This window comes from Arvicola amphibius, chromosome 2, assembly GCF_903992535.2.
Source record: "Arvicola amphibius chromosome 2, mArvAmp1.2, whole genome shotgun sequence".
NCBI lineage: Eukaryota > Metazoa > Chordata > Mammalia > Rodentia > Cricetidae > Arvicola > Arvicola amphibius.
Window position 1 is genome coordinate 165,903,702 of NC_052048.2, and position 144,179 is coordinate 166,047,880.

At 38.8% G+C, this 144,179-nt stretch overlaps 2 protein-coding genes across 2 annotated transcripts; both read right to left on the minus strand.

The window, feature by feature from the left end:
• Positions 1-1,189: 1,189 nt before the first annotated feature.
• Wnt2 (Wnt family member 2) lies at positions 1,190-41,807 on the minus strand. The gene is made up of 5 exons (XM_038319712.1): positions 41,615-41,807; positions 39,397-39,623; positions 34,183-34,460; positions 18,375-18,639; positions 1,190-2,005 (listed from the first exon to the last, which is right to left on the minus strand). The coding sequence occupies exons 1-5, from the start codon at positions 41,695-41,697 to the stop codon at positions 1,776-1,778; spliced, it is 1,083 nt and encodes a 360-aa protein (XP_038175640.1). The 5' UTR covers positions 41,698-41,807; the 3' UTR covers positions 1,190-1,775.
• A 19,003-nt stretch (positions 41,808-60,810) lies between these two features.
• On the minus strand, positions 60,811-108,737 carry Asz1 (ankyrin repeat, SAM and basic leucine zipper domain containing 1). The gene is made up of 13 exons (XM_038319431.1): positions 108,630-108,737; positions 108,124-108,223; positions 104,142-104,264; positions 102,372-102,483; positions 77,730-77,841; positions 77,035-77,169; positions 76,265-76,389; positions 75,372-75,447; positions 74,420-74,476; positions 73,269-73,378; positions 64,636-64,741; positions 63,622-63,735; positions 60,811-60,963 (listed from the first exon to the last, which is right to left on the minus strand). Exons 1-13 carry the CDS (start codon positions 108,735-108,737, stop codon positions 60,811-60,813), a joined length of 1,431 nt encoding a protein of 476 aa, XP_038175359.1.
• Positions 108,738-144,179: the final 35,442 nt, after the last annotated feature.

Genomic DNA, 144,179 nt, shown 5'->3' on the forward strand with positions numbered 1-144,179 from the left:
GTGTAAAATGAATAGAAAATTTAAAATAAAAATAGAGAAAAGCTGTAGATGTGGCTCGGGGGCACAGCACTTACCTGGCAATGACAAGGCCTGGTTTGACCCCAATCACAAGAATGGTTGTTGTGAACGGGAGCGGGGGAGTACATGAGTCAACTCATTTTTAAGAAGGCTAGGAGGCTAATACCAGCTCTGACAAAGAACACCTACAGTTCACTTCCCATAAGCCTCAGGCTGAATGACTTAGACAAGGACGGAAAGATGAAGCCCAAAGCATGAAACAATGAGCAAGCAGCAGTTTGATGCTGGGTGTACGACAGGAGACATCCTAGTTAGTGTAGCTCTAGGAGGAAACTATATGTAGAACAGGAACCAAACTGAACTGCATGCTGAGAAGCAGCCTTATCAAGTTCACTTTCTTTCATCTAGCATTTAAAAAAATGGATTAGGCAGCCTCTCCATTTTCTCTGAGTGTTATCTCCTGGCAGAAGTCAGTCACCATCTCCACATTGCTATTCCCATAACTACAGCTGGGTTAGTTAAACATAGTCTCCCAGATACAAACTGCTTGCAATGTAATATCGTAGTGTTGCCAGCTGAAAGGCCAGGCTGTGTGCTGTTTTCTCTAGACTGTACTATCACATCAGCTTGTAAACCTTAAACAAACATAACTGAAAGTGTCAGGGCTTAAGGTTGGTGGGTCCTAGCCAATGCTCCCCAATAGCTCTCCTGGGCGTCTGAGTATGGAGAGGGGGTCCTGGCTCTGCAGATCTCTCTGTCAGCATCACACTGGCCTCTCTTCTCAGTTTGCATCCACAAGGTAGTCTTAGCCAAGAACCCTGCTGGTATTGTGCACACGTTCACACTGGGACTCTCTTGCATTCTTTTTCTTTAGTCGTGCAAGCACATTTCTGATATTCCACTCACTACGTTATTATTATTATTTTACCATATTTACCTCATAGTTAAAGAACACTGCCAGATCATCCATCCCCCCTTCAGATTCTTTCCAGAGCATATTGAGAAGTCTCATCGATTAAGAGTCCTCAAATGGAGGGGACAGTGAGAAACAACAATCACTTTCTGATGTGTTGGCTGACAGGAAAGTTCAAGACGAACACTGGCTCGAAGGACAAGCATTCTTACCTTGTTATATCAGAGTTTAACACTGAAGAAATTCTTTGGAAACATATGTGTTTTAAGCCTGATGTTTATTGAAGGACATTCTTCTCCAGGCAATCCTCAAGGATGGTGGCAACAGTTATTACTTAGAAAAGCCCTTGCTTGGTCTTCTTAAAAAATACAAGTAAATTTGGTACAGTTGATTCTGTTTTCCATACCCGTCCCCAGCCCCAGAGGGAAGCGTGGACTTTCTTAACTATTATAATCTGTGGGAAGACACAGAGAAAGATCCTCTACTATGTGATGTTGTTTCTCCCCATGGCCAAAGAGGAAAGAGGAAATGTCTAGGTGACAGTGGTGGGGGCCCGTGACCCTCCTCCTAAAACAGCCTGTCATGCCATTTCCAAAAAGAAATCAGCAGGAAGAGAGGTGACCTCAGAATGCCCAAGATAGATACAATAGGGTGTACTTATATGCAGCATGTGGTCCCCAGTTCTGGGGCTCCCAGAGAGGGGAAAGGGGCTTCTGTGGAGATAAGATCATATGCCTTAAGAAACAGCCCCCCTCCCCCCGAAGACAACCCAGAAGTCCAGTGTCCTTGCAGGTGCAATTGGAGTCCTTGAGGGAAGGAAGGGTGACGATGACCTCTGCTGGGGTCATGTAGGGGTCGTCCAGTCGGCGCTCTTGGGGGCCTTGCACGTGTGCACATCCAGGGCCTCCAGGCAGTCCTGACAGCGCACAGCACAGCACCAGTGGAATTTACACTCACATTTGGTCATCCGGGTGACATGGGACGTGTCATAGCCTCTCCCACAACACATGACTTCACAGCTGTCCATGCCTCGGGAAGTCAAGTTGCACACGCGGCCTGCTGTACCCAGAGAGCCTGAAAGACAAGCCAGAGAGACACGGCTGACAATGTCTGAGAAGAATACAATAGTCTGGACAACAGAGTCACGAGGGCCCTCCTTAAGAGCAGAGCCTAGTCCAACTTCCTCATAGCTTGCTGAGCCTGTGTCCTATGGGGCCCTGTGTTTTCCCCCTATGCAACTGAGAGGTGTCCAGCAGGCAGAAGCTAGGAAGGGTGGGCCTTTGGATTTTCTCTTTTCTTTTGGCCACCCGAAGCTGGTGTTCCTCCTTTCCATTAGATTGACTTTCTATATTACCCTTACCCAGGCTTACAATGAAGGGCCACTGGGAGACAGGCTGAGAAAAGAAAGAAACATGGATTTATTTCAGTTCTTGCTCTTCTACAAATCACAGAAAGGAAGCTGTGGCCAAGGCCAGCTTTCTCCGAGTTAGGAGGTATTGAGCCTTGGAAAGGAGAGGAGTCAGTTTCCTGAGACTTGCTTACATGGGCTTCGTAGGCCTGAACTGTAGTTGGTTGGGAGAGGAGGGCTCATTTGTCTAAGACATCAAGGAGGAAGGGCACATCCTCTCTTCTTCCCTCGTATGGTTTAGCAGACCACAGGAGCTCCGTGAAGGACCTGTGTGAGGCCCAAGTCCCATCCTTCAAAGGAATGTGGGTGGCACTGGATTAATGCCATCGCAGTTAATCGTTGTCACATTCACTAAATGACAGTCTATATTTGTGTATGTTTCTTCACAAGGAATTTCAAAGACAGAGTTGGCTGTGGCATCTCACACCTGCTAGGCCAGCAGTCACTGCAAAGTTCATGGCTAACCTGGTTTATATACTAAGTTCCAGGGCAGACCAGGACATAGTAATACCCTATCTCAAACAATGAAATAAGAATTTCAGATATACAAAGCCTTTTAATTCACTCCATCTGGGGGAAAACAGACAAAAACTCTTTTGCAACTTTATCCTTCCTATCTTTTCTATACTCTTGGTTTATAATCAAGAGTAGTGGACAATTTTGGAGTTTTCTCAGCTTGCAATGACCCTTTCTGTATCAGTCTCTCCTACCAAGATGAGCCATTGGAAGCCATGTTGTATAACAGCACTATCCTCACTGGACCTCGGGTAGGCACCTGACTCATTCCGGGCCAATAAGGTGGAGTTCCCAGGAGATGGTTGCTATGCATAAACTCAGTGTCTCTGGCCCAGAGCCTCTGAAAGACACGGATAAACAAATGTACAGGACAGTGTACAGTCCAGGCCAGACCAGGAAGAGGAGTCCTGCTCAAACGGGACTATTGCTTCATCCTACTTCCATCTCTTCTGGGATCCTAGTGACACATCAACCTTGGAGGTCCTTGAGACACGGCGATTACTCTTATGATATGGTTTGAACACAGCATCTGACGTATCGGCAAGCACTCCTCCACCGAGCTACAGTTCCCGGCCTAGATCTCTTTGTCCTTCTCCCGATTCCTCTTTTAGCTTAACTGCTCCTGTTTCTATCACAATCAACAACGATAAATAACTGCCAAACCTACAGAAGAAAAGTAAGGGGAAAAAAGATAATGATTTAGCTATTTTTTTTTCACTCACACCTCATGACTCTGTTTATCACTCTCTGCTCCATATGACAATTATCTCCGAGAGTGTCATGCTGCCCTGCCTCTGCGGAATGACCAGGGAAACAGCAGGGTTCAAGCTGGGTGTGAGGTCAAGCAAAGGAGAGGGTGGACCAGACTTGCTGTGCAAGATCAGCTGCCCCGAGCAGGAAGACAGACAGAGGAGTTTGCTGAGGACAGGAAGGGCAGAGGGCCGGGCTGGGGTGGAGGGTGGGTCAGCCAGGGATGGCCCTGAGCCTACATCACGCTGAAGAAGCACGGGGATAGAAGAGGAAGCAGCTGGGCCTGGATTCAGGACGACCATCAGAAAAATCTCCTCAAAAATCACTGATTGTGCAAAAAGGCCTGACTGCCAAGAGCTGTCTTTGAACACGACACCCGTTGTTTCATCTGATAAACATTTAGTTGACATAAACATGTATAAGATGCTGTGTTGACTGCCTGGGGTTTGGAGGCAGGGAAGACCTAAAATAAATAGACCCGACTCCTGTTCCTACCACACTTGTAAGGTAGTGGAGAGAGAAACGTGTGGAGAGGTACTGCCCCAATCTCCGCATCATTACTTCATCTGCTAACGACCACTGGAAACCACAGTAGAAAGCCACACAGAGTATCATGGCAGACAAAGCTCAGACTGTAAAGCCAAGGTCATTAGGGTGTGGGCAATTAGGGGTTTGCTTGTAGTGTCGCCATGTGTCAACAGTACAGTTGTGGCAAGCTTCTTTTTCAAAACGCTCTTGTAAAGTTGGCACAAAGCCAGCCTCTTCTTCATAGGGCTTCAGAGAGGAGGAACTAAAATTATACACGAAAGTATCTGTCAGAATAAGTGCTCAACACATGCTAAACATCCTTTCATTTATCTAGCACGTGTTGACTGCGACCTATGACGTGGTGGCCGTTCTCAGTGAAGATGCTGTCCTGGAGCGCTGCTCTTATTGTCCTACTGAGATTTCTCAGTATGAGTATTCATAGTAGGAAACGGGACCAGGGAAAGAGTCCTCCACTACATGGTTTCACCAAGAAGGTGGCACTGGAGAGAGAATGTAAAAGGTGAGCTGATGTTTAGGGAAAGAATGCAGGAAAAGGCATTTCTAGCACAGAAGGTCCTCGTGAAAATGCTCCAGAGAGCTTCATGGGAGGGCAGATTCACCATGACTGAAGAACAGGGAATGTGTTCTGCAGAAAGCATAGAAAAGAAGACCACAGCAACAGGTGAAAGAGCCCCTTGCCTTGGTAGAGCTTTGATTTTATTCTATGGTGGGTATGAAATAGTGTAGATTTTAATTTAGGGCAAACATACTTAAGTCTGTTAGAATGACTTGGGGTAAGAAGGCCAAATGGGAGTCCTCAGAAGAGTCCAGACAAGAGGCCACGAGAGGAGACAACGGGACAAAGCACAAGGGGCCTCAGAGGGTGAGCCACTAGAATTTGGCAATCTCTTGAAGTCAGGGGGTTGGAGATGGAGGGGTCAAGTAGAAAAATGACCAAAACATGTTCATTTGGCTCCACAGTGAGGAGGGGAGCATTCAATTGGCTGATGCAATGGGCTGGGGTGTGAGTGAAAGACAATCCAAGTCCTCAAGGAGCGTGATGGTAAAGTTAACTTAAAAGACAGCTGCAAGGACGGAGATGGATGAAGCTAGAACCTCAAGGTCATCCCAGGCCATAAGTGTTTGCGTGAATCATCGCACATCAACAGAAAGCTGACCCAGGCTTTCACTTCGGGCTAGTTTTCATTTAGACAAAGTATAGAATCGGGATAAACTAGCCATGCATATCTGAAGTTGGGGTAATGGTTTTTCTCAGAGGTCGGGCCAAAGAGCATGAGGGAGCTTCCAGCATACCGGGCCTCTTTCAGCTCTTGATCTGGGCACAAAGTATGTGGATGTATTTTATTGAGAAAGCTCACTATGTTCTGGTTGTAGCGAATGCAGCTTGTGTTAACTAAACTTTTCCACAGGTGTCGTGTATCTTAGTAAGAAGAATATGGTGGAGGGAGAAACAGAGGAGGCTACATGGGCCAAGAGCTCTGCATACGGAGCAGAAAGGCATTCCACCTAGCTGGGATTCATATTCAAAGGGGAGAGCAAAAGAACCGAGGCTGACGATGTGAGTAGAAGCTGCACGGTCAATGGCTTAGATAACTGGGCAGGGGTTAACATGCTCGTGTGTGAGCAACTGATTTCTATCGAAGGTCTTCATGCAAAGAGCAACATGTATTTAATTTGCGTTTGAGGAGGCAAAGCAAAGTGCTGGGACTGGATAGATTGAAGCAAGCCAAAAGAAGGGCAAGAAGATAAGTTAGAGACCTATAAGGAACTATGACATCTTTTTCAAGAAGTAAGGACTGAGGCCACATGCCTGTGAGTGAGATCCTAGCACTCCAGTGTTTATTCAATTTGTATTATTTTGTGCTTTGTCAGAAGTCTTGTACACCAATAAGCATTCTCTCTCTCACCAGTCTGCCATATCAAACTATGACAATACCATGACACGTTTGAATTCTCTGTCCTTCCCTCAGGCTGTGGCTCTGAGAGGGTTAGTATGGCAGGGGTAACATGTCTTGTTCCCAGATTGGGCTACTGATTTCTAACTTGGTGGCCTTTCCCCAGTGACCTGAAGCCTAACGATGTCAGATTGTAGTTTCGCTTGGCCCCAGGGAAGTGTCATAGTAGAGTTTGTTTCTCAAATGCAGAAATTTGGACTGGGCTCCCTCTGAACCCAAGGATTATTTATCAACTTGAATTGATACTGTCTAAGTGAACACCATCTAAGTTCAGGGAGAAAAGGCAAGAGAAGATAATGGTCACTGGAGAAACTTTGTCTAAAAGCAGATTCAGAGTCAGGCATGATGGTCCTGGCCTATAATCCCAGCTACTTGGGAGACTGGACTAGAATGATAGTGAATTAGGCACATCCGAGCTACATAGTAGGCTCAAGGCCTGCCTGAGCAATCTAGTCAGCCTTGTCTCAAAGTAAATTGTGAAAAAAAAAAAGCCAGTCATGGATATGGCTCCCTGGTAGAGTGCTTTGGGCAAAACCATGACGTCAATCCCTAGTGCCAAAATAAGAGAGAAGGACAGAATGTGGCTTTGGTGTGTGAGACAAAACCAGGCCATGGAGTGTACTGTTCATCTAGCAAATGATCAAAGTCAAAAGTAATGGGAACATGCAACCTCTCTGCTTCCCAAATGGGGCTTGGTGAGGCCAAGAAGAAGAAAGATAAAGGAGAGGTTTTGAAGTCCGAGAGCCACTCATATGAAAACAGTGGTAGGGTCATAGCTAGAGCTGTCACTGAACCTCCTGAGGTACTGGGGTGCAAGGAATGGGCCAATGGGAAGGCACAGAGCAAGCTACAATAACTTGCTCAGGCTTATACAGCCAGCAAGTGGTGGGTACTGTCTGAACAGAGCATGAGCAATACTTCAGTGTCTTCCAAGCTCTGTCCTTAACTTTTTAAAAATCAAATGAACTTGGAAGATGTGTGTAGTTGAAAACATGTAAAATTTCAGCACTAGAGAGGCTGAAAGAGAACAATCACGAGGTCTAGGCCAGGCTGGACTACATAGTGAGACTATGTCCCTACGCGGGAATATAGCTCAGTGTTAGAGCTCTTGCCTAGCACAGGTGAGTCTGTAGGATCCATACTCAGTACTACACTCCCCATCCCTAGCCTCCTCCAAAGAACTCACAAAGGGCCTGATTTATAGCTTTTGTGGGGTTGGGAGGGAGGATCTTTTTCTGCAACTCATGACATGTTGTTGGCTGTTTAGTCACATAGGGTTTTGTGAGAAAATAAAAAGGGCTGGTTAGTATGGTGGTTTATGCTGCATTTCCCCTGGACTGGTATGCTCTCTTTTGTAAAAAATAAAAAAAGTACATGTTATGTGCATATGGTATCTGTGCATGCGTGTAAGAGTATAAGTACAGTATATGTAGAGGTCAGAGGATGACTGTTCTACCTTGTTTGAAACAGGGTCTCCTGTTGACTTCTTAACTACATCAGGCTAGCCCATGAGCTTCCAGGAGGATCACAGATACACCCACGATTATGTCTGGCTTTTATGTAGTTCCCAGCTCAGGTTGTCAGGCAGCATGGATGGTAGTTTCAAAATACCAATTAAGACATTTGAAAAATGGCTTGAGCTAATGGTCCTCTTGGTCAGACCTCTCAAATTGTCATCTTTTAGGGACGAGAATGTATTTGGGTGCTCTTATTTTGAATTAACACACTTATTGTGAAAAGTCATGCTGCTTTATAACATTCTCTTGTTATGCTTTGACTTATGTAGTTCACAGGTCGCTCTGCTTTGGTGGTGAAATCTACCCAGATGTGTTGCCAGCCTGGCAATAGAGCTCAGTTCCCTGACACAGAGAACTGTGGACTCAGACTCCCGCCTTCCTGTCATCTTTACCCCAAACAGTCGTTCAGATCGGCTGCCTAAACTCTGTGACCATCCATAAGCAGACAGTCATGACATAGGGAAGGCCTATGTCATGGGAAGGTGGAGGGTGCTTCTTCTGGCTAAATGTGCCTTTCTTCTCCCCCTGGGCTGTGTCCTCATTCCAACTCACAATAAGAGCTCACATGTGTTTGGGAAAAGAAGGGAAGTTTCTAAATCGCATGTTTTTTGGACCACATATCACATTTGGTGGGGCAATATCAAGGGAACTTACAGAATCAAGCATCCCATCCCCAGAGCCATAAAATTAATAATGGAGTCAGGGTTCCCAGTGTAAAAACATTTCTGTCTCCACCAACATGCATCTTCCTGACAGCAGAGGAGGGACGGGGGGCTTTGGCTAATAGTTCCCAGACCCATACCTCAGAAACCTGGAGGAAGGGCGCTCCTCTCTCTCTCTCTCTCTCTCTCTCTCTCTCTCTCTCTCTCTCTCTCTCTCTCTCTCTCTCTCTCTCTCTCCCTCCCTTTCTCCCTCTATCTCTTACTCCCTCTCTCCCTCCCCTCCCCCTCCCCATCACCCCTCCCTCTCTCTACCTCTATCTTCAGAAATTCCTGCCACTCAGTCCAACAGAGGCCCATATGTTGACCATTAGGGCCTACAGCAAGATTCACTTAAGCCTGTCATCCAATAGGCTGTTTCTCCTCTGCTTGACTTACACGTTGTCATTAATGACACAGATTTATTGAGGGAACAAAAGAATGTTGCAGAGCAAATGTTAGAGACCGCACATCCATCTGCTTGTGGGCCTTCCCCCTTCCTCACGAGAAGGATTGCAAAGCTAATGCTACTTAGGAAAGGCAATATCTGTACTTAGTTCAGATGATTTTACTCATTTTTATTCATCTTCCCAGCTTGGAAAAGTTCGACTGGCACAGGAAAGGCATGTCCTTTTAAGCTAGGAAATTCTACAATGGAATTATCATTGTTATGGCCAGACTCAGACTTGCAATACCTGGTCTATCTAGTCTTGTCCAAATCATTTCCTGTTCTCCCCCTCCAAACCCCGACACTCACCCTGCTGCATGTTCCTTGAACTCCCAGCCTGCATACTCTCCAAATAGGCTCTCTCCTCCCCAATGAACTAAGTGACTTTTTGGCATCACTTACAGCCCTTAGATTGTGCTCTTTGAGATTCGTGCCCTCTGTAAACTTTCCTCTCCCTCCATTCCATGGGAATTCTTTTCACCTTTTCAAGATTCAGGCCCGCATCAACATCTTCCATGGAGTATACTCTGTCTGGACAAGTTCCAAGGACCTACAACACACTTCCTAGTAGGCTTATAATACACTTCCTGCAGTTGGCTCCATGTACTATTTCATAATGTCTGAGCCCACCTTCCTCGGAATAAAAGATGGGCCCCATCCTTTTTTACACAGTGTATAGTACTCAGGTGCCAATGCACAATTGCTTGTTTTCTTAATACAATATTAAGAACAGTTTCTTAAACACTAAAAACAGTGGGCTGGAGAGATGTTTCAACTGTTAAAGACTAGGCTCACAACCAAAAAAATATAAGAACAGCTTTCCAATTGTCTGGAGAAGGCACACTTCTCAAAGAAGTGTTTGCCAGTTTGCAGGTACCCAGTGGGAGCCCAGCAGTTAAACCTATTCTTCTTTAAATGTCTCCACTTAGCATAGAGAGTGCATGCCAGAAATGTGGTATATTCTTATTTTTTAAATTGTATGCATTTAGTTAGGGTTATTATTAATTTTTTTATGGTATGGTCTGATGCGTAGCCCAGGCTGACTTTGAGATCTCTGAGAGTGGTGAGATTATATATGTGTGCTATCATATCAGAGCATGGCTCATATTGAAACAGTAGAAATTAATATTGATAACTTAAAGGAGTTGATGGCAGCAGGTTAGGGATCTGTACTACAACAGAGTAAAATAAACAATTTAATCCATTCTCAATCACAAGAACCATAGAAATGATTAGATGAAGCATATATTAAGAGAAACAGAGAAGTGAATTTCTCCAAAGCCTCCCAGTCAGCATAAATAGTAGTGGAGAACAACTTAGAGACTCTGGGGTGCCTATCCATAATACGGGTCTTGGTTGCACTCTAATAATGTGAAATTTACGTAAGTTGGAAGAAGAAATACCCCATTATAAAGTGAATTTCATTGGGAAAGCTAAAAAAATCAATTCAGCGGGCGGTAGTGGCACATGCCTTTAATCCCAGCACTCGGGAGGCAGAGGCAGGCGGATCTCTGAGTTCGAGGCCAGCCTGGTCTACAAGAGCTAGTTCCAGGACAGGCTCTAGAAACTACAGGGAAACCCTGTCTCGAAAAACCAAAAAAAAAAAAAAAATCAATTCATTATCTTATGTACTACAAGGACATGTGATCAACCATGTTCATAGCAGCATTGTTTGTCATAGCCAGAACCCAGAAACAACCTAAATGCCCCTTGACTGAAGAATAGATAAGGAAAATGTGGTACATTTACACAAGGGAGTACTACACAGCAGAAAAAAGGACATTTTGAATTTTGCAGGCAAATGGATGGAGCTAGAAAACATTATTTTGAGTGAGGTAACCCAGACACAGAAAGACAATTATCACATGTACTCACTCATAGGTGGTTTTAAAACATAAAGCAAAGAAAACCATCTTACAAACCACAATCCCGGAGAATCTAGACAACAACTAGGACACTAAGAGAGACATACATGGATCTAATCTAAATGGGAAGTAGAAAAAGACAAGATCTCCTGAGTAAATTGGGAGCATGGGGACCTTGGTGGGGGGGGGGGTAGAAGAGGGGAGGGGAGCGGTAGGGAGGGGAGCAGAGAAAATGTAGAGCTCAATAAAAATCAATAAATAAAGAAAAAATTCTCTTTGTCTGCAACCATTAATACATCAGTTAGCAATAAGCTTTGCTATTCATCACACACACACACACACCAAATACACTCACCTATGTGGTGATTAATTTCTTGTTAGTGGTTCAAATGATGTCAAAGAATTGAATATACAAAACAACTTATAAAATTTGTTTACCAAGTTTTACATTCATTCTGATGACCAGAGTCAGTTTAGCAGTTTTTATATCCTAAATTTGTATTTTGAAAGATAACATATGTATTTTTAGATTATATATATTTATATATGTTATATATACTTGTAGATATATGTATAAATATAAATACACAATGAATTGTATTGAATTAAAAAACACTTTGTTTTCATTAATAGTGAAATCAGATGGAGTGAGCAACAGTCACACGAACAGTAGTAAATGAGGAGTAAAATAATCGAGTATATGGGGCAGAGATGTAGTCTGTTACTCTGTTTATTTGACATCTTCTATCTCATCCAGGGTAAGAGATGACAAGCAGCATAACATAACCATGAATCTTTGGGAAATGCCTACTAAAGCAAAAGTCCTATTTAACACTCAGGCTTAAACTGGACATTTTACAGGTAGAGCACTTTAATCAGTGATAAAAGCAGAGAAACAAACAGGCTTTGTAATTCTCTGCAAGGAAACCAAGCTACCTTTAAGCTGTCGAGTACATAACTGAGCTAGTGAATGAACATTGATTCAGTCCATCACGTTCATATACTGAGTATTGGGCAACATGGGAGTCCCAGTTAGGCCGGCTGGGGCCGAGAGGTAACTAAGAATTAAACACTGGCCCTTTCTATAAATGCAGAAACTGAGCTGTGCTTGGGCCTCTGAGATGGTGATGAACATGGAGAAGCAGAAAGGTCCTGCATACATTTCAGAAGTTCTGATGTGGGCGATACAGGCAAAAGAGAAGGGAGGATTGCAATTGGCTTGCTTGTTGATGGCTTGGCCTCCATAGCAGAGGGTAGATCCATTGGAAAATAGGGGGAGACAAGTTTTGAGAGTGGGACAAATGAGCAGTTCAACTTGGAAGGAAGTCAAGCAAATAAGTTTATTAGGCAGAGAACTAAACGCAGGATAAAGCAAGAGAACAGAAGTATTGACAGAGATACTTAGAGCTGAAAGGATGGAAAAGATCAGACCATGAAGAAAGTATGGAAAGGAAAATGAGGATCCTGAGAAACTCTGAAAAAAAAATCCACAAAACTGCAAAGTAGAAGGGAATAAAGTAGCCACTGAGATGTAAGATGAGCTAATAGGACAGGACAGGTCGGGAGCATAAACAGCACACAAGTCAAGACAACTGAGTGTTTTGAGGTTCAAAGGTTACTATATGTATTATATATTACTTACAAACTTGAAACAATGGTTTACTGGATTATAATTACTAATTACTATTAATTGTGCAGCATTAATAATTTTCTGTGTAAATGATCATTTAGAAGTCCCACTAAAACATTCTCCATATAGTCCTGCTTTGACTCTCTTTGCACCCTCTAGATATTAATTCATTAACTTTTGTAAGTCTCAGAGCATAAATTGATGAGCGACTTCTTCATGTTGTCAAAGTAATGAACATCCAGGAAGCAAGGAGCAAAGCCTAAGACACGTGTCTCAGACTGAGGGCTCCCTGTCACAGTGTAATGTTGCCTGGCTGCTGCCTGGGTCACCTATAAAGACCACATGGGAGGTAAAGCCTTGATAGCAAGGACCAACCAACTCTGCCTTCCTGGCACTGCCAAGGGTTTGTGTGTCTAGCATATAGAACAATCTCCATATTTCTTCAGTAAAGAAATGAAGGACTTAAAATGTTCTGGTATTAGGTGCACATATTAATATTTAGGTAGACTTTACCCATTGGTTAAAATCTTATTCCCTTGTTTTTAATCGCATCCCAGGATATAGTCAATGTTCATGAGTGTCTGCAAGTCAGGCCACAACACAATACTTATCCAGAATACCAGTCTCTGTACATTTTGATTTTAGGAGCCGGGTTTACATGGACTTCAAGGGCTACTTTGCCAAATAGTTTGCATAGGAATGAACAAATAGCGACACCAGGAACAGCTGACGGTCTGGCTTTGGGTTTTCAGAGGGCAGCGTGTTACACGAGCGCTCCATTTGTTTTTGAACTTGACTGGAGTAGAGGTGGAGGCTCGCTTGTTTCCTCTGGTTGGAGAGTAGACCTCGGGATGACCTCTGGCCCGGGTGAGAGTTTTACATCATACCCAGTGAAAGTGGTCTGTGATTAGATGCAGACACCTCCTCTGCAGGGGAGGGCAGCATTCCTTCCTTACAGATGCACCTATCTCTAACTGAAGGGCTGCTTTGATTTACAGATGCCTGGGGACAATCACCAGACTAGATAACTCCAGAGCCACAGGAGCGCTCATCCCAGAAGTCCCTCTCTAAGACGCGGACTCCAATTTGGCCTGCAAAAGATCACATGCCCAGCCTCACAGTTCCTAACATTCTGTGAACCTGGCTGCACCTCAGGTATTTATAATTGATCAGCAGAAAACACTTGTCTTCTTCAGCTACAGAATAAGGGGTATGTTTGGTTATTGTTTCCACAATTTCTTCTTCAAAAGTTTTCTTCTTATTTATTAGGAAATAATTAAAGATATTCCCTTAAAAATTTGAAGTGGTAGGGTAGAGAGATGGCTCAATGCATGAGAAGCTGAATGCAAACCCCCAGCCTACAGATGAAAGCCAGGCACAGCTTGCACGAGCCTGTAACCCCAGTGGTGAGAGGCAGAGATGGGTGGGTCCTGGGAGCTTTCTGGCCAGCCAGTCTAGCCAAAATGGCAAGCATTAGGTTCAGTAAGAGAGCCCGCCTAGTGGGAATAAGGCAGAGAATGATAGAGGAAGACAATATCCTCTCTGGCCTCCACACGTGCACACACAGGAATGTACACATTCACACACGCACACTACGCAAGGGGGAAGGAAAGGAAAAAGTCGTGGAGAGCTTCTAACTGAGAAGGGCTTTGACATAATCCAAATGCGGCTCTTTAATTCTGATCAGTTTTGAGCCCCCAGTTTTGTGGGTACCCCCATTAAAGGTCCATGTCTTCATGCTGAATCTCTATTACAGAAGACCACCCTCCCCGATTTCCTAAGGATCCAAAGAGGGAAAGAGTATAGTAAGAAAAGTATGGATTTTTGTTCTGATTCTTATCTACTCCTTTTATACTGTTAACTAGTTCCAGCCCATGAAACCTTGGACAAATCACAAAACTTTGGTGTTCTGTTTTCTTGATCTGAAAGTGAGGGGACCACTGCCAAGAGTTAGGGTATATGCATGGGTGGGATGCAGAGCAGACTTGACCTGCCTGGAACTCAGCTGTGGTCTCAGCATCCTTCCTGGTGATGTGTTCTCACCAGAAACATTCAGGCCAGCCACTCTGTGAATCCTTGTATCAGTGTGTCAGGGTTTCCTTGGAGAAGTGACTTAATAACCAAGATGTCAAACTAATTCCAACAGAAGTCCTAATGGCTGGAATCATTTAAACAAGTTAGTTACTTGCTAGAGATGTTGGATCTACATGTAAAAAAAAAAAAAAGGCAGGATGCATTTTCAAAATAGACATGGCTGGCTCAAAGTGATATCTATTGAGAGCTCTAAAAAAAAAAAAAAAAAAAAAAACACACTTTTCACCCTGTCTAAGTATCAGAGATGCTAAGAACAAAGTGTCCTTGGATTTCCACTTCTCTGATAACAGGGCTAAACCAGGACTATGCACAACCAAATGATTGGTTTTTTTAAACTTTAATGAGAAGTTTGAAAAGTATGGGAATCCCCTGATTCTGGTCATATGAGTCTCTGAGGAGGGCCCCACTATGGAGAATAATGAAGTGGACCGGTAGATGTATCCACTACATAAACACATGTGGCAAATCACTCCAGCGCACTCCTTGGCACTGTTATTCTGAACAGAATGCAGTGGGGACAGGAAGACCATAGGCAATTAGTTCAAACACCACACTCGCCCATAACCACCTGAGAACCAGGCTTGATCTTCTAGTGCTCTCCAGGAGAAGGTGCCCAGTAAACTGAATATTAAGTGTTCATTATTTCAAACCAACCGTTACGGGTGAGAAGATGAAATATAGGGAGCACAGGTATAACTTTTAGTAGAGTAAACAAAACCATTAAGAAAGAAAAGCAGTGTGTGTGTATGTGTGGATTTAAACATTACTACAAAGTGTTGTTCTGTCATGGAGCTTGTCTAGCCCTAAAATAATCCGTTCTAATGATAGCTCATTTTAAAAACATGAGAGTTCTATTTACTGGAAAGCAGACCCTTCCTACGGTAGATTATTCTAGCACAGTGAGTGTTCATTCTGTTACAGACTCAGGCCGGCAGCTTCCCTCCTGTAGACTGAAAGTCCCTATGCCTTCCTTCCATTCACTGTGAATTAGATGCAGGAGGCCTCTATTCTCAGGGCTCTCAGAGCTATCTTTCACATCTCTTTCTCTCCAGAGAAACTAGGGGCTGCTCTGGGAAGATTGAACCCAGAATCTTCCAGTGTGGTGTGGAGCAGTTTAGTAGAGCACACACCACAGGGACTTATCTCAGTCAGGGAAGATCCTCCTTTGAAGACGGCCATGAGTCACAGGACAACAGGCAAGACCTCCCCCAGTGCATGACTGCAACAAAACTCTCTCCATCTCACCCCCGTGGCTATTTGCATAATACTCCAAGTATTTGTGATCAAAAATACTCTTTGAACAAAGTGGACTTTTGTCTAATGGGATATAAGACATTCTGAGCCACAGTTTACGAAAAGAATCACATGTAGTTACCAAAATTAAAAAAGAAACTTTTTGGGTCACATGGATGACTCTGGCATGTTCTTGGGCACAGTACAGAGGACATCATTTCTATATATTTCATACAATTACAAATAATCTGGTAAACATATTGGAAATGTGACCTATCATATTGGAACTGGATACCGAAAAAGACCAGGATGGCTCCTGTTTGATCAATAACACCCAAGAACCAAAATATTCACCTATTTTTCCATTGGATGGGCTAAAATATAGAAATAAAATATCAAATTATATAGCTTACGTTGGAAGCCGGTCCTCTAACTGTGTGCCCTGCTGACTAAAACAACTAGAGGCAGAGTAAAATGGCAGAAAGGACAGACAGAGAGTTCTGCAAGTTCCTACCCCATAGAGCTTCAGTTCCCACTCCTATAAAACAAGAGGCCAGGAATCGGTGAGAGCATACAGCCCCAGCCCTGGGATGCAGTGGGCACTGAACAGTGATGCCTATGGTTTTATGGTCAAAATGCAGACTGCCAAGATTCAGTAGTGCCTATTGCTCTGGCAGGAGATCCAACTTTAGACCCCTGGGATGCATGCAACCGCCTGTAACTCCAGCTCCAGGGGTTCTGACATTCCTGACCTCTGGCAGATACTTGTACTCACAAGCACCACACAACACACACACACACACACACACACACACACACACCCCACACACACACTTAAAAGCAGAATTCCATTCTAATACAAATGTGAAGAATGAAGTCTTCAAGAATAATTAATTCAATAGCTTAAAAGGGCATGAGAGTTACATTCAGAAACTCTTCTGTATGATGAGGAAGTATGTTTTTCAGTTCCCAGAATACCAATGAGGAAGAAAATACTCATTGGGCATTCCCATTTCCTTCATTATATAAACTGTTGCAACCCAAATAACCAGAAAAAAGTCTCTGGGCAGCAGGTTTTTTAAGATCTGATATGAAATTTTAATCTTTACGTCTTCTCACAGTCATGCTTAGGAAATAGGCAAAACAGATGTGTTAGGCTCAAGGCTCAGGCCAAGCAGGGAGCCAGACATGCATTCCCTTCCAGATATGGTGTGGGAATAGGGCGTTCAGTTTTCTTAACTGTCTAATGTGGACAGGGATGTTCAAGGCTGTTCATCTGACTCTATGAACTGGGATGAGAGTTTGGTTGGTGCTAACTGCTAAGGAACACCCATCATTTTGCTTCCATTTCTCTTGGGTAAAAATTTACAGTCTTGTTAATTTATAGCACTGAAGGCTTAGGACTGCTTCATAGATTCGACAAGACCAGGGAGGTGTGCAGTGATCTTAGGACAGTGCTCAGCACACAGGTGTCTATTCTTGGGACCTAAAATGATTAAGGGAACTCCATGTCCATGGCTTGTGTAGAGTTGAATAGTTAGCTAAGGGGAGAAGCAGAGTCCTGGGTTGACTTATGTCAAAGCAACAGTTTTCAGTGTGGTTCCATTTAGCTTGTTGTCTGGTAGGTAGGATAACTTGGTAGCAGTCCCAAAACATGACAGGAATGCAGCAGGGTACAGAATCAGGTCTTTATGCTCAGCAGTGGGCATTCATAGGCTACATGTACAAACATGCTAAAGGCTGCAGGCAGCTAACTCATCCAACTCCAAAGGAATTTAACAACTAAGGACAGAAAAAGGGCTCCAGGCTTCTTATGATGCTCCCTGGTAATCTTGCCTATCAGTTAATCTAGCCTTAGCAGCTGGCTGCATCTGCCTTGTCTCACTGACTCTTTTGCAATTATTTCCGAATGGAAAACAAACCCAGAATCTAAATTGAAGGCTATTTTTTTTTCTCTGATAGTAAATGCCATTGCTTCCCAGTAAGCAAATGTCTTGAGCCAAAGTGTGCTGTGGGTTCCCATCACCTCCTGTCAGCTGAGGCCTTTTCACTCATTCGTAATTTGCTCTAGAATCTTCGGAGTCATTGCAGCCTAATATTGACCTTGAGGGTGAGAGGTTGGGAGGATACGTCTATAAAAGCAGACCGGTAGGGAAATCTGCTGTGTCCAGGCTAGAAGAGTGACTCTTGGAGTTCAAGATAGAGAACGTGTTGTTTGCAAGGGAAGGACGTGGCTTGAATAATGAGGTGCCACTCATCACAACTCCCTATACCTATGGCCAAAAGAATGGGGGTTCATCCTTGCTCTTTAGTATCTAACAACTGTAATTACACTGCACAAAGCATGGGATCGTGACCCAGAGCAGGCTTCAGAAGAGGCTAAATTCCCAAGCCCTGGGGTCATCTCCGAGTCACAGTGGAGGGATGTGTCATGGGGGAAGATTATTACAAAACTGTCGCCTGCTCAGCTCAGGAAGGATGCTGGGCAACCACACATAACCTTTCTCTAGCCCCCTAGCTAGAATTATGTTGGCCTGCATGTTTGACTCTGCCACACACCTTCTTGTTCATTCGTTGTTTCTTCAGAACCTGCACAATTATCAACCTATTTCTCTAGACACTTGGGAGGATTTTCTGTGCAGTTTCAGTATGAATTAGAGAGAACATAAGCCTGGAGCCTGAAGGCGGGCATGTGCAATTATACAAATGGCCTTCTGAAAAGTATAGGTACCCAGTTAGATTGTAGAGCATTGCTCCCTGAAGGAATTCTCGGAACTTACCTGCCTCTCGGTCCCTGATACAGTAGTCTGGAGAATTCTCAAAATACACGAGGTCATTTTTCGTTGGCTTCTTAAATCTCTTATTGGCCACTGTGAAGCCAGTGCCATCCTGGTTCATGACGACCTGGATGGCCCCGTTGTACTTCCTCCAAAGATAGTCGCCTGTTTTCCTGAAGTCAGCCATGGCCAGCCAGCATGTTCTCAGAGTACACGAGCCACTCACGCCGTGACACTTGCATTCTTGCTTCAAGAACCGCTTAACAGCCTACAGGAAAAGACAGAGGGGAGTTCAGTGGGGTGGACCTAAGCACAAGACCGAGCTATGAGTTTTCTCTACCTCAGAGCCTGGGGCTCTGCGGCATCCTTTGTCACTTGCTGGTTGTTTTGGCTACACTGTGGAAACTGTAGCCTTAGGTAAAGAAAAGATGGGAGACTCCAATTGTGAACCCCATCTACAATCCACGTAACCAACGCTCACTGTTTCATAGGGTACATAGCCAGCTTAGTTATTTTTAATCTAAAGCATTTTTCATACAATATATTTTGATAATATTCTTTCCCCTCTCCCAGCTCCTCCCAGATACTGCCCCCTTCCTTCCTATGCAACTTCTTGATCCCCCCTGCTTCTTTCTCAAAAACAATTTAAAGACAGAGTAAATGAAATATTTTCTAATATATAATAACTTATTTATCTTAAAAATGAATACTATTACAATGTTGAGCATCCTCAATCAGAAACCTGAAGTATTTTGAAATGTGGGGATATTTGCACATATAATATGAGATGTCTCTGATATCGAATCCTAGTGTGAACTGGAAACTCATTTATGTATAATTTTTGGAAATGGAGCTGGAAGATAATTTTATACTGGAGTTTGGATTGCTTGTGTTTTGATCGCAACCTGTCTCATGTAGCCAGGTAGAGAATTTTCCATCCCACCATCATGCCATTATAGAAAAAATGTCAGATTTTGGAACAAATTTGATTTTAGATTTATTTTTTTACAGTGAGGGATGCACAACCTGTACCCAAACCTGACTGATAACACAATTGCTAAAACTCATCGTCCAATGACTCAGATATTGTGACTACATATGGACTGCTTGTTGTGTACATTCGGTCTCAATGCCCTTATACACTGCAACAGCCCCCTACTTCACTGCAACAGTCCCCTCCTGTGCTCAACAGCCCCCTCCTGCACCGCAACAGTCCCCTCCTGTGCTCAACAGCCCCCTCCTGTGCTCAACAGCCCCCTCCTGTGCTCAACAGTCCCCTCCTGCACCACAACAGTCCCCTCCTTCACCGCAACAGCCCCCCCACTTCACTGCAACCATTTCAACTTTAGGAGGAAGAAAATCAATCTTAGAGGCAGTAATGCTCTTGCCCAAAGGAACACAGCTATTGGGGGACAGGCCAAGCTGTGCAGAGACTTATCTCAGAGCTTATCCCACAGCTCTGGCCAAGTGGCTTAGATGGCCCAGCTGTGCCTCCTTTGCTCCTTGTGAGGAAGCAAGGGAAACTGGGACATGCTGGCTCTTGACAAGAAGGCTGCTCTTCTGTGGGGTGAATGTTGTGGACGAGGGAAGGCCAGGTACACCCCAGAACTATCCAAGGAAATTTCTGCTCTGGTGTTGGGACAAGTTCCCATGTGACACCATTTGCAGAGAGAGTTTCTCCTGCCTTGCCCCACTACCCCTCGACATACCCCTCGAAGTGAGGAGAATAAATCGTGTTCAAGGTCTGCAGAAAAACCTCAAGCTAACATCCTTCCCACTTTACAGAAGGGAAGTCAGGGTTCAAGGAACCACTGTGACTTGTCTGAGCTTCAGGGATGCATGCAGAATGGGTGGAAGAAACCCAGATGGGCAAGAGTACATGTTTACATGTCTGTACTCTTGCTCATCTGGTTTTCAAAATGTCACCTAACAGCAGGTGTCGGGTAAAATCCCTCCCCTTGTTCTCTGTTTCATGGGATTCCTATTCTAAGAACTGACACCAATTTGTTCATTGTTTTTCACCTTTTTTGTTGTTTTTGAAATAATATCCAAAGACCCCTTAATATGATACTGGTGCTAGTGGGTTGTGAGTATTGAAAACTCAAATCCAGAGACGCCAAGAAATGCCATTAAGGAGACCAGAAACCCTGGGGATCCACCAGTTTCTGTATTTGGTCCTCATTCAAAAACAGCACAGTGGAGCCTCTCTGTCAACCCATTTGAATCCCCAAATTAGAGGGATCTAAAGGGAGAGCAGAGGTAAATGGGGTAGTGGATCCCTTGATGATATTCTACAAAGTGCTATCTGAGCAAAACTTTCACGGTCTCTCTTCCTAAGAAACTGAAGGCAGGATTTTCAACCCTGTGTGCACTCTCTTTGAGATTCTGATGTATCAGCGGGGGATGAAGTATCGGGTCAGTTGACAGAAGGGTAGATGAACTATGCTGCTGGGAGCTCTGGTCTCAGCCAGCCTGCATTGCCCCTCACGTGTTCACGTTGTTTTCAGCTGCCTCTCCCTAGTGACCTCGCCATGGTTGTTTTGCCCTAGCGCTTGACCTGGCTTTGCCTCTTGCACAGACTTGCTGCCTGACCAAGATATGGTAGAGTCAGGTGTGCAGCGAGGATTCCCATTCCAGAAGTCAGTGTCTGTTTACTCACCAGCCTGGAAATAAGTCAAAAGCATTCAAGGGCAAAGAGAACCACAGTTACAGGCAAGGCGTCATAGCGGCCTCAGGTTGTTTGGTTATGGGGCTGGATTGCTGTTTTCCAACGTGGAGTATTGGCATCCACATAGTGTTTCCCACTTTGCCAGGCATAAACAAGACTGTGCCCCCATATACCTGGTCTACGTCCTTCTGATTGTGAACCAGCAATGCAAGGGCAAGACAAAGAACTGGATTCTCTACATTATGGGAACTTGGACATCTGTAAAGAGCATCTCAATGTAAGAATCATCCTCTTGCCAATGACCTTTACATTCCAGGTGCTGGGTATGAGCCTCACTGGACCATCCAGTGGTAGACAAACACAACCCAAGATCCTCCTAAGATCTGAGAGCATCCTATAGAACACACTCCATGCCAAGTACTGACTCCACCCTTTCTCTTACTCCCACATTCCTTTTGCAGCTAGGCTATTCATTTGTTAGTAACATTCCCAGGTCTAAAAATACCAGGAAACATCCTTGCCCTGCCTTTGTCATGCTAAGTTTCCAGGTGACAAACTGCAAAGCTGACATTCTCATATGGTTAGTGGGAAGATGTGCATACTAAGTTTAGATCTGCAAAACACACCTAAGTGATGCCTTGATGCCTACAGAGCCACGTGGCAGAGGCAGATGCTGCTGATCTGGGTAAACACATTTCCTCCCTTGCTGACTACTGGCTTTACTCAGGGGTTGTGAAGCTGCGTGCTCCAGGCCTGACCAAGGTCTCTCTGATCCCAGAGAGGCCTAAATCATGAATGTTCATTTCCCTGCTCACACACTGACTTCTCTTAGCGCATGGACCATGATGATCCAATTTGTATCAATGGGATTCCGGATAAATGGTGTCTGGCTTGGAAGGAAGTTTCCTTTACTTTTTAAAGGAGACATAAGGAGAAATGCTTTTTCTTTGTCTCCTGATGACTTTTTTTTTCGTACTGTACAACACAAAGGACACGAGATCAGCAACAGGATAATCAGGATAATGTATACAGCTGTATGCTTAGTCTTGAAAGATGTGAGGAGCTGGGTTCTGGAGAGAACTGGGTTGTGGACAGGCTCAATGAGCCCTACTAAGATTTGCCCAACATCCAGACCTCTTGTGATCCAAGACAGTAAGTTCTCCTCATTATTTAGTGCCCCTCCACCACCGAGGAGGGGCTGTTCCTGGCAGGTGAAAGTACCCAAGTCAACTCTTGGCTGTGGGTTAATGACAGACCGTAGCGGAGAGCTCACACTCCCTTACTGGCTTGTGCCACATCTCCACTTCAGTTAATACACTGCATGTCCAACACTTGCACCTGGGATCCACCAGTACCTTTTCTATTTGCAGAATTTAAAGCTTTTAAAATCCAACCCTTAACCCGGAAAACAGCAAAGCGCAAATCAAGCGGAGAAGTAGAGGGAGGACCATCTGTGCTCTGAGATTCTGTTCCAGACTACGTGAGGAGAGAGGAACTCATGGGGCCACACCATGAGGGTCTTGAATTCTAATAGCCCACTGTATGACCCCATTGCTTTTATTTCAGACAAGGTAGCATGTGACCCAGGCTGGCCTCTACTTCATTGTGTAGCAAAGAATAACCTTGACCTGTTTCCACAGGATTACAGGTATATGTCAGCACACCCAGTTTTTATGTGTTGCTGGCCGTTGGATTCTGTCCATGCCTTGTGCAAGCATCTAGCAAGTGCATCACGTCTCTAGTCCTACAATAGCATTTACTGATCACAGCAACCATTTATTGAGGTCTTAACCAGACTGAGTCCGGCTCTACACACAGTGATTTACATGCACTATCAGGTACGCAACACAATTAAGCGAAGAAAATTAGTTTTCCTATTCCAAAATCAAGGTCCAGTAAGGACAGTAAGATCTCTAGTCACTAGCTAGACAGAGAAAGAACTCTGTACTCCCTGACTGTAGTCTTCCTTAACAAACATACAAAATCCTCAGTCACATTGGGATCTTCCTGAAACTTTGAATTATCCATCTCATTTCCCTCCCTTCTTAGGAGAAATCAAAAATTCACTCTCTCGTATTTGCAATAGCAAACGATGAGACCGAGGATGGCATCGATGGAAAAATGGCTATGTAAATTCCGGTACCTGGTGAATGTCGGTATTTTGTGGCTCTTTAAATGATGGGCAGGTCAGTGTTTTATGCACGAAAGAAAGTCAAGTGAAGAAAAGAAAATGCAGAACAGTACATATGGTACGTCCCGCTTTGAAAAGCTCAGCATATGTGTCCACGCAGAGAAGGAAGGGAAAATGTTCTTTTACAACCTGGCTGTGGTCTGAGGAAATGCAGAGTCTGGCAAGAGAGGGGAAGACTCCAGCTACTCTGTGTAGTAAAATTTCGGGAATCCGAGGACTGTTCCCTGGCAACTGGAGAGAGCAGAGCCGTGGTTCTTGTTTCTGGCGGCGCGTTAAAATCACCTGGGGATCGTTTGCAGCTCCTTCCCAGGCCGAGTAAATCAGAACCTTGAGGGGGTGGGGCAGGCATGAAGCCCAGGCCCTGAGAGGGAGGACTTGGAGTTCTTCAGGTAATTCCTATACACAGCCTGGGCTGAGCGTCAGGTCCCCGGACTGCAGGAGAGAGGGTAAGGAGTTCGTGCTCCACTGCCCGAGACTGGGGGCCTCTGGAAGGCACAGCACAAGAGATGGCCTGTGGCAGGGGTGGGCGCTGCATGTTTATGGACCGGGAAACTAGTTATCTAATTACGGTTGTTTCCCACTCTGTGTTTCTAGGGTATCTGAATCAGCAGGAAAAAAATTTCCACAAGTAACAATCTCCCCTGTGGCTATTTTGGGGAGAATGAAAGAAGGTGCCCAAAGGTGTAAGACCTCCAATTCAATGGCTTTGCGTGTTGGTAGACCACACAGAAGAACTGAATGAGTGGTTGGACACCCCTGAGGTTTTCAGGCACACTGGATAAAGAGTTAGGGGTCTCCCTTTCACAGCTGCTGATGGAGGAACTGGTGACATTTTATTGGATGGCAGACCTGACTGAATAACCAAATCAGAGCACTACCGTATAGTTACAGTTAAGTCTTCCATGATATATCTAGACGCGTATTCGAAAATTTGAAAACAATGATACTTATTGGCTCTCTACATCTATGGCTTCAACAAAGTGTGGATTAAAAAAAAATAGGAGGAACTTCAGGAAATTCCCCCAAATTAAGACTTGAGTTTGTATATGTGAGCTCTGCGTTGAGTCCACCCCAATGAAGCACTGTGTAGACAGGCTTCTGCCAGCTCACATCTCCAGTCTCTACCACTCACCGTTTGAGCACTGTTCATGCACATCTTGTTCATGCATGTAATGTCAGATCTACGAAGCTGTGTCCTTACTGAACATGCTCAGACTTTCTCTGGTCGTTATTCCCTACTCAACATGCCATAACAGCTATGTATCATCTAAATTATCAAATGATGCTAGTTGAAAGAGATAAATATGTGTACATATACATACATACATACATACACACATATGTAATGTGCAAATAGTACACAATTTTATGTAAGGGATTTAAACATCTCAGATTTGGGATATCCACAGAAGATTCAGAAATCAATGGACCACAGAAGCTAAGGGATAATGATGTCACTAACTGCTGTTAGCTGTGAGGTCAAGTGCAGAGCTGTCGTGGGACTGAATTTTATCTGCTGTCCTACAGCACAGCCTCTCTGACATGAAGAATGCTCGTAGGACGAAGGACAAGCTTCAGAGCTGAGATTTAACATCATGTCCTCCTTCTCTGCACACACACCTCCCCGACGCCATGTTTTCCTTTTGTCTGACTGTTCTTTCTGCTTGTGGTACATTCTTAACTCCTTGAAAGAGCACAGAGGGTACATTTTCGGAATTCTTCAATGTCTAAGGTCTTACTTAGGCCTTCACATTTGATTAATAGCTTGGCTGGGTACAGAATTCTGGATTGGAAATGAATTTCTCTCAAGTTTGGAGGTGTAGCCTTCAGGTTCTTAGCCTCCAGTGTTGCAGGTGGGAAATAGGGTTTCTTATTGATCCTTTTAATATGGATTTGTTTTGGCTTTTGTTTCACTTTTTTTTCCTTGCACAAAAAATTCTAGAATATTTTCTGTGTTCTTGCAGTTCTGAAATAGCACACCTTAGGAATTTTTTCCCCATTTTCTCCATTTCCTGATAGTTATCAGAGTTTTTCAACTTAGACTGGTAGACTTCAATGCTGAAATACCCTCTTTAAATTTGCCTTTCTGCACTTTCCATAGTCTCTGTGGCATTCTATTTGGTTCATAGACCCTGCAAATACATTCTCTATGCCTTTTTAATTTTAATTTTTTTTGAAAACTTTTCTTCTTGGCTTCTTGAGGGGGAAAATGCACTAAAGTAACATTTCTAGTTTTTCCCATCCCTTGTTCTTTTCTCCCCAGAATGGGGAAATGGACTTGTCCAATTGGTGAGTTTGAAGGAAGGACTAAAGGCTTTTCCTCTCTTCTTCGGTGGCATCTGCTAGGCTATTAAGAGAATACACTATAGCCAAATCTCTCAAACCAGCCAGCGAACTCATGAATGGGATTCAATGCCTAGCCTTTGAAAGGGCTGGAGAGTCCACATTCTGTGTTCTGTTTGGAAGCACTGTGTGGCACGAGGCTCCATCCCTTGGTGTAGGACTTTCCAGACAGCACTGAAATGAACGTGATGCCCCATCTGTCTGCTCATTCGGTACCTGGTTTCCAACGCAAGTGAGAAGTGGGGGATTGTTTGTGGAGCTGCTTAAACTCCATTTATAATCCGGGGGCTTGGCTTTACTTTTGGGAGAGCTCTTAGGTTTCCTCATCCAATTCTTGTCCTCCTATCATCATTATATCAAGACTTCCACTTTTGCTTACAGACGTACTATTTTCTTGGATCTCGTGGAGAAGACTAATCAGGCTTTGTAAAATTTCTTCTCCCATCCGTAAATTACTGATTTTAATTTGGGAGTGATTTTCCATTTTATTGCACACACTTTTCCATTGCTCAGTTTATCAGTTTTATATCTATCTATAAATATTGTGTTTTCTTTTTGCTGCCCTCCTGTTAAAGAAGAATCAGTTGTAACTCGTTTCTTTCCAGTGTGAGACTGACAGCTTCATTCACAACCTCACACACACACACACACCGCCATGCAGTTAGATCTCCACTGCTCTGTTGTCTCCTGAAATCTCTCCTAAAAGCTCTCATGTTCTATTCCTGGTTTTGATTCTTACTGAAGGCCATTGGCCCAATCCTGTTAGGCATCCCTAGTCAATTCCACAGCTCTCACGGATCTTTATAGCATTAAACTGGCCAGAATGATCCTGGAGGACTTCACCACTGCGTACCAGAAAGTCAGCTGATTTTCACTCTGTGGTGTCCTGTTACCCTGTCACTGTAAGCTGGCTCGGGTGCTACAGCTAGTTTAAGAAAGACAGATAAGGTAAGACACTTCCAAGAACAGTAGCCCCCCTTATTTTGGTGTTTAGCACTAGAACAAAGAACATTTTTAGCTCAATATAAAACCCTTTTTTTCTAACATTCTCCAGTTGCAGTGTTAAAATCTTACTGATCATATTTTTTGAAACCCTTAAATGTTTGATTTTGAGCATTTTTAATTTTTTGACTTAGAGTTTATTTTCTACTTTTAGAATTTAACATTTTAAACTTCCAATTATAAAAAGGAATTCTAGATATGACCATTATATATCACAGAAACAAAATTCTGTATGTTAAAAGACAGAGAAAGTAGGCTGGGCAGTGGTGGCACACATCTTTGATTTCAGGATTTGGGAGGCAGCGACAAGTAAATCTCGGTGAGTTCAAGGCCTGCCTGATCTATAAAACAGGTTTCAGAAAAATCAGAGCTGTTAAACAGAGAAACTCTGTCTCAAAAAAACCAAAATCAAAAGCAAATGAGAGCGAGAGATAGAGAAACAGAGAGAGAGACTATAGAAGGATAAGCTATACATGAATTGTGTAGAAGATTCCATTTTATATTTCTTGCCCAGCCTGCTATCAGACTATGATAAAGAGGCATAATACTTGTTGAGTTCTTATTTTATGCCGGAGCATGTTATGCATCTAGAGTAACTATTTTATTCAATCAACACAAGCATGTAAGGTATATTACTATCCCCCTTTACAGGTGAGGATACTGAACCCTCAGAGGCAGAGACCCACAGGCTGTACTTGAGATATACAGGCAGACAGTACGGACACCTGCGGTTTCACAGTAACTCGCTTGATAGTTTTCTTATCCTGGATGTATGAAGCCCTGGGTACATGTTCTCCAGATTCAGTGAGTCCTACAGCTTCCTTCACACAATGTCTGCGTCTTTAATTAGGTTCAGAAAAGAATTATTTTGCCAATTGTAAGAATAAACTTCCATCAATGAGAAGGTTCCCTACATAAACTTTTATGAAAATCAAACAGAAGGAACTACTAAGGTGACCTCATCAGGTTTCCTTAAAGAACAGAAGAATTTTTTACATGCATATTGCCAAGCTTGCAAATTCTAACTTGAGTCATACTAATTTTCCAATCAGAGAAAAGACCATCTATTTTATATTACACAAAATCTTGCCAATAATCAATTGGCCTTGCCTTAAAATCAAATATATAATTTGTTTTAGGTCTCTATGTGGTGAGAACTTATAAACTAAGGCATTTGAAGAAGTGTCGCTGCTCCGGCTTTTAGTTACTTGTAGTTCACAAAGCAGCCAACATATTTCTGGTCCTATCGGTTTTCCTGAGGAAACACACATTAAAAACACATTATTTAATTTCCAGATTGGCTTAGAGCCAAGCGCATTTATTACCAATTAAATCCTTTGACAGGCCCACATCTCTAAGATAGGAGTTCCTGAACCCCGAAACAATTTATATCCTTCAACTGTACACGCACTGGAACCAGGGAAGCCAGGAATGCTTGTTAGAGAAAGTGCAATTGGTTGGCTTCTGCAAACATTTATTACATTCAGTAAGGTCCTGGGATTGCTTCAGTTCTGTCATCTATTAAAAACAGTGACTGTAGGTGGGCTTGCTTAGGTAGAAAATATAAGGAGTGGGATTTGTGTATGTGGGACTTAGCAGTTCCGTAGACCAACCTTCTCCACAATAACTCAGCTGTTATTCTCCAATAACAGAACCTTCATGGAACTGAACTGACTTTGTTAAGAGTTATCCTCTGTTTGAGAGCTTTAATTTTGGTTGGGTTTCGGTTCATATGACATAAGAAGACGTATAGTGTATCGAATACACACTAATTTGGGGTTTAATGAGACGGAGGCGGACGCTCACTCCGATGTCTCAAGATCGGAGTTTTGAGTACTATGGACTAAGGAGATCAGCTGGGAAACAGACTTGCGAGCTGAACTTTGTGTCCTGTAAAGATGTTGGAGGATGTTTATGGGAAGGGCAGGGTGAAAAGGAGGTAACACAGTTTGGCTCTGCGGTGCAGTTTGGTTTTACTCCCTTGTTCATTGATATTCCTTTCTTTTTAAGAGTAGGATTTCTTTTTCATCATATTCCAGTTCTCTGAAGTCACATCCATTATTTGTTTATTACTTATTTCAAGTGGTATCAGGGCATCTACTTTTTGATATCTTTTTTAGAATTTAGATTTTTTTAACCTTAAAGTTCTCCCTATAAGTTATACAATACTGATTTTTTTATGTTTACTTTGGAGGCATTTCCTGTGGATGAACTTAAAAACGCTTACTGTTTCTTGTCTCTCCCCCTCCCCCAAAAGGCCTTGTACCTTTGCCTGGTACTTGTTTGGGCAGAATGCTGGAGTCCCTCATTCTAGAAGGTCCTCCCCTACAAAATGCAGGGTAGCAACAGAACTGAATTTTCAGATCACTTCAATTAGTAAATACAGTTAGTTTTTGTCACAGTTCTGGCCACTTTATTATACTCCTGTCTTTTCACGTGGAAAGTGTACTTAACTTTTAGGTTTTCTTGAAACCTGGTGCATATGTTTGGACATCTTGTTTTCTATGGCAATGCTATAGAAATGTTATAGGCAGCCTGTCCAAGGCTGTGTCAAGAAGACATCAATAGCTAGAAATTGTTCATGATTACCATGGACAATATTAAGCTTTATTATTACAAAAATCAGTATCAGCAAAGTTACCAAATGCTCTGTCTTATAGTTAATATCAGAGAGCAAGCTATAATAGTCCTGAAACCAATACTTGAGACTAGTCATAAAATTCAAGGAGCTAGAAGAAATCTTGCAATTCTTTTAATAAATCCATTTTTTATCATTAATTCAAATATATCATAAAAGGTTTGAACTTTGATACCCATTACTCTTTCAAAGCAGAGTTAAAAGGAATTGAAGAATATGTAAAAATTGAACTAAAGTATTGTGTCTTTCCAGGGGCATCCAACTGCCTTGGCATAGGTGTGACAAAGATACATGTCCTGTTTTTGCTCCCAGTAAGTCTGAAAGTAGCTTCTCTGTGGAACCCTGGTCATTCTTCACATTTATGGCGTTTCTCTATGGGAAATCTCTTGTCTCTAGTTTGTAGGCTTCATGGTGTGTGTGTGTGTGTGTGTGTGTGTGTGTGTGAAAGAGAGAGTGTATGAGAACATGCGTGTGAGTGTATATGTGTGTGTGAGAGAGAGAAAGAGAGGGAGAGAATGTGAGTGTATATGTGTGTGTGAGAGAGAGAAAGAGAGGGAGAGAATGTGAGTGTGTACTGTGTGTGAGACATTTATCTCCTCAGCTAACAGCCCCTTCCCTACAATGCCACTTGAGGCGGCTTTTCTTGTACTTGAATGCCAGCATTACTCTGACTAAAAGCTATTCTTGTGGCCGTGCACTTCTCTCTTCTATCTGCTTTCTCACCTGACTCAGTGCTCCCTGGTGTGTTTGTCCCGGAGGCTTTGACAAGCCCTCTTTGGAACTAAGTACCACCCAGTGCGTCCAGACTTGCAGTGTCTGTCATTCGCTGACATTCTGTGAATCTTTCAAATGAGATCAAGTTGCTTAAGTGGAACTCACAATGACCCACGGCCATGTTTTCAACATTAAGACATCATTTCCCTGTTAAAATCAATTGCTAACTAGGAGTCTTTGTAAAAAAAAAAAAAAAAAACAAAAAAAAAACAAAAAACAAAAAATCAGGTGTCCCTTTGTGTGTGGCATTATGTCTGGGTCTTCAATTTTATTCCATCCATCAACGCTTCTGTTTTTATTATTATAAATATTGTAACATTTTATTACAATAGCACATTGTTTTTATTGCTTAAACTTTTGTATTACAATTTGAAATCTAGGATAGTGATAGACACAAAAGGGGTGAGCACAAAATCTCACCTATGGTTAAGGAGGTGTTTGCGATTGATACCTACTGGACGAGGGAAATCAGTTTTCATCAACGTAGTGGCACTGGGTACATCAACCACACTTCCAGACAAGCCTCGTGCTCAGGAGTAGTTGATAGATATGCTTTGGTTTGTGTTGTTGGCTTTTTGGTTTTTATTTGTTTTTGGTCTTTTAAGAGAGAGAAAGAACACGGGTGGGTGGGTAGGGTGGGAAGGAGTTGAAGGAGTGGAACTTATGATCCGAATAGATTGTATGGAAAAAATTAAAAACACAAAGATTAAACAACAAGGAGCAGCCCCATGTTCCCTGAGAGAGGCTGTGGGATGAAGCTGTGCAAGGGGAAATGTCCTCACCAAAGCCACCTTCCAAAGACAGCAAGCAGCTGCTGTTTTTCTAGAAGGTTCAGAAATAGAGACAATGTGGAAATACAGACATATGCCTATGGGCAGACACAATGGTATTTGAACCCCGAGTCTGGTATCTCATTATCATCTGACCCTACCTGGGCCCCTTAACTCCTTGCGGGCGATTTCCCACCTGAAATTAGACATATTGAGGCTACATTTTGTTCCTATGAAGATGTGGGAAGACCCTCTTACAAAATAGTTAAGAGGACTCTACAAATCGGCAAAACTATGCTTGTCTTACATGCGCACTGGACTGCACAGAAGAGGAGTCTGTAGACGGAATGACTGACTAAACCCTAATAGCAATTCATGTTTGGTTTGGGCCAGCTTCTCTTACCTGAGTCATAAACAATGTAGGCTCTGCTTACGGGAAAGAGACCTCTCTAAGTACCTGCTCCACACCAGAGGCCTGAGCTGCTTGCTTATTCCTATCTTCCCATATTCTGCACATTTCATTTAACATTGCACGGGACAAAACCAGCGAGCAAGGCCGCTGTTATCGCAAGATGAGTGCTGAGGTGAATCTGACCAATGAATTACACGTCCTTTCTGTTTCCACCATAATAAGAGGCGGCTTTGGAGAAGACATTTTTATAGAATTCTGCTATGGAAATTCATATGCTTATGGAAACTTCTAGAGTTGTTAGAGAGCAGCATTTGATTATATTGAAAGATTATTCTGATTCAGATTCTCTTAATAAAGTTTAATGAACTTTATTACTTCTTATTTATTTATTTATTTATTTATTACTTCTTAGAAAAAGGATAGACTGATTTCAAAGCCCCTTACAACAAGCTCACGGAAGAGAACAGGCAGTGCTCCTGACCAGGTGTTGTTTGCTGGTCATTCACTGAACATTGCCTTAATTTAACTTGCAAGACTTAGCAGCATGGCTTCTTCAGACTCACAGCCTGAAGAACCTGCGAAGCAACATTCTAGAATCAGTTGAACTTACTTCCTAATTCTGTTTGGAACCAGAAAACTAGACTCAATGAAAGACAAACTTCAAGTGAACATGAAAGCAGAAAAATAATATAAAGTCTTTTGAAAATGGTTAGAAAGAATAATACAGACTTAGATGGTATTACAGAAGAGAAACACATGAGGGTGCTCTAACCAGCTGTCATAATAAATTAATTAACTGTAGTTATTGGGGGAAATTGAGGTCTTATGTGGATGGCAGTGTTGAGTTGTGGCGTAGCATTGACTAAACAGATATATCTTGGAACAGATGACTTTTCTTTCAAATAGAATATATTATTCCCCCTCCCCCCACCACATACACCACCAATATTCTCATTTTAAAAAAGTAGATGGTGTTCTTATCAGACAAATTGGAAAGCACTAAAAAGCAACAAAAGAAAACTCTTGACTGATGTTCCTGTCAGTCTTGGGGGCGGGGGTGGGGGCTGAGATTTTCTAGAGCTGGGCCACTTGGAAACTTAGCTCAGGAGGCTGCCTTCAAACACGAGCTCAGCCTGTGCTCATTTTGATTCCACAGACCTTCTGCTGGTGAGAAGGGGGAGTTGGTACTGGGGGCCTAATGACCGCAAGAAGAGAATTAGAGACGCATGTTTATCTCAATACATTTACTCTCATTAAAGTTCATATTCACTGACATCATGCATCTCCTTGAAAAAATTCTGCCCACCCACCATTAATTAAAGCCACATTTTAAAAAGTCAGTGTGTGCACTTTTATTCCAATCAAAAGTAGCCTTCTAAGTTTTGTGGAGTAGGCAGGAGAACATCTGAGGCCCGACAGCTGTTCACCTCTGTGCAGTGAACAATCATGTGATTTACATTAAAACACTTGTTTATGTAGGACCTGGTTCAGAATAGCTAAGATCTATCGTTTTGAAGATTCAGTGTCTAATGAGCTATTATAAAAGCTTAACATATATTTTATGTTACACTCTTTTGGATACAATGTAGCCTACCTTTCCAAATAGAGAGATGCAGTTAAAATACCCCATTCACATAATTAAGCAGCGAGCTCCTATCCAAGACACCACACTTTACAACGTACACGCGCTCTATCGGCGTCCAAACAAAGGCCAGTATAGATTATTTTTATCTACATCATTGCGCAAACAGCAGTTACCAATTGGAGGCTTGCACAACCCTAGTCTATACTCTTGGCAGTGGTCACTGTAAGTTCGCAGCTTCACGGGAATGAAGAATGTTAATGTTTAAGTTCAAAACAGGCACTGTTTGTAAACAGCTCGGGCCACACTCACCCTATTTCAAGTTGCGGAGTAAGAGTCCCTTTCTTCAACTTCTTTGCAATGAGATTTGCTCTTTTCAGGGGCACAGTAAGGGGATTTCATCCAAACAGTTCTGTTCTATGCTTTTCCTTTGCTTTCGCCTATCAGTCCCTCCTCCACACCTTCCACTTTTTTGCTTATCTTTTTTTTTTTTTTACAAATTAATATCAGGCATATTTCATGTTTTATTGACAAAAGACAAATTACAGCTGTTTCTTTTGGCAATTAGATTATCTTTTAGTGGTTTAGACCAAATATTTGTTTATCTCAGCCAGTTTCTACTTTATGACCAAAGGCAGAGATAACAACATTCTGGTTCTCTTGTCGTTCTGGCCAAGTGCCATCTGAGCTGTCCTACCTCATTAATGCCTTGACCACGGGCACTGATGCAGGTTGATACTAGGCTGAAGTGCTTGAGTTCTAGTCCTGACCTCTGACCAATTCCTGGTGAGAACCTTGGGGGCTTCACTTTCCTAATGCACCAAATGGGTGTTTGAAAGGTGCTTGGAGACTAGATTCCTATGGACCAGGAGGTTCATCAGGATGAAATGATAAGGGTGTTTCTTTGGCTCTCTTATTCAACCAGTAGCATAAAAAGTGGGGGAGGCTTGATACTTAGTACCGGGTCTGGCTTCCAAAGAAGCCACTCAGGAGACGCCAACTTACCAGGCTTGGTGAACTGCTTTCATGGAAAATCTAGGAGAAGATGCTCTGGATATTGATGCACCCTACAAGTGTTCAATATTCTATTGCTATTCAGGATGAAGAACTATCTGCCTGGCAGTTGATACCTCCTGCCTGGACTCCACATTACCCAGAGGGATCATAAAGTACTTGACTCACTCCAGTGTGCATAGCAATGGGGTGGACTCCTTGAACTCAGCTGTGGGAAAGAAGGTGGGGCATGGGTGGGGATGTCTCAGCCGAGTTGGTGGTACTCTTTAGAACAAGTGGCCCTGGGCTGGGGGTACAGTGGGAAGGAAGCTGTGTCTATACAGCATTTAGTCAACTCCAGGAAATCTGAAGGTAAGCTCTGTCTCAATGAGTCCCAGCGCCACAGGGTCCTCAAATGAGCGGGAGAGTGGTTCCTACCTTCCTTCCGGCTCTGTTGTTGTGAAGGTTCATCAAGGCTCGGGCATCCTTCCCTTTCCTTTCCTTGGCGTCTACAAATGCACGGGCGAACTTGATCCCATAGTCAATGTTGTCGCTGCAGCCACCCCAGTCAAAGGTGCCTTTGCTGTCCTTGGCACTTCCTTTCTTCTTTGGGTCGCAGGAACAGGACTTTAATTCCCCTTGGCTACAGGCCCTGGTGATGGCAAATACAACTCCAGCTGAGGAGATGGCGTAAACAAAGGCAGATTCCCGACTACCTGAAATAAAAATGCTTTTCTTAAAAGTGGTCAGAGAGCGTCTCTTAAAGTCCTTCACTTTGCTGTCACATGGTGCATTTCCTATGGTGTTCAAGGATTCTTTTCAAGATCCCAGGCTATTTCTTTAATATGAATCACTTTAAGTAGGCTTTGATGCATTCAGATCTCTAATGTCCAACTCCCCTTAAAGACAGAGTAGAAAAGATAAAATAATAGCCTTGTTCCTGGTTTCAGCAAGTCACATTCACCCCAAACCCTAGATGTCCCATAAGATTAGGACCGGCATGAGTCACTTCGTTTCTCCTTCTATAAAACAGTCTGGATTCTACAACTCTATCATTCATTCCATGGTATTGGTTTAGAAGTCATCACAGCTTGGAAAAAAAACCTGTCAAGACAGATACTGTTGCGTGTGACTATAGTGTTGGCTACCCCAGAGGCGGGGGTGGAAGACTGCTTGAACTCAAGACATGGAGGCCAAAGCAAACAAACGCCCTTCCACATCTCTAGCATTATGGAAGATATTAAGGCAAATTTAACCTACAGACAGTGAAATACTGACATCAAGGAAATCTTGGGGCTCAGGTGGGAAGAGAATTCAGGCAGCCACCAGCTCCTGGCAGTAAAGACGGGAGCGCTGGCTTGCCATCGACTTTCACAAGTAATTGGAAGATTGCTGAAGGTGATATGCAATATCCTTGGGTTGCATACTGTGTCTAACTTCTAAGGTGATTTCCCTTTCTTCTGGAACACCTGCACTAAACATTGGTATGGGGTCAGAGACAGTGAAAAGCTTTTCCTTTGGTTTTTCTGAAAAGAAACAAATTTACCACCTATAATTAGACTTGGGCAAGAACCCTTTGGGGGCTTTTGTAGACTTGTTCTTTATTAGAGAGCAGCCTACTTTCACTTGCAGGCTGAGAGGTACATATTTCAGGGCAATAACTACATTAAATTATTTTAATAATCTGTAGTAACTCATAACACAGTGTTGTGGTAGAGTGACAGATATAAGGCTCTTTGGGGGTCTGCGTGCACCTCATTTTTCAAGTGGAACTGTATTTCATTGTTATTAGCACAGCTTTTTTATTAATGGTTGCTGCAGCAAATATATTAACAATCAAAATAGAGGCTGGACAAGCTAATGCCAAGGCAAGGCAGAAAGCAGAGAACCATTCAGTGGTTCAATCTGTCAAGAGCAGTGTGACTCTTTGAACCACACCAGCTGGGAGAACAGACCACTTTTTCACACTGAAACCTTGCTTATTTCCACTTGTCATTTTGCGCTACAGGTTACTGGGCATCGCTTGCAAAATTTGCATTGCTCGTCTCAGTATTAGAAACCAGGGACTCAAATCTACACCATATTAGATGGCACTTACCCAAGCCTTTTAGGCATATCTCCACCCCAAACTCTAACTATTGGAAAGGGAATCAGTTATTTTCAGGGATAATCACTTAGGTGAGTATTTGTCACAGGTAGCAAGCAGTGCTCCAGACAGGGGCCTGTGAGCTCCCGGGAACACCTTCACAAGTTTCAGCTTATGCTATCCGGCTCACACATAGGTGAACAGGAATAGAGAGGTGGCAACTAATCTGGCTTGATTTTGTCTACTGACTTTTAGGTAAATAACACTTTCATTATATATCTGTTTTTAGAGTTTTGAAAAATTCCTTGCTGATAGTTGTCTGTTTTTATCACTGAAAGCCTAGTTTGGGATTTGAAGTTCAGTGTCTATATTTACAGATATCATATGTGGGGAAATAACCACACATGCTTAATGTGTTAGCCACTAATCTTATAGTTTGAGTGAGAAATTTTGTAAGTGAGGAAAAGCATGGAAGATGTGCATCATAGCATGTTAGGAACTCACAGTATTTCAAAAGCTGTAAGGTTTTTAAGGCACAAAATTCATTCTCAAGTGATAGCTAAACAATCATATTAACTTACTGACTCAACCAAAAAAATGGTAATTTTCTATAATTCCAAAATAATTTCCAAAGGAAAAAAACATTATCTCTCTAAATATATGTTATTAGTTAAACATATTCATTAATGTCTAGAAATTGCCACATAACTTTTTGTTTTACCTCCAGATGTTGTGGGTTCATGTAGGCATGGAGTGAAGATGTTTTCAGTTAAGTGTTTTTAGATGACTTGCTAAAATGCTGTGTATGAAACAGTAGCGTGTTTTGGGATCTGGCCTTGTAACAAAACAGAATTTGGTCATGGGCTTCTTAGAAGCCCTGTTTCTTCTTTAGTCCAGCACAACTGAAATAAAGTGCTAATCTGAATGGCGATATGGATGTCTCCCAGTATGTTTCTGTTGAAGTTGCTATCGTCTGAGGACTGAAATGCACCGAGCAGTACTGGGCATACAGTCAGGGTTTATTCGGGTTAAAATGCTTTCTTGTATCCTATCTTTACTGTCCTCGTTTTCTTTTGTCTTTTCCTCTTGAAGCTTACAAGGATGAACCTTCCTATTCCCCTTTTGTTTTTAAAGCCCATTCTAAAATTTCAGAGGTATCTGCTTAAAAGACTATGTTTAGGTTTTTCACTACCTGTGAAAGGTAAATTCCAAATGTTTTAAATAAAATTCATTCTGTTTTACTCGGGTCTCTGGGCACATGAGGCAATTGCTCTCCACTTCTCTGTAATCATGGGAGATTTTAGTAGCATAATCATCTCCTTACAGTGGTGTTACCCTTCATCTTCCTAGATCACCTAAAAGGACATTTCCACTTCTAACAGAGAGTTCTTCACAACTGTAGATTGAAATGCCCCTCTAAGTAATTAACTGTGAGAAGTCTGTGGATTACTTCATTGGAATTTCATGATTATTTCCAGGTTAAGCTGCCTTAGGCCAAATTCAGCCTTCTGCAAACCAATGCAAAATCGCCAGTGACAGTTGCAGGGAACTGGGAAGAAGCTGGCCTGCTGCGAAGAGTGGAAACAAACCCTGGGCTGCTTTGAGGGTTTTAAGTTTTGAGCACCTTGGCAAAGGGCTCAGCATTGTCTGTAGGAAGTCCCAGTAGGAAGCCCTTATTTACCTGAGGCCAAGTCAATGAGGCCTTAGACCAAGTCAATGGGTTCAGCTTTCTCCCATTACAACCTCTTCCCTCTCAGTGACTCTGCAAAGTGTTCTGTGAACTGACCCTCAGCTTTGGCAGAGATGCCATCTTTTGGATCATTTGTTGAAGCTGCTTTCTTTTAGGCCAGTGTCATGGCTCAGCAGGAAAAGGCTGAGTGGACTCTCAGGAACACACAGTGGAAAGAAAGGAACCAGTTTTAAACTTGTCTCCTCACCTGCACCTGCCTCCATCCCTGCCCCGTAATAATATTTTAAAAACTTAAATAACTTCTTTTCATGTGTGATTTAAAGGCTGTTTTTTTTCACCCCTCCATAAGCAAAAAAACTCAAGAGGTCTACAGGCTATCCAGTATAAGTGGGAAGTTCCTCTAATTTAAATCGCTGGAAACTCTTGATCTATTTTAATCAGGAAAAATGGAGCCCGTGATGACTTGTGACGGATATTTGCAAACTCTCTTTGGCAAGGCCCAGCACTAATTGATTTACTGGTGAACTAATCTAGGTGAAGTCTGAAAATTCCATGAGGCTGACATTTGCTATTATCCTTTCAAAAATTTGCGATGTCATATCGAAACTCCAAAAGGAATGCATAAGAATATAGTTCTTAAACTAGAGAATAAAATTGCAGAGTATCACAGTAAATTAACTGCCGGGATCCTCTAAGACTGAGAGTGCTCCGCCCTTGGGGGATTTTAGAGACATTCACTTATGCATTTGGCCTCATAAAAGCCTATGATGATGACAGAAACACCCTCTGTTAAGCATTACCAAGTGCACAGCCTGGATGATTTTCTTGGGAATGGGAGGGAGTGAGGTGGGCAAAAACAAGTGTAAAGTTCTCTATTTCTGTCTTTCCACATAAACTGTTGTATTTCTAGTCAGACTTCCAACTAACAAATGGGCAGAGTTATTTCTTGAAGAATGCTACTCCTGCCAGCATAGTGGATGAATATTATTTGAAAGTAAAACTTGGCTTTAATTTATTTTCTCTGATTATATCAGAATAGATCACTAGCTTTGCGTTACTTTCAATATTCAGACATTTAAAGACCCACTTGTATCAATTAGAAAACACTAATTAAATCTCCCTCGAAGAGAAAAAGAAATCTCTGCATTCAGGGTCCTTAGTCCTCATTCATAAATATTCTTACTACTGAAAATGTAGCTGGAAGAGCAATAGGTTCTCACTACAAGTTTACCTAGTCGTTCATGTTGCAAATGAATGAAATGGGACCTACAATGCGCAGACACCAATTAAAGTGGAAAAAAGAAATCCAGGCTAGTCTCTGCCCTTGCGGAATTTACATTCTATGGAAAATAGTGTCAAGTAGACACAGAGTGACTCGGACATGGTTAGACAAACAAAAGGTCAAAGGTTACGGTAAGGTAAGATCTGTCTCTACTCACAAAATTTTCATAGTTATCTTAAGTAATAATGATAGTCTTTAGATGATCAGCACACTATCTTGATCTTCAGATCAAATTCTTCTGAAAGGCTCAAGCCTCAGAAAGACATTTTAAAAAGAAAGTCAAAAGAGTTCTGTGGTTGCTTTTTTTTCTCCAAAGACAAAATTTGATCCCAAATGGTCATGCAGTAGTGAAGGGATGGACAGAGCAAAGCATGAAAGGAGACCAGCCTGCAATCCTTCAGCCCGCCGTCTGTCAACCCTGCTCCACCAAAGACACATAGACTTGAGATAGTTCCTTGACTGCTACAACTCTCATCTCTGGAATGAGATGATGCTACCCCGAAGCACAAACTCACGGAACAGAATGCCACTAAGCATGCAAAGGGGCTTTGAGCACTGGCGCAGGGAGGAGTTGCGTGAAGGGAGGAGACTCACTTCGGAGTAGGACCCGGCCAAAGAGGCTGTGGTCTCTGTCCAGGGTATTGCAGTTCCAGCGGTGCTGGCGGAACTGGTGCTGGCACTCCGCTGTCCACTCAGCCACACCCAGGCCAATAGCCCGCATCACGTCTGGGTGTCGGTGGCACAGCTGACGCTGGCGGCTCACCAGGCCTGGCACATTGTCGCACATCACCCTAGAGGAGCCACTTGTAGCTCTCATGTACCTGTGAGAAACCAACAGAAAGGCAAAAGAGATGTGAAGGGAGCTTGGTGTTCCCCAGGAGGCCAGCATCCAAAGCACTGTTTGAGCACAAATTCTTCTGCTAACACTAGCAGGCAAGGGCTATTTAATTTCCATTCAGTGCAGAAGCAGGCAAGGGGACAATGACCAATGACCTGATCAAAGCTACTTCCAAATAGAGTGCCGACTATCTCCCAGATTTGGGGCCACCAAATGATGCTTTGGAAAGGGAGGTGGAGGCAGTAGCACTGTGAAGATCAGGGCTTGAAGGGGGGCAGTGTGCTTAGGAGAACACAGAAAGAATTTCAAAGAACTCTCCTGCTCTCAGGGACTGCCATATGTCTGCTTTTGGCTTTGGAGGAAGCTGACCTTTAGAAGTTCCTCACTCCCATTTGTTTGACCTAAATGTCTTCAAAACTGCCAGCATCGATCCCATTAGCACCTGCTGGGATCCGAGACTGAGTTCTTCTTACAAACATGGTGTTCTTCCCACACTCAGGGGTCCTTAAAATGGTTTTCTTTTCTAGCTCCTTTTGGTGCTTATAGAAACTTTTTTGGGGAAAAATCCTTCTATTGTTATCAAGAGCACTAAATATTTGGAAGAATCACTCCGATAGCACCATAAAATACTTTTCAAAAAGGGACTTTAACAAAAAATTGCATCATTATCTCTGGGCAGATGTTCTCCATTAGTCGTGAAACGTTTCGAAAGGTACCTTTTGGATAACCCAAGCTGCCACAGGGGTCTTTTGAAGTAACCAAACAAGGGGAATAGCTTCTTCTTGTATTGCCCATTATTTTATATGATCATAAAATCATTACAGCTGTGACAATGTGACAAAATGCTGGAGCAACGAATAATATTTCTACACAGATAGAAACAGAAATAATCATTTTATTGAAGGAATGGTCAATCTGATAGATCATTCTTTGGTCCTGTGTTAGCAAAGGGAAGGCTAAAGGCCTCCCTGTTCAACTTGCTTAAGAAGGAGCTTTCACCCCCCTCCCCCCACCCCCGCCCCATTAGCAGCAGTGATCTGAGTGATTTGCTCTGTTTCTCTCAGGCACTTGGATGTCTAAATAGTCACTGACTTTGGCTGAGAGTCTTACCGTTGTCCAATACAAAAAGATGTGTGTGTTGGGGGTGAGGGGGTGGGGAGATAGCCAATCTTTCTGAACTGGTATCGGAGTACTTTAATATCTACCCTGGTAGTCTACGTACAAGAAAGTTACAGAGCTCTCAACTTCATCTCTTTGCAAGGTCATAAAGTTGAGAGGTGGAGACGATTTCTGCATAGGCAGAGACTACACAAACGAAAGATCAGCATACAAAGACAGCAGCCTAGTTACGCTTTAGGAAGACAGTTTCAAGTAGGATAACATCTTGGGTATCTCAGATCTAGTAGTTTTGCATCAAAGTAATAGTTCCTATCTGGAGGCTGCCTTGTTGGGGTGAAGGACCAGGAATGTGGAAGGATGGGAAATAATACAAAACCCCAGGCTTCAGGTACTACAACTCCAACTGCCTGGATTGATTTATCTTGAGGCAGTTTTTTTTTTTGAGGATGTTGGGGTGGGTGGTGGCTGTTGTCGTTTTTAAGGTGAATACACACACACACACACACACACACACACACACACATCATCTCTACTACAGTTAGAGACCAGGCTAGCACATTTCTCAGCGGAATAAGATATTGGCTGCTTTTGCTCTCATTCAGCTGGATCCAAACATCCGAACATTAGAGCTCTCATTTGTGGGGCATGGGGATGTTTTTGGAGTTGTCAAAGCTAAACTGGGTTTTGGAGAAAAGCAAAGAGGTTAGGCTCAGGATGCTCTGATAAGACCATGTTGCTCCAGAATCCACAACTACCAGGACTGGGCAATAGCCAGGGAGAGTCTATGCGACCAGTAGGGTCCCCCCTTCCATCTCCAAAAATCCATCAGCACCGCGCCCATATGCGTGGACTTACCACCATGAAGAGCAGACCTCAGGGGTGTGCCAGGTCAAGAGCAGAGGGAGCCAGAGCCAGATTCCACAGAGAGGGACGTTCATATTAACCCCCTTGCGTCTACATCAGGTCAGACTCCGTGTGCGGGCGCCATGCGTGCCCGGAGCAGAAGCGCTCAGCTCCGGGAGCGCCTCGTCACGGCTGCCGGCGCCTCTGCGCCCCCGCCCCCCCGCCGCTCGCGTCTGCGGCTAGTGGTGAGACTCACTGATAAAGTTTCAAAAGACGAGCCCAGCGAGCGATAAAGGGCAGCCGGGACTGCCTCGCCCACAGCCAATTCCCCAGGCGATGCGAGCGCAGGCAACCCCAAGCTCTGCGTGCCTCCCGCGCACCCTGTCCTTTCGGTTCCCCTCCAGGCGCAGCCAAGGAAGGGGGCGCTGCGCCAGGCGGGGCGTGGGGGGCACCAGGTTTTATAGAGGAGTGGGATAAACGATGGCAAGAGATACCTCCGGATGAAGAGGGGTAGAGGAGGTTGGCAAACCTCGGGGTTACCCCGAGCATCATTGAGGCACCTTTGGGGGAAGTTCTTAGCCAAAGAGCTTCAGTGGGCTAGGGCCACCTCCGGAACATAGTCTCCACTTTGGCAAAGCTAGCAGTTTCTGGTAATCTGAAATTCCTGATCATGCAGCCTTCGGAGACAGCGGGGGGCGGGGGATGAGGAGATAATTGTGTCCTGGATTCAAGAAAACCAAAAATGATTTTCAACTCATTGTTTCAATACTGGGAGGTAGGACTCATGGGAATTGGGGTCTGCAGTGTCTCAGTGGGCTAGGCTGAGAACGGAGAGCCTAGACCTCGGAAATGAAGACCTTTGGCCTTGATTCCTGTGTTCCATACACGAAAAGAGTGGAGGAGATGAGGTGGGTCCCAGAAGATCTCGCAACAGTTTCAGCCTAAGCGCCCCTGGGAAGGTGTGGCTTTTGCGCACCCAGCTTCTCCCAGCGCTGTCAAGAGAGTGCAAAAAATCACAGAGGGGATCCTAGGCATCCAGGTGTCTGCCCCCTGGCTTGGATTACATCTCTCCAGCCAGGGTGCCCAACCTGTGCGTCTGGCCAATGTACAGTGAGGCTAGATCTTAGACCTAGCTCCCCATGGAGTAGAGTCCGGGCTTGGGCCCGAGGGTGGAACATCTTGAACAGCAACTGGCTTGTAGCCTCGAGGTTTATCACCGGAAAGAAAGACCAGGAACTTACAGCGACCTTGAACTGTTCCATTGCTCTTTTCCTGGGGCGGGGGTACCACCGCCACCACCCAGGAGCGTGCCCGGGGAATAGGGAGTATAAAGGGGTTGTATGGTCATTGTGTGTAGGGCACGAATGTTGATAGGAAGGACAACGATGGTCCCTACCCACATCACCCACCTCTTGGGCCGGGATCCGCCAGAATGTCAGCTATCGCCCAGCACCGAGCTGTGAGAGGCTGGACGAGGCACAACCCATAGATGCCAAAAACCTGAAAGATGCTGTCATCGCTCACCCCCTTCCCCCTCGCTGTCCGTGGCAGGTCCGGCCCCTCCCAGGCTGACCCAGATACATCCCCTTTTGGGTCCGGAAAGGGAGGGGAGGGAAACAAGCACCGCGCCACCCACGACTCGGGAAGAGCAGGGCTCCGCGCCAGAGCTGCTCCGTATCACTGGGCTGCGACCCAGGGGAAGTTCTGCTTCGTCTTCGCTAGGCAAGGGAGGGGGTGCGCTGCTGTTCTGAGGCTTAGGAGGAGCGCACACGTTGGCAGGGGAGAGCTGGGATCACTCCCAACAGCATTACCACGTGCACCTCAATTTATGGTCACCAGCCTTCTTTCTGAGGGAAGCAGAGGGACAAGCTAAAATTTATCTCCACTCGCCATCGTCTCAGTTTCTGGAAGTACGAAGTTCACTTCTAGCAGTAAATAAAACCAGGCAACACGTGTGACTTTCGGGAAGGTAAGCAGGTTACATGACAATGAAAACGTTCTGCTTTTGAAACTCCAGCTCATAACTACCACCCAGCACATTATGTCCTCACAGTTCAGGGGTTGTTAGGAACACATGGAGTGTGACCATCAGTTTAGGACCCTTTCCTCTCCGCCCAGGGAATTATATGGCCGGCAGACCTGCCCTTCAGTTGATGGTGAGGCCAATGGAATGACCTAAACCTGAAACAGGCCTCCTAGAAAAGGGATGGCCCATCCATCCTCAGAGCCAATTAAATCCTCCCCACAGAGTTTCCTGGGAGGAACACGAGGAAGCGCCACATGCCTTGCAGAAAGGCAAAAGGCTAAAAAAGTTCAAGAGAGGCTAAACCCAGATGTGAAAAAGGTCCACCCAAACACCCCTCCTGACCTGTCTGGAGGCAGTCTGAACCCGATGATGATGACAGCTCTCTTCCAGATCTGACTCCACTTCTCTCCCTGCTCCACCCCTAGCCACTGAGGACCCATTACACAGCCTCACACAGCTTCACTTCCTACCTTCCTTCTTGTGAGCAATTAGTCTCTTAAATGCTCTTGGACAGGTAGTTGGGAAATGCCCAAAGCAAGCAGGAGGAGAGGCGAGCCTTTCTGTCATCATCAGAAATGACCAAAGAAAGAAGAGTTAACCAATGGCAGGGTCAGTTTCACAGGTCACACTTAGGTATGGCAGGGGTTGACAAGCATCCTTTTTATATTTATCAACTTACATGTTTGAGTTTTCTTCAATAAGAAATATCAGAATTGACCATAAAAGTTACTACAATATGCAGAATCCAGTTGTTTCCACCCCAATTAAAAAAAGATGAATGTCAGTCTGCTTATAACTTCAGTATGGCGTCTTAGCCAAATGAGTCAGTCTATTTTCTTAGTTAGAGCCATTGTTTGTCTAATCTCCCAGGGCAGAGAAGAGAACGCATTTACTCCCAGACCATCCCCACCCTTTGAAAATGAAGTTACTTCTTCAACTTCATACTCATTTGTCTTTCAGTCTGAGTTATTGCTTGAGGCAGTGCTCTCCAATACAACCACTTTTTATTATTTTAAATTACATGTATGTGTTTGCCTACATGTGGGTATTGCACATAGCTGCAGGAAGCCTTAGAGGCCAGAGGATCAGATCGTCTGGAACTGGAGGTACAATTATGAGCCACCTGACATTGATGCTGGGAACTAAACTCTGGTCTTTCGGAAGAGCATCAAGTGTCTTAAACACTGACCCACATCTCTAGCCCCCATAACCATTTCTTAACCAAAGGAAAAATCATTTAAGTCCCAGTGTGCATTTCAACCAATGATAACAAAGACTTGCTTCTAAGCCCAGAGAGTAACAGGTACATGATGTTTTATACAGAAGAGAAGTACACATCTGGACAAAACTATGAGATACCTATCTCTCCCGGCACTGGGAGCAGCACACAGTGGACCCCTCAGAGAAAGGAAAACACATGATGTGATCCTTACAACTATCTCATGAATGTCTTGCTTTTTTCCTGCTGAAGATCATTCCCTTGGGGGTGTACGCAAAACAGAACCCAAGAAAAGCAGGAATCTTTGTTAATGAAGGAGAGAAGAGTTTGTGCTACACCCCAAACTGACAAGGTAGAGAGAAGGTTCCAGCAAGAACCAAAAATTGTTAAGAGGAACCAGACAAATCTTATAATTGAAAAATATAGTCACTGAAATACCGATTTCACCAGATAGGGAAAACCACAACATTAAAAAGACAGAAGAAACAAAAAGATAGATCTATAAAAATACAATGCAAATATTGTGAAAAATGGCAATGACAAATATTCTCAAACTCATTTAAAAATCCAGGAAAAGTAGTCATACATGTAATTGTGGTAGTGGCAAGATCCCTGGGTCTCGCTGGTCCACCTGCCTAGCTGTATTGGAGAGCACCATGTTCAGTGAGCGACCTGCTTCAAAAAGTAAGTTGGCCTGTGATTGACGAAGAAATCCTCATCACCAGCCTCTGGTCCTTATACACATGCGTACTCTTGTGTTCATGCAATGTGCATGTGCAGGAGAGTGCACAAGAACCCACGAACCCATGCATGAACATGAACACACACACACACACACACAACTAAATATAAGAAATAAAAAGAAATTTGGATGAAGGGAAAGCAAGAGAAATGATATCTATCTGTGTTAATATAATGGAGCTCTCTAGCCTTTTCCAGATCTTTAATATATGTTAACAGGGAGATGCCTAGCCTAAAAGCCCTGACTGATGACCTGAGTTTGATCCCTGGAACCTACATAAAAGTCCTGATGTCATGGTAGTGCCATGCTTCTGTAATCCCAGCACTCCTATAGTGAGATAGGAGACAGGAGAATTTCTCAGAAACCTGTAGGCCAGCTAGCATGGTGGAGAGCGTGGAGGGCAGTGGTAGGAGGAAGAGAAACCCTGCCTCAAAAGCAAGGTGAAGGCAAGAACTGGCTCTGGGAAGTGTACCACAGCACACTGTATGCACTGCAATGCCAGCCAATCAAGATGTCGAAAGGTAGAAGCACAAATTATAACACTGTCAGACATGTTTTATGTTGTGTGCAGATGTAATATATGAAAAGGAACAACTTAAAGAGGGAGGGATAAGGAACTGACATGGTGACAAGGTCCTACACTCTGCTTTAAAAACGCTAAGATGTTGACTCCAAACTCACAGCAGCAAGTTAGTATACACGACACTTTCCCCACAGTAACTACCTAAACACTACACAAACACTCAAAAACATAGCACCTTAAAGCCAAAATTCAGATCCAAAAGGTAGTAGAAAGGGAAAACAGGGCTGAAACACAATTAGCACAAAGAGGAATCAAATAATAAGATGGTAGATTTGAGTTCCAACATAAGGGTTAATTAAAATAAATATAGCTCAAAGGCAATATTGTCAAGAAATGTCAGAAACACACAAAATATCCATTTATATACTCTTTACAATAAATTCTTTTTTAAAATTTTTTTATGATTTATTTATCTTTTTATTTTATGTGCATTAGTGTGAAGGTGTCAGATCCAGGTGGAACTGGATTTTCAGACAGTTGTGAGCTGCCATGTGGGTGCTGGAAATTGAAGCTGGGGCCTCTGGAAGAGCAGTCAGTGCTCTTAACTGCTGAGCCATTTCTCCAGCCCCTCTACAATAAATTCTTTCTAAGCATTATATTTTCCAAGGTAGGCAAACAGAGGCTAGGAAAATTTACATGATGCAAATCTAGTTTAAAGGATACTTAAATTGACCTATCACTATCAAAGTATGTATATATGAAAAAGTTACCCAGGATAATGAGAATATAACACAATGATTAAAGGTCATTCTGCAAGAAGAAACAGTCCCAAATGTGTGTACAGTGAACAACAGATCTTCAAAATATATGAAGCAAGATTAACATAATTGAAAGGAAAAAATGCACTAATATACAGTTATAATTGGAGATGTCAATGCTTTTACTTCAGTAGTTGATATTATAAGTACGCATAAAAATCACAAAACTGCAGAGAATTCAATAGCACCAGCAATCAACTGAATTAGGCTGACGATTATAGAATACTTCAGTCTGTATCAGCAGCTACAGATTCTTCTCAACTACATATGAACAATTCCCCAATAGGCTCTATGTTGGGTGATAAAACATTAACTAAGTAAGAGAGTTAATCTTTCATAGACTGATTCATGATTGTAATGGAATTAAATGAAAATTCCTTAAGAGAGAATAAGAAACAACTTTTGGTCTTGAAAAATTAAACAATATTCATGTAGAGATTTCTAGGTTAAAGGAGAAGTCTCAAGCGAGATTAGGAAATATTTGAACTGAGCAAATCTGCATTATTATAAAGCAAAATTTATTTATATTTTAATGAGTCAAAATATGTATTATTTCTTAGATAGTTAACAAAAAGCAAAATATATAGTTGTTCAGTTACCTATTGCTTCATAACAAAATAGTTACAGCATAAACATACCTTTCATAGTTATATGGATTAGACCTGGCTTGGTGATTTTATGTGTGGGGTCCCCACATAGTTGTAGCTGGGATTAGATTCACCTGAGTCTGGCTAAACTAGAAGGTCCATATGGCTTTAATGGTTACATATCTGGCAGTTCTGTGACCCTCCACATATCACAGTCTTACAGGCTGGCACAAGACTAATTAAGAGGATGTAAATGTTGGCAAGCTAGTTAGGAACTACATTTGGATTTCATCAAAGTAGGTACAGGGCCTGTCTAGATTTAAAAGGGTAAGAAATACCATCTGTTTTTTGATAGAAAAATAACAATAGAATGTGGCAATAGAAGATATTAAGGCACTATCTCTAAAAAATACAACCCTTCCCAGTGTTCCCTTTGGCACAACAATTCACATTCTTTCCACACACAAAACAAACTGGCTCTTTCTTGTGTCCACCGAAATCTTATTCTAATATCGTAGTGGCTTGGTATCCAGGACCTTATTATCTAAGTGACTTTCAGGTGGAGGTGACGTCCCTGAGCTGCTGATGCTGATGGACTTGCAAATGCAATAGGTTCAAAGGAAAACAAAACAAAACAAAACAAAACAAAAAACAGTTTAGAAGATTTACAGTATGGATAGGAAGCTTACTCTCCATAAAACTGCAATGATTAGAAAGTAAAAATACAAGACTCAGACTTAACTCTATATTAATGAAGATGCTTATCATGATCTTTAAGAACTTTGGGTCACAAACAGAAATACGTGGTAATTATAACATGTACAATTATAACAAGACTTAGTAGGCACTATACTGAGGAAGATACTGATATGTGTGTTGGTGCCTAAAACACCACAGATTATCCAGTGCTAAGAAGAACTAGAGGAGAATGGTAAAGCTAATGCTTCCTTGCCTGCAATTTTAAGGGAAATGGAGAGGAACTGTCTCCTTTTAGGCTTATTTGGTATTGTATTAATGGTTTAAGGATAATTAGACAAAATGAAAATTTACATGACAGCAGGAACAAAAGAGATGGAACCACAAAACTTCCAAAAATCTGCAGTAAAGAAGGCAGAAAAAGAGAAAAGCCTTTAAAGAAAGGGATGGAAGAAATAACGTATATACCAATAATCACAATAAATGTAAATGAACTAAACTTTCTATCTCTGTTTAATGGCAGGGACAGGCAGAAAAACTTTCTTCTAAAGCCACTTATACGTTATTTAAATAAACATTAAAGCATAAGGACACAAGATCAAAACATAGCTATTAGAATAAATTTGATTTTAAGGCAAAATATTAGAAGAGATAAAAAGATGAATCACATAATGACAAAGATACTTTTGTACCTAGATGGTATAATTTAAAATTACTAATATCACAGTCTCAAATTTTCACAGAAAAATTAAGAGAATAAATGCATAACCTTGGTGGGAGTCTAGTCCAGTAAGTGGGAGTCTAGCCCAGTCCATTTCTCTTATTAATGATTATATCAGTTTCTTTCTTTAATTCCTCTTTTTTGTCTGTAACACACAAACCTAAAACTGAGGTGCTTTAAAGAGCAGTCATTTGTAAGCTCATTGTTTTTCTGGATAGAAATTCAAAGTGAACAATTTTTCTTCTGGTGTAAGCTGGGAAAATGGATGTATAATGGTCTCATATTCCTATGAGCTTTCTGGAATGAGGGATAGTTTGGTGGTAGTTATTTATTACCTATTAAATTACTGGACTTTGTTCACGTGATTAACATTCTGAAAAGCTGGGAGAGAGTAAACAATGGTAAAACAAATTTTAGTTCCACTCGTGTCGCATTTGCTAAACACCAAGGGTTTAAAATGGTCATAATATACCATTGTTCACGTACAAAGCTGTACAACGATAGCAAATACGAAATAACTATTTTGTTTTTCTGAGGTTGGTCTTGCTATGCAGCAAAGGCTATGTTTGCACTGGCAGCTCTCTGGTTTTTGCCTTGCATGAGAGATGGGGTTACAGACATACACCATTGAATTCAATTTAGAATTGTTTTTTCTTTTTATATAAACTCCATTTTTATTTTAAAAACTCAATCAAACCTAGAATGAATTTTAAGGTAATTCTTTTGCAAGATAACCTTTTGAAAAGCATACTAATAGACTTCAAAATCTTTCTAAATACACCCCTGATGTGAACAGAATCCATAATAGGAATCATAATATTTAAAATGGAACACTGATAAAAATGGTATGGAAAATTATATTCAAATGAAAGTGTTAGTGTTAAATCTTTATATTGTAAAAGCAAAACAAAGCAAAACAAAAACATTGTAAAGTGAATAGTTGCACACCTTCCCTCAAGTTAGAGAAAGAATAGAAATAAATGAAGTGGAAAGCGCAGGTGCATCAGGAGGCCAACACACACAAATGCTCTTTGAAGTATTTGCAGACCATACAAGTTTCTATAAGAAATAACTAGAAAAATAACAACGAAAGACAAAAGCATTCAATATCAGGAAAAAAGAAAATAATTACAGATTTTGTAAGGTTTGGGAACTAGAAAACTCAATAAATTTTTCTGAAGTTATGTTACCTTAACAATAAAACTAAACAAGTATAATGCAATAACTTTTATTAGAGATATAGACAGAAGGCACAACTTATTAAATGTATATATGAATCTTAATCAGAAAGTCAAGAATACCTCAACATCCAAAATCCAAAAAAGTCAATGCAATTTAATAAATAAACTCAGGAAAGGGAAAATTTGATTACTTCAAAATAAGCAGAATAAATACTTGATTGCACTCAGCATTTACATAAACTATGCATGTATATATTAATATAAAATGCCTTATATGCATCTAATAGAAAAATATTTTAACTAGTTGAAAAAAACATCATGTTCAATGACGAACTATAAATGTAGTCTTCAAAGAAATCAAACATGGACATCTATTAGAATACTATTATTAACTATGGGGGCTGAAATGCTAAAATTTCCTGGCAAAGTAAGAAATAAGCATAAGAAATGGAAAGAGGTAAAATTTCTGTTATCCACAGTGAACATCTACACAGAAAACCTGCAAGTATTAACAGACAAAACTATCAGCCTGATGTGAAAGGTGGCTCACAATGCAGAAATAAGTACAATTAAATCAGCATTTCACATCACAGAAATACTAAAATATATTAAGAACACAAATACTGAAAGTATAACTTTAAAACACAATATAGATAGATATTTTAAAAGTTTGGATGGACAGCAATGACTGCCATAGACAAAAGAAAAGCAGTGAGTGGCGTAGACACCTGGTGTGCCGGCTATGGAGACCAAGGCAGAAGTCTGAGACCAGCTTGGGCAATACAGTGACACACATAAACACACGCGCGCGTGCGCGCGCGCACACACACACACACACACACACACACACACACACACACACACACAAAGAGCAGTAGACACGATTCTTCAAGTGTGACAGGAGAAATGCATTTCAGATGATGGAAGAGAAAATGTGCAATGTGTAGGGGAAGAAGGCTGTGGCCACATAGAAGTTCCATCTCACTAGGAAGCAGAAAAATACAAAACTGCCTTCGCTAACTGCAGGCGGCAGGATAAAATTTAAGTCCATTGATATTAACAGTTGGCATGCTGTGAGGGTAATGAACACATGCTCTGCTAGTGAGCCTGTAAATTAATGTGAGATCCTCTAAGAACCATAGAGCAGGAATGCTGTCAAGCTCTCACCTGGAAACAGATGGCAGGATAATTCAAGAACGTTTGATTTACAAAGACATTTTCAGAAGGTGTGAGCCAAGGAGCTGTTACCACTCCCAGACCCAAAGGGGCAAAGGGAAGGAGTGAAGGGTCCTCGGAGCCAGAAGGAAGAAAATCTTACAGATTCTGTAAAGAGAAGAGCTGTGCCTGTCACTGAAGGGACACAGACAGCATAAAAATCTTGTAGAAAGGGAGCCGTGTGAACAAATACATGACTGGATCACATGTCCACAAGCTATTTTGCTGGGATTCCTCATTGGCTAAATCTAACTAGCAGGTGAAAGGTGTGTGTGCCTCACTCTAGCCAGAGTGGGCAGAGCACAGAAACTCTAGAAGGGGTAAATATAATACCTGGTAACAAACACTTGGTATTTGTACAGAAAAAGTCATATGCTCGTTCAGATGTATGTATGGGGCAGAGTACAGGTCTGTTGAGAGGACCAGAGAAGATAGAATATAAACTTATTAGTGGGAATAGGCAGGTCAGACGGGGTGGGGGTGGACATGTGGTGACCTGTGGTGCACCTTGCTGGCTCTACTATCACAAATGGCTTAGATTTCACAGAGAAGTGTTTTCTGTTTCAGATCTGCGATTGATGGCAAATCTGTTTTTGAGTTCACACAATTGACAGGAAGGAAGAAGAGAAACAGAAATTGCCTTATCAGATAATTTAGTCTTCACTTGACCTTTGAATGCTGTCTTGTGGATTCTGATGTATTTGTGTCAGTTTAGAGCACTTAAGGCTGGAAACTCGGAGTTGAGCTCTAGCCTGGCATATACCAGGCCTTGGGGTTGATTCCCAGCACACGGGAGAGAGCAGAGAAAGACAAAGGAGAGGCGAAAGGAGAAAAAGGAGGAGAGAGAAGTGATTTTAAATATCCTTAATATTATATAACACTGTTATGAAAAATACTATTTCTGGCAATTTGTCAATTTTGACTTCTCATGAAGAATATAATTTCCCCATATAAAGCATTATTATAATAGCAATAGGAACTACATATACCATATACCATTCAGTGTACACCATATACAAAGTATTATAAAAAAGTCTTAATCCACCTAACTCTTAGTCGTATTGGTTTCATTAAATGTTTATTCAAATATAGGTTTATTAAATTAGCTAAGTGACTGATGCTACATGCTGAATTAAAGGTAATGATTTTTATTAATTGATATTCATCATGTATGTTTGTAGAGTGCAGGAGTGTTCATGTCAAGGACAAAGTTTGACATTCGAAGTCTTCCTCAATTGCTTCTCCACCTTATTTTTTTTTTCCTTTTGTTGTTTCCTTAAAGTTGTCCACCACCTCTGGCTTTTATAAACTCTCTTTTGCCTCTTCTGCATAGATCCCCAAGTCTTTAGAGGAGGGGAATAATGCAAGCATCCCATTTAGGCTGAGCATTCCAAAGTCCTTTCCTCTGCACATTGTCCAGTTTTGTGTCTCTATGTTAATTACCATCCACTGCAAGAAGCTTCTCTGATGAGAGTTGAATGATCTGTGGATATAGCAGTATGTTCTTAGAAGTCATCTTATTGCTAGGCTCACTTAGAAAAAAATAATCATAGTAATTTTTCTCCAAGGGATTATGGTCTGTCTAGTCTCAGGTTCTTGGCCTCATTAACAGTATCAGATATGGGTTCTAGTCCATGAAGTGGGCTTCAACCCAATTTAAAAAATAGTTGCTAGTTACTCTAATAGCATTTGTGCCACTACTATATCAATGAGTATTTGTTACAGGAAGGCTACTGTAACTTACAGGGTTCATAGTTGAGAGACACTGTTGATTACTTTCCTCCTTTGCTTGCATGTATTGACACCTTCCAGCATTATCAACGCTGGCTAGTAGGGGTGCCACCTTATTTATTGAGATAGTGTCTGTTACTGTGCCTGAAGTGCTCCCATTTTACCTGGTGGGCCAGTGAAACCCTCGAGTGCTCTCGGGCCTGCTTCCCTAATACTGGGATTACAAGCACACACTACTGCACCTAGGCTTTTACACTAGTGCTAGGGGTATGGACTCAGGCATTCATGCTTGGTCCGTAAGCATTTATTGTCTGAGCCTCTTCCTTAGCCCCTGCTCTCTTCATACAGCCTCCTTATGCCCATGCTGTTTAGTCTGGACATGGAACATGCTTTGGCAACATGGCTCCTTTTAGCAGAGGAAATTTTCAAAGTATTGGCTGATAGGTAAGAACTCTCCTTTATTCCTAAAAGGTGATTTGGAGGGCGCATTACACACTCACTTCAGGATGCTTCACTGAGAACAACAAATGCACTCTATTTTTCTATGCCATCACTTCTATTCTGTCTAGAAAACAACGGAAAGCCTTTGCATAACTCTATTTTTTTGTTTGTATCTTAAGTTCATTCTTGCTGAAGAAAAACTGTGTTAATGGTATTATTACCACTAGCATAGTGGTTCATAATAATATTGTTACTCATATGGCAGTTCATATATCTTTCCACTGAAAATTCTTGCTGTATTATTTTAATTATCCTTATATTGGCAGTATGGAAAGCTTTGCATATGCAGTTCCACAAATTGGTTGAATCGAATAAACCTTGAATCTGTGATGGGAATTTGCCTTTACATTTGGCTTACATCTCTCCTAGAAGAGTTCCCACATTAGGCTCTTTGCCAATTCCCTTTGTTTAAGAAGTTGTTTTTGTTCTGTAGGAAAGTTGTAGACTGAGTCCTACTGCCAGGAGGAAAGATAAGCTAATTTATTGCCACACTGAGGAAAATTAGTATAACAAGAAAAAAATAAAACATTTCTCTCCTCTAAAACAGTCTTATAAATTGTTTTTTAAAAGTTTACATTCTTAATACTTATCTGTTTCTCCTAATAGCAATAGTACTTAGGTTTTTTGATCGCTTATGAAATGTATAACGTACGTAGCTATAGTACTTATACCTACTAAACAGTAACTGAATGAGTTGAAAGGCTACTATAGGTTGTGAAATACTGGTACCAACCAGGTATTAACAATACATCTCACAATTTAATATCTCTGAGAGTGAGGACAACAAAAAACCACTTGTGAGGGGCTCAACTTGTCTAAGCATTAAATCTAATGGTTCTAGCTTGATTTCAGAATTCTAAACTAAATCTGTTTATTAGGATGTCATGACTCTGGATCATTTAGTTTGAGAGAGAATCTATCATAAAGACAGAAAGCCAAGGCCCAGAAAACGTAAAAGGCAGTGACAACAGGGTCAAGACCTGGGATTCTTCTGATTTGCCTCCCTGTTAACACAGAGGATGGCAGCAGATTAGGGCTTGTGAAAAAGCATGAAAGAACAGACACAGATTGCAAAAAGAAAAGGCTAAAATGTTAGAAAGAAACAAAAAAGGAAGAAAATTCATGTAACTATTATTAAAGGGCCATTTAAAAGAAAATGATGAACTGGGTGGTGGTGGTGCACACCTTAATCCCAGCTCTCTGGAGGCAGAGGTAGGTGGATCTCCGTGAGTTCAAGGCCAGCCTGGTCTACAAGAGCTAGTTCCAATGTAGAAGAATGAAAATAGACCTATATCTATCTATCACCATGCACAAAACTGAAGTCCAAATGGATCAAAGATCTCAACATAAAGCCAACCACACTGAACCTCACAGAAGAGAAAGTGGGAAGTACACTTGAACACACTGGTACAGGAGACCACTTCCTAAATATAGCCCCAGTAGCACAGACATTGAGAGAAACAATTAATAAATGGGACCTCCTGAAATTGCAAAGCTTCTGTAAAGCAAAGAACATGGTCAATAAGACAAAATGGCATCCTACAGAATGGAAAAAGATCTTCACCAACCCCACATCGGACAGAGGTCTGATCTCCAAAATATACAAAGAACTCAAGAAATTGGTCATCAAAAAAACAATTAATAAAAAATAAATGGAGTACAGGCCTAAACAGAGAACTCTCATCAGAGGGATCTAAAATGGCTGAAAGACACTTGAGGAAATACTCAACATCCTTAGTCATCAGAGAAATGCAAATCAAAACAACTCTGAGATTCCATCTTACACCTCTAAGAATGGCCAAGATCAAAGACACTGATGACAGCTTATGCTGGTGAGGTTGTGGGGTAAAGGGAACACTTCTGCATTGCTGGTGGGAGTGCAAACTGGTATAGCCCCTTTGGAAATCAGTATGGTGATTTCTCAGAAAATTAGAAAACAACCTTCCTCAAGACCCAGCAATACCACTTCTGGGTATATATCCAAAGGATGCTCAATCATGCCACAAGGACATGTGCTCAACTATGTTCATAGCAGCATTGCTTGTCTTAGCCAGAACCTGGAAACAACCTAAATGTCTCTTGACCAAAGAAAGGATAAGGAAAATGTGGAACATTTAAACAATAAAATACTTCATAGCAGAAAAAATAATGACATCTTGAAACCTGCGGGCAAATGGATGGATCTAGAAAACCTCACATTTAGTGAGGTAACCCAGACCTAGAAAGACAAATATCATATGTACTCACTTATGAATGGCTTTTAGACATAAAGCAAAGAAAATCAGTCTACAATTCACGATCCTAGAGAACCTAGACAACAATGAGGACCTAACAGAGACATACATGGATCTAATCTACATGGGAAGTAGAAAAAGACAAGATCTCCTGAGTAAATTGGGAGCATGGGGGCCATGGGAGAGGGTTGAAGGGGAGGGGAGAGGCAGAGAGGGGAGCATAGAAAAATGTAGAGCTCAATAAAATCAATAAAAAGAGCTAGCTCCAGGACAGGCCCCAAAGCTACAGAGAAACACTGTCTCAAAACCAAACAAAAACAAAAACAAAAACAAAAAAAATGATTGAAATATTAGCTAGTGGAGTAAGCCCAGAGATGGTGCATTCTTAAAATTCTTCATAGAAATATGCCACAGAACTAAAACCAGGCCCATTTTGTTTAGGGCACTGATAAGGCAATCTGCATTCCCAGGTAGACAAATGAAGCACTGCTCAAGCAGTTTAGAATTAGTTTCCCTAATAACTAGCAAATGTGTCACTAAGTCCAGTTAACATTTTTGTTGGCACTTGAAGTGAATGCATTACTCACTAGTGGATGTGCCAACAAAAAAATCCCCACCCTATTTCCACCCCCTCAGAGCCACAAATTATTATTTATTAGGCAGTGACAGAGGGACTTGGAGTGCAAAACAGAAGCCATCATGGTTCTCTAGGTTCTCAAAGATTAACAGTCATTGTAGTGTTAAGATCAAATAAATTCTGGCCCTATAAAACTTCCCATTAAAAAACTCTCAGTTTTAATTTTTGTACTTGAAAGCACGGCTGGCTTTGTTTTGGGGTGATACCCTTTACGATTTCTAAACACTTTATTACATTGAATTAACACATTTAAATCAGACTTTAATTGAAATAATTTACACAGGACAGCCTTTAGAAATGAGTTTTTCTTTGCCTACCACTTACCTAAGCCTCATATAATATTTTAGCACACACATACATATATGCTAAACACACAACACACAAATACATACATGTATATACATGTATGTTAAAACTGAGTGTTTTAAAGTTACTCTTAGAATTTTCACTATCTTATCAGATTAACAAAAATCTTATGTAAGAATGTTTAGATAATGTTTAAAAATACTTTCATTAAAAAAGTGAAGCTACAACATGCAAACACCTGGAATCCAAATAAATAAGTTATTTGGAGACTTGTAGTCCTAAGTACCAATGCTAAAAGCTATCAGTTGCTCCAAATCAACACCAAGTTTCCATGGAAAGACCCTGGAAAAAGAGCAAATTAAACCCAAACCAAGCACAAGAATGTATATAAGAAAGACTAAAGTAACCAAGGAAACAAGAAAACATACAAACAAGAGAAAAGTGACCATGACTCAAAGGTGGCTCTTTGAAAAAAACTAACAGTAAAGAAACTTTTATATGCAGAACAAGGGGCAAATGGTGGCTATTAAAGATTAGAAAGGGTAGAAGATGTCTCCCAATTATGAGAAGGGACTCTGGGAAAGAATTAGGACATGAGCCAACTTCTGAAAAAGTGTTCTTGTTTCTGATGACAATGTGGTACTGTGTTTGCTCACTGTAGCCCATGTGGCAATCTACAGTTTCTCCTAGGATTTCTGACTTGTGGTGTCTCCCTTGCAGGCCTGACTTCACAGATAACTTCCCATACAAGTCTCTGGTGTTTCCTTTAGGTACTCTGATCCTGGCACATGCTGCTTGGCCTCCCAGAGTTCCTTGGAAATCTGAGGGGACGCTCCTGCAGCTCATGTATTCTGTATGCCTGTAAACAAAGTATCACATGGCTGTTGATTAGCTTGGCAACCCACTCAGGCAGTAGCTGGGCTTTAGGCCATTACTACAGAAGTGTTTGAGGGCCTGGAGGGCTGAATTTGGGGAGGCTGTGTGTGGGGGGAATCACCTGGGGCAGTTCTGTGTGAGCAGGGCATCCATGTGCTGCATTCTCAAAGCAAACACTTGCAAATAAAGTTTTAGATACTTCTCCATGAGTCTACAATAGTGGGCCAGGACAATGCTTCCTCTTTCCTGCTGTTCTGGTTTCTCTGTGGTGACTAATCTCTCAGCAACTATACCTGGCCTCAACTTTACATGCCCCTTTCTGGCCAACCTACAACTTTCCCCACTCTTTCTCATCTGGTTTCTGCTCACAATTCCACAGCTATCTGTACTACAGCTTGTCCACTGTGATCTTGAAACTGCTTCAAACAGACAAACTAGCCCATATATAAACTAAGCTCCAGTCTTGGGGATATGGATAAAATATTAAGTTCTTTTCCAAAATTAATACAAATGGCAATCCACAATAGAGTTCTCATTGCCCCGTGGAATCTCGTAAGCAAAGCCTTTACAGTCTTTACTGTTTGCACGTTTATCGGCAAATCTGGTCTTATTGGCTCCCACCAAAACTGCCAACCAAACTCTGCTGCTACTGTTGAGTTTTTTTGTAGCTGCTTTCTCTAAACTTCTCTGAACTTCATATGGTCAGATGGTGTATATCCAATTCCAATTCTTTTTTTCTCTCCTGTGTTAGATTTCCCATGACTATGACCAAATACCTGAGCAAAAAATTAAAGGGCAAAATATTTTTGGCTAACAGTTCCAGAGGTTTGGCTCCATTGCTTTCAGCCTGAGGCAAGGTAAAAAAAAAACAAAAACAAAAACAAAAAACAAAAAACAACCATGGTTGAGAATGCAGACAGGGTGAAGCTGCTCTGTTTATGGCAGCCAGGGAGCAGAAGGAACCAGTAACTCATGTGCCAGGGACAACACATCTGTCTTAGACATGGTGGTAATAAGGTAGGAGCAAGGGTGCTGATTAGTTTTATGCCAACTTGACATAAGCTGGAGTCATTTTGGCACTTTAGAAGAAATCAGATGGACTGTGGGCAAGCCTGTGGTGCAGTTTTTTGTTTGATGGATATGGGAGGTCCCAGTTCACTGTGGGTGGTAGCACTCCTGGGCTGGTGGTCCTGAGAGCTTTAAGAAAGCCAGCTGAACAAGCCATGGGGATCAAGCCAATAAGCAGCACCCCTTTTCGGCCTCTGCTTCAGTTCTTGCCTCCAGGTCCTTCCCTGGCCTCCCTAAGTGACCTGAGAGTTCTAAGTGGACATAAAGTCTTTGTTTCCCAAGTTGCTTTTGATCATGGTGTTTTATCCACAAACTGAGGGGAATTGTACATCCTCTTCAGATACTTCATTTAAGCAAGTGGCTACAATCCTCAAACTGGATCCAAAAACAGGGACATTTTCTGATTAAGACTAAAATAATTCCCAATGACATCTGTCCCTGTGATTGAAGAAGGCACTTAGTAGTTACCTATTCCAGGAGTAATGATTTCCACTGCCTTAAGCCCATAAGGTCAACTAATCAGAGTGAGAATTACATTTTAGATTTCAACTGATTCTAAATCATAAGGAAATATTTATTAATTCTATTGATACTTTAACTGGAGAAGTAATTTCAATAAGTACAAAAGGACACCCTAGTTATTTTTAGTCTACAATCTGGAAATCACACTATTTGTCAAGACAGGAATAAGGCTTTTAGAAGATATGCCTGGCACTACATTTATAGTATTTATTTCCTCTCGTCTGAAGAACACTGGGACAGAGTACTTCACTGTAAAGAATTCTATGATAAACTCTGGAAAACAAGTCATATGAATTCACATCTGATCGCTGAATACAGAGCTTGATTTTGTTAGGAAAAAGCAGTGGTAACCGCCCACCCAAAGGAGAGAGAGCATTCTTCTTAAAGTACACCGAAATAAAAGACCACTGAGTGGTTAATCAGGTAGGATGCCTATCACTTTCATACTTTTTTAAAAAGGAAAATAAAAGTAATGTGTACTAAATAACTTCTTGTCGGGAGTGATACACCATGTATTAAAACAAGTTCCCATGTTTCTGTCTATGTCTTGAACTGGCTTAATTAGGAGATATCACAACATGCTTATTACATGTAACATGCATGTTACAGGATGTTTGCTGTAACAGCTGAGTGTCAAATGCCCTTTGCCATGTAATTACCTTCCAATGACACACAACTGACGCCTCTGCAGAATGCTGGTGTTAAGAATGGGCAGGAAACGCTCCTCATTACAGTCCTATGCTCTTCTCTCATCCTCAACTTCTTCCCACTTGCTTGCTGTTAGCTCCTCACTAGAGATAACTGACGTTTCCAGTACGGCACTAAAAAGCCGAGTCTTAGATACCAAACTACGTACTAAATGGGACCTGCCTGTTTTACATTTCACTTTTAAAATTTGAATGTCAGTATTTCAAATTGAAAAATACAACTTTAAGCACTTAAAGACAAGAAATTATATACCAAATGACATTCACTTTTATAATATCCCTAAAATACTATATACAGGATATTCAGCAAAAATACTTTACATAAAAATGCTAATATATTTTGTGCCTTACTTTTTCTTGATTTTTATTCTGACTGTAAAATACTTTTTAAAAAGTATTAATAAAGATCTTCACACTTTACTATTACCTTTTACCTTCTCTGATACTTTCATAATTAATAATTCATAATTTCTTTAGCAAAGGCTTATAAATAAAAAAGCAGTAAGATGATCCTTATTATATAAAAACAGATGGGAATAAGGCCTAAAAGGAATATCAACTTATGAACTCTTCACAAATACTCTTAGCTTCTTTATGACAAGTGAGCACACTTTCTCCAAATGTAAAGAATATCAAATGTTTATTCTGCATGTGATTTAGTCAGGTTTAAATGAAAGAATTATCCATAATTTTCTTGATTGAAATTAACATAAGAATGTAATAAACTGTATAATTCAAACTGAAGTCACTTTCTAAAGAAAAACTCTGTTTATGTTATCATAATTTTTCCTATGGAGTGTGCACAAGGAAATAAAGCTATGCTGTACAACAAAAGATCAAAAGTAATGCTCAGACACTCTGAATAAGATGTACATACATAACTTAGATAAATATTGAATTATTTTCTCTGGCAAGTTAGCTTGCAGATGAAAATCAGCAGCCCAAATCCACAGACTGTAACTGCCGACCTCTTCAAAATTCGACTCTTCCATGTAGACACTTCCTCTATTAATGGGATGTGAGTTGGATCATTTTCCCGCTCATTCTGCATCTGATTTTTAGTATGAAAAACAAGAGTTAGTAAACAAGATACTGAAAATTTAAAAAGTTCCTATTAATTCACTGGATTTAGATAGAAAGAATCCAAGACTCCAGGACAGATTGAAAGTGAACACATATGCCTTTACCAGTACATTTTCTGGATGATTATTACTTTTACAGATATAATAAACACTTTCATAGATTATCACACTTTAAAATGGTGCTTTTTGTGTCACGAGATAAAGTTACTTTCATGTCAGCTTAAAGTTTCTATTTTACCTATAATGGATAACAACTGAAATTTATTTCCTTCTGTATTAAATGCAGCCCATAAAAGGCAGATCTAGTCTTATGGCAAATCTACAATACCAGCTCAGTAAAAATCAGAAGGCAGTGCATTGTTACTGCAGGAGCAATTGCATCTAAGAGTGTAAGTGCTTCATGAATCAGTTCTCAGCAATGAGAGTTGATTTTCTAGACTGCATCTAAACCCCACAGAGACATTTTCTGTGAAGCAGCCTCCCACCAGTGTGTGTGCTAGTGGGGGGTGCGGAGGTGGGGAGGAGGTGAAAGATAGCGGCTGGAATGGGTCAAGAGAAGGAGAATAAGCAGAAAGCAAAGATATTTAAAAGATAAAAAGAACTGGACACATTCATGGAGTGATATTTACTAGAAACATCCTGCACTAGGGTGACGATAGAAATACTTTCAACAATAGCAGGAATTAAGACTTTGAAATTCTACAGTGTAAATATTTAATTTAAAAGTCTGCAAAATTAATTTCAAATTTATAGTAGAAAAATGAACGTTGATGCCAATCTCATTAAGACCGTAATCTCGGTTTAACTTCCAAATGGCTTCATTCAGCAACAGATTCTTTTTTGACACTGATGCTCCATTTACTGAATCCTGAGACAGCCATTCCTTTATTAACCGATGACCCTTCCTAACAAGACTTGTCAGTGTGTTGGTTTGAAAGAGAATGATGTGGTGTTAAAGGCTAGCCTTGACCTCTCCTACCCTCTCTTTGTTACCGCAATACACTTACTAGTGAATTTTATGCTGCGAAAGCTTAAAACCCAAATTAGTATCCACTCCTGCCACAAAAGTATGTTTTCAGGAATTTCCTACATTTAAAGTGATTCTTTCAAGGAAATCTCCATATACAATTTTTTCTATTTTTCCATGGATTTTCATGAAGAACTTCATGTTGAATAAAAGTAATTCCACTTTCCTTCCATTCGAGACGAGATGGAGGAAGTGAAAATGAAGGGCGTTACAATTTTTGTGCTGTCGGCAAATTCAGGCCCTATCCTGTCGCACACAGTCCGACTCCTAAAGCACCTCTGCCACTGGAAAGGAACTGATTTATTACAAGGTGAAACGCATTTCTTACTTTCTCATTAAAGCATCCTCATTCCACTATTACAAAAATTGCTTCACAACTTTGTTCTTGATTTAAAAGACTTCTGATTAAATATATTTTAATAAGGGAGATGATAAATTACCTTGAACATGAAGTTTGCCTTCAAATTCTTTTGTAAGATATTGGTGAAAATATTAAATGAATCTTATGCTGAAGCTATAAAAGTCAGATGTATTTCAAAAGTTCTGAGCCGGGCAGTGGTGGCGCACGCCTTTAGTCCCAGCACTCGGGAGGCAGAGGCAGGCAGATCTCTGAGTTCAAGGCCAGCCTGGTCTACAAGAGCTAGTTCCAGGACAGGCTCTAGAAACTACAGGGAAACCCTGTCTCGAAAAACCAAAAAAAAAAAAAAAAAAAAAAAAAAAAAAAACCAAAAGTTCTGTAGCTATCAAACTTATTTATTATATTGACAGGGACTCACAGTGAGTCTTTTAGGAAACTTGGAGTGTTTCCCTTTATTTTCCAGAGTCAATAAAGGCTGCTATTTTAGTAGCTTGCACCTTGTACAGACAATTTTTTAAAGGGGGAAACAACCTGCCTTTAAATCTAGAGATATACTGCTCCTATAAAAATAATACAGAAAAAAATGCCTACATTCTAAAAAGTTAAATTGTAAAAGATGAGTATGATCAATAGAAATATTACTTCAATGCCAATTTTATCTAATAGAACTAATAAGTATTTCATGTGGCCTTTTTGCATCTGTACAGTTATAGGTAAGTAACAGTGTAATATCTGTCTTTCACAAGTGAATAAATGGTTACAATTATTTTCCATTGCTTCCCATTTCTTTTTCTGTTTTCTGTGCTGAGGATTGAACTGAGGGCCTAAGCAAATACTCTACCTCTAAACTATGCCCAAGCTCCTGAGTGCACAGATTAGTAAATAAACATACCACAATTATTAACTTATTTGCCTTGTATAGGACACCTTGTATGGTACACAGAATTCTGGAATAAACTGCTAAGAAAAGGTACCACTATTTTATAAGGTGTACAAGCAGTTTTGTATAAGGCTGTGTTTAGTGGTATGTTTTCTTACTGATCAGAAGCACAAGAGGCACAAAGTCTTTCCGTATGTGCTTCTTTCACACCCAACAGTACCTGTTTCTTATGTGCATTTCTCCCTTTGGAAACTGTTCTTTACTATTTCTCCATGTGTCCTACCATTGCCCTTGTTAAAACTGCTTCATCTTCTAACATCTTGCTCTGAAAGGTTTCCACCATGTTCATGTTAAATATATACCTTCTGAATCAAATCCTTCAGCTTGCAGACCTCTTCATTCAAATCTTCAACATTACTAACCAGTTCTTCACAAACTGAAGTAAAATTTCTGGGAGAAGCCCACTCTAGTACTATCTGTTGAGATTTCCAGAAATTACATTAAAAATGGAAATAAATTTTCACAATATATGCACAAAGATTATGACATTCTAAAAGATTAAATTATATAACTGACCTTTTTGTTCATAATAAATCTTGGGAACAAAAGTCAGTAACTTTATACAAATAGTTAAATCAGTTTGCTATATGAATTCCCTAAATATATATTTATATGTAGAAATTAATAATAGTAATATTTGTGATGAATAAGTTTTCAAAAATTTAAAAAGTGACATTTTAGACTATTATTATACGTTAACACAGGAAAACAAGTCCACTTAAAACTTTTCATTCCAGCCAGGCGGTGGTGGCGCATGCCTTTAATCCCAGCATTCGGGAGGCAGAGGCAGGCGGATCTCTGAGTTCGAGGCCAGCCTGGTCTACAAGAGCTAGTTCCAGGACAGGCTCTAGAAACTACAGGGAAACCCTGTCTCGAAAACCCCCCCCAAAAAAATTCATTCCACACAAACAGGCAAAACAAAATCAGAAAAAAACTTTGCTTTTATATGTTAGTATCTATTTAAAATTTCCTTAATTAAGAAAAACTATATGTCAATATAATTTTTAAATAACATTCATTTTGATACTAAAACTTTTTAATTTGATCAATTGATCCTCATAACAACAAATGAAAAGTCCAATACAGAGATTAGATTACGGTTTCCCTTATTCCCCCTTTGCTTGAGGATGAAAGTACATGTTTTTATAATGGATTAGACATAGAAAAGAATAAACAATAAATTTATTGCTTTGGGATTCATGCTGACCAACCAACAGAACTTCATCAGATCAGAATTGCCTAATGAGTTATCATGAATCCATCCAGCCCATTCCTCAACACCCACACTTCGCATGGAGCAACTCTTGCTAAATTACCTTGTGAGAATTTACAGGTAACTCAGTGATGATATTCTGCACAGCTGTGATTAAATGACCACACTGCTTGTTTAACTTCAGAAGGAAGTTGAGGAACTCATCACCACTGAAGAAAGGATAGAAATAGGAACCAGTTAGAAGTGTTTTTGCTTCATTCTACCAATCCGATTTTAACATTAATGAGGTTTAAAAAATTATAGACTATCCAATATACACTGGGAACTGAAATGGGCATTATGTATAAAAGAATACCAAGTCTTGATCCCAAGAATGATGAATTCCTTTACTACTCTTTATTTATTACATAGTTTTTGTGGTATGGGAATAGGACCCTGGACTTTGCACTTGCCCCCCTGCTCCAAGAATCTCAAATTCCAAGAGGAGATACAGACATGAGATTATTATCTGAGGGGATACACGAAGGAGGATTAAAGAACCAATATTTGAGTAGCTATCACAGAGGATACTGAATTGATTATTTTTACATGGGTTATTTGTTTTATTTCTCCCTATCAGTGTCTGAGGTAGCTAACACCTGTTCATAGCTAAAACTCACAGAGAATTTAATGTGGTATTCTATGGTGGGAAAAAAATTAGAAACAGTTGATAGAATGATACTTGGATTGAACTTGAAGCCAAATAATAAGTTTTCCATTTAGGTAAGAAGGGAAGAAGTTCTGGACAGAAAGACTTGATAGCTATAAAAGTACAAAAGTAGAGGACCTGTTAGGGTGTGACTAAAGTAAAGTCATCAGAAAGTAGTAGCAAAAGGGTGAATGGAACTACATTCCAAAGCATTTTGTATTTCTCATAATGTAGGATTACTAACGGAATTCAAACAGGAAGGGAGAAAGGTAAAACTTGGTATAAATTTTACTTGGTGACTGTTGTGGATTAAAGTAACATAAAAATGGAAGAACTGGGGAAATTCCAAACTAGAGAGAGACAACGTAAGATAAAGAACCAACAGTCTTGTTGGAAGGAGAGGTAGAACTCTTTTTAGAAATTTATAGGAAATAAACTGAAAAAAAGAAATAGAGTATATGTAAAACAAAAACAACTTAGGATGATTTTCATTTTTTGTTTCACTAGATGGATGTATCATTAAGCAAGGAACTGAATTTTGGGATGGATGGGGAGTAGAGTAGAAAATGAAGAGAAAACATTATAGCCTCTTGGGTTGGATTGACTTAGGTTTGGACTGAGCATCCACGTGTAGGGAGGGAGCTTTCATCTTAAGTAGCAAGCCTCATCTTAAGTCAGATATTTCCAACTCTCTAGAATGGAGACAAGACTTTCAGGAGGCCTGAAGAAAACAATATAAAGTACTTGGCATTCTGTCAAGGGCTGACATTCAAATGAGTTGAATTATGGTATAACCTCAATGACATAAGATGTGCAGGTGCTAACAATTAGTAAGCAGTAGAGAGTTTAAGTCTTAGAACAATGTCTACTCTGAGATCTATAGACTCTAAGGGAATTGATACAATTCAGAGAGAGTAAGGGAACATCAATAAGAAAAAAAATTATCTTATATTCACTAGTGTCTAAGTAGACTAGTTATTCCTTCTAGCATGAACGTGAGCACAACCAACTATAATTCTGAAGGTCACAGAAAAAAGGCTATCTGAGAAGAGAAGAACTGAGAGCAGTGATCACAGCATAGGGATAAAGAAAGGCTGCCTGGGAAGCAGAAGGAAACCAATCAGAGTTGACCATTCTTATGGATTTCAGGGAAGGGGAAACTTTCCAGGAAAGATGGCTGAGTACCTTAAATATCCATCCATCAATTCAGACAGGAGACTGTCTGAGGACTAGACTGGTTTTGTTAACTGACAAACAATTCGACAGTGGAAACCCACACTATCCAACAGAACAAATACACATCAAATTAAATAAGTGATTCAGAAAAATAGAAAAGACAAATTTAAATGGATAAAATGGGAACATGTTATCATAAAATGCTACTACAATTTAGAGAACTGGGGAAAAAAACTATATAGTTTGCCAATAATATCTACTAATAAAATAGAAAACATAAAACAATCCTCAGCTATGGAACCAGCACTACTTTTACCTCCAAACAACATTCTTATATGTATCTCTGGCCAAATACTAAACAGTTTTACACACCAGGATAAAAGTCTTTAAAGAAACAGTGTCGACTTCCAAAGAAACTATTCCCTACAGTACCTTACTAGGATGTATACAGCATTTTCATTTAAAGGAAGCCTGTTAGCTATTAGATTGGAAAACAAAACACAGAGTACAGACTATCTATCTAGGGACTGACTACATTGCTACTTCCTCTCTCTTTTGTGTTTGGTCTCATATAGCCTAGTCTGGGCCTGGAATCCACTATGTAGCTGCGAATGCATGGAGTTTCTGATTCTCCTGTGTCTACCTCACAAGCATAGGGGTTATATAGGCTTGGTCCACCCCACCTGTTTGATTCCTTTCATAACCAAAGTGAAAATAAATACATATTTTAAAGGTCTTACTGCTTTATTTAGAAACAAAAACAGTATTTATAAAAGCATTCTCAAAATTCATATTATTTTTCCTTATTACATGTTCTGGTTTTTACTTTAAAAAGAACAGAAGAGAATTCAGAGCATCAAGCATTACTCATGTTGCTTTGTACTTATGTAATGTTTGTACACAGTATACACACACACACACACACATATATACTGTATATATACGTACATGCATACTGTATACATTTAGAGTTAATGCTCTTCTGATATTTGAATTTTGTTTGCTACAATAAAAACCCTACTCAATAGGTGATTCATTAATACCATATGTATTTAATGTAACGAGTTCAATAGAAATCTATTGAGAATTAGCAATGAAAACATCAAATGATAGCAGGTATAAAATTATAGACAGTTTATCCATAAATATATGTGAAATAGAAACTCACAAGCACTTATTCTGAAGACAGTAAGGAACTCAGTTTAGAACACATTTGCAAAAGTACAGCTTTATTTAACGTGGTGGTTTACATAAGAATGGCTCCCAAATGCTCACATACTTGAATATTTGGTCCCCAGTTGGTAGAACTATTTGGGAAGGGTTAGGAGATGTGGCTTTGTTGGAGGAGTACCACAGGACACAGGCTTTGAGGTTTCAAAAGACTAGTGCCATTCCTTGTATCTCTTTCTGTCTCTTCCTCCCGATCAAGGGTCAGGATGTAAGTAAGCTCTCAGCTGTTGCCACCTTCATGCCTTCATTCTGTTATGATGGACTCTAACCTTCTTTAAGTCATAATCCCAAACTTAACACTTTCTTTTATAAGTTGCTTTGGTCATGGTGTCTGTCTTAGTCAGTGTTCTATTGCTGTGAAGAGACACTATGACCAAGGTAACTTTTTTATAAAAGACAGCATAATTGGGCACTTGCTTACCGTTTCAGAAGTTTGTCCATTATCATGGCAGGGAACATGGCGGCACACAGGCATGTGTGGTACTGGAGAGGTAGCAAAGAGTTCACATCCTGACCCATAGGCAGAGAGAGAGAGAGAGAGAGAGAGAGAGAGAGAGAGAGAGAGAGAGAGAGAGAGAGAGAGAGAGAGAGAGAGAGAGAGAGAGAGAGACAGGGAGTCAGAGACAGAGAGACAGAGAGGTAAATGGGGAAGGAGAGGGAGAGACTTGGCCCCCAAGTAACACACTTCTAATCCTTTCAATCAGTTCTACTCTTGGTGATTCAGCATTCAAAGAAATGATCCTATGCTTTTACTGAAAGCACCACAGTGCCTTATCACAGCAAGAGAAAAGTCACTAAGATGAGAAGAAAAGAGTAGTCTTTCTTTTGACATATAATTATGTGGACACTGAACACTAATAAGCAAGCTACATAAATCACAGCTCTAGAGAGTACCAATCATGTCATATAGCATGTGTATGGTATCTTCTATCACTGCTGTATAATAAACAACCTATAGAATGTTGCATGTAGCCCTAACAATTTGTTTGCATTTAAGGGATTCAAAATAAGCAGATATGACAAAGGTAAGGTAAATTATTTGATCAAATGAATGTGTGGGGGGGAGGGGGAGCTAGAGAAAACTGTATTTTCATTCTCAGAGGATTATACTTTGTCCCAGTAACACAAGGATTGATAGTGTGACCTACTTTGGCACATAAAATAAGACTGCAACTTTTTTTTTGAGATTATAATTACATCACTTCCTCTTCCTTTTCTCCTCTAAACCCTCTCCTTGCTCCTTTCTAATTTATACCCTCTTTTTTCATTAACTTGTTATATACATATAAATATATATATGTGTGTATGTATATACATATACTTCTAAATACATATAAACAACCTGCTCAGTCTGCATAATGTTGTGTGTATGTCTATGTTTTAAGAGGTAGTCATTTTGTATTGGATAACCAGTTGGTGTGCTCTTCCCCAGGGAAGACTATTTCTCCTGCTCTGAGCATTCTTAGTTGCCTGTAGTTCTTTGTGTAGGCTGACTCCTCATTAACCTTTCCCCATTCACATTAGCATGTTTATTGCTATAATCCTTATTCAGCTCATATTTATGCAGCCACATTTGTGAGACTTCATGGGTATTAGCTTCTGACATTCCCAGGAAACATGATTTCACAGCAAACTTTCTATTCCTCTGAGTTTATAGAGCCATTGACCAGTTCTGCTAGTTGGCTATGTCATATCTCATCTCTTGCCATGGAGGAGCATGCCCCAGATTGGAACAGTTCTAGCCTGGTCTCAGAGTAACAAGGAGGATGGTCAGTGAAAAGGATAATCAATAACTGAACTTCATTGTAACTGATGTTTAACATTTATAAGCAGATTAGGCCATATCAAAAATTTGAAGTCTAAAGCTGGGCGGTGGTGGCTCATGCCTTTAATCCCAGCACACGGGAGGCAGAGGAAGGCAGATCTCTGTGAGTTTAGGCCAGCCTGGTCTACAAGAGCTAGTTCCAGGATAGGCACCAAAGCTACACAGAGAAACCCTGTCTCAAAACAACAACAACAACAAATCTGAAGTCTAGTATTAAGATAAAATTTAGTATCTATGATTAAAATGTTATAAATAGAAGTACTATATACTCACTGTAAAATAACCGAAAAAAATCATACTATCCAAAGATAATAAGTGGTATTATTTTTCTGCCAAGATATTTCCTTATAGTTTTTCCAGTATTATGGATTTCTAAAACTAATATAATATTTAATATGCAAGTTTACATTGTGCCTTTAGCATACCATGGATATTTTTCCATGACATTAAGTTTCAAAATAATGTTAATAATGGAAAAATCATGTTTCTAAATTCTAAGCCAACCATTTCTCTGTTGTTAATTATTTAGAAATTTCAATTTTAGAATGTTTAGAAATAAAAGGCATGAACTACATATTCTACAAAAAATTTTGGACCTTATAGATTTTTGGATGGAGTAGCTTCTTGATGGACTTATATTGAGATACTTTTGACACATTCAAGTGGACTTTAGGTAGCTCAGAGCTCAAAGAAAATGTCTGAGGAGAGATTGTGAATGCTGGTTAGTTTGTTCAAAACTAATACATAAATTTAAAATTTAAACTCTGCAAACATGCCAAGACATAAAAAAGTAAATGAACAGTAAATACGTGCATTCTTGTAACAGATTAGTTTAGATATTTGACACACACAAAAAGTATCTTAAAATAAATCAGTGGTTTAATTGTTGAAATAAAATTATCAGGAGATTACAATCAATCAATTCAACTTTTCCTGCTGTTAGTTTTCTTATGACTTAATGACTAATTTCTTCTTTAAAGGATGGCTTTAAACAAATGGGAAGCAAAACCTTGTCTTTAAAATCATGTAAACACAGTCTATGATTTAATAACAAGGTCAAATTCCTGGAATATATGCCTGACATTTTTATTTTTTAAAAAATTCATCAGTTTTAATAAGTGAGCTATTCATGATTCTACACTCTTTAGGTCTATTAAAGACCACAAATACATTCATATAGGCAACTCTGCCATCATGAAAATAAGTGACGTTAGTGGTTGTAATCTTCAAGTTAGTCACTTAGGACCTGGAATTCTGTCTATTAGAAACAAGGATGGAACAATAAATATATTTGAGAAGGATTACTGATTTAAAAATATCACTACTGAGATCCTTTACAATGCATTTAAATATTTAGGAGCTATAATATTATCTAGAAATGATAACATCAAATACTTAAGTCCTTCCTGTTACATGGAGGAAAACAGAGACCAAACAATGAGAAAAGAGTATTTATACTGTGAAGTCTTTAATAGGCTTTAAGACAGCAGGATCATAAAAATAAGTTCTAGGAAGAATTCTCTAATTCTAAAATAATACAGAAATCTATTTGACTAATAATTACATAACTAATGATAACAAGGCATTTGTAAGTATTTGTTTTTATAGTACACAAAGGTTAGCTATCTGCTGGTGTTGCTAAATACGTGTTAAATTACCATGCTGTTGTAAGGAAAACAATTATTATTTAGGATTTCAAAAATAGTGTTATTTAGGATTTCAAAAATCTTTGTGTTTTATTTTTAAATACAGGTAATACTGACAAATAAAAATATTTGCAAATGTACAAGGTAATCAATCATAATTTAAAAGGCAGAAGTCTTTCAGATTTTCTAATCTATGTTTAAATTCTACCTGTTCTTTGTAGCTTTCACAAAGTAACTTAGCTGAATCAAACCAGAAGACAACAGGAAAGTTTCTAAGCATACGCAAATTAAAGGACATACTTTCTGTGAATAAAGATGAAGCCCTGGTGGAAAATCACGACACATAGAGGTCTATGAAAATAACCATTTAATGTATTAAGATTTTTGTGATTTTCCATATTGAAAGGAAAATACAAATGGCCACCCACATGCTTATATAACAAGAAGGAATGCCAAACAAGGTGGTGTGCACCTGTGATCCTCCACTTGGGAAGCTAAGGCAGGAAGATTGAGTGTTTTAGGCCTGTCTAGGTCATAGAAGATCCTGTCACAAAAGTAGGAAGAAAGGGAGGGAAGGAGAAATAGAAATATTCTATTTTATGAATATATAAAAATTCAAAGCATATATATTCAACATACAAAATTCAAAGCAGGCAGTAGTAAGAAAACAATTAGGGTAACAGCACAGACCAATGATATTAAAAGCAGTAATGGAGCAAAAGAAAGGGTCTATGGGCTGGTGAGATGGCTCAGTGGGTAAAGCACCAACCAAGCCTGATGACCCGAGCTCAGATTCTAGGACTCACATGGGGATAGGGGAAAACTAAACCCCATATATTGTCCTTTGTTCCCACATGCACACGGTGTCATGCACAAATCCCATCCCCACACAGATACAACATAAATATTAAGTTAAAAAGGAGCATCTACCTAAAAATTAATAAACCTCTAGCAAGGCTAAAAGAGATAAAAATAAGCAAGGATAACGTCAATATTGGTAATGAAATGAGATGTTATAATGGAGTCCACAGCTATCAAAAGGATAGCAGGGAATATCAGCAACCCTGTATGTCTGTGATTCAACCACCTAGTGAGTAATGAACTAAGTCCTTGAATACCACAAACAACTAAAATAAAGCTAAAATAAAATAGCTACAGATTCAATAGTCTGTAACTACTAAAGAAGATAAAATTGTGATGAAAAGCATACCCTAAGGAATCCCCAGGCCAAGCAGTTTCAAGGGAGAAATCTACATAAATGTTTGAAGAAAAATAGCACTAGTCTCCACAACTTTGTCTGGAAAGCAGATGAGACTACTAATTCCCTAATGATTTTGTAATGTGGTCACCCCAAAGACAAGACACCAAAGAGAAATTAGAGTAATATCCTCACAAATTTAGATGTCATCCTTACACAGTAAAGCTTAAAATGGAGATAAACTCAAGAGAAATGGTTTCTTTATGGCCGTTGTGAAAATATTACCATTTTTCTTTTTTTCTTTTCGCTTGAAAGAGTGTCCGTGTCTGTGTGTTTTTGTGTGTGCGCATGTGCGTGCATAAGTGTGCATACATGTACTTAATATGGGAGTACATGTTCAATGCCTCAGGCATGTTCCTTTACATACTGTCCCTCTTACTTTTTTTCTTTAAGACAGAGTGTCTTGCTGGTTGGAACTCACTGAGGAGGCTATGCCAGAGAGCTCCAAGGATCTGCCTGGTTCTGCCTCCCCAGTACTGAGCGTCCTGCCTTGTTTTGGAGAGATTTAGGGACTGAATTCAGGTTCTCATGTTTTCATGGCAATCACTTTAACAACTGAACAATGATTCCAGCTCCATAATTTTCAGTTTGGCACCTGACATCATTTAAAGAGAATGAGAATTATGCTAAGAAAAATATGGTATCTTTTATATGGTGTGATTTAACAAGATGCAATAAAAAAGACATAAAAATTATTTCTATGCAAGGTAATAAGATAGACTTTCGCTTCTTTGTAAAAATAATTCTATGGAAATTAACTTTATAAACTGCACCTGGTTCTAAGTAATACACTACTGTGTATCTAAAAACCTATTTTCCTGGGAAAATGGAAGCATCAAATTAAATACTTAAGGCATTAAACTAAAAAGAATACTTTATTGTAAATGATATTAGCATAAACTGATAATTTTACCTAATTTCTAGCTTTGCCACTTCAGGTAATTTTCCAAAATTTATCTCTTCTACTTCTAGTTCCTTGAGAGCAGCCAGAATTTTTTGCTGATCTTTACTGGTAATTCCATTCTAAGGAGAAATAATTGAAAGGTTTAATAAGACAGTTACATTTGAATAATTTCATATCCAAGACCACTAATGCCATTTTCTTTTTTTTATTAAATTATATAATGTTACAAATTTTCACCTCCTCCCCTCCTCCCCTTTCCATTCCCCTCCCCCATACCCCCCTCTCCTTCCTTCTCCAGTCCAAGGAACCTAGTCTGTTTGGATCCTCACTAATGCCATTTTCTAGATTAATTCGTATCTTTCAAAATAGACAAATACTGGAAATAATACACTTACATACTGTTTGCTTATACTTAAACAACGTTGTATCATAAATAGTTTGTGTATATAGTTGACTATAGTTATTGTTTGCAGTGTATAATGATAACTCTGATGGATTCAAAAGTCACATTATTAGAACTTAAAATATTATCATTCCAAAATACATAGCAAGCAGTTTTTCCTTCAAAATATTTAGGATGTTAATAGTTATAAGAGAGAATTAACTTTTAAAGCAGTATTTTACCTTCAATATTAAAGTAAACTTCTTTCCTGGATTTAGTTACATAGCATGTTATTTTGGCTTTTAGTGCTAGGTAGCGATTTCAAGTAACCAATGTGTTATTACAGCAAGATCGTTACTTTAAAATATCTTCCCTATCAAAGTACCTCTAAAACTTCCCACACCTATTTTGAATTTATTAATAATGGATGATAACATAATTGTTGCTGATTTGGAAGATAAATGTGTGTATGCTCATATTAAAAATCACCTCTTCCTTCTAGGCAGCCTGCTTTACAAATCCACTGTCCATCTGAAAGTGAGTAGTAATTCTCGTTGAGATATAGCAATCCTACAAAGCCTGATGCTAAGAGTCTGTAATGTTCTTTAAACAACTTAATATTACAGCATAATTTGCACATGGCAATCCACTGTTGTTTTTAACCAAGAATCTGCAAAAGATCAGTCTACATAGCCCTAGAATTTTTAAAATAGAAAATAAAAGAATGTGCAAGTTTAAAATGCCAAAGAATATATCTGTCATTTTAGGTGATTCTTACCTTTGTAAGCTCGTCTTTCTTCATGGTCAGAAGGTGTCTTAAAGTTATATCCCTTTCCTGCACAGAAGGTAAAAATCCCACCATTCAGTGTAAACAATTCAAAGCAAAGCAGGAAAGGAAGCAGAAGTTGCCACTTAACTGCTTTCTCAAAAGCCTTCCAGTTTTTCAGAGGGTATGTAGCTCACGAGCTACACCACTGGCTAGATAATATATATGCACAGAAGCACTCAGTATCTAGTTTCCCAGAATCAAAGATAATGGCTAGCACTCATATCTGCTTAGAAAAAGAAAACGTTCTGGAAATGTGACAGAAACTGTATTTTATAAGTAGCTAAATTTCACATGGCATCAGACCAAACTATCAATAATATGATTTCTGACCCAAGATGTCCTCAGAAGTTTCAGCATTGTACAATGAATCAAACTCAGAAGTACCAGAACTAATTAATGTCTATAACCCTTAACAGTCCTTTGCTTCAGTATCCTTATCTACCTGGTAACAGTTGTCATCTACTCAAATCCTGCTATGCAGACTTAAAGCACACATAGTTCCTGGTGTGTGACTTAACAATCTTCATGAAAGCTTATAGTTGGCTTAAGGAAAAAAATGATATTTAAGTAGTATATTCTAGTTAATAACCAGAGAAAATATCTAATACAGGATTGTCTGGTTCAAAATCATGCTTCCAGCATTCCACACAAGACAAGCAATAGCTGTAAACAGAGGGCTTAAATGTGTACAGATGTATCAGACAGATGTGAAATCCAGAAAGATTCTAATTTATAGAAATTCCTAGGTTAATAATTTCTGGATATGCTTATCATAAATTTAAAAATAGGGTACTCTACAAATGAAGAAGAAATAAATGGCATGCTTATGAACTAAAATTTAATTTTATTCTAATATAACCACAAACATATAAAATGTACTCTGCTTTCCATGAAATCCTACCTTTAATAAGTCTGTCATATGCTCAAGTCCAAGACCATGTAAAAATATTTCCAGATCTCCAAACGCTGTATATGGACTATAACATATCATAGGAAGGTCAGTTTCAGAATAGACTATATATATGTGCATGTCTACTTGACAGTAAGCATGGGAATGGGCAAGAATGGATCCAGGAAGAATATATTTGTAAGTTTACACAGCACATTTAAATGCTGCATCAAAGGAATAAACCAGGTTCTTTCTTTGTTCCCCTGTCTCCCACTTCCCCTACTTTTTATTCCTTTCTTCCCTCCCTTTTAAAGCTGAAAAGTTAAACTCACGGTTTCACATAATCTTAGCAGTGAACTACATCCCCAACCCCAAAGTTTCTTAACTAAAGAAAGAGAAAACATGGGGGGTAATATTCAGCTCATCTTTCCTAAGACTTAAAATATTCATCAGTATGTATTTATTATGAAATATTGCAAACAGAAATATCTTTCAATGTAATAAATTAGATGGTGACTATAAATGTAGTAACTAGAGAATGGTTTGTAGCCATGTGCTGAACAACAGGATTATCTTATAAAACCAGAGAGATGATAAAAATAATCAGAAAATAAGATTTAGCACAAACAAGCGTGAACATAAACATATAATCTTGAATCTCTCGAAGGTAAAATTTGATATTTTACTAAAAATATGTATTAAATTCAGTTAGTTTAAATAAGTAAATAACTAAATAAAATTCTTCTAAAATTCTGGAGAACAAAGCATCTAAAACCCAGACATTTCTAAGTGGTATTTAAAAATGCTTATAAAAGTTTATCATATATCTTATATAACTTATCAAATTTACTATGAGTAATAAAATATGCATTTTATATTTATTCTGCTGAACTCAAACATGTTACCTAAATATGTGATCCTTTTCTTTATCGGAATCTGTGGCCAACAGCTTACAAATAGTCTCTTCTTTGGTTAGCTGCTGAAGTTTCCCTTCCAATGGATTTAGAGTCAAAGAAAGAAAGTTGTAAATCTGAAAAAAATCCCAAGCCATTCAAATATAGTTAGTGTTATTATTATTATTATTATCCTTCATACTAAAAAAAATGTTAGCATATTATTTTTTTCTATATAGAAAGAAAATGCTAAAAAGGTGAGTATTCAGAGTTTTAATAACTCTGTATCATGAAGAAACCTTTTGTAAACCTTTTGTAAATGCTTCCTTAACCTAAAATAATAATAAAAGCACACAAATTCCAAAATTTAAAAATCAAGGATAGTGATTAATATTTTCAAGATGATATGAAACATTTTAGACAACTTATTTGTAAATTAAATACTAAGGCAGTTCCTTGACACACACGGTTAAGCTGGAGTGAAGTAATCTGAATGACGACACATATACAAACTCCCAAGTAGTCTATGCCTGTTACAGTGTTACTTAAAGGGGTAGTATAAGAGTTCTCTGTCTACTCATACCACTTAAATGATATTAAATGTAATATCAATGTTTTCATTTAAAAGATGACTATTATAGCAAAATAAAGCTTTCATTACCAGCTTAAAGAAGAAACCTATTCAAGTATTTAATAATTGTATGTTATTATTATACTTAGGAACTGTGATAATGCAAAAATTCTACACAATATAACAACACATAAAGTACACAGGTGAATACCTCAAGATGTTTGTTTCTTTTTGCAATCTCACTTGGTGTCCTGCCATCTTTAGTCTGTATCATTTTATTAGCTCCAAGTTCAAGCAACTTCAGAATTACATTTTTATGACCCTGACGTGCTGCCCACGTTAAGGCCTGTAAGTGTGGGAAAGAGGATGTTTAAAAAGCAGTGCATGTGAGATATATAAGAAATATTTTCACCGATATTTATGGCACAGTAGAGAGAGAGAGAGAGAGAGAGAGAGAGAGAGAGAGAGAGAGAATCGTTAATTAGCAGAGTGATGCAATTTCTGTATTGCAAAATATAATGTAAACATATTCCCAGCTGTACTCGCTGATTTTACGAACCAAACACTTTTTACGCAGTTAAGTAAAGTCATGGAATAAAGAACTTATCTGCTATTACAGATGTTTTCTGTGAATGAATTTGTGAGCATTTCTAGAGCCCAGGTTTTTCTTGTGCATGATAACTTCTTTAATCAAGTATTAATTAATTCTTCCTTTCTCTAAGCTGTTGCTCTCAAAAGTATTTTCACCTAGCAGTGACTATAGCTCAGGCTTCTTACAACTTTCCTTAACTCATTGACAGTAAACATCAACTAAATAAAACTACGCATCTGTGTAGGTTATTGATATAATAGCAAAGTATCAATGTCTTAGAAAACGAAATGTCAACTTGGAAAAGCATTTCTCACAGTATAACCATTCTCATCCTGGGCGTTAACTTCTGCTCCATGAGCCACAAGCAGAGCAACAACCTGAGTGTGGCCGTCTCGGGCAGCATACATGATTGGAGTCATAAGTCGCCTATGGAGGAAGGAGGAAGCAAGATTTGTATTTATGTAAACATTAGCAGCCATTCAATTTCATAGACATATGCACACACCACGTCATCAATAATGTTTAAATAGAGAAAGAAATAAGAGCCTTTAGTACAGCAAGTGATTTGTTAAAACATAATTGGGTGTAATAACAGATGTATCAACCACACTCTAGGGCAGGCTGGTCAAGACAAATTCAACTCCACTTTTTATGTGTGATTTTTGTTTTGATTTGATATTTTGTCTTATTGACTATGTTTGTTTTAACCTTTTGTATTGTTCTGTCTTATTAAGTGAAGGAGAGAGACAGAGAATAAAACATGAAGTTGTGTCAGGATGATTTGGGAGGAGATAGAAGAGGGGAAAAGAATATGATCAAAATATACTCACTATATGTAAAATATTTTGAAATTAAGAGATCCAACCTTGCAGTAAATAAGTAAAAGTACTGAATACTTACACCATACTGTTTACTAAATAAGTGTGCACACATCTTTGAGTAATTCCTGCCTTCTAACATGAGTAGTTACTTTATATCCTACTTCATAATTTAATCAGAGAGCCTATCTGTGTATGCTGGGAATCCAGTGATCTCACTGGATCTCCTCATGTTTTAATGTAGACTATTATCGCTCTATTTTAGTTTAGGATTGAATTTTATTCTGAGCTAGGACTTATGCCAATCCAGAAAGAGATCAAACCATTCATTTAATTTGTCAACTATTTCTTGAGTATTCTCTGTGAGAGATTAGTGGTTTCCCTATAACTTATCACTTCCTCAAGTTAGATTCAATTGCTCTACTCCTAGAAGTTAGTTTGTGGGCCCATTCAAAGGAATCTAGCATCATTCTATCCGCTGTATGTGAGTGGAATACGAAATAATCTGTCTCAAGAGGGATCTGACATCCTGGGTCCAGTGCTTTGGAGTCACCACATTATGTGATTTATATATGAAGAAGTTCAGATTGAAGAATCCCACATTTTGACGCGAAGTCCGTGTTTCTATTCACTTTAGCTATGCTATCAACAAACAGGCTATCTGTCTATAAGGTCTATCAGCAGAAGATATGTCCTGAACATGACGTCATGCACCAACCATCTTAGCACAACCACTAACACTTGTACCCTTTTCTTCTCTGTATTTTGAATTCAAATGTATGTTTTTAAGTTCCAGGAGTTATTTTTCATGTTATATTCAGATCTCCTTATGTAACCATAATTTTTAAAGCAGTTTTTACTTTTCTTCTTGAGAAATTTTGTATGCTGTGAAAACTGTTAATTATTTCCCCAGATTTGGGAAATAATTATTCTCTATTTTGTGTCTAGGTGTCATGTCATTGTTGAATTGTTTTAATATAAAAATCCATGCAGAGTCTAAAAAAAAAAAATCAAGTTTCTTTTGCAGTAGGTCTACTGGTTCCCTCTAGTGGTCAGCATCACCACTAGAGAGAATTAGTTTGCGTTAAATGAAGACCTGGACCAGACAAAGTGTCCTGCTACAAACACATGGGATGATATCATTTAAATGTCAATAGTGTTTCTGCTGAGGAAAACTGCTTTGAGTTCCCATATATTTGACAATGCATTTTACCTTCACTCTTAGATGATGAAAAGACTAAATACTTAATTTCAGATTCAAACTGATTTCTCAGACCACTTGTCTTTCATATACAGCTGTTAAACTGTCAAATAATGATAGTCATTTCTGCAGAGAAGTATTTGATATGAAACTTGTACTTAATACATTTTAAACTTCTTTAAACTATTGTGAAATTTACTGTGCTATACCTATGTATTTTATTTATTTATTTATTTATTTATTTATTTATTTATTTATTTATGTTTTTTGAGGCAGGGTTTCTCTGTAGCTTTGGAGCCTGGAACTACTCTTGTAGACTCTTTTCTGTATTTGTTTCATAAAGCCTGCTTATTATTTTGTGGCATCACATCCTTCTTCCATTCCTCAGAGCAATAAGGCCCTCTTCAGGTTTTCCTTTCTGTAGTCTAAGTCACTTTTTTTTTTTTTACTATGCATGTTTAATCTTAGGACAATGGTATTCTCTAAATGTTAAGAAATAGTGGCTATGTCACTTATTTACTGATCTACCAGAATGATGTACCCAAATACAGAAGACTCAAGTCACCTGTCCTGCCCCTGTCTGAGAGTAATGAGATTTTAGGTATTGTTGTGTGTCCTATTTGTTTCTCCAGAGTTATGCCTTTTCCAGCCCAGAAGCACCCCTTTGCTTAAATAAAACTTTATTAAAAGATTTTAGTTGTTTCATATCTAAATATGCTGTGGAAGATCAAGACATAGCCTCACTTTATATGCTGAGGTCATAAAGGTACTTTCATCCAAATTATTGATATTTCAGTCAGATTTTCTAATATGAATTTTATAATTATTCACAAAGTTGATACAATCCCTTAGGTCCTTTGATTAGGCTATTTAGTTTTATAAATTATATAAAATATCTTTTAAATGCTCTCATTTCAGAAAACAAATGTTTACTCAATCTTCTAAAATTTCATGAAATATAATTTAAAATTGTCTTCGTTTAAGTCTTTAATTTTCCTTTACACGTATCTTAGACATTTAAGTTTGCTCTCAAGAGTGGGATGGATCTATGACATCATTGCATTCTCCAGAGTCACAATTCACAGATTGGAAATCATCTGAATTTTGCACATTAGCATTAGAAAATGACACCCCTTTACTTCTGTCTAACAATTTATGAGCTGATTGTTTTGGACTTAATAATTTTAACATAATAGAATCTTAGCATTTGTTATTCCTTTTAAAACTGAAAACAAATAGGTAATAGTTTTACCAGAAGCAACCAAGTTCAATGGCTTAGGTCAGAGTTCACCAAACTTTTCCTGTAGAAGACAACAGAGTAAATCCCTTAATCTTTGTGAGCACACATGGATGTGCCACAGTTGTGACTTTTTTTTTTTTTTTTTTGTTTGGTTTTTCGAGACAGGGTTTCCTGTAGTTTCTAGAGCCTGTCCTGGAACTAGCTCTTGTAGACCAGGCTGGCCTCGAACTCAGAGATCCGCCTGCCTCTGCCTCCCGAGTGCTGGGATTAAAGGCGTGCGCCACCACCGCCCGGCGTGACATTCTGTTGTAGGACAATGATTTTACCCTGTAAAGATTTGTTTCTTGTACTTGTCTAATAAAATGCTGATTGGCCAGTAGTCAGGCAGGAAGTAGTAGTGGAGCGACTAGGTAGGAAGTAGAGGCGAGGCAATGAGAAAAGGAGAATTATAGGAAGAGAAAGAGTCAGTCTGCAGTCATCACCCAGACACAAAGGAAGCCAGACACAGAGCAAGCAAGATCTGACCGCCTCACTGAAAAAGGTACCAAGCCACGTAGTTAACACAGACAAGAATTATTGGCTAATGTAGGTTATAAGAGTTATAAGAACCCTTAGCTAATAGGTCAATCAGTTTATAATTAATGTAGGCCTCTGTGTGTTTATTTGGGACTAAACAGCTGCAGGACTGGGCAGGACAGAAACCTCTATCAACAAACTGCACCCAACGTGGGGCAACTGCATCCACATAAAGCCGGAGAGAGCTTGGGAAATAATTCTAGACAAAAATGAACAGAGTTAAGCATGGCTTCTTGATAGCATTTTCTCAGGTGGGTTCTGTTTGCTAGAGGCAAATACACCTCATTTAAGAGAGACTTCCTGACTCAGCTTTAGAAGCAAAATCCTTGGAGCTTTTTTCAGAGGCCCAACCACCAAACACTTAAATGGTGTTTATAAGTAACTGATAGGATGCTCCTTACTGGTGGTAGGGACCTTAAAATGCCATAGAGTTGTGGCAAAAAATATGGTTCTGGCCAATATTCTGCCATAAGGTTGGACTCTCCGAAAGCTGAGTAATGGGCTGGATCCAGCCATCAAAGCCACAGCTTTAATCCTAGCCATATCATTTAGCAAATTAAAGACTCATATGATCAGAAAAAGGGGAATATATAGTAAAGACAGATTCAGATGTAGAAAACCTCTAAATGGTTTACAGTGTGTTTAAAAATATATGTAGGCTTGTGAGACAAAAGAAAAAAGGATAAAGGCCTCAAAATAATAAAGAATGGTAGTAGTTGGGTGTGGCAGCACACTCCTTTAATTCCAACACTTGGGAGGCAGAGGTAGGCAGATCTTTGTGAGTTCAAGGACAACCTGGTCTACAGAGTGAGTGGTGCCAGAACAACCAAAATAAACAGAGAAATTACTCTCAAAAAGCCAAAAATTAAAAAATAAAAATAAAAGAAATAGTTTAAAATAAAGCCATGTAAAGATAAAAATACACAGAGAGTCTGGATACTTATGTTATTGTGTTGTCTTTAAATTGTTTGATGGCTGAGGATGGAGCAAAAGCTGCTAAAAGACATTTGATAATAAATGCTGCTGGATTAATCCAACATACATATTTTTGAAAATGCTTTGACTTCAAAATTTATGTCAAAATATATGTTACTTTGGAGAAGAGGTTTTGTTTTTGTTTCTGCAGGAAATGAGAACCTGTGGATTCAATCTGAGTTAAGAAAAATAAGGTATGATTGAGGAAGACCACCTGAGAAATCTCTGGTAGGAATGGATGGCCCAGATGTCTGAGTTCAAAATCCTGAACAGTTTCAAGTCTGCTGGCTGAGATGATCAAGCCTCACAGGATACTCCAGCCAGGACTTCATCATAATTCTAAATTTTCTTTAGGTCCCTATAAGATTATCAGTGCTCCTAATCAGCAGGAAATAGCCAAGAAAACTACACCACATCCCCCCACCCCAAATGGACTATGGACATTTTTCTTTGTTTAGTGTTGGTTACAAGTTGTTATGAATAATGGTCAGAAAGAAAGCTAAACAAGTGAGATTCGATTCAGAATTCTTGTTTTGAAAAAAAAAATTGTTGTGGGGGAAGTGCTGTGGGGACAATGGTTTTACCCTGGAAAGATTTGTTTCTTGTACTCGTCTAATAAAATGCTGATTGGCCAGTAGTCAGGCAGGAAGTAGTAGTGGGGTGACCAGGCAGGAAGCAGAGGTGGGGCAATGAGAACAGGAGAATTCTGGGAAGAGAAAGAGTCAGTCTGCAGTTGTCACCAAGACACAAAGGAAGCCAGACACAGAGCATGCAAGATGTGACCACCTCGCCAAAAAAGGTACCAAGCCACATGGCTAACACAGACAAGAATTATGGGTTAATATAGGTTATAAGAGTTACAAGAACCTTGAGCTAATACGTCAATCAGTTTATAATTAATGTAGACCTCTGTGTGTTTATTTGGGACTAAACACCTGTAGGACCAGGCAGAACAGAAGCCTCTGTCAACAGCATTTAACTATTATTATTGTATGAAACTGCCATAGATCAGACATAAATAAAAGAGCATGTCTGTGTTCTAACACATTCTCAGTGCACCAACTTTTGGTTTAGAGTATAAAGCAGTAAGGTCAGCTAGTTTAAATTCAGAACTAGCCTATGTGCATTTGTAACAAATATTTTTTCTCAACCATCTTAAATTTTTATTAAGTCTGACTTTGTGGTTATATCATTGCAATAAAGCTTCCACTAGAGGGCAATAAAATGCAACTTCATAGGAATTTTCAGTCACAATGATGTACTTAACCACTTCTTTGTACTACAAATTAAAGGACTGGTTTACCTTTATACTGTGGAATAATCCTTTACACTGTGTGAAAATGTGTCACTGTAACTGGTTTAACAAAAAGCTAAATGGCCAACAGTTAAGCAGAAGGAACAGGAGGAACTTCTGGACAGAGAGAACTCTGGGAAGAAAACAAGTAGTGTCTCCAGCTGGACACAGAGGAAACAAAACATGCAAAAGGAAAGGTAAAAGTCATGAGTCATGTAGCAGCACCCAGATGAATAGAAATCAGTTAATTCACGTCATAAGAGCTAATGGGACAAACCTAAGCTTAGGTCGAACTTTCATAATAATTGTCTGTGTCACTTTATGAGCTGCTGGCCCAAAGAAAAACTTGCCCATATCTTCACATACATATTTGCTGCATATGTAAGTATTATTTATTCTTTCTTAAATCTTCTTACAAGTGCAGCTGGAAGAATAATGAAACTAGCATGGTTTGGGCAATGATAAAGTACAAAAAACTGGACATCAACTTCCAGGATTAGAGTAGTTTTAGATCAATACTGAAAGGGGCTACAATATGTTGGAAGGTTGCTCTAGTTTGGATATAGTTTGGGTGTTCACTAAATGTTCAAGTGTTGTAAGCTGGTCCCCACCTCCAGGAAGAGGTGTGGAACCTTTGAGAAGTGGGGCATAGTGAGAGAGGTTCTCAGGTTAACTGAGGAAAGTACTTGAAGATGACCAGGATATCTTGTGGGAATCTTGTTAAGCTTCATGGAAACTGTTACAAACCTTGAGCCTGGTAGTTTGCAGATAATGGCTTCCAGTTTGAGATGAGATTTCGGCTGGCACATGAGATCCCTATATCTGTTTGTCATTAACTACATAGCCCCTCACAGAACTGAGACTTGCCACATCTTTGAGGCTTCAGAGGTGCTGTGTGTGAGATTCATAACTATATTTCATATCTATATTTCAGATATATTTCAGTATTCTATGAAACAGAGTGAAAATAAAAATTTAACTAATGGAGACCTGAATTCAGATAGGGGAGCTATCATAAACTAGGATTTCTGAAACACACATGCATATGTTAGCCCACACACATGCACACATGCATACACACACACACACACACACACACACACACACACACACCCCTCTTATCTTTGTAAGTAATCCACTCAGAAATTTGTATGGTGACAAAGTTCATCCATTCCATGTGAAGATAGAGAAGCAGAACTAAGACTTCCAGAGTATGAATACAAAGCCTCTGGTGGTGAACTCAGTCCTATATTCTCTTCCCAAGTTCTTCTTTGAGGCAGCTCCTAATTATTAGAAATATTATTTGGAGGTGTGCTACTTTTCTTCATGTTGCATTTGTTTAACTCTGTAAAGCTGTACTTTTTTGCCTGTCTAGAACACCTGATGTTCTAATAAAGCTCAGAATGGCAAAAAGCAAGGCAGGAGAAAGGATAAGAGGGGCTGACAGGGAGAGAGAATATATAGAAAAAGAAAACTGGGTGAAGGGGTTTGGAGTAGTAGGAGGAGAACATCAGGGGTCAGCCACCCAGCTACACAGCAATACATAAAGTAAGAGCAAGATCTAAAGAAGTAAGAGAATGGGAAAAACCCAGAGTAGACAGGATAATATAAATAAAGAAAAGAGGGCAAGAAACAAGCCAAGCTAAGGCTAGATGGTTATAACTAAGAATAAGATTCCTTGTGATTCATTTGGGAGCTGGGTGGTGGGCCCCCTGAAAGAGTCCAAAGAGTTTAACATCATATTACTACACCTAATGCCTGGGTAGCATTGGCAGAGAGGAGTACCAGTTGATCTTTTCACAGTACCACTCATAGAACTTGGAGTTTGGTCTTACTAAAGCACTGAGAATTTCAAGGAGAACAATGTGAGCTTGAGAACTTCCCTAGTAAGATGATGGTTTAGAAGCCCCATCAGTGAGACATGGTGAAAAACAAGATAATAAACGATAGTTTCCATTCCTGCTTGACACAACAGCTGAGAACAAATTTCTTGTGGTAGGTTATAGCTCCTTAGGGAAGCATGAAGGAGGAGCTGTGAACATGCACTCAGCAGTGATGAGGCTTTATGAAGTCAGTGGGAAATACCAGCAAAGTCTGTCTATTCTCCTTGTACCATGTCCCCACTGCAAGAACAGTTAGCTGGAGAGACTAAGGGTTGGACCCAACTTTCACCATTAGCAATGAAATGCAATCTGTGTGGCTCAAGGCTGAAGAATCTGAAGCAGATTCTCCAGTCTTGGTTACTGGGAACTGCCAGAGAAGGGATTCAGCTGCTCCCTGCCTTCACTTGAACAGCCAGAAAAAGGGAAGTTGTAGATGTTCTACCCAAAGTCTGAATACACACATGGGCAGAAAGGCAAAGTGCTGGCCACGAAGCCTGGAGTTGAAAAGTGATACTCCTATATCTTACTCTGATGAGGTCTGCAGGAATCATCACCAAGGACTTCCACACTACCCTTCCCTACACACCTGGTGCTACATAATTAGAACTAGGAGCTGTGGGGGCATGGACTGAGGGCTGTACATGTTGGGCACTAATCAGTGGAGGCTTTGGTTATGGCAGCTGAAGTGTGGCTTGCAGGGCACCCTGGAAGGGCTTCTACAAAGGGGCAGCATAAGAACTAAGAACTGCACTGCTGAACTCAGCTGTGCCAGAAATCCAAAGATAATCTGCTTAAACTCCCCTGGGCACTGCACACACACAAATCTTCTTTTATACTTTTGAGCCAGAATTGCAAACTGCACCTCCCTCTTCTCAGTAAAGTTTTCTACATGAAACATCACAGGGAAGGAATTCAAAACCATCTTAGGGGAAGCAATGTTGGTGCGATCATATTTTAAAATCTGTTGTACTTTTAACTTTGTCTTTTTATGTTAGCTTTTAATTGTGTAAACTTCACTTGTGCATAAATATTGCTTAATAGTTTTGTGCTAGATTTTGTGTTACTTGGTAAGATTTTATGATCATTCTAAAGATTTACCCACCTGCCTATTGTTTACTTTCTGCTATTCTCCCACTACCCATGTCATTTTATTCTTATTCCAACTTTATTTTCTAAATTGTAATTGTCCAAAGGTTTAATAATCTTTAAACTCTGTGGGGACTACCAAACACTTTAAATTCTGTTGTCACTAACTTCCCTTTTCCATCTACTTTTTACCCTCTTAACTTTTTTCTCAGTTGCTGTAACACTAACCCTATCTTCATTTAACATGCTTCCTTCTACTCCTACCCTTAGTAAATAATATCTTAGTACACAGTACTATCCTGTTCCTTTATCCCTCCAACAGGCAGTGAAATGAAATACTGTGTTTAGTATTCACTCAGAGTGCCCATCTAGAACTGTGGTTGCCTCTGCACTTAATATATTAATTAAAGAGTATAGAAGGTGATCATATCTGAGCACATGGGCTGCAGATTTATCTTCTGTATTATGCTCCTGTGCTATACCTAGTCTCACCAGAGCATTATAGATACTTCAGCTGAAAGAATAAAACTGATTCAAAGATTCAATCAGTTTAAAAACCGTAAATGTGCATCAAACCCCAAGATATAAATATAAGAAACATGAAAGAAAAATCAAGGATAAAAATACTAACTCCACAGTAGTGAACATCAGTGAAAGCATGTCAAATGAAATCCCAGATAAAGAGGTCAAAAGAATAATTATAAGAATACTTAACAAAATCAAAGCAGATACAAAGTATGTCTTGCATGTTCTGAGTGAAATAAGGAAGTCAATACAGTATCCGAAAGAGGAATAAAGAGAAGATGAAATTTTGGAAAAATACAACTGAAATTTTAGAAATGCAAAGCTTATTAAGCCAATGTGGTGGTTTCAATGAGAATGCCCCTCATAGGCTCATATATCTGAAAGTTTGGTTGCCAGTTGGTAGAACTGTTTGTGAAGGATGGTGTCATGAGTGGATGGGCATGGGAGTTTCAAAAGCCTATGCAATTCCCAGTTAGCTCTGTGTTTCATGCTTGTGGATCAGATGTAAACTCTCAGCTCCTGCTATAGTGCCATGCCTACCTGCCTGAAGCTATGCTCCCCCTATGATGGTCATGAATTCACCCTATGGAAACTGTTAGGCCCAATAAACTCTTTCTTCTATAAGTTTCCTTTGTCTTGATGCATTTTTACGGCAAAAGAAAAGTAACTAAGACAGCCAAAAAAGCATCAATAAAACAACCCAAAAAAACCTCAGTAGAAAGCTTCTCTTATATACCATGAGTCACTTGGAAGACAGAGTATCGGGGATGGAGAACAAGATATATGGATTCAAACATCAAGACATCTATCAAGATAAAATAAGAATGAATAAAATAATATATAAAACCCAGAGGACACTATTAAAAGACAGAATTTATGAATCACAGGGATGAACAAGGAGAAAAACATCAGAGTAGAGCATAAATAATATATTCAATAAAGATCACATAAAGTTAGCAGATCAAGAAAATGACATGATCATCCAGGATACAGTATCTAACAGACAAGACAGGAAAAGAGCCACTCTGTGCTATATTCTAGTTAAAATGCAAATCCTAGAGGACAACAAAAAGATGCAAAAGAACCAAGTCACAGACAGAAGTAAATATGCCAGAATTAGAGTAGCTACAAAGACAAGAACCCTAAGTGCCACGACAGTATGCTGACAGTAAGCACTGAAGCTGAAGGACTAACCCAGATTACCATATGTTACAGATGAAGGAAGAATAACTTCCAACTAACAGAAGTCATGACTGTTAAGTCAGCACTACAAAAGTACCCAAAGGAATCCTTTGTATTGAAAAAAAAATCTCTGAGATTATAGGAAATAATAAGCCTTATTTGACATTAGAACAGAAATTTGGCAAATGATGAATGAGAATATACTAAAAGCTATAAAATTAACCAAACGACAGACATTAATAGAGTTCTTTCGATAACAATTTTAAATATTAACCATCTCATTAACCCAGTCAAAGACACACCTCATCATCAAAGAGAAGCAACTCTAACCCAAGGTTGGAAAAATTCACTCAAAGCAAATGGAACTACAAAGAAAACAGACATTATTGTTATAATATTGGGAAAAATAGACTTCAAGCCAAAATTACTAAGATAAAGAAGGTTACATCATACTGATAAAGAGAGCAATAATTCAAGATGGTTTTATAATTCTAACATACACACAGAAATCTAGTGCAACTAATTTCATAAGACAAACATTACTGGATATAAAAACAGGGAAGTGGTTAGGACTTAGGAATTGGGGGAAGAGAAAATGTGATTAAATACATTGTATGAGAAATTTTTTTCAATAAAAGGAGAAAAACTAAAAGAAAAAAATTAATTAGAGTTCTGAACATCCAGTATTAAAAAAGTACTCAGAAATTTTAAAACTGAAAAATAAAAGTAGTTAATAAATGGACTTAATAGAAGATGTACTAACTTAACACAGGTTTAGTGATTAGGAAAATATAGCAAGAAAGAATATTCACTATAAAATATGGAAGGGAAAATGAATGTATCAAAAGGAAAGAGTTTTAGTAAAATTGGTCTAAATGTGATGGTCTAAATCTCAGTTTCAGAGAAGAAAACGAGGCAAGGCCAGTATAATCAACTGGTGAATTTCTCAAAGTAATAAAAGATATCAAGCAACAGACTTAGAGAAGTCTAACAGGATGTCAACCTGTAGAAGAATGAAAATAGATCCATATCTATCACCATGCACAAAACTCAAGTCCAAATGGATTAAAGACCTCAATATAAATCTGATCACACTGAACCTGATAGAAGAGAAAGTGGGAAGTAGACTGCAACACATGGGCACAGGAGACCACTTCCTATGTATAACCCCAGTAGTACAGACAATGAGAGCAACAATGAATAAATGGGACCTCCTGAAACTGAGAAGCTTCTGTAAAGGACACTGTCATTAAGACAAAAAGGCAGCCTACTGAATGGGAGAAGATCTTCACCAACCCCGCATCAGACAAAGGTCTGATCTCCAAAATATATAAAGAACTCAAGAAACTAGACATTAAAATTCCGAATAACCCAATTAAAAAATGGGGCACTGAACTGAACAGAGAATTCTCAACAGAAGACGTTCAAATGGCCAAAAGACATTTAAGGTCATGTTCAACCTCCTTAGCGATCAGGGAAAGGCAAATCAAAACAACTTTGAGATTCCATCTAACAATTCATAAGTGACAGACCACCTGTGTTGTTAAAACCACCTCTCTTGAGGAGGATCCATTTTTCTTTCCTGGAGAAGTGTGGGAAGGATGCATAGCAAGGAAAACAGCATCTTGTGGTAAGAACCCTCTCCCCTACAGATTCCTGAACCAAGGATCTAGGGCTGGGGAGGAAACCTTAAAAGATCAACAATAAGATGAACAACCAACTTTTCAGTTGAAATCACAGAGACTTGGAAGCAAGAAATAGTTGTAGGAAAGTAATAGTTAACATAGAAATGGAATAAGCAGACTCATGTTTATAAAGTATATTAAGGATGTGTATGGCTGCTGAGACGACACAGCGCACAGAAGAACCTGCTGCTGTGTGATCCAGAAGACAAGTGAGGTGGAGGAAAGAACCGTCACATGCTTGTGCTCTGAACTCCACGCAGATGCTGTAGCGGGTACCTGCCCATGCAGAGACATCATACACATGGACAACAATAAATACATTTAAAAAAGAGTGCTCAGGAAATTAGTCTAGAAATCACTGCTTTCAGCATCTCAAATGTATGTTTTTAATAGTTGGCCTTGCAAAAAGAAGATACGAAGGCAACATTAATAATATTGAGCTTCGGGTCTAAGCACAACTGAGTATGCAATAAAAACAGAGTCTGTTTTATTCTGAAAAGAATATGTACTTTAATTTTCTCAAATCAGGAATTTTTATATCTGAAATGTTGCCTATGAGTACAGAAAAAGGAAACTTAAGCACAAATTTTAGAAAGCAAAAAAAGTTTTTTCAATTTCTATAATTATAGACCTAGACATGCAAAGAAACCAATGAATAATCATTAGAAGTAATGAGCTCAGCTGCAGAATGTATTCTGTATCTTCTAGACAATGTGTTAGTGTGTTTGTGTGCACACATAAATATTGTATATAGATACTATATTATGTGCAGAAACTGATACATAACAAGAAAATACAATTAAGAATATATAGCCTTTTCAAAAGAAATTGCAGATGGTACAACAACATAAAGTTTTGATAAGTATTTAAAGAAATTAATTTTCAAATCTATGGTCCTGTTTTTCATTAGTTATTATTTACATATATGCATATGTACAGACACACATATTTTTAAATATATAAATCTAATTAGGGTTGTATGTTACTTGTATGTATGTATTATATTGAATATATGTTTTCAGGACTGAACATTTGTTACTGGTGTGCTCTTACTTAGGCAAGAAGGAAATAATGTAATTATATTCTAATCTCAAAAAAATTACAAAACAAAATAATTGCTAACCTAGAATTTTAATCTCCACTAAAAAACTTAAAATTGTAAACAAAATGTTTTCAAATAAAAGATTCTATTTCTAACAGATTGTGGTGGTTTGAAAGAAAATGAAATGGTGCCCAAAGGGAGTGGCACCATTAGAAGCTGTGGTTTTGTTGAAGTAAGTGTGGAGGAAGTATGTCACTGTGGAGGTGGGTTCTGAGGTTTTATATATGCTCAAGCCACGCCCAGTGTCTCGATTAACTTCCTGTTGCCTGTGGGACCAAGATGTACCTTCTCCACTCTCACCTCCTTCTCCAGCACCATATCTGCCTGCATGCTGCCATGATGATAATGGACTAAACCTCAGAAACTGTAAGCCACCCAATTAAGTGCTTTCCTTTATAAAAGTTGTTGTGGTCATGGTGTCTCTTCACAGCAATAGAAACCTTAAGACATACATATATTAATAGAAATGGCCCGATCCAATAGCCATACTGATGAATATCTTGCATATCACCATAGAACCGTCATCTGGCGATGGATGGAGATAGAGACAGAGACCCACATTGGAGCACTGGACTGAGCTCCCAAGGTCCAAATGAGGAGGAGAAGGAGGGAGAACATGAGCAAGGAAGTCAGGACCGCGAGGGGTGCATCCACCCACTGAGACAGTGGGGCTGATCTAATGGGAGCTCACCAAGGCCAACTGGACTGGGACTGATATAGTATGTGATCAAACCGGACTCTCTGAATGTGGCTGACAATGAGGGCTGACTGAGAAGCCAAGGACAACAGCACTGGGTTTTGATCCTACTGCATGTACTGGCTTTGTGGGAGCCTAGTCTGTTTGGATGCTCACCTTCCTAGACCTGGATGGAAGGGGGAGGACCTTGGACTTCCCACAGGGCAGGGAACCCTGACTGCTCTTTGGACTGGAGAGGGAGGGGGAAAGGGACTGGGGGGGGGGGGAGGGAAGTGGGAGGAGGGGGAAGAGGTGGAAATTTTTAATTAAAAAATATATATAGTAGACTTCAATAAAGTAAAGAATTGATGTTGTAATTTCTAGGGTAGCCACTCAAAGAACAAATAACTGATAAGGTAGGGCATGGAATAATATTAAAAAAATTGGATTCTCAATCAAAATTAGAAAAATAGTTCATTTACTAAATAATAGATATGTAGATAGTACATATATGAACTGATAATGCACTAAATATCCAAATGAAAAGAAATATCAGCTGGGCGGTGGTGGCGCACGCCTTTAATCCCAGCACTCGGGAGGCAGAGGCAGGCAGATCTCTGTGAGTTCGAGGCCAGCCTGGTCTACAAGAGCTAGTTCCAGGGCAGGCTCTAAAAAAACTGCAGAGAAACCCTGTCTCGAAAAATCCAAAAAAAAAAAAAAAAAAAGAAAAGAAATATCAGCAATTATTTAATAATTTATATTGAAAAGAAAAGCTATATTTCTTATTTTAAATAGAAACAAATAAAAATTGATTCCTAACAACACACACAGACACACAACTCATTTGTACATTGCCAAGGATATAAAGTGGATGTTCTTTCAAAGAGTTTACAATATCAACTGTCAAACAGGTTTTTTTAAGGATTATTATGCATTTTAAATGTATGAACTTTTAAAGCAGTCTTCTTTGGAAGTCTTTTACAGAATTAATGTGTACATCCTTGTCAAGGGGTCTTTCTCTCTATCTAGGTACCGTTCAAAACAGAAAAACACCTCTATGATGTGATGCTTTTATTACTAAAAACAAAGCTGAAAAGATAAAATTACAGAGATAGAAAATAATAAAGTGGAAGCTCAAATCTTAGAAATCTGGTTAATGAAACATTACTTCTAACCATACAATACAAGAATGTTAAATTGCATGTAACTTAATGCTATCAAGAGGATAATGTTTAATAGGACAGTGTACTAGCAATATGAATACATTAGAGTTCTCAAATAAGATAAAGTTATTAAATATTGACAGAAAGATCCCTCTCTCATTTTTGAGTGAGAAAGAAACCTACATACATGTACACATTTGTATGTAAATACAGTTCTGTTTTAAAAAGGACTGGGATCTTCATTAAACTATCTAGTTACTATCTATGAGAGAACAGAAGGAATTTCCTCAGTGGATCACGTGTGCTTATTCCATGGATCTACCTGTTATTTAAATATTCACAACAAAAACATGTCAACTATTTTGCAGATTTAAAAAGAAGAAGTACGCCAGGAAGTTAATGATCATTTCTAAGTTAGCAATTTAAAAACTGCTTCTAGAAGAATAGTGTTATGGTGTTGGCCTGTGCTGTCAGCAACAAGCTGTGCCACACAGTTACTGAAACTAGAAGCTTGCTCTCGTTACAAGCCAGTACTATACGCAGTCTGCCAAGCTGCTCCAGTGACATTTATGACTAAATTTACACTCTGGGAAAGGTAAAGTCTTCCCAGGGTTTCCTCTTCTTCTTCTTTTTTAGAATAGACAATAATATTCAACAAGTTAACAACCATGCAATGATTATGTCAAATTCTTGAGCACTAGGTAATGTGTCCTTATTTATCAATGGTAATAAAATATCTACTGAAGTAAAAAGGCCATGTGAGTTTGTAAAACTTACATCATGGCTGAGAAATCTGAATGTAATAAAATTCTTTGTCAGAAAAAGTACCTTCTATATAAGTAAACCTTTTTTTTTAAAAAAAGAAAATATTTCAGTAAACTAGGGAGAAATCTCACAAATTCTAAAAACAAAAAACTTGTTAAACTACACAGGATTTTATCAGGCTTATTACTACTTTAAGAATAAAAATGTCAGCTCATTTACAGCTGATTTGTAAGCATATTTTAGACAACATATTTAAAAGCAATTAACAGAGTGCTTGGGAGGCAGCAAATATTGAGACAAATGTTTCCTTTAAAGTCAGCATGTCTGATAAGATGGTGGGGCAGCAGCCCTGGCTGAACAGGCCAGCCACAGAAGTTATACCCACAGGATTCATACAAAGGTAGAGGAGGATACACACGCTACAAAGTTAAAACACTAAAACTTTTAGGGGAAAGCATAGGAAATGTACTTAAAGAAACAGGAATAGGCAAGGACTTTCTGCATAAAAGTCCTATAGCACAGGGAATTACAGAGAGCATTAACGAATGGAACACAGGAAATAAAAGTGTCTGCACAGCAAAGGGAGCCATCAACAAAGTGAAAGAAACCTGCAGAGTGGGGAAAAAACCTTTGCCTGCTAAGCATTTAAATCAGCAATATTTAAGAAAAACAGAATTGTGATTTCTGTCTTAGAGCATTAACTTTAAAAATTACTTTCAAGTTGTTAGTTGACATTAATCCCAAAGAAAGGAAAGAAAAAAATTGAGAAAGTAATAAAAGAATCATGTAGATTTTTTTGTACGAATATGGAAAACTTATGAAATGTTAATGTTATTTTGAAAAAAAAACTATAAAAGAAATCCACACAGAAAATGAACAGTGTAGACACTATGTCAGTCATAAATATAAAAACAAATTATAATTAGAAGATGCTAATTTCTCTTTGTAGACATGGTTAAGTTAGATAGATAATTTGGACAAAAACTCTGAAGACACCCAAAACAGATGTATTTAAGATTTTTTAAAATTTTCTTAAAAACAAAGACACCAAGTTCAGAGAGCAAAATGTGAGTGAGAAAGCTAGCATTTATGATTGCTTTTGCCTCTAGGACCCTTGCTACTTCACAGAACTCAATGGGAAAATGGTGGTGAATATCAGAATTAAGGCAACAGTCCTGGGATAAACATAGTAAAGGACTTCATCTATCTTACTTGAAACAAATTAAGCTGAGATTCAAGGGATGGTATCTTTCAGGTTAAAAAAATTGTCCTATTCAATTGGTCCAAGGGAACCTCAATCTCCAAATTTCAGATTACATGATTCCAGAACTGACAATGTCACTGACATATGATTGAATGCCTCATATTATTCTCACAGTTATTTTTCAAATCTATTAACAGGCACCTGGTCATTAAGAAGAGGCATGAGAAATGTTACCAACATAAAAAAGCTTACAAAGATTTTAGATAATGGCACTGATCAATGTAGATGACATATTTACCACATTGAAGAAGTTTTAACTTAAGAGTTAGAAATATTCTCATGGAATAGTAAGTTATAAAAAGTAACACTTCAATTCTAAGAAGAAGCCAGAAAAGTAAATGAAATCAACTCACCATTTTAGTAACAGAATGAAGGTAAAATGAGATTTGGTAAACTAAAGGAATGTGCATGATGGGTGTATGAGTGTGGATTAACCTGTACCAACAATAAGCGTGTTCCTTTCCACCATCGTGTGGGCTCTTGGAACTTTGGTCATTAGGCTTGCAGGGCATGCACTTTTACCTGCTGAGCCATTTTATCAGTCTCAGATTTGAACATGTAGCTATTTACTTACACAAAATTTCAGCAGCAGCAATACTGAAAGAATACCGAAGCAGTTAAGAACTGTGCTATAGCTGGGCATGATGACGCACATCTTTAACACCAGCACTTAAAAGGCACGATGAAGCTGAGGCTAGCCTGATCTACACAGCCAGTTCCAGCCAGCCAGGGCTACATAGCAAAATCCTGTCTCAAGAAAACCCTGGATATTAAATATTTATCTTTAAGTGACAAATTTTCATTTTTTAATGAAAGAAATACAAGGTTCACTACAAAGAGACTAAGCTATTTTTGTTTAGATTTTAAGCTTCTTTGTAAGAGAACTGTTGCAAAGCTTTCTCCGCTGTCAACTGAACAGGTCAGTGAAGAACATCATCAGAACTCAGAGCAACAGGCACACTAATGCAACGGCTGTTGACTCTGGAAACAGGTTAGAATTCATAGCTTTATGAAACAAGAGGAACTCTTATGGGGACAGTCTATGCTCTCAGATGCTGAACATTTACTATGTAGGCAATCTATTTTTTCTCCTCTCCTTGATGACTAGAATATAGCTGAAAGTAGAAAGACTTCCAACAGAGAATGAACACTTGAGATTTCATGCTACCTACAAGAGTTCCCTTTACTACATACCAACAAGTCAATCTGAACTTTATCAAGCAATAAAATAGTAATTTCTCTAAACAGTCTAAAAATTAATCCAGACAGAAAGGAAGGAGGGAAAAAGGAAGGAGAGGAGGAAAAAAAGGAAGGAGGGAGGAGAATACAGCAATGAACTATAATGGCTAAAGAAGAGAAAAATCTGAAAACATATACAAACACTTGGTGGTAATGATCAGCACCCACACAAAGGGTTTTGCTGAAACCATACAAACAACAGTCACAACAAGTACAAAATGTGATCTCCTAATAAACAACTAAGTAGGTTAAATATAGGTGTGAATAAGTCAGTGCTACCCCAAGGAACCACACAATGTGCTTGTCCCCACTTAGGCAGGAAGGGGTAATGAAAGGTGCAATGCTGGCAGCGATTCTCTTACTACTCAAGCTCTCTGAGCTTAGTTTTAAAATGATTTAGATTCTGCCTCTCAAAGTTAGCAAATAACTTTATAGAAATTTAAAATATGTATTGCCTTTTCTTTCCATTTTTAAGTCAACCAATTTTCTGTTTTATTATGTCAGCTATTTTTGCCAGTTATTAGTTTCTTTTCTATTGCTGTGATAGAACACATGGCTTAAGCAAATCGTAGAAGTTGGCTATGGTTCTAGGAGGATAAAGTCTGACATGGCAAGGAAGGATGGCAATAAGCAGTCATTGAGGAAGTTAGATGAAGTCTCAAGTTTTAATGAGAGCAAATGTGATGTCACCAGTCTTCAGCCTCTCAATACCCACTCCTAGTGACATGCTTCCTTTCCCGCCAACTGGAAAGCAAGTACTCAAATGCCCAAGACTATGGGGTATTTATGATTTAATCACCACAACCAGGATACAAAGATTTCATGATTTTTTAAAAAATTATTATAGAATACTCATAGGAACATCAAGCACTAAATAACTGATATGTACAATATGAAAACTGTGATATTCATTCTTTGCTGAAAAAAACAAGCAACAAAAATATCATACAATTCTATTTACATAACAGCTAGAATAAATGGTTAGAGTTGCAGAACCAGCTGCGGACTACATGATAGCCACTAAAAAAGGGGATTTAACAGGAAAGGGTCCCAGCAAACTTTATGGAAGGATAGAAATGGTCTGGCTTTCAGTGTGATTACAAAAATGTGTACTGCTTCAGTCAATTATACACTAAAATGTAAATTCTTTACTGAATGTTAATTTTATATAATCCTAAAAAATTAAATTATCACAGGAATCCATTAGTACCATTCCAAAAGACTTCTAGCAAACAAAATAATAGAAAATTCAACATTTACTCTTAACTTTTTTCTTCTCTTTTTTTTTTAAAGAAAAACTGACAAAGTAATTTGATTCAAAGAACTCACTTTCATTGTAAAAGTCTACAAACTTCTAAAGAATCTTCTAACAAACAAGTGAACTCATTTTCTTCACCCCGCTATTTTATTTATAAAGACTCTGTATTTAGGGCTGTTTCTGCAAGATGCAGATGTGCCCAAGCCACATCAGACATCAGAACAGAAAGTTCAGATTTTAGCTTACAGCTTGACCTATAAGGCTTTGTTACTACTTTTATTCATGAAATAAGACTACAGACCTCATTTTTGTTAAAAAGAAAATCTTCCTAGACAACTAGCAATTAGGTGATCATCTAGCTCTTATAAAATTAGTCATTTATAAGCTTCATGTATCTCTTCTATCACTCTAGGTACTTTCTATGAGCAAAAGAATTCCTTAAAACAGACTCAAAGTACCTTCATGTAAATGTCTGTTTTTTCCCTGACATCTGAATACTTCCTGTTACATTTATATCTGGTATATTTTGGATATAATACATAAAACTAAACCTTCCAATATTCAAATAGGTTTCAGGTTTTTTTTCGTGATGTTAATGATTTATGTATTCAGTTCCCTCCAAATCTCACTATAGTCTCCTGTGTCCTGAGATTACTTTCCTTTTACATGACACTTCATTTAAGGTCTATCCTATGTATCTGAAAGATGATCTCTAGACTAGAACTCATGACACTTATTCCTCTGATGTCTCCTTTAGGATGCTTCCAAGTTAGTCAGTAAGAAGGTAAAGCTTTCACTACTTGCTGTTGGTAGACAGTCTTTCTGTAAGTTGTACAGGCTTGACTTTGAACTTAGAATTCCCCTGCTTCACACTCCTGGATACTAACAGGCATGAACTGCCATGCCTGGGTACTACCTATTATTATATCTTGTGAAAGTACTGAAAGAAAAAAAAGATTTTTATCTATTTGGAGTATTTCTCAAGCAAGACCTATTTTGGATTCCATACCACACTGGGACTCTGCAAAGATACTTTCAATTATGGCACTGGAAAAATATCATTACATTTAGTAGTTAGGGGCCAAGGACGCCCCGGTAAAATATCCTGTTAGTCATAGGATATCCCCTCCAAACAAAGAATTACTAACCCTAAAATGTCATTAGTGTTAGAGTTAAGAAACCCTGATATATTGTTGAAAAGGACAAGCCATACAGATAATCTCATCTAAAAATTAAAGATAAAAAGGGATATTAAAACTATCTGCTAATTTTTAGCATACCACTTTTTAAGCATTTTTATTCTCTTTAGATAATAACTCTTAAGTATATATTTTATATCTGGCTGTGCCTTGAAATTGAGAAAAATTATTAGTTGAATTGACTCCAAGTGTGCTATTGTCATTTAAATTTGAACCTTTTGAAATGGCCTAAAATAAGACTTGCTTCCTGGACTCAGTAAGATAATTAATTTTATGATGTATTCTTCCACTTTTAAAATGCCTTGATGTCAAAATGGAAGTCACATAACATGTTGTGTTCGGGGAGAGGTTTCCTCTGGAAACAAAAGGCTGTAAATTCCTTCCAGATTAACAGAGATCAGATTTGGCCGGGAAACCTCCCAGTATCTTGGCTACAGACATGGAGGAAGAAGAAAAAAAAAAAAGACCACAGGACCAGTGATGTTTAAGCTGATCCTTTGAAATGGAAAACAGCTCTGAGATGAGACATGATAAATCTTGTTGGCTACAGAGTCCTCATAACTTATTATTATATACCATCATTTCATATGGCATGGTTAGAGAGAAACTTACATTACAATTTGATTATACAGTCCAAATGTATTATATGCTCTTACCTGCTCAAACATAAAGCAGAAAATCACCTTTAACTGACCTGTGCACACTGCACATTTCATACTTCTATTAATGTAGAATTATTAATTATTAATGTATTATTAATTGTATTACGTATGTTACCTTTGAAAGTTTATGTGTTTTCAGAGCAAGGGGACTGGACACCCAATAAAAATGGGTGGCCCAGGTGATACAGACTCTCAGAGTGCCTCTGTCACAGTTTCTTCAGAGTTCTGCATCCAGAACAGCTTTAAGGCTGAGATGGTCCAGCTTCACAGACTACTGTAACCTGGATTTCAGATAAGCCTTGCATTTCCTATTACACAGAGCCTGGACAACAAATAATACCGCTAATTCTCCTTGAACTTGACCATTATCCCAATTTTTCCAGGGTCTTCTAAAGATTCCAGTGTCCCCAGACAACATGAAGTAGTTTAGAGAATATAATGTCCACATGCCTAAGGTGGAATGGATAGCTTTTGGTCATTGAATGAGTTTCAGATGTTTGTCATCATTTAGAGGGGTTGGTTACAAGTTGTTGTTGGTCATGGTTAGGGAAAGAGTTAAACAAAGGAGTTAGATTCAAAGATCTCTCTCTGAAGGAAAAAAGTGGAATATAGAAATGATGAGCTAAGACGGTGGATTATTGAGTATACTTTTAAACAATTACTAATTTCAAATATTTTGCATTGGTATGGATTTTTGTATACTGATACAAATTTAAGGTTATTTTTGTTATATTGTATATATGTTACTTTTTTTTTTTTTTTTTGGTTTTTCGAGACAGGGTTTCTCTGCAGCTTTTTTTAAGAGCCTGTCCTGGAACTAGCTCATGTAGACCAGGCTGGCCTCGAACTCACAGAGATCCGCCTGCCTCTGCCTCCCGAGTGCTGGGATTAAAGGCGTGCGCCACCACCGCCCGGCTGTATATATGTTACTATTTCTTCTTTAATGCATTGTACCTATGAAGCTTATTTAAAAAGGTTATGCGACGTTTAAGTCCTTGAAAGCTATTTAGGATAATAAATACATGTTAATAGTCATCTATAACTGTCAAATTTATAGGTATGTTAGGTATGTTTTCCAGGTCACAAACATATTTAGATAGATGATGGTCTTCAAACATTTCAAGGACCAACAGAATATTAAAGGGGTAAGTCACAAAACAATCCCACACCAGTTTGGAATTATGATTAATAAAAGGTTTATTTATTTAAAGGGAAAAACTTACAGATCACTGTCCTAGACAACAGCTCTCTGCACGACCAGGAAGAGTCTGGTAACCGGAAGTGGAGTACGAAGCAAGAGAGGGAGTGCGTGGCTACAGCTGCTTTTTCAATCCAGAGAGACCACGCCGAAGTGGGCATTTTAAAGGCTACTGGCTGAAGGAACAGAAGGAGCTCCCGCAGCAAATATAGCATAAGGCTTTTTAAGACTGAGATATATCTGCTCCTGGTGAGATGTCTGCTCCTGGCAGTACCAATCTACTTCAAAAATTGATAATGGGCACCAAAGAACATCCACATGGAATTTGCTTCTGTGTGGTGAAAGCTAGTCATTTGGGTAAGAAACTGCTCTTGCCTTGACTGCTGACAGTATGCTGTCCAAACTGAACCAGTAGAACACAAAGAAAAGTGACTGCCAAACTGCCATGAATGGGTGGTTTCATAGAAAAGTCTGTCAGATATTTTAGGCCTGCAGGCCAAAGATAGATGCCCCAATGTTGCAGAGGAAGTTTGGGTGACTGTCCAAGCAGTTAGCTGTTTCTGTCATTACTGTTAGGGTTGTAAGTGACTTGTACTGCACTTGCTGTTTATTCAGGTAATATTATATCCTACTGTGGTCTTTGATAGAGATGTATACTAGATAGTTATAGTTACAATTTTCCTTACTTATAATAAAAGGTAAACAAGGTACAGAGCTTTGGACTCCTCAGGATAGAATAAATGCAGTATTTTCTCCAAATATGTCAAAAAATGGATTGGACATTGTAAATATAGCTCTTACCTGATAGCTGTTTGTATTGTTTATAGTTTTATTATGTGAGAGTTAAAACCTTTCCTTTTTATTTAAACAAAAAGGGATGTTATGGAATGATCTTTGTGTACATTGCGAATATTTGTCATATGGATTGGTTTAATAAAAAGGTGAATGGCCAATAACTAGTCAGGATTTGGGGGGCACAAAGGACAGACACTGGGAAGGAGAAACACAGGGTCACCAGGAGATGCAGAGAGAGCAAGGCATGTTGGAGGACACATAAAGCCACGAGCCACGAGGCAAAAGGTAGAGTAGTAGAAATGGGTTAATTAAGAAGTCTTGGTGTGGTTACTTAGTAGTTGGCAGTTGGGATAGAGAAAAATTGCTTACAGTGTATTTTCTCAGTATTTCTATAAATAAAACTGCTATTTTTTAAAAAGTACTTATTTTGTTATTATTTTTAGTTATGTGCATGTCAGTGTAAGTGTCTAAAGAATCCAGAAGACAGCTTGGTGGTGGTGGTGCATGCCTTTAATCTCAGCACTTGGGAGGCAGAGGCAGGAAGATCCCTGTGAGTTTGAGGAGAGCGTAGTCTACAAGAGCAAGTTCCAGAGCAGGCACCAAAGCTACAGAGAAACCCTATCTTCAAAAAACAAAACAAACAAAAATAAAATAAAATTGAAAAAAAATGTACAGAAGATGATGTTGGATTCCCTGTAGTTACAGATTCAGGTAGTTGTGAGCCAGCCAATGTGGTTTCTGGGAACTGACCTTAAATCCTCTGCAACAGCAGTATATATGTCTCCTAAATACTGAGCCATCTTGCCAGACCCAAATTCTTAATTTTTACATGCAGAAAAAACTTGAGAAACTTTAGTACTATTATATTATAATAGTAATATTATACTACTGTTCAACCACCATGCTCTTCTAAGGCTATGATTCACAGGAAATAGGTTTACAGTGCTCTTTCTGTGTAGTTACAAATGCTTAGTCCTTGAAAATTTAAAAGCCAGAGGTTTACCTTCATGTTATCTTGTTTTAATAATCTTATACAATGAAATTATGACTTTATGATGCATTTTCATTCACTATTGGGTCAAGTAACAATGCTATTGATTTTTAAGAACTCATTTCATCAAATATAACAGGCTGATAAAGTATGTTTTCATCAGAGAATTAGATTCTTACCTACAAGCAGCATTTGGATCTGCATTTCGTGAAAGAAGCAACTCTACACACTTCAAGACATGCTCCTCTGAGCCACGAGCAGAACATGCAGTTATCAAGATGGTTAACTTGTCTATACGAAAAGAGAAGCAAAGAAATCCTCACACATTAGGACGTGTCTCTAAATGCCTTCTTTACCATGCTAAGTATTTACTGTACTCTAAAATTCCCAACCTCTTCCCATCTGTAGCACTCCAATCAGACTTCACCATCTCAGCAATGGGTCTTTAGTCTCTCTAAAGTATATGCCAATTCATATCTTAACTTTCTTCCCTTATTACCATCTCTTTAAGAGAGTAGAAAGTGGTTAGACACAATGAATTTGTATATCCACATAGCCTGCATGTGAAGTTTTAATTTAAAAATTAAAAAAAACTACCTTGCTGAATGTGTGATTAGAAAATAACAATAGTCTCTGGTTTCACTTTTGACAACCCTTGATTTGTTTGTAAACTGCACCGATGAAGAGGTCAGAAGACAATTTCTGTAAATTGGTTCTCTCCTTCCATCATGATTTCAGAGATTAAATTTACATAATCAAGCATGGCTTGGTAGCAAGTGCCTTTGTCCCCCATCCATCAGTGGTTTTGTTTTTTTTAAATAGTAATTTCTACTCTATGAACTCATCCTGTTTTCTAAAAGTGAAGGAAATCAAGGATGATTAAAGATAAATAACAACACGACAACAAAAACCCTTTTCAAATATTAGAAACGAAATAGGACATCACAGCTATTCTTTACATTAATGACTCAATACAGACAAACCATAATTATATCTGATCCAGTGTTATCATTTACAGTGTTACTATGAGGATGCCTTAATATTTTGCTAGAACCAATTAATAGAGAAGAAATTAACAACTGGACTCCCTACTGAATGGAGTTATTGTAGCTAGAGAAATTTATGAGTACATATTGTAAAAATACAAAATGCCTTACAACCAAAAGTACTTCTCTGATAAAAAGGAAAACCATGTTTTCTGAACAGAGTATTCTACATATTTTTGAAACTCTCCTTCTTAAACATGGCTTTCATTGAATGATGTTTTCAGATGACATAATGAAAAGCAAAACCTCAGTAAGAATGCAACCAAGAGAGATATTTCTTTAAAACATATAGACTGTAGAAATAGTTTTGTAAGCAGCTCATGTAGATCAAAAATGTGAAAATTAATCCTGAAACATAACTTATACCTAAAATATGAAATGAATTCAAATGTCTATTAGAAACATCTTAATACAATGTAATTACTGCTTTAATGCAGCAAACTGGATTTACATATACACTCTTGCTCTTTAGAATGGACTCCCAGCACTAAAAGAAAGTTGTTGAATAACAAGAAAACATAGCTTTAATAAACTATGAAACAGCTTTAATATAATTCAATTTTCAAGCATATAAAAAAATTAAGTAATTTTTCCAAAAAATTACTGGCCTTTTGATATTCCTTTCAGTGTGCTTTTATTTAAAAACAACCAAAATCATCTAGTATATTATTTAAAAGTACATAAAATATAACTGTTATTAGGATAACAAAAATAGGTTGTTAACCTATCTTCTTTGAGAGTTTTAAAAATGTATGCTTTACATTTGAATTTTCCTATTTTTTTATAAAATATAACTAGTAGGTTTTTGCTTAAAGTACTTTAATTTCTCATTTAGTCTAACTCTTGCATGGAAATCAAAGAGTCACAATACAAAGCAAAGTCAAATTTTCTCAAGCATCTTACCCTTATCAAAGCTTGCGTTAGCACCTCTGTCCAAAAGAAAGCGAACCATCTCTACATTGGCCACACTAGCTGCATACATAAGAGGGGTCCATCCATACCGGAAGCTGGAATCCACATTAATGCCTGTAGATGTAGAGACAAATTTGTTTTAATGATCTGTCTGTCTGTCTATCTATCACCCACTACCTCCCTATCTATATGTGAATTTGTATTTTGTCTGCATTCATATCTGTATGAGGATGTCGGATCATTTTGAGCTGGAGTATAGGCAGTTGTTAGCTGCCATGTGGATGTTAGGAATTGAACCCGAGTCCTCTCAGAGAGCAGCCAGTGCTCTTAATTGCTGAGTCATCTCTCCAGTCCGAAAACACTTATTTTTAAATTGTATACTTATGAACCTTGGCCTGATTGAATATATATGCACCACTGGTGTGTAGTTACCACAGAGGCCAGAAGAGGACATCAGAACTCCAAAAACTGGGATGGGGTTACACATTGTTGTCAGCCACCTTAGTGATGTACAGAACCAAATCTCAGTCTTCTGCAAGAGCAGTAAATGCTCTTAACATGAGTCCTCTTTCATCCTGCCCCATAAAAACAAAATTTTCAAAGGCCCACAATCTAAAGAAAGACAAATAAAACCCCTCACTATTACTTTAGTAGATGTAAACTTATATGGACGTACATAATTTATTATGGAAGAACATTTCTTCATAAGAAAGGCTTCAAAAAATTCTTGTATTGGTATTACTAAAATTTCCTACCTTCGGTTTTATGGTGGCACCATGTTTCATGAGAACCCATACGAACAATGTTTACTACATTATAAATACAATATTTACAATATGATAATGATTTCCATGCTATCTTTTTCAGTGTGGTATTGAGGAAGATTTGAGCAGTATCATACATCTATATGGCTACAAATACCATATGCGCCCTCAAGACATCTTTAACTTCTTACCAACACAAAACTTAACCCATGGGTAAATTGATAAAGCAAGACTTAAAGCTAGGGTTGGACTACTAAAGTTCTGTTGAGAAATGCAGACTTCAATGTGTAATACAAGGATCAATACTATCATATAAACACAACATACTAGTGTTGAGAATGGGACAGGAGGCAAGGAGACCAATAGGAAGCTAGAAGTATATAGGACAACAACAAAACCAAGAAGAGGCAAGAGAAAGGAATAGGATGGAAAACAAAAGGAAATTCAAAGATAGCATCACACAAATTAGTTTGAGGAGGCTTGATTAAAAGAACAAGCAAAATATTAATATCAAGTTTTACTTTAGAAAAATGAATAACAAGGAGAGAACAAGAATAATGAGAGGTATGAAAACATCAGGCCTGGAATATAAAATAAAGTCTAAATTTGTCACTATTTAGTAGAGACAGGGCTGGAGAGAGGGATAAGGAGGACCTTGTTCGATTCCCACCACTCACATGGCAGCTCATAACCATATTTAACTCAAGTTCCATAGTATCTATGCCCATTTCTGGCCTCTATGGCACTGCCTGAATGTGCTATACAAACATGCAGATAAAACACCCACACACATTATATAGTAAATCATATTTAGAATGTGACAGAGACAGGTAATAACTGCCAAGAAAGGACAATGGTAAAATCTTCAAATCATTAATGCTGCAAATCCCATGAATTAATAATAGGAATTTCCTCAATAATACTGGCTTGGCAATATGAAGCAAGCAAACAAAAAAGGTTGAACTAATCTAGGATTAAGGAGTATAGAAGCTGTGTGTGTAACAAGGATAAAGATACAGTAAAGCAATGAACCCAACCCATTAAATTAATATAAACCTCTTCCTTTAAAGAGATTAAGAGTAAAAGGTAATTTTTTTATTGACACTTGCATGGTGGAAAGGCTGGAGGAATGGCTCAGTGTTCAGAGTGTTTTTCCAGAGAACTTGAAATCTCATCACCCACGTGGTGACTCATAACTGTCTATAACTCCAGTTCCAGTGGATCCAATACCCTTTCTTAGCACCAGGCACACACATGGTTTACAGACATATATTCAGGAAAAACATTCATATATATAAAATTAAAATCAGTAATAATAATAATTAACAATTAAGTACCTGTCAATTTCAGAAAAGAAAAGAGAATGTTTTTCTATTTCAAAGAAAATTGTATGGCCAACAGTATTGGCTTCAATATTTTATAATTCACATATTTTTATGGTCCTTAGTTATAGCATTCTACTTAGAAAGATAAAAGTCATCCCTGAGGAAATGCTCTGAGGGGCTCATTTTTTCTCATGTTGAAGCAATAAGTCACTGAAGACTATAGAAGTAAAATCTCCAACTGTCTTAGATAAATTGTCATAATGTATATGGTAATTACTGGGGAAATGCCAAACTTTATGTGGGGTGGGGGAGCTTGAATTTGTTCTTGCTAGCATTTTTTTCCCTCTCAAACCACTGAAATAATCAGAAAATGAGTTCAGAGTAACAATCATTATTTTCTTTTAGTTATTATTCTTTTCTTTGGCAGTTGTTACCAAAACCGTGGTATCAAAGATAGAAAGACCAAGTATGACAAAAGAGAAGTAAATGCTGACTTTTGGAATAAAAATTTTTACTGATTATCAACTCTAGTACTTAATTTGTAGAAGCAATAGAAAAATACCTTTCTCCTTATACATTTATTATTGGCTTTTTAAAATGAGTTTTAAATGGTTCTGTAATTAAAACAAATTTCAAATGGCTAACCAAACACTTACATAGCCGCAGGCTCTTTTCAAGAGGCTGAAAAGCCCCAACTTGCCACCAATCATATTAAATCCTCATACCTCATGTTCCATCAACTTCATCAATACTGGTCCTGCTATTCTGAGGACAAATTCTCTAAAATTTCTGCCTATTCTACCCTATTATTACTATGCTCACTATCCATACATTCATATTATATATCGAGTCCTCTTATTTCCTTATTGAAGTCGTATTGAACTTCAAGTGAGTAACAAGGTCCAGTGTTTGTTCACAAGTAAGACAGAACTTCCTCACCTGTTACAAAAACAGATTTACATATTGTTTATAACTCTTAAGCTAACAGTAACATAAGAGCTATGTATTCTAATCCATTATTTACATATTGTCTTACTTTATTTCCAATAACCTTGGGTAGAATGTTGAGATCCTTTTAAAAACGGGGAAACTGGAGCTTATAAAACTCTGGCAGCTGATTTAATATTACAGAGCCATCAAGTGTCATGGACAGTAATCAAAACATGATCTTGTTTCCCAATAATGTATTTTCAGTAAATGATATATTGTCTCTAGCAAAGAAGAAAAACACTTGCTGTTCATGACTTCTCATGGTGTGTATTTTGTATCTTATAGTTGTTTAACAGTTGTTAATCCTCGCATAATTTCAACCATTAGAGTCAACAACTTAATTTGCATGTGGAGGTAATTTTAAAATAAGTTTTACTTATCCTATCAGAAAGCATTATTGGACCCAGGATAAAATTATACTTTACATAAAGAAACTGATGCCCTGAATGCTTAAGTGACGTCCCCAAGGGATCAGACTGAATAGGCCATGAAACTAGAAGAAATATGGATGCAGATATTCATTCTGATATTGAACTCAGGCAATATCCACCAAAATGTAACAAAACACAGATGGAAACAGAACTTGAAAGAGATTTTAAGAAGCATATGAAAGCCAAGTAAATATTCAAAAAGGATAATCAAGGTGGGGTAGGATTAGTCAGAACATGTTCCTTAAAGAAGGTGCAAGAACCAATGGAAAGTAATTGGCAACACGTTCCAAATAAGAGGGGAGTTGAAGAAAATAGGTCAGGTAGAGAAAAAGCCAACCAAGGTATGAATAATACAATGGATACACTAACACTATCATTAGGAAAACAGCATAAACTTTAAAAATAAGGCAGTCTAGTGAATTTAGACAACTCTGTTTGATTGACAGTATTTCTTGGTTCTCACCAGAGTCTAGGAGTTCCTTCACTAAGGAAATGTCGCCAGTGGTCAGCGCTTTCTTAAAAGTTTCGTTCTTCTCTTCAGCTGGTAACAACCTCTTTAATTTCTAAAAGAGCAGGAAGTTAAAATTCTCGTTATGTATATTTTCATTCCCATTGCATCAGGAAAGAACAAAGTACATAGGGTTGTTTCGCTTTGGCGGGCAAATAAAATGCGTGAAGAATCCATGTCTAAAATGGATTTAAAGGGAACAGGCAACGAGGAGCCAAATCCAAGCGAAGCGCTATGTCTGAGGCCTAAAGGAGCCACTGAAGAAAGCAGCAGTTGGCAAACCCAGGAACACTTCGCCAGTTTGCTTAGTAACCCGAAACATGCGCAATTCAAAATCCTGGGAGAAAGTTAGGGAACTGGGTGGGCATGAGGGAAAAAGGGGGTCGTGGGTCTGGGCCTCCCTTTCAAAAGCCAGGGGAGGCCCAAATCAGGGGCCGTCGAGTCGGCGCCTCTTCCACTACCTGAGACGACCGGTCCAGATACCCAATATCCCAGCCGTCATCCTCACTATCGCTGCTCTCGCCTCCGCCAGCCACTGCCAAGCCCCTCAGCGTGCCCGCCGCCGCCATGGCCCCAAGCTGCTCCTCTGCGCCTGCTCGCTACCAGAGCAGGAAGACGGCCCTGCGCAAGCGCGGGACCTCTGACGCAGGCGCGAAGCTGCGCACAGGCCTCTTCTTCTGCCCACCGGAAACGTGCTGGGAGGGAACTGGCCTTTCACACCTGATCCTGGTGGCCTCATGCCTCACGAAGATCCACAACCTCGCCCCGCCACTCCGTGGTACTTCGTTTTGTTAGAAAAAAAAAAAAAAAGATGTGTGATTATGGCATCAAAGAATGCTCACTCTTGTGGGAGGAGCCATGCGCGACTGAGCTTCTCTCCCCGTACTGTTGGCGGACTCCTGCCAGACCGTCTGAGAACAGTTTGCGGGGTGAGACGGACTCCTGGAAGATACGAGTACCTTGTAAGACGGACCCCGTGTGCTGGAGTATGCCTTGAGCCAGTACCGCAGACTTACGGGAAGCCGTCAGAAGAGTGAGAAATCACCCCTACTTCCATTCTTTGCCTTTCTTGTGGTCAAAGGTCTCTGCTTAGAGCTAGAAACAACCCTCAAAACATTCCCCTAGTGACTCATAGATGCTTCAGCAGAAAAAATGCTTCCGCCAGTCGTGAGAGGAGAATGTGGGGGAAGCAGTAGTTCCAAAACCTTGGAAGAACACAGTGGTTCAGCTATCCAGAGAGCAACGACTTCAAGGGAAAACAGCCGAAGGTTAGACCCACTTTTCTGCTTCACATTGAGTAAATGTTATTATCTATTATATTATATTATATTATATTACATCTATTATCTTTGTCAGCACAGGGGGGAAAATGATTAAAAAGTATTCATCTGAATGACTTAAAAACAAAGTAGCCGTGTTCTATTCTTTTTCAGTATTTTTTTTCCTTGAAGGTTTTTTTTTTAATGTAAGAAATCATTTCAGAGGTATTTTTAAGTAGGCTAGTTTGGATTGGAGGGAACACCAGTCTAGCTCAATGTATTAATTCGGTAAATATCATGGATCATTGAGCATAGCCAGATACAACTGGTGTGTGTGTGTGTGTGTGTGTGTGTGTGTGTGTGTCAGTGTGTCAGAAGATTGTCTCACCATTACAGGCTTGCTGTAAATTCTGGATTCCCCTACCTTGGTCTCTAGAATACTCACTGTATGTCACACGCTATCATGGTCAGCTGTAGTTTTAACTAGGCTTTAGAGGAGACAGCATTAAAGACAAACCATGGTCCCTGATGGGGGCAATATTTTAGTTAGGAGAGTAGGAGAGAGGGAGGGAGAGAGGGAAAAGGAGAAGGAGAGGGAAAAGGAGAGGGAGGGAGCAAGGGAGGGAGAGAGAGAGAAAAGAGGGAATACAACAAAGTAAGATTGTTGAAGATTAGGTGTCCTCAAAGCAAAATATAAGTGTGCTTGATTTCTGGAACCAAATCTATTGGATTCTTGACTGGTATAATCATTAGCCATAATTGTGCACCCTTGAACAATTTATTTACCTCCTTTCTCCCATTGCTCCACTTACCTTTCCCAAAAATTTGATATACCTTAGTATCCACAAAAGAGTTGATATGAGGGTTAAATGAAGTAATTGGCTCAGCACGGAGCCTTTGTCAATAGAAGAGAAAAGTAAAATTTTCAGGGATAGTGGTTCAACCTGTACACAAGAACAAAAATAAGCTACACATAAAACACAGGTGAGAGACTAGGTATTAGCTAGACTCCCTAGTAGGCAAACATAGGGAGAGGGGCCAAGGCTAGGTAATAAAAGTGGCAAAGTTCCATGATATTCTTCTTCCTCACCCTTCTGACTTGAGACAAAAGCTTTTGTTTTCTATCAGCAGATCCTCTGCTTTTGCATGGTCAAGGAGGAGTTCAAGACTGGATGAAGAAGACATGTCATACCACAGTTCTGGGCTAATCAACTACCCCAACTTTCTACAAACTGACTAACACTAAATTAGAGGAAGAAAAGTTTTCAAAGGATTTAAGCCTCCAGCCCCTGGGGAAAGACTGAGTTTTCACCCCACCCCTACTTGGCAGAGGGTCTTTGTTCTGTGTTTGCTGCCTTTGCATGTTTTCCCACCTCCAGTAAATGCCTTTCTTTAGTTGCTGGTTCTGTCTGAGGTGCTTGAGATGTCTCTGCAGCTATCTGTCATACTTCAGCTTTCAGGTTTTTCCTGCCTTTTCATTCTTTTTTATTTTATTTTATTTTATTTTATTTTTTTTTTTGCCTTTTCATTCTTTACCTAGCAGAAAAGACAAATGTGATCAGGACCCCTAGATTGTATCATGTATCAGTTGAACAAAAACAGAGGCCTGGGCCTGAAGCTGGAGTTTCCTGGAGGAGGGTTTTTTTTTTTTTTTTTTTTTTTTTTTTTTTTTTTTTTTTCCCGATGGGTGTGCTTTTGTGGGCTATGATACTGGATTTAACTTCATGAGGTACTAAAAGACGTGGTGTGTGTGTGTGTGTGTGTGTGTGTGTGTGTGTGTGTGTGTGTTAAAAATGCTTAATCCCTTTTGCAGAGGTTTTCTGTTTAAGCAGTTAACTAATTAAATCTTGGTATCATTTACTAAGATGGGAGGAAGTTGCAGGATAAAAGTGAGGCTGTGGTGAATATCCTCAAGTTAATTAAAAAGCAGATTTCCAAGGGAAGCTTGTAAATAGGTGGTTGGGTGTGTAAGCAAGGAGCTCAAGTGGGCCTATCTTATACATATACATACTAGGAAATTATCTTTAAACAACTTGCTTTAAAGACTTTGGGATTTATCAACAAGAGTCTTTGAAAATATAGGTCAGATTATTCTAAAATTTTTGTGAAAAGTCAGATGAACTAGAAAACCCAAGAACATTCTGAAGAAGGAAGAATGAAGTGAGAATTACTTTGCTTGAGTTCAAGGCATTTGTTTCTTATTTTTATTTATTTTTAAAATTTTTAAAAAAATAATTGCTTCCTTGGACATATCTACCACCTCTAGTTCTTAGAATCCTTCTGCTTCTTCTCCCTTATAAATTCCTGAGCCTTGAAGGGAGAGGTTGAACAAAGGCATCCCATTTAGGACTGAAGGCATTTATTCTTTTTTTCTCATTTTTTTATTAAAAATATACATCTCCTCCCCTCCTCCCCCTTCCCTCCCCTCCCCTCCACCCATACCCCCATTCCCTCCCTCTCCAGGCCAAAGAGCCATCAGGATTCCCTACTTTATGTTAAGTCCAAAGTCCTCCCAACTCCCCCCAGGTCTGTGTCTGTTTACCTCACTGTGAATGCTTGTTTGCATTTATGTATGAACTTCATAATTTCATCTTTCTCAATAGCTGTGTAGTAGTATTTCGATGTGTAAATATACCACCTTTTCTTTTTATTAATTTATTAAAAATTTCCATCTCCTCCCATCCTCCCATTTCCCTCCCACTCTCCCCCTTCCCCCTCCCCCTGGCTCTCCAGTCCTAAGAGAAGTCTGGGTTCCCTCCCCTGTGGGAAGTCCAAGGCCCACCCCCTCCATCCAGGTCTAGGAAGGTGTGCATCCAAACAGACTAAGCTCCCAAAAAGCCAGTACATTTAGTAGAATCAAAATCCGGTGTCATTATCATTGGCTTCTCAGTCAGCCCTCATTGTCAGCCACATCAGAGAGTCCGGTTTGATCACATGCCCGTTCAGTCCCAGTCCAGCTGGCTTTGGTGAGTTCCCATTAGATCAGTCCCACCGTATGTAATTCCTCTGTAGGCTATAGGGGGAACATTCATCTTTGACTCTTTTCAGCTTCTGGTGATTGCTGGCCATCCTTGGCAGTCTTTGGCTTGTAGATTTCTCACTTAATGTGTCTCTCCCACTTCTTTGCTTATGTTTTGGTTGCATCTCTAAATATCACCCTTCCTATAAGTACACTAGTTACATGAGATTTAGGACTAACCACAAACTCAGCATGACTCATCTTTACTTAATTTGTTACAATGACCCTATTCCAGGTCAGGTCACATTCCCAGGTTTTAGATGATCCTGTGCTTTTGTGGGACAGTACTTAGCATAGCATATGTGCCACTCAGCACAATGCTTTTAAGATTCATGTTGTCTACATTCATATTTTGCTTTGCTGAATATTATGTAGTTTCATGAGTGGTTAGGATGTTCTTTAAAATGTTATTATAGTTGTAAAATAGAGATGTCATGAAAATAAAGAGACTTGCTTATCACATATGGAGTACAAAGAAGAGAGGGAACCCAAAACTTATGTGACAAGAAAAAAAGAGAGTAAAGTTTCGAAGATGCAGGTAGGGTTTTCTGTAGTGGTGGCCTAAGAAATATCAGTGTTCAGATAAGTCCAAAGTTCTTCATGAGGACATGGCTATTGGCTTAATTTCAGAATTTATCTTCCAAGATATAAGAATAGACAAAATTCAAAGTGATTATCATCAAGAGAAAAAGAAGATGAAATCAGGGAGCAAGGAAGATATACTTATGTATCTACTATTCCTTTTGGACACAACAGAGAAAGGGGGCTTAAGAAATAGTGTCAAATAAACAGTGAGATAAATAATAAATACTTCAAAATGTTCTATTAAATCATAATCTACAATGATAACAAGCAGAGCAAAAATAGCAAACTCATTTATGGTGTTTTCTCTAGGTCAGTGTCCTAAGAGTAACTTATACTAAGTTAGCTTGCCACCATAAATACATATATAGGAGGAGTATAAGGCGCAGGCAGTGAAAGTCACCTGCCAGAGGCTACCTGCCTGAAAGGCAGTAAACAGTTCATATTTTTAAGTCCCTACTATCTATAGCATTACTTCTGTAGCATTCTCATATGCCATGATGCTTCTCTAAACACTTTGTTCCCTGATTCACAGAGCTCATGTTGTAGTTTTGCTCCTCCCGCCTCCAGGTGATATTCGTTCTTCTTTCTAAATGAGGAAACTCAGGTATAGAAAGGTTTTATATAACCAACCCAGGACCATTTAAGTGCGATAACCTGAATTCACTCATGACTTTCTAGCTTCAGAATAGGGGTAAGACTTAATTCCCAAGAACTCCCCTTCTTTGTGAGATACTTGTTTCTACTATGTGTTTTTCTTACACATTAGAGGGATACATTCCTTTTCAAAGATTTCATCTTCTCAATGGAAACTTAGAGAACCAGCTATGATTCATCTACAGGTAAATCACAAGTTTTATTCCTGGCCAGATAAGAAATTGGTAAATAGGCTTTTGTCTGAAAATATTTGGGAATTCCCCCAGAGTACTTCCTGGAATGGATCAGAAAACTACTTATCCATTGCAATGAAGACCACAGTGTTCTGCTTGGTTCAGTGATGACAGGAGACCTGTAAAAGGAAGAGGACGCGAGCCGCACACACTTTCCAGTTCCATTCTTCCCAGTTCATGAGCTTTCAGGCTTTGACTCAGCCATTCTCTGAATTTCCTCAGTGTCTGTTCTTATGTTCCGGTTTTCACTTCTGATTTTGATAATTTGGATGTTCTCTCTCTGCCTTTTGATTAATTTTGATAAGGTTTTGTCTATCTTACTGATATTCTCAAAGAAGTAGCTCTTTGTTTTATTGATTCTTTGTATTGTTTTGTTTTCTTTGTTTCTATTTTGTTGATTACAGCCCTCAATTTGATTATTTCCTGTCTTCTACTCCTCCTGGGTGAGTCTGTTTCTTTTTGTTCTAGAGCTTCCAGGTGTGCTGCTAAGTCACTTATGTGAGCTTTCTCCATTTCTTTTAATGTGGGCACTTAATTCTATGTACTTTCCTCTTACCACTGCTTTCATGATGGCCCATAGGTTTGGGTATGTTGTGCCTTCATTTTTGTTGAATTTTAGGAAGTGTTTAATTTCTTTCTTTATTTCTACCTTGACCCAGGGATTGTTCAGTAGTTCACTGTTCAATTCCAATGAGTTTGTAAGCTTTCTGAGAGTAGTGTTTGTTAAATTCTAACATTACTCTGTGGTAATTTGATAAGACACAGGGGGTTACTTTTTTTTTTAGGTCTGTGGAGGTTTGCTTTGTTAGTCAATTTTAGAGAAGGTTCCATGAGGTGCTGAGGAGAAGGTATATTCTTTTGTGTTTGGGTAGAATATTCTATAGATGTCTGTTAAGTCCATTTGATTCATGATATCTCTTAGTTCTCTTATTTCTCTGTTAAGTTTCTGTCTGGTTGAGCTGTCATTAGTGAGAGTGGAGTATTGAAGTCTCCTACCATTAGTGTGTGGGGTTTGATGTGTGATTTAAATTTTAGTAATGCTTCTTTTACATATGTGGGTGCTCTTGTATTAGGGGCATAGATGTTCAGGACTGAGACTACATCTTGAAGGGTTGTTCCTGTTATGAGTATAAAGTATCCTTCTCCATCTCTACTGATTGATTTTAGTTTGAAATCTATTTTGTTAGATATTAGGATAGCAACACCCGCTTGTTTCTTAGGTCCATTTGATTGGAAAACCTTTTCCCAATTCTTTACACTGAGGTAGTATCTGTCTTAGAGGTTGAGGTATGTTTCTTGTATGCAGCAGAAGGCTGGATCCTTTTTCATATCCATTCTCTTAGCCTGTGTCTTTTTTTTTTTTTTTTTTTTTTTTATTTTTCGAGACAGGGTTTCCCTGTAGTTTCTAGAGCCTGTCCTGGAACTAGCTCTTGTAGACCAGGCTGGCCTCGAACTAGCCTGTGTCTTTTTATAGGTGAATTGAGTCCATTGATATTAAGAGATATTAATGACCAGTGGTGATGTGGAATTTCCCTCTGTATGCTGTGAATACGATTGGCTAATTAATAAAGAAACTGTCTTGGGCCTGCACAGGGAAAAGAGGTAGACAGGGAAAACTAAACTGAATGCTGAGAAAAAAAAGGATGGAGACAGAGAGAGGCTATGTAGCCCCCCCAGGGACAGACGCCACAGCCATGTGGCAATACACAGATTAATAGAAATGGGTTAAAATATGTAAAAGTTAGCCAATAAGAAGTTAGAGCAAATGGGCCAAGCAGTGTTTTAAATAATATAGTGTATGTGTGGTTATTTTGGTTCTGGGAGGCTGGGACAAATGAGTAGCCTCCCCCAACACAGTGGTTGTTAATTCCTGTTATTTTTCAGTAGTAGTCTTTATGTGTTTCCCTTCTTTTGGCTTTGCTGGTGAGGCGTTATCTGTTGCCTGTGTTTTTGTGGGTGCAGTTAGTTTTCCTTCTAGTACTTTCTGTAGTTTTCTGGGTTTGTGGATACTATTGTTTAAATCTGTTTTTGTCATGAAATATCTTGTTTTCTCCATCGATAGTGATTGATAGCTTTGCTGAGTATAGTAGTCTGGGCTTGCATCTGTGGTCTCTTAGTGTCTGCAGTACATCTGTTCAGGACCTTCTTGCTTTCATGGTTTTAATTGAGAATTCAGGTATAATTCTGATAGGTTTATCTTTATATGTTACTTGACCTTTCTGACCTTTTTTCTTTGCAGCTCTTAATATTCTTTCTTTACTCTGTATGTTTTGCATTTTGATTATTATATGACTAGGAGACTTTTTTTTGATCCAGTCTATTTGGTGTTCTCTAAGCTTCTTGTACCTTCATAGGAATATCCTTCTCTAGGTTGGGAAAGTTTTCTTCTATGATTTTGTTGAATATATTTTCTGGGCCTTTGAGCTGGAGTTCTTTTCCTTCTACTACCCCTATTATTCTTAGGTTTGGTCTTTTCATGGTGTCCCAAATTTACTGGATGTTTTGTGTTAAGAATTTGTTGAATTTAATGTTTTCTTTGACCAATGAGTCTATTTCCTCTATAGTATCTTCAACACCTGAAATTCTTTCTTCTATCTCTTGTATTCTATTGGTTTTACTTGTCTCTATAATTCCTATTTGTTTACCCAGATTTTCCATATCCAGAATTCCCTCAGTTTGTGTTTTCTTTATTACCTCTATTTCAGTCTTCAATTCTTGAACTGTTTGCTTCACCTGTTTGTTTTTTCTTGGTTTTCTTGAGTTTCTTTGAGGGATTTATTAATTTATTCCATTTTTTGTCTTTTCCTCCATTTCTTTAAGAGAGTTTTTCATTCTTTATTTAAAGCTCTCCATTTTCACAAAGTTATATTTAAAGTCGTTTTCTTCTGTTTCTTCTGGGTTAGGATGATCAAGTTTTCCTGCTGTGTGACCACTGGGTTCTAGTGTTTCCATGTTGCCTTTTAGGTTGTTGGATGAATTGTTGCATTGGTGCCTATCCATCTCTTCCTTCAAACGAGGCTGGCAGTGTCTTTGTGCCTTGGTCCAATCCTTCCAGTTTCTGTCTGAGTGTTTGGGAATTTATCTTGGTCTGCTCTGTACTGTCAATGTCTGTGTCTCAGGAAGCCTCTGAGGTCTCTCTAAGCCTGCTTTCTTGGTCTTCTCTCCTGGTGTGCTCCCTTGGTTCTCTCTCTTGGTCCCCTCAGTGTTGTAGCATGTTGTTGAACTCCACAGTATTGTAGCAAACTCTTAAGTCCCCTCAGTATTGAAGGAAGCTGTGTTTCAGAGTTCCATCAAGGTTGCAGGAGGATAGGCGAGTTTGGGGGTACGGTGGGGCTAATAGCCTGGAGGGTCTGCAGGATGTGATTGGGTTTTGGGAGAGCCTACCTCCAGGAAGGTCTGCTGCTGGCTGGCTAGAAAAGCCTGGGGTTTTGTTCCACTGTGTAGGTCTTAGAGAGTAGAATTTTATTATTTTTTATGCCCTAAACGTGTGTGTGTGTGTGTGTGTGTGTGTGTGTAACCTTTTTTAACATGCTCATTAGATGGACACTTACACAGTTGCATTTCTTGGTTATTATGAGTAGTACTGTAAAGAATCATGACGTTCTGACCTTTTTTCTCTTGGACTTATACTCAGGTGTGTATAAGGCTGGTGGATCTTGTGGAAACTCTTCAAGCTTTGAAAGCATTACTTATTATTCTCTATAACCGAAAGTAATGCATTCCTTCCAATAGTGTACAAGAGTTCTCTTTTTTCCATGTCTTTTAAAATAAACTTTAAGGAAAATTAGAACCAATGTTACATTGTCATTCTTTTACCCTATACAAAAATTTAAAACTTTTAAACTAAGCACTGAAATGTTTCTGTTAAATTTCTTAGCAATATGCCAAGACACTACATTTTATGAAGGTATTTCCATTGGTTATTTACAGTTTTGAAACAAAATTCTATTTGTTATGGAAGGAAGATGGTCAACAATACCCACAGCTTTGCTGCTAGTATTTCTAAGCAGATTGGTAATTTATTTGGGACAGCTAGCCTATGGGGTGAGTGATAAGGGAAAAAAACAGTAATGTGCTAGTTTCAATGGAATTGTCCCATCATCTCATACGGAGAGGGATTTTTAGGACATGTGGCTTTGTTGGTGTGAATATGGCCTTGTTGGAGGAAGCATGCCACTGTGGGGATGGGCTTTGAGGTTGACTATGCTCAGGATACCACTCAGTGTCTCTGTTGACTTCCTGTTGCTTGTAAGTCAAGGGGTAACACACACCACATCTACCTGCATGCCACCATGATCCCTACCATGAAGATAATGGACTGAACTTCTGAAACTGTAAGCAAGCCACCCAAATTGAATGCTTTCTTTGTAAGAGTTGCCGTGGTCATGGTGTCTCTTCACCACAACAAAAACCCAACTAAGACAACTAATATCAGTAACAAGAAAAGAAGAATTTTAAAAAGAAACTTTAGTCATCAAAACAGACAAATCTGTTTTGGGGTACTCAGTTCTGGTACTCAGTCTGGGTGTCTTGTTTTCCCCAAGCTGAATAAGAGCAATCACAGATTGTTGAAACCTCAACTTAATTCAAAAGAAAGTCCTGGGGAATTTATATGCTATTCTCAGTATTTCAGATAGTCAGATAATTTACATAGGGAGAGCAGGAGAGAGAGAAAGGATGATAGTGAGAATGAGAATGAATGAGAACACAGGGGGAGCAAAGTCTGAATCGGAGACCCAAATGGCACAACCAACACAAGATACATCAGTGAATGTATTTGCTATCCAATTGTACTGTAATCTTGGGGTTCATAGACTATATAGATGCCAGGAAAATTCTTTTTTTTTCTGCATTTTAGCAGAGCAGCAGTGAAAAACCATTAAAAAAATCAACAAAAGACCTCTGCTGAGCTGAAAGCCAAGTGATCTAGTTGCAAAGGTCTCCTCTTACACAGCTCACATTAGGAACTCAGAGAAGTGTCTATTTTCTGAGTCCTGGCATGCAGACTGCCTCTTTCTAGACGGTAGAAGCCCAGAGCCAGAACTGTGCATTTGGGAGAAATATGTCACAACTGTAGACTGAAATGGGATTCACTAACTCGATGTTTGATGGACAGGAAGTGATGAGTACTAGGTATTAGTGGAAAGGTACTAAGTATTAGTGGAAAGCTTTCTAACAGCCTCTTTCAAGATCTAGAGTCTTAAAAACACCTGCAAGTACAATATTCACCACCTGACTCATGAGCCACACCCTCTGGTTGCATGGCAAACAACAGAGATAAACATAGGAAGCTTAATACCACAAAAGTTCTGCTCTCATCAAAAGATATAGATTCAAGTAGTCAGACAAGGAAAAGAGAGCATAAGGATAGGATGAGCAGCTTGGCACAGACATATGATGGCATAGAGACACTGCACCAATGCCAGATGTGGTTACACAGATGCAATTTGTGCTTATGCACTTATTGTTTGTGCACACTCGAGCAGCCACATAAAGATAATCTGCTCTTACACATGCAAATAATGATGTAGAGACAGTCTGCACCTGTCATTTAGGTAAATGTCCACATAGAAAGTCTGGATCTTCTCTTATGCTAGCGATTGCATATAGATACTTTATTATCTGTGTGTAAGTTTATAAACTGCTTTCTCCAGCTCAGTGTCTCCCTCCCCTACTTCATTTAGGTATGCAGTCCCAATGGATACAGGTTGACTGGAGCTGAGAAATCCTGTTGATCAACTTTCAAGTTGCTTTATGTTATGTGATTGAATTTCCTTTATTTCTACCTTCTCATTCTATCCTTTCTGGAGATGTGTTATCTGCTCCCTTATTCTTTCTTTATGTTTGATTGATTTTCTTTGTTTTTGTTTTTCAAGACAAGAGTTTATCTGTGTAAATCCTAGCTGGCCTGGCCTGGCTCTCCTGGAACTCCTTTTGTAGACCAGGCTGGCCTTGAACTCACTGAGATCTGCCAGCCTCTGCCTTCCAAGTGCTGGGATTAAAGATATGCACCACCACCACCCTGCTCTCCTCCCTTATTCTTAATTGTTCTCTCTTTCCATTACTTTTCTCTCTTCTATTTTATCTATTCCTCTGATACTAATTTATTACTGATTATAACTACTTATAGTAACTAATATACTATTGGTCCTGCTAAATTTTTCCTTTATCTCCCCAAAGTTACTAGATTTGAAAGGAAGTTTTAACTTTGTTATTACTTTATTCTACAATAAACCTGTCCATATGTGGTGATTGCTTTTATAGTTAGTATATGGCTCTCTTGTGGGGTGAGAGAGATTGTACTTTGTGTGCTGAGCTGGACTGAGGGTTTAGTTTGTCCAGTGAGGATGAGTGACACATCAACCCTACCACAACCTAGTCCCACTCTATCATTGCAAATACCTCAACTGAAAGAATATGTGATCAAATACATAACCAATGGCCTAATTCCAAATTCACAAGTCAATCACAGATACACCAAGAAACATGAAAAATAAAGGCAACATAACACTTCCAAAAGTCACTAATTTTACAGTAATAAATTCTAGTTAGAGAATTACATTAAATTAAAAATGAAGGATCTAAAAGAATGAGTAAAAAAACAATATTCAGTTTAGCGCTAATGAGCTCAGTGCTCAGTGTTTGTGAGCACTGTCTGAGTTTGATCTATCCTTAGCACCCACATAGCGGCTCACGACTGTGTGTAACCTAGCCGCAGAGGACCCAACAGCCTCTTCTGGCTTCCATAGGCACCGGCGTGCAGGAGGAGTACAAATACCTGTAGAAAAACAGTTCCATGATAAACACAACTGAAGGAATGCATGGCCACTAAGCTCTACATTAGACTACTTAAAGTAGTCTTAACATATTGAAAGGAAGGATAAATAGGTCGCAGGAAAAAATGCACCATGCAAAACCAGAAATGAATTGGAGACTGGTAAAGTACCAAATACTACAAAATCAAAATAATAATTATGAATGCTAATGGTCTGAATTATCCAATTGAAAGACATACACTAGCTCATTAGATTATTTTAAAAGATCCATGTATTTGTCTCCAGCAAGAAATGTACCTAAAACTAATACAGATTTAGGGTGAAAGAACAGTAAAAGTCATTTCAAGCAAACAACTAAACAGCAAGGCTGTTTCTGATAGCTGAGAAAATAAACCAGTCTAAATTTAGAAGACATTAAAAACAGGTCACTTCATACTGGTTTAAGGGACAATACATAGAGAATATATTGGAAGAGTTTAGAGGAAGGAAAGGGAGGGGGAGAAATGTAATCAAAGTGTATAATCTCAACTTGTTAACTATATAAAGTGCATATGTTCTTAATAGAGATGAATTTAACATTGGTACAAAACATCTTTCAAACCAACACTGTGGAATATAAAGACATGGGTTGACTAAAAGGGTGGTGAGACAAAGCATGAGTAAAAAAGTTGCTGTGGCCCACAGGATTATACAATGAGATTTTAGCTGATAATTTAGGCCAACCTGCCAGAAATATGCATATCTGATGGAGGCAAACTCAGATCAAGGTGTTGGGAATACTGCCTTTTGAATAGTTGGCTGTTCTTGCTGTAGATCCCTTGTGAAGCCCGCGCTCTTCTCCTCTATTATAGTTTGGGACCCATCCCATAGCTTTATCAGTGTATTAATTGATTACTGGGCAGTTTTTCCTATGTATGGGTATAGCGGGTGACTTTCTCCCGCACTGTAATTCTGGTGAGAAAGTAAGTCATACAGTCAAAACCTTTGTTCTCACAGTCAAATCTCTGCACCATTTCCTGAAATAAACTTAGAAGCCAGCTCCCACAATATCTTTTCTTGCAGGACATTTGGCCAGAAGAAGAGTCTTGCAAATAGATCACAAATGGGACCATTACAGATAGGCAGAATTATGGCATGTCTGGGTTTGCTGATTCATAGCCCTCAGAGATAAAGAGAACTTGGTGCCCTGGATTCACCTTCAGCTCATATGGGGAAGGGCATCTCTCATTTGTAGAGATTATGGGGAGTGGTGAATATAGTCAAAGAACATGATGAATTTGAAAGAAATTGTCTTTATTAAACAAAAGAAAATATACAAATTGTTCTGGGTTATTTAATATACTATTTTATATGATTAAAATATTGCAGTCTTCTCTAGAAATATGTGCAATTGTAGTGATAAGTAAAATGGAACAAAGCAATAACAACAATAGAAATGAAAAACAAGATGGCTAGATGCATATTAGTTTTATAGGTCTATTTTAAAAAAGGAATTGCCTAATTAACTGTAAAGTCTACACAAGTAATAAGCTATATATTTCATTGTTGTGGTTTAAAGGAATTACAAAACTTTCTGATGCTTTTTATAAATAGAATTGAAGTACTCATTCCTTTAGTAGATTTCTCTTGTACTTATCCTCTAGTGTTAAAATGGCTCTCATCTTCAGTGCTGTAAATGTATAGAAGATGAAAGCTTCCTCCAACAAAAGGATTTAGATAGTTATTTCCACCAAAGAATTTTTTCATAACACAATTTTATTATTCTAAAGAAAAGGAACTTTGGTGTATCAAAAACCTTATGTCTGTTTATATGCACATAATAATTTGACCTGAAGACATTTGACTTAAAAGCATGTTTGGAATTGCCACAGTAAAATAGACCAGTAGTATGTATATTGTTTTTATCTCCAGGAAAAATTTTAGAAATGTGTCTGTCATTATTTGTTATTTAGGGAAGAATAAATCTTCAAAGGGGACCTATTCGAGTACTATTTATTGTCTTTTAGAAGAAAAGCATCTGTGTCCTTGCTGTGGCCTGGCTGCATAGTTAATGTTTTCCTTATGTTTTTAAAAACAAATAGAGCAGACATATGTGAGCCATTCATCTGTAGTAAGAATAGGCTTTTTGAGTTTTCAAAGGTCCGTGCTATTGTGAGCAAGGTAAACTGAAAGCAGTAAAATGAGGAGAAACAATATTTACGGTAGAAGTGGAGTTACCTTTAAACATGTTGCAAAATGTGGGGGCTCTTAAATTTGAGAATCATACTAAGAATTATTCACCAGCCTCTCCTTGTCAGTAAGAAGCCCAAGTTTATTGACTTCAGTGATCTTACCTGGAATTGCTCTGTTTGAGCATAGATTTGAAATGGAGTCTTTTATTCCATAGCAATGCAATAAGTATCTGTCCACACTATATTTTGAAACATACCAAGGAAGAATATTATACCTATTTAAATATTGTATGTTAGAATGATCCATTGCTTTAAAGCAAAGGTCAGTTTTTATTGTTTTGGTTGAAGATGTCTGTAAGAAACTTGAAAACCTTATTAAACTTATTTATCTTATTTGCAGAGACCTCAAGAATGAGACTGCAGGACAACTCCATGTCATTGTGATACATATAATAGAGGAAGGTCGTTCTCAGGCCAGGCAAGTATGGTGCTGTAGAAAGTGGGAAGGTTGAAGGATGGAGAAAAATGATCATGAATGTAACAAACCCTAAAATATCAAAGAATTGAGTATAAATTAGCAGAGAGATGAGTAAAAGGGTAGTAAGACATGGCATGATTAAAAGTAATCATTGGTAACAGCTAGTAATAATGTTTTGGTTTGGTTATGAAGTGTTTTCTCCAAAAACATCAAGTGTTAAAGACTTAGTTCCCACCAGTTGGTTGTACTATGTGGATGTGATTAGATGATGAAGGACCTAACTTCATTAAGGGGTAAGTCATTCACTATGTGCTCATAGATGAATGGGCTATTAGGGCATAGGATTACTGGACTGCACTTTTGAAAGGTCAGTCTCTCTTTTCCTTCCCTCTCCCTATGCACGTCTCTCTTCCTCCTATTTATGGGAAGTGAACACCTTTATTTTTACTATATGCTACCCTGCCAGCTTGTTCATTTTTCTCCTCAGGCTCAAAGCGATGGACTGAAACATAAGCCAAAATAAATCTTTCCTAATTTAAGCTTATAGGTATTGTGTCATAGCAACAAGAACGAACAGCACACTCAACAGGTGAGCAGGCAGCCTCTTCTAATGTGGTGGGCATGAGGAGCAGGATCTTGACTGTGCAGAGTCGGGGCACCAGACAAATGATTCTTCTGACTTCTAATTCCCTTGTGTTACTCATCCCTTCCTTCTTTTGATGCCTTGTGACCTCATTTCTGAACACTCTTCTTGCTTATCCTCTCTTGGTTTGCTCTAAACTACATTCTTGTCCATCAGAAGTCCTTTGCTATAGCTGTTCCAAAATATTCTCCCCAGACACTTAGAAGCTCTTAGACGGGTTCTGCATCTCTTTTTATTGTTTTGCTCAAATCTTGTCTTCTCAATCAGGCCTATCATAACTCTTATATTTAATATTACAATATATTCTAGTATTCCAAACCTCTGTTATGTCTTTACCGTGACCTTTATTTTTTATAGTATTACCACCCTCTAACATGATACTCATACAGTATATTTATTCCCTACTAAAGTATAAAGCTTATATATTTTGTGTTTCATTCCCTAGTATGTTCTTTAGGCAATGCTAATAAAGTTGATGTCAACCAGGAATCACTGCTGAATCTATATTTGTGCGTTAAGCTGGTCAAATATACATCATATAAGTAAAGAGTGCTTCAACTTTCCATCATTGTGATGAACTACTCAAGAAAATCAAGAGAAAGTAACATTTATTCTGGCTTGATTTTCTGGGGTTTCACTTGATGCTATTGCTTTTGGCCTTTGGCAGGGAGAAGCAAAACTTCTTACTTCACTTCATGGCAGCCAGGAAATGGAGGGGACACACACAGGGAGAGATGCTGTTTTCCTAATAAAATCCTTCTGCAGAAACACACTAAGATCTGAATTTCTAAAGGGATCAATTCAGCCCTGAGAACAGAGCTTTTCTGGTCCTTCCATCTTCCAAAGCCTCATCTCTGACTGTGACTACATTAAGGACCAATGCTTCAACATGAGATATGGTAAACATTTGGATTTTCAGTAGGGCAGCATTTCCTAGGGATGTAGTGCTAGCCTTAACTAACTCTCACGCAAGTCTTGTGTATCAATCTCTCCTCCCTGCCCTGGCCCCATCACCAACTATCCAAACAAGTTGTCAGTTATCAAATGGGCCCCACCATGTGCTCTTTTCTCCAATTCTAGTTCTTTCTGCTAAGTGGTATGGCCACTGATGAGAACCCTCTCTGTGGGCCAAGTAACTGCAGTCTTAGGTCTCATTCACGGCGTCTTTCTCACCACTTGGGCTTCTTTACTGAGTGGCTTCTGGACTTTCTAACAACTTGGTGATTTCACAGACTTATGGTAAATGGGTAAATATGTGTTGTGTGTGTAATGCTGTCCTGGAAAGAGGCCCAGATTTTTTTCTTCTGAAGTTTTGGCAGGCATTGTGTCTTACTGAAGACATTTAATCATTTCTGCCTACTAGTCCACATGTGCCTATTTATTGAGTGATTTTATCAGCACCAGCTCAACTGGTGCAGATAAACATATGCATTTTTATTTTGGGAACAACTTGGAGAAACGAGAATAGTTTTCAGCTCTAACATAAGGAATCCAGAACAAAGAGTTTAAAAGTTTGCTGTGTCACATGGTAGAATTCAAAACCAGAACAATCAGACCTTGTTATTAATGTTGATATGCAATTAGATCCACTTTATCTTGTTGGAACATTCATCCTCTCCCTTATATGACTGTGGGCTGATGTCTCACAAAATTACTCTCTTTTGGAAGAATCTGACTAGTGGATTTTGACCCATAATTGCCTAACAGGGAACAATGAAGGCCGTACCACCTTTTCAAGGTGTGCCTAATTTGTGCTGCAATTTGTGCTCCTAAGCTGACTTATGGGATCAAAATAATACTCATCATTCTTGCTTCTCTTGACCTATCCAGTTTCCCTCACTTATATCTAGAATACAGCACAATATGTCATTTGGGAAAAAAAACCCCACCTCATTTCAGATATTCTAGTGGACCTGCATCACATTTTTTTAAAGCACCACAATATACTGTGTTCTGTTAGCCCAGGAGTATACACTCGTCTCTCTTGCCTTTGCATAAGGTTCCTTATTAGTAAATGGATCGCTTGAAAGAGTGAATTTCCTTGGTGAGAGCATCTTAGGATGAGATTCAGTGCCATTGTGTTTTGTCCTTTTCTACTGAGCATACGTAAAAGCTGGGCATAGGTGAGCTGTTGTAGTTATGTAAACTGCTGCCTCCAGCATGTCCACTTAAAGTTTAACGTGTTGCTCTGAGTAGACTTAATTTTAATGTGTTTACATTTTAATAATAAAATTTATATTATTAAACAAAATCTAAGTGCTAATAGCAGTGACAACATCAAACTAGGTTTCAGGTAGAAGTATGTTTTTTGTCCATTCCAGAGAATTGTGGCTTCTGACCTAATGTAGAGTTTTCTGAAACACATTTTACTACAAAGATTTTAAAAATGTATAGTCATAAGATGTGAATATTGAAGCTGGATGGTGGTGGCTTACATTTTGAATCCCAGCACTCAGGAGGCAGAGGCAGGGAATTTCTTGTCTGGTCTAAAAAGTGAGTTCCAGACAGCCAAGGCTACATGGAGAAATCCAGCCTTGAAAAACTGTGCATTTACTGCATGTGCATGCGCGCGCGCGCACACACACACACACACACACACACACACACACACACACACACAGATAAGGATATTGAATGTCTGGTTAGAAATTAGCTTTTATTTCCCTGTGATTCACAAAGGATTTCATTTTTCCAGGCATGCATCAGTACTCTATAACTAAGTGACAAAACCCTGAATCTTATCTTTACAAATAACCTGTGTGTAATTGACCAACACAAAGTATTCCAGTGAAGGTCCTTGGTGATTATGGATTGTGCATTTTTACTCCAAGATCAGAGTGGCAGGAAGAATTATAATGAATGGGATAATTGTTAAACTTACAAGCAAACATAATATCTCTTTGGTAATGAACAATATGATTTACGTAATGGGAACTCTACCAACCAATCAAATTTATTTTAACAAATGATAAACAGTTGCTTTTGAAAAAGGAACAAGTAGATATAACTTATTAACATTGTTATTGGACAAAGTCTCTATTTTTCTTGTTGTACCCCTTCCCCCACATCCTGACACACAGATACATAGACTATGTCTTTAAAATTGAACTAGGGCTGGAGAAAAACCTTTGTTTTATTTGGGAACTGATTGAGAAACCAGTGGCAGAGTGAGGTAATTGCTATTTAAAAGAAAATTTTGATACTCACACTTAGTAAAAGCGAATATGTGAGTTTATTATTTTTATTTATGCTTTTTTTGAATTAAAAATCTTTTTCGTAGATGGGTATTTGTCTTCATGTGTGTTTGTACTCCATGAATATACATTTCCCATGGAGACTGAAAGAGGGTCAGATCTCCTAATGAAAATTTTATAATACTTACTAATATTTTCCTGTTTACATTGTACTTGTTTCAGTTTGCTCTCTGAGGGTCTTTGCTTTTAATTTTTTTCTTTTTAGCCAGCAGAGGGCAGATGAAGAAGAGAAAAGAAATTAAGGGCCTCTAACTGCCTTCAGTTCAAAGTGGTTAACATTTCTTTATAAATTATGTACAAAGTGAACTAGTTGGATTTTTCTTTTTAAAATATTCTAATAACAAAATTTAGTTTCTTAGGCAGGTATTTAACTAAATCATCTAATGAAAATAAATACTTTGAATTTTTAATTGTTTACAAATTAGTGAGTGATTTTACTCTTTAAGTCTAACTCTTGATGTTTTGAAGTGATGTGTTGAAGAAAGAATTAGACTTCTTTCTTCCATGAATTCAATTCTGATAAGTTTATGTGACTTTTCCTACAATGTAAATATAGCCCCTAGCTATTTTTGCAGTTTAGCAAATGGAGTAATATGTATCTTAAAATTAATTGAAGGTAACTCAAGTGACACAATAGATTTTTTGTTCTTTTTTGGCAATAAGTACTCCACAGGAAGGTTTAAGTAGTGCTATAGGAATATATTAAAATGTTTTCTCTTGCAACTTTGAGTTTGTTTAATCAACAATAAAAGATCATTTCCTGAACATTGAATAGTGTGTTAAACTACGTCATCCAACAGATCAGTTCAGCTTGCCAGTAAACATTTTCAATCAAGGTGAGGTGGAAGTTGGGGTTTTGCCTTTTTCTTTTTTTTTGGTATGACTAAGGTGCTGCTGATTTGGAATCAGGGAAAATAGAATATTCTCTCTGTTCCTGGGAATATCATTCCTCTATACTGTTCACTGTACCTACTAGAATACCCTTGCCTTCCTTTACTAAGAGTTTCATCTTTAAGAATATTTTTTTAAATGACAAGCAAGGTGACTTACAGAATTACTGATAGCAAACAAAATGATTATTAGTCACTATGACAAAGTCAGATATTTTAGGTGAGTCCATTTATTTAACTAAGATCATAAATATAGCTGAAAATTCATTCTTTAATAATAAGAAAAGCTAGAAAACATTCTTAGAGGTACGTACTAATTCTATCCTTCCTTTTTGATGAGAAAAGAATACATTTAACTGGAGTGAGTCAAACACTTCGCCCCAGTGAGCAACAGGAGAAATTAGGCAATCACTTAGTTGTCTTAGAATAAATGCTTCCTGGTGTGGTTGGTGGATTTCTGATGTGTAATATAAATGTGCTAGAGTAAGATAGGATTTTTTAAAATAAGAGAACCAAGCTGGATGAGAAGGAAAAGTTTTACCTTTGATAAAGAATCCTCTTGCTCTTAAAAGGTAATTTTAAAATATTGGCTGGAAATAAATCACATGTGCTATCTACTGAAGACAAGTTTATACTTGGTACACAGGTGTGAACTTGAGGCAGGAGGATTTGGAGGACCTAGTGAGCAGAAATCCTGGTCAGGCAGAGTGATAAAGCTTCAGCCCCACGGGGAAGTTCTCTCAACTGTCTCTTCCTGTTGGACTTTGCCAGGGTGCCTATGTAGTCCAGTTTTACCTTTCTAAAATATGGCATGGTTTGATTTCCTTGCTCCAAAGCCCACTAAGACAGCACCAAGCTCCTGATGTGAGCTTCTCAGGGCACAGAGGTGTGTTATTTAGTAGAAACCACTTCAGGTTGAGGTTTTCTTCTCTTAAAATGCAGTAGAACTCTTTTAAGCCAGGCACCTAACTGATACTCTGTGAGGACTGGGTTGCACAGCTGTGCTGTCCAGGAACTTAGGGTATCACACGCACACTTTGACTCATGCTACTTTCCACTTGAGGTGGGCTTACCTGGATATGGCCTCATCAGGCGGGACCATGAGCTGCTCTTGTGACTTCCTTAGCAGGGATTAGTAGGTACTGATTACTTATCCGGCCAATTGTGGTTCTGAGGAACATAGTCCCAATCTGTTTTGCTATAACCAACTCATCTATTACCTTCTACAGCCCTGTTCATAAAGTTTGCCCCTCTTCACTCATAAGCTTCTAAGTTATCTTTAGTGGACCCTGTCTCTCAAGATTCTTTGAAAAATGGTGTCTTTTCTTAAAGCCATCTCAATTCTTAGCTGGAAATATCTTAGGTATTATTGCCCCTCATGTCTATTTGAATTTTGAGAATGGCCTTCATATTACACTATCTTTCAATAAGATTATATATGTGTTTCTTTTTCTATGCTGACTATAAGCTCTTAGAGAACAAAGACTGTGCTGATCCTGTCAATCAACATGGTCCCCTGCAGGAGGCAGAGATGTTTGGCAAAGACAGAACTGCTATTAACATTTCCTAGGCCTTCAGAAGAAAAAATTCCAGGGTCACAAAATTATGTATTTTAAATGTCACAGTTAACAAATTGATACTAGGTAAACACATAAATATTCATAATAGTCCCTAAAGTAATTGTGATATTCATGAAACAATCATAGACTTTCTAAAATTAACTGTGTCTCTATGTAATCTGAGGTGATGATTGGACCAAAGGGCCTTTCAGACTCTGTGACGGACCATCTTTCCCGATGATTACTTGATGCCTATTATCTGGTGAGATTTAAATGTAAATGTGTATTAAAAATATGCTTCATACAAATATTATGCTTTAACTTTTATTTTTCAATGTTATTATATTAAAACATTTAAAATCCATTTGAACATTAAAAGTTTTTCTTTGACTAGAATTAGTTGAAATATGAACTAGTTAAATAACTATTATTCATAAAGATTGAAAGCTAACATTAAAGTCTAGCTTGATGCCTGAATTTAAATTTTAAGTTATTTTTCAGTAACAGGGCAGGGAGCTACGTATCAAGGAGAAAAACCAAGCTCATTTTTACAACTTTAACTACCTACACTTGGCTGTGTAACATGAGACGCATAGCCAGGCTCTGCCCTCCAATGCACAAACCCCACACAGACATAAACATACACACATAATTAATTAAAAACAAAATCTTTGGTAACCATTTTCATAAGGGTAAAAATTGATGTTAATAGTCAATCATTAATTATTCCTTGTTATTTATTGGTAACTAAAGCTTAAATTTGCCTGGGGAATGTGTCTATTAGCTGAGAAGCAGAAAGACATAGATTATGGGTCTCTGTGATTCTCCATTAGTATAGTATACCAAAATGAGGAATGCCTGAAAATTAGAACAAAACAATTATCATTGTTTTATTGTTTTTGATGCATACATGTTTAGATATTTTCCTGATATAATCTCATTCCCTCAGACAAATTACTAGGGCGATGTGCTTCAAGTGCTGTCTTCCTTTGACCTATCTATATTAATGTGTCTCCATGAGAAACTTAAAAGAAAAGCAATCATGGTTCTAGTTCAAGGATAAGGATTTGTGTCTGAAGTACCAAGTTGGTAATGTATCGCATGACAAGAAGCATAGAACCTACGTGCCTGTATCCTTTCAGCATATTCTCTCTCCTTATAAAATTACTAATATTAAATACTGATATTCTATCTACTTGATGATCCTATCTAATTGCAGTCATCTCCCTAGAGTCCCACCTATAGCCATATTCAGATTATATGATACTTTCTTAATACCTTTGCAATAAAGATTGAATTTCAATGCAAGAATACCTAAGGGATTCACTCAAATCAAGTCCAAACCATCATAGCAAACAATGTTTATAAAATTATCTTATAATGAAAAGGAAAAATGAAGACTTTTTGTAATTCAGCAGTAAAAATATGGTTATTTAAACTTTATGTATCAACCTTTTCTTCTTTCCCCACATTCTTAAAAGACTGATTTTCTTTTTAAGGAGCGGGGGTGAGTTACTTGCTGGATAAGGGGAGAGTGGAACCTGAAGGCAGGATGATGAAGTCTAAATTAATTTACTGGGAGTACAGAGATTTTTGTTAATACGTTTTCCTAGTTTCACTGCTAAGACATAGATGATTAGGCATGTGAAAAACCGAAGGACAAAATTGTATTTGAATTTTATTCAGTTATTTACTATCTATACTTATTGAAATTCATTATGTATTAAAACATTTAAAATCCATTTGAACATTTAAAGTTTTTCTTTGTCTAGAATTAGTTGAAATATGAACTAGCTGAATAACTCAAACCTATATACCTCTGTAGTGTTCTCATTTTCACCCAAATATTTGAAAGCTTATTAAGACAGGGTTTTATTTATTTTTTTAATATTTATTTATTTATTTATTATGTACACAATATTCTGTCTGTGTGTATGCCTGCAGGCCAGAAAAGGGCACCAGACCTCATTACAGATGGTTGTGAGCCATCATGTGGTTGCTCGGAATTGAACTCAGGACCTTTGGAATAGCAGGCAATGCTCTTAACCCTCTCCAGCCCCTAGGGTTTTATTTTTATAGCCCTGATTGGTCTATGACTTGCTTTGTGGACCAGGCTGTCATCAAACTCACAGAGATCTGCTGTCTCAGCCACCTGAATGCTGAGATTGAAGAGCTACACTTCACGTTCTCCTCAAATATCTTTAAATTTATCAAAACTAAAAGACATTTTATAGCATAAAAGGTATTTTGTCATTGTTTTTGTTTTGTTTATGGAGATAAGGTTTCTCTGTGTAGCCCTGGCTCTTCTGGAACTCACTCTGTAGACCAGGCTGGCCTCAGACTCAGAGATCCACCTGCATATCCTTTCCAAGTGCTGGGATTAAAGGTGTGCAGCATCATCACCTTCCTCATAAAATGTTTTTCTTAAGTAAATCACATAATTTAAAAATTTGCTAGTACAACTTAAACATAGGCCAACAACATATTAACATGCAAATGTTACCAGTGTAGAATGAAATGGAGGGCAATGAATGGTATGGAGGTAGGGGTGGTTTTATAAAGTCTGAGGACAGTTTATATACACAGAAATATGCCTGGATGATTGCTCACAAACCAACTAGTACTTTCTGTTTGACTAGATGCCCTGTGTGGTCAATAAGCTTTTGTTTAAGTAAAAGTCTTGTTAATTATTTGTGAAACGGGTAACATAATCTGAACTATGTCAAAAGTTTCTGTGTGGGTTAAGGCTCACAGTGAGCCCGTCCATGCTGTAGAGTTCACATTCATTGCCGTTGTCCTTGGTTTCTCAGTCCTCCTCCACCGTCAGCCACATTCAGAGAGCCTGGTTTGGTCCCCTGTTCCATCAGTCCCATTCCAACTGGACTTGGTGGTCTCCCGTTAGATCTGTCCCACCGTCTCAATGGGTAAACACACTCCTCACGGTCCTGACTTCCTTGCTCATGATCTCCCTCCTTTTGCTCCTCATCGGGACCTTGGGAGCTCAGTCCGGTGCTCCTATGTGGGGCTCTGTCATTTTCTCCATCCAATGCCAGGTGAAGGTTCTATGGTGATATGCAAGATATTCATGAGTATGGCAATAGGATCTGGACATTTCTGGCACCCTCTCCTCAGCTGCCCAAGGACCTAGCTGGGGGCGTCCTCTGGACACCTGGGAACCCCTCTAGAGTCAAGTCTCTGCCAACCCTAGAATGGCTCCCTTAAGTAAGATATATAATTCCTTGTTCCCATATCCACCCTTCCTATATCCCAACTATCCTATTCCCCCAAGCTCTTCCCATCCTCCACTTCACACTTTTCTCGCCCCATCACCCCTCCCCCCATCCCACCCCACCCCTATGTTCCCATTTTTTGTCCGGCAATCTTGTCTACTTCCAGTATCCAGGAGGATAACTATATGTTTTTCTTTGGGTTCACCTTCTTATATAGCGTCTCTAGGATTTTTACGAATTATAGGCTCGATGTCCTTTATTTATGGCTAGAACCCAATTATGAGTGAGTACATCCCATGTTCATCTTTTTGGGGCCTGGGTTACCTCACCTGGCGATGGATGGAGATAGAGACAGAGCCCCACATTGGAGCACCGGACTGAGCTCCCAAAGTTCTGATGAGGAGCAGAAGGAGAGAGATCATGAGAAAGAAAGTCAGAACCATGAGGGATGCGTTCACCCACTGAGACGGCCGGACAGAACTAATGGGAGACCACCAAGTCCACTTGGAATGGGACTGATGGAACATGCGACCAAATCGGACTCTCTGAAAGTGGCTGATGGTGGAGGCTGACCGAGAAGCCAAGGACAATGGCGATTGGGCTTGGTCTCTACGACATTGGACCGGGCTCTGTTGTGAGCGGCTTGTCAGTTTGGTTGCTCACCTTCCTGGACCTGGGGGGAGTTGGGAGGACCTTGGACTCAACATAGTGTAGAGAACTCTGATGGCTCTTTGGCCTGGAGAGGGAGGGAGTGGGGATATGGGTGGAGGGGGGGGGGGGGGAAAGGGGGAGGAGGAGGGGAGGAGATGGCAATTTTTAATAAAAAATAAATAAACCTGGAAAAAAAAGTTTCTTCTGTGAATGGTAAGTCACTTATTTAAAAGAGCATAAATTTCAACATTTATTTGCAACTTAACAAAATAAGACAATATTCAGTATGTATCAATATTTATTTATACATAACTTTTATACATGGAGTTTCATATGTAAGTCCAAACACAGTTTTTTATTACCCTTCTCTCTCATTGATTAAGCTTGATTTTTTCTGTCAGCATGACTTGAGTTCTGGTATCAACTTCTGGAGAAGAGCTGCCCTATCGGATAGGCTTCCTTGGAGTGTGGGAAAGGGTATTTCCTTCCTTCCACACCTTTTGCTTTATAATGTGGACCATATGGGAACAAGCCACATAGTTCTCCTTGCTAGATGCCAAAAAAATATATATATAAACTAAAGATGCCAGTTGAATTTTTCATTTCAAATTATTTTGCAGGTGATACATAGTCAGAACTCTTTTTAGCAGGTTAAATTCCCTTGATAAAAACTTTCTCGAGGATTGTACCTCAGCAAATGCATGAATTTTACTCTAAGTCACATTGTGAATAAAGTGCTCATGCTTAGACCTGATACAGCATGGTCTGTATTAGATGTGAGAATATGAATGGGTGTGTGAAACCTTTCTTATTTTAATATTATAATGACAGTTATCCCTTAAGAGAATGGCAGTACTAAAATCACAAAAATTCCATAGCATATTAGAGAGTTAGCGCAGCCAATTTCCTGCTTTTAGTTTACCCTGAGTTTGTTTCAAATTAGAAAATAAGACAGGAATAAAGTCGCATGTTCATTGCTTCGGTGACTTACAAAATATCCATTGCTCCCCAGGAAAAAGTTCTTATTTTTTAAGTATGTTCCTTAAACCATATTTAACTGATAGTGGTAAAAATTCTGACTGTACAAGCAAACTATTTTGAAGGTACGTTTTTATGAGTGGAATCTGATATGGCTTTGTTAGTTTGTAGCAATCCTGTGTAGACATTTAAAGGTGAATGGAATGGCAAACAGAATGAAGAGTAGGAGTGGAGAATTGGAAAGAAAATTATAAAACAAGAACACAATTATTTAAGCAAAATATTTTCTTGGAAATGAAACATACTTGAAACTTCAAACTCTTTTAATTCAGTGTTTCTAGAATACGAATCTAGAACACAGTGCAGTGTGAGTGGGCATGTGTCACTGCTTTGCAGCCAAATTTATTCTTAGTACTGAAACGCAGTCCTGGTTTATGAATTCCATGATTTAATAACGACTTCAAATCTTGAATAACTATAGACTATTCTTTTATGGGGATGTTTTTACTATTTACTGGGAAGAGATTTTTTTCAAGGTTACAGAATAGCCCAATTTGACATCGGTTGTCTGACTTACACCATTCATGCCTAAGCCTGGATCCTATGTCACTTTAGCAATAAAAATAATTGATTGAGAAAATAAATAAGCAGAAGATTAATTTTGAAAAAGCCCAAAATGAAATAAATGGACCTCACTGGAGTTGAAATATTGTTATTAAATGTTATTTAAAAAATCAAATTGTCAGTACTTGCTTGTTGCATAGAAAAATGGGTCAAAGTCACTAAATAATTTTATTTTTTTAAATAAAAGTTTTAAGATAGTTTCAGACCTACCAAAAATTGTGGCAGTATTAAACCCACATTCAACTTTACCCGTTACTTTTTTCAGTAGTGTGATACATTTGCTGTGATTAATGAAGCAGTATCAATATATTCAGTGTTAACTAAAGTCTGTATTTAACTATACTTTCCCAGTTTTATCTAATAATCTTTTCTACTCCAAGATCTTATTCAGGATTCTACATTGTATTTAGTACTTATGTCTCCTTATGTACTCTTAGATGTGATATTTCTTAGATTTTTCTTGACAGTTTTGAAGCGTATTGGTCAGGTATTTTGTAGAATATGTACTTATTTGGGTTTGTCTTTCTCATGATTAGCCTGGGACTGAATGGATTTTGGGGGAATAAAGTCCTGTTTTCATTGTGTTCCATTAAAACAGTCAGAATGTTGCTATTGATGTTGCTCTGGATGACCAGGATGAGGTGGCATTGTTGGATTCCTCTACTCTAAAGTCATTTCCTTCCCCTTTGTCACTAATACTGTATTCTTTGGAAGGAAGTCTTTGTAAGTAGCCCATGCTTAAGGAATGAAAAGGTGAGTTCCACCTCTTTCATAAGAAAGTATCTAATTAATTGTTTGGAATTATCTATCAGAAGTTAGTTTTTTCTCCTATGTTAATTTGATCATTGATTTATGTCAGTATTGACCCATGAATATTTATTGTATACTTTTGATTATAATTAATTGCTACTTGATATATTGTCAAAAATTTTTCTGTCTTTGGTGCTTGGAAGGTTCTACTTGCTTCCTTAGCTCTGTCTGAGCTACTCCTGGCACTGTGAATCTGTACTGTATTTTTTCTTCTTACTCCCTGACAAGATAATATAATACATTCTAGGGTCAGTTTGCATTTTCCCTATCTCATTCCTGAAAGAGATGATGGACTTTTTATTGGAGATTATTAGAGAATGATATTTGAAACTGTGGTCTGGACATTATGGTGATGAGGTGTCATTGATTTTAGGCACTTTAGCTGACTGAAAAGGGAAGTGTGTGTGTGTGTGTGTGTGTGTGAGAGAGAGAGAGAGAGAGAGAGAGAGAGAGAGAGAGAGAGAGAGAGAGAGATCGCCATTGTTAATTAAGTTGGTTAGTTAAATATAAGCTCATGACGTATCTTAATTCTAATCTATTACCACATTAGTCATTTTAATCTCCGCTTATCTGTAACTTCCTATTCCAACGTTGAGAAACTTGGCTTCCAATATCCTATATCTACTGACTTCTGTTTTCTTTTTCAGACTGTGTATCTAGTGACTTCATGATTATCACATGTATTATTGGCAGACACAACTCTTTTCAAGAGAATAGTGTCTATGTTGGGTTTTGTACCTCTAACTTTACAAGATTTATTCATTTTCAGTGACTTTCTCCCGAAATCTTTCTCTCAAAGGAAGTTATTTCCTGCTTTTAACAATATCCTTTGTTTTATTCTGCTTTGCATTCTGGGGTCTCTCCTCTTCTGAATGATTCTTTTTATTCACATTAAGATGTATTGCTTGCACTGTATAATTCAAAGGACTGAAACTAATGCATAATGTCATATAGGCATTATTACAGCTATACAGAATAGTTCCACTGCTTCAAAATATCTACTTTTGCTTCAGCTATTCTGTATATTCCCTCTCAACTCCAAGCTCCTGAAAACTATTGTTTTTTATCTTAGCATCTCTACATAGCCATGAATTTCCTAAAAGGCATATAATAGAAATCATAGTTATATAGACATTTCTCACTACTGGCTTTAATACTGTTATTACCAACCTGTGTTGAAGTTTAATCCATATATTTTTCTGGCTTTATAGTTCATTCCATTTTTATTATGTTATATAGACATGGCAGTTCCTATGTATACTTTCTGATTGAACAACACCTTGTTTACTTCTAGTTTTCAGCAAATGTGAATGAAGCTGCTAAATACATTGGAATCAGATTTTTGTAGACATAAAGTTTTCAGATCAGCTGGGTAAATGCTTAGGAGCACGACTGTTGGATTATATAGTAAGACTCTATTTAGCATTAGCCATGCCATTGTATATTCTAATCTTTCTAACGTTTGTTATCATATTTTAAAATTCTCAACCTAATAATATGCCACTGATATTTTGATTTGCAATTCCATAACAGTAAATAATGTGTATCTTTTCATCTGCTAGTCTATTTTATGTGCATCTTCACTGATGTGGTGCTCAGGTGTTTGGTTTGCTTTTTAATTAGACTGTTTTTTTGTTGTTGAGTTTTATTTTCCATTATTTTTTAAAAAGGTCAATAAAAATTGTTGAGAAAGTATATTTTAAAAAAAATCCTAAGGAAGTCTACAATATCCATTTTTATTTTTTATGTAAAAATAAACATAAGAGACTCAGGTCAGCAGCTATGAATCATTAATTGAGGACGTAAATGTTGGAATACCATCTGGGAGGCAGCAGCGCACACCTTTAATCACAGCACTCGGGAGGCAGAGGCAGGTGCATCTCTGTGAGTTCGAGTTAGAATATACAATGGCAAGGCTAATGCTAAATAGAGTCTTACTATGTAATCCAACAGTCATGCTCCTATGTATTTACCCAGATGATCTGAAAACTTCATGTCTACAAAAATCTAAATTCCAATGTATTTAGCAGCTTCATTCACATTTGTTGAAAGCTAGAAGTAAACAAGGTGTTGTTCAATCAGAACCTGGTCTACAGAGCTAGTTCTAGGACAACTAGGGCTGTTACACAGGGAAACCCTATATCAGAAAAAAAGTTAAAATACAAATATACACTATTGGACTACCTATTGTCACTCATTATGCTAAAATTTTAATTTTAGGTCGAATACATTTAATTCTCAATACAATCTTGGTAATAGAAGCTCTAATTCTCTGACTTTACAATTGAGAAAATACATCTCTCATATATCCATGAAAGAATTGCCAACAGTTAACATGCCAAAATTATATACTTAAATATATTAAGCATATATAGATATATAATTTTAGATATATGAATTTTGGCCTTCATGTATAACTGGAACCTGTATAGGCCAGAAGATATCATTGGATGCCTGAAACTGCAGTTCCACAGGGGTGTGAGCTACTCATGTGTGCATTGGATATCAAAATCCAGGGCCTCAAGAAAGAGCACGCAAGTGCTCTTACTGCTATAGCCATCTCTACAGACTCTTGCTATATTTTTGAGACAAGATTTCACTATGTTGCCCATAAGATAAGACCATAAGATGAGATAATATATTTTAGAGGTGAGATGATCTAATGCTTGCCTACTTACATAACTGAAGAAAAGAGGGGTTTTGAAAGTATTGAGTTCCTGTAAAAACAGATTTTATAAAAATATTGTTATCATAATCATATGTTATTATAAGCCCCTGAATGTGTTTGGGTTTGTATGAGAGCACTTAGGTGAATGAGTAAAGTTCACTTTTTTTTTGCAGTTGCTATTGATTTTTTATTGTCACTCTCTTTAAAGCAAGCTTGACAAGAATATAATAATCAAATAGGCTCCTTTTTTCCCATTCCCTATTTGTAGACCAATAAATTCCAAAAGAAATTTATTTTATTATTTGATAATAATCACAAGAAAAATTTTAAATGACAGCAGAAACCATGGCCAGATCAGGTCTTGAAAACCTAGCAGCTCAGTTGCAGCTATCTCTATGGCTATCTCTATGGCTGGCGATGAGCCTGCAGTATGGGACTGGATGTTCCACCATGGCTTTGGCATTCCTTCAGAGAGCTGTCAGTATCTGGGTTCCCACAGTGCTGAGCAGGAGGCAGGTGCAGAAAGGTTCAAGGTTTCGGTTCCCCATTAGAGCTCAGGGCATTCAGTTCATCTGCCATGAGGAGTGGTGGGGTGGAATTCCTGCTCTGTTTTGAGGGAAGGAAGGGCTGTGCATCGACTTACGTTCCAGAACGTGCTATATCCCTTTACATTTTTCGACCTGCCTCTGAGATGAGAAAAGAGTGTCCAGAGGACTGTGATATTTCCATTTCTTGAAGCTTCTGGATTTTTTTTGATATAAAAAGCCAAATACAACTTTAAAGATTATTTCTGTTTTATATTTAAAGTTAATATTATTAGTAAGTAAAAATGAAATGCAATAGAGATTGCACACATACTTTGTTTTTAAAGAATATCTCAGAATGAATTAGTGCTAGTGATGAAAGAATGTAGTTATATAAAAGTTATCTGAGGGAGATATTTTCCTACTCCCAACAGGGCATTTTTGTGATTGTATCTAACAGCTCCAGAGAAAATCTTATTTTTAATACTAAGCCACAAGTGGGGTAAGGATGCATTCCTGAGATGTGGAGGTGGGGAGAAGCTAGGGAAGACTTGGGGTACCATAGATTATACAGGTCCAGGAAGAATGCATGGTTACTGAGGATGACATTGATGCTGACCATTACTTTGGCTCAGGAAGCTAATCTTTTTACTTTGTCCAGAATTCAGTGGAACTTAGTTCTAAGATGTTAGATGTTGCAGCAGGCTACCTTCTTGACTGTATCCCCAGCTTGATAAAGAGCTGACAGGCTTTCCCAAAACACTGGGGGATTAGAAAGATTCCTTGACCAGGGGATTCATTTCTTTTCTTAGTTTTGGAAAAAAAAATTAGACATTTGTGTTATAGTCAGAAGTGTATGCCCACTTATGCATTTTCCTGTGTTTATGCACAGTGCAGTGTATATAACACCTTTAATTCACTTCTTGGAGAACAAATAAGGTCATAAGAATTGCTAAATTGTGAATATTGAAATTATTGACAGGTCTAACGACTAGCTAAATTTTGAGCATTGAAATTATTGAGAGGCACAGAAATACTTTTTAAAGAGTATCCTCTACTCTAACTGCCCACAACAAGGATTTTCTCATTCCAGTGGGACAACCTCATTTCCAAACATCAGAGAAGATGATTGGAGCCTGACCAGTCCAAGCTATTTCTGCTGTTAGAGCTTCTGCTGCTGCAATGTGTCTGATGAAAATAGTTCTTGGACTTGCTGAGAAGAGCTTCACTGAGAGAGAGAAGGAGATGAGCGGATAATGGGGGAGGGGTAAAAATAGCAAAAATGCATCACATAAATGTATGAAATTGTCAATGAATAAGAGAAAAGTGACCCTCTCAGTTTCTGCTCCACTATCACCTTACTGGAAAAGACACCCACATTGATTTCAGCAGGTTCTCTAATTCCCATTCTTAGTCTCAGCCTGTAATCCCTTATACATGGACTCCTAACGTCCTTTCCAGAGCCTTCCTAGGACCTCATGATGTGTGGTTAAAGCCAAACTTCCACCTCTAGCTACAAAGTCAAAAGTGTCTCATTCTTTACCATGTGGAAGACACTAGTTTGAAACCTTCCAGCTAATGGTGGAATGGCTTCTCCTTTGGGGGGGCTGATATCTCTTTCTGAGCATTTGAGAAGTCGTCTGGATACTCAAGTGAATGCCATGTCCAGTGAATGTCAGGAGAAATAGAAGAGGCAATGTCCATCAAGTCACAGGAAAGACCTTGTTGTGCTACTGCTTCCTTCCTATGTCCATACTGGGTTCCATCCCTTTTCCATCCAGTAACTGGGTCTGCTCAGTGAAATCCAAGGAAAAAGAAACATTTCCTGTGGATAAGTGCTTGTTTTCACCCACACAGAGAAGCTAGAGCACAAATGATAAAAGGCAGGTCCTCTCAGTTAATCAAGACTGCTCCTCCTGTCTTGCTCTGTGCAGAACAGTGACTATGCATTCACCTCAGGGTGCACACCATTGAGTTTATTCAAATTCAGGTACTCTCTCTTGAATTTATATAGTGCTTACCTTTTGTGCCTTAGTTTCATTATTTGAAAACTGATACATTTTTGTTACTGGAACATACTAATTCTACACTCTTTCCTGAGACATATAATGATATCTATATAGTAAAAGATGTATAAAACCTATAAATTCTTACTTGTAAAGATGGTACCAAACTAAATTTAGTTTTAATTCACTAGTAATGGAATCTGTATTTAAAGGTAAAACTTTAAATGACCAGGTGACCAGGTTTGTTTAAATGAAAAATGACGTAAATTCATCAATTTGATTTTATTTCATTAGCATGATTATGCTTCCAGAAAAATGTAAACATTCATATGCATTTAAATAAAAGTTTTGTGCATATGAAAGAGGATCCCAAATACCTGCCATTCTTCTGTCAGGGTTGCTGCTTGAGAGCTGTACAAGCAAAAGGGAAATCCCAGTTGTCAGCTCCCACAATGCAAAGAGGCCCTAGTCACTGAGCAGGAGTGGCTTATCCTTTTGACCATTTGGATTAATCACCTTGGCTGCACCAATCGCAGTGAACCTGAAGATCAATAAATAGCCATCATAGAGCCCTGAAACAACAAGGTCCTTTAGACTGTTTGTGAGCATAACGAAACCACAAAAAAGATCCTTAAGCTTGTGAATTTTAAGTTTTAGCCTTCTAGGCCAAAAATTATTTAATGGGTAACTGTCTTTACTTTCTGTCTCTTATATCCCCCTTTAAGCCATAAATGAACACAAAAAATGAGCATAAAGTGAGATTCTATAAAAAGCCATACATTCGTACAGAAAATGAACAGAAAGTGAATTTTTAAAAATTTGGTTAGAATTGCTGAACATGATAGTACATGTTAACTTTGTAAATCTCTAAGTACAAGTTCTTCCATAAATGAGTTGTGGGGGGTTCTTTCCAGTTAATCGTATATTATCTTCTAGATATTAGACAGAGTCATATATTGTATTGGCCTTTGATACATCAAGACTTTAAGGATTAGAATAATATTCTGTACACAAACATGATATCCACATAGAACTCTTCTTCCACTTACCATTTCACTTTAACTCATTCCTTATGAGCAATACAGCAATACACTAGTTCCTGACCTGATGAAATGGCATCCTGATTGGAAAAGATGACCAGTACCTGGGTAACCAGTTATAGTCCTCAACAGCATTGTAAGACTATATTTGTGGCAAGCTGTGGAGGAGCTGTGACTGCCCTGTCTGCTGCCTTTGATAAGTTTTAAACACAGCCATCCTGTACATGGGAAGCTGGTGAAGTCTGCCTTCTCTCTTTTGAGAGCTTTTCTTTCTATGAAAGGACACTTTCATCCTTCTGCTTTTCTAGGTTTTAGTGTACCCATGATTGTTACCCACTTAAGACAAAGCTCCCTCAGGAAAGATTTGTTGAACATGATGGATCAAAATGAGGTGTAGTTTGAGTGCATTTTTTTTGAGACAGGATTTTGCTGTAGTTTTATAGCCTTTCCTGGAATTAGCTCTTGTAGACTAGGCTGGCCTCGAACTCATAGAGATCCACCTACCTCTGCCTCCTGAGTGCTAGGATTAAAGGCGTGTGCCACCACCGCCTGGCTTTGAATGCATTCTTATAATCACTAATGGAGAAAAGTTCAGCCATTCTCTAGAAGATGGAAAAGCCTATGAAAGGAAGCTTGTATTTCTCAGGTTATTTGTAGAAAGCACTTGGCACACTGCTGAGCATTTAGTAGGTGCCAAATATGGATTACCTTTTCCTTCCTTTCTTTTTTCCTTCCTTCCTTCCTTCCTTCCTTCCTTCCTTCCTTCCTTCCTTTCTTTTTTATTATTACTTAAAAAAATACCAATCCAAATTCTCACTCCCTCCCCTCCTCCCAGTCCCCTCCCTCACACCCCTCCAACCCTAAGGGAGTGCTATGCACCCACCCTGTGAAAAGTCCAAGGCCCTCCCTACTACATCTAAGTTGAGCAAGGTTTACATCCAAAGAGAACAGGATCCCATGAAGCCGGTATCTGCAGTAGAGACACATCCCAGTGTCACTATCTGTGGCCCCTCAGTCTGCCCAGCTGTCAACCCCCTTTAGAGGGGCTTGGTTGTTCCCACTCCCAGTCCAGTTGGAGTTGGTGAGCTCCCATTAGCTCAAGCAAACTTTTGGACAGATATGAGAGCAAGGAAAAAGATATCTTGATTGAGGAAGCCATTATGGAGTTGGCAAGAAATCTGGCTCTAGAAAAATGCCTGATAACCCACAGGGATGACCCCAGCTAAGACCCTAAGCTGTAGAGGAGAGGGTGTCTGAACTGACCTTACCCTGTAGTCAGACTGACGATTATCTTAAATATCACCATAGAACCTTCGTCCAACAACAGATGGGAACAGAGGCAATGATCCACATTGGAGCACTGGACAGAGCTCCCAAGATCCAGTTGAAGAGTGGAAGGAGTGAGAGTATGAGCAAGGAAGTCAAGACCATGAGGAGGTCATCCACTGAGACAGTTTGCATGGATTACTTCTTCCTCCCTCCCTCCCTCCCTCCCTCCCTCCCTCCCTCCCTTCCTTCCACTTTCCCACTCTGTCCCTTTCTCTTTTCCTCTTGCGGTGCTCTCTTCTTACTGTACCTTTAGAAGTATACACAAGAATGCCCATTACTCATCTGTACTGAAGATCAGCTCTCCTAAAATGTCAGTCAGTCCTGCAGAACAGTGTGTAATTTTTAAGTCCCTTGGCTCAGGAAATGCTATTTACCTTCAAATCCCATTTTCCTCTTTCATTGTTACTGACTGATCACTCTGTAAATGGGATCCAGAACTATGGTCCATGCTAAGTGATGCTCTGCCACTGAGTTGCAGCCACTTCTGTTATTACCAGCCATGCAACTTAATTTGGAAATTAATACATCTTTGTTCCTCAGATCCTTCCTATGAGGTACATGATATTAGTTACCTGTTGAACGTGTTCTTGGTTAAATGAGGTGAATTACACTGTATGTTTGTAATTGTAC

Coding starts and splice junctions, on each gene's coding strand:
- Wnt2 (XM_038319712.1), bottom strand. CDS start 41,697: ATGAACGTCCCTCTCTGTGGAATCTGGCTCTGGCTCCCTCTGCTCTTG. Junction 39,624..41,614: donor GAGGTCTGCTCTTCATGGTG/GTAAGTCCACGC, acceptor GGTTTCTCACAG/GTACATGAGAGCTACAAGTG. Junction 34,461..39,396: donor TGGCCGGGTCCTACTCCGAA/GTGAGTCTCCTC, acceptor TTTTTATTTCAG/GTAGTCGGGAATCTGCCTTT.
- Asz1 (XM_038319431.1), bottom strand. CDS start 108,737: ATGGCGGCGGCGGGCACGCTGAGGGGCTTGGCAGTGGCTGGCGGAGGC. Junction 77,842..102,371: donor GATCCAAATGCTGCTTGTAG/GTAAGAATCTAA, acceptor CTTCCTCCATAG/GCGACTTATGACTCCAATCA. Junction 76,390..77,034: donor AAAGAAACAAACATCTTGAG/GTATTCACCTGT, acceptor GATTTTTTTCAG/ATTTACAACTTTCTTTCTTT.